This window comes from Anabrus simplex, chromosome 2 (genome assembly GCF_040414725.1).
Source record: "Anabrus simplex isolate iqAnaSimp1 chromosome 2, ASM4041472v1, whole genome shotgun sequence".
NCBI classification, from domain to species: Eukaryota; Metazoa; Arthropoda; class Insecta; order Orthoptera; family Tettigoniidae; genus Anabrus; species Anabrus simplex.
Genome location: NC_090266.1, coordinates 318,262,277 through 318,406,455, shown reverse-complemented (window position 1 = coordinate 318,406,455; position 144,179 = coordinate 318,262,277). Strand labels below are relative to the sequence as shown.

General features: G+C 39.2%; 1 protein-coding gene across 3 annotated transcripts; it reads right to left on the bottom strand.

The window, feature by feature from the left end:
- Positions 1-45,664: 45,664 nt before the first annotated feature.
- On the bottom strand, positions 45,665-116,638 carry LOC136862801 (tumor suppressor candidate 2). Of its 3 annotated transcripts, none has more exons than XR_010859066.2 (4): positions 116,235-116,638; positions 83,276-83,393; positions 70,456-70,554; positions 45,665-46,121 (listed from the first exon to the last, which is right to left on the bottom strand). XR_010859066.2 is itself a non-coding variant. In XM_067139058.2 (3 exons), the coding sequence occupies exons 1-3, from the start codon at positions 116,363-116,365 to the stop codon at positions 46,056-46,058; spliced, it is 315 nt and encodes a 104-aa protein (XP_066995159.2). In that variant the 5' UTR covers positions 116,366-116,638; the 3' UTR covers positions 45,665-46,055. The 3 variants fall into 3 exon arrangements, 1 of the variants encoding a protein (XP_066995159.2); XR_010859065.2 differs by lacking the exon at positions 70,456-70,554 and adding an exon at positions 63,421-63,531; XM_067139058.2 differs by lacking the exon at positions 70,456-70,554.
- Positions 116,639-144,179: the final 27,541 nt, after the last annotated feature.

Here is a 144,179-nt window from a genome sequence, read left to right as displayed (position 1 = left end):
TGCCCTTCGAGGCATGATCAGAAGGTGAAAGTTGTGGTTCCAACCGTTCTTGTGCCCATGATCTTCAAATACTATCATGAGACCCCTTTAGGCGGGGCATTTAGGCATCTTCAAAACGAGGGGGAAATCAGAGAGATGTTTATTTGGAAGAGTATGGACGGCGAAATCAGAGAAATGGTTAAAGATTGCAGATCTTGCTTGCTTAGTAAGCCCACCTTCTCTACTAAGCTAGGCCTATTGTCATCCCATCAAGCATCTCGCCCCATGGAGTGTTTATACATAGACTAACGTCGGACCCTTCCCTCAATCGAAGGGGAACGGGAATAAATTTATTCTCGTATGTGTGGACGGCTTCACTAGATTTTCATGGTTGTTTCCGACTAAGCTGTCTACAGCTCAGTCTACAATTTCTTGTCTTAATACTCTCTGTGCTTCTTTTGATCCCTGTCAATATATAGTTTCTGATAATGCAAAGGCTTTCACATCTAACTTATTCCGAAAATGCTGTTTCGATCTGTCCATATCCCACGTAACAACTTCCGTTTATTACCTTCAACCATCTCAGGCTGAGCGGGTCAATCGTAATCTTCGATCTGCGTTGATCGCTTTTCATCGTGAAGATCATTACAGGTGGGATACTTCTCTGCACTGGTTATCTTTTGCTTTAAATTCGGCTGTTCATGAGTCCCACAAGTTCACTCCTTCCTCTCTCATGTTCAAGTCAGTTCTCAACACGGCGCAGTCTAATCTTTGGCCACTCAATGATATATTACCTGAGACAATCGATAATATCAGTGACCTGTGAAAGAAGGCTAGCAGTAACCTTAAAGAAAGTGTTGGAGAGAGAGATATGATCGTGGACGGAGGCCCACCAATTTAAAGGTAGGAGATCAAGTTATGGTTAAGAATTTCGTTCCTGCAGGCAAGCTTGCCTGTAGATTTCATGGGCCATGTATTATTTTGGTTTTCTGAACTTCTGTCACTCTTTTGGTCAGCAACCCTGCCACTGAAAGAATATTTAGAGACCCCCTTTCGCAGATTAAACCGGTAAAATCTTTTGTTTTGCAGTATAGGCCACTAAGTTTTGGCAGTAAGAAATGGTTACATTTCTTTTTTAAAAACAGTCTTGAATCTAAAAATTAATTAGGTAAAGTATAATTTGAAATATGGAAGCCTTCTGCCCCACTGATAGATCAAATGTTTCACCTCTTATTGTTCCGCATGTGTACAAACCTTCCCCTCTAATAAGTCTTACGTTCCATTACCCGGCTGTCATTATCGTATCCCCCGCCTCCAACACCCAGACTGCAATTCACACACTCACCCTCAAAGCAGCCCGCCTTATCTGAACCAGCAGCTTAGAAAAATACACAACTCTCGCTCTCTACAAAACGATTTCTGTCGCCAGAGTAAATGACTGTTTCAGTGCCCTCTCTGTCATCTGCGACCGTGTCTCAAGATCTGGCGAGGGATGCCGGCGTGGGGTTAGGGCCCTCCCTGCTCTGGCCCAGTCTCCTGCATAACGGCGTACTGGAACACCACCCTACCCGTCGAAGGCTGTGGTGTGGTAACTCAACTGCCCACACATCTTGGAGCAGTATCTTTATATCTGGTCTGTGACGACCAACACCATGGCTACCCCTCTCAAGGTAGCGGGAGAGATGTATCTGAGGGGTCCGGCTAATCCGCCAAATTATTTCTCTTCATTTACTATTTAGCTTTTTCTATTCTTCGTTCCTGTAAAAGGCTTAGAACATTCCACGTCCCTATCCGCAATAATTCTTTCTTCTTCTCCTTCCTTCCATATTCTAAAACCCTCGTTGTACACCCCTCCCGGAGATCCGAATGAGGGAAATCTTTTACAAAGAGGTCCATCTCATGAACGTATTGGGATATACTGTCAGTGGTGGTTTCCCGTTGCCTTCCACTGTCCTCCACATCTTGTCAGCTCCCTGACCCAGATTCCCGCTGTGTTGCTCAGCCTAACAGAGGCACCAAGTTTAGGTAGAATTGCAGAGAATTAGGGTGAGAGAGGCTAAGAGAACTCCCTTGTTGAGTTCTTATATTCGCATCTCACCTCCATTTATCAGCCAGAGACACAAGGTTGAATTAATGACGCCCCCAGATCATTTCCTGGCCCAGATTAAGGTAATGGCAGCCATTTAATAACTTTGTGATAGCCTCTGAAAGCTAGCTCGAGGGGAAGGTTTACTATCTTCAATAACGTAACCTTAAATTTATAATCCTCTATTATGTAAATTTCGTCTTCTAATGTAAATTTCAAAACTAGCCTAAGAAAGCCGAAATTCGGGAATTGAGAGTTTGACCCTCTCGAGTTCCCTATCAACTTGACTTCGGGGTGACTATGACCTTGTAACCGTTTTCTGTCTGTAGCTTTTGTAACTTAAATTTTCTCCATATAGTCACCTCAGTAGTATGGGCTTAGCCTCTGTAACTTCGGGCATGAAGCCCAAATAGGGTTTTTATTATTCTAGCGCAAATTTCAAGGAGTGCAAGTGTCTGCCTCCGCATCATTTTGACTTTTGGGCCAGTAACTTTAAACTGTGTTTTGTTTCTCGCAAAGGCCCGGTAGAATGGGTATTCGATACTCCTGTAAAATTCAATCATTTATGTTATGAGGTTAGACTGTGGAGTGTTTAAGCCAGTGACTATTGTTTGAATAGTAAAATGTAGGTTGTGCCTCGAGAGGCCTGGAAAGTATAAATTTTACTGAGCAAAGATGCTCTGGTAGTAAATGTAAAAGTTGAAGGTTGCCTTGAGAAGGCAGTTAGGGTATAAGGTTCGGAGCGCAGTCTTTCAAACAAATTTATAGAGCATAGGTGCTCTTTCTATTCTTGTAGAGGTGTTAGTGTAAATATTGAATGGTGCCCTTTGGAAGGCGGTAACGTTGTGGAGCGAAAGGTGCTCTTGGAAGATTGTACGTTGTGAATACTTTGTAAATGAAATTGGAGATCTATCTGCTTGACTACTGAGTGGATGGAGCAATAGTGCTCAAGCGACCTTTGTAAAATTGGGAGCTTTAAGCTCAGATTGTTAATGGACGATTTTGTTGCTTTTTTTCTCTGATTTCTCTTAGTTCTGTACCTGAAATCTTGTGCTGTCGCTGAGCGAATTGTTTGTTAAAATTTCATATCTGGAAAGAAACAAAAGAGAAAAGAAATGTAACTTTAATTTTAAGGCTTTTAATTAATCTTTCGGTTGTCGTAGATAGACCCATTCATGCCCGCCCCTTCTTTCACCACTGTGATCCACAAAAACACGGGAACAGTCACTATACATTTTAAATTTACCGCTATAAATTTGTACTCGGTTTAACCGAGTAACGTCATAGTACTTGCTCCGAACTGAACCACTCTGTCCCTACCACTATCGCTGACTGCGTGAAGCGTATTGAAGCACTGTGAGTAATAATATGCTTGAGTTAAGTGCCCGCAGTGGGGTAGGGCAAGAGGGGGAGTAGGGGTTAGTGGGAGATCAGATTGATGGGCGGTAATGTGAGGCGGAACCGGGGGGCGTTGCGGAAGAAAGGAGTAACGAGAAAAACTATTACGCATAGCACGAAAAATCGTACTATTGCTTGGAACTTGTACGTTTAAAAAAAAATGCAATGAGGAAATCAAATAGAACTTTTGGTTTTTGGAAATCTCATTTAAGTTAAGGTTTGAATTGAAATATTGATCCAAGTGTATATAACAATATTCTGTAACATCAAGCAAAGATCCCTTACCCCGAGTCTCCTGTATCTCAATGTCTTGCTCTATAGTTGTGAATTTGTGCTTTAGTTAATGTGCACGCTGGCCCACAGGGGAAAACTTGTTATACTTTACAGCAGGGCCTCTCAAACGCCCAAAATCTCACGCGTGCAAATCGAGGCGCAAGAGCTCCGTGCACTGTGCATCGGTCCGACTCGGCTCAACTCGGATGGTGTAGTGTGTTGAGGGGGACGAAGCGTTCGGTGATAGACGGCTTGTTTATCAGTGAAATAGATAAGCATAAGACAACAACATAATAATGGAGCAAGCTGTTTCGAAGAAAGCAAAGACTTCCATAAATCCATTTCAATCGAACTGGGAACGTTCGTATTTTTTTCTCAGTCGTAACGATAAAGCCAAATGCTTAATCTGTGGACAATAATTATTATGTGGTAAGTTAATCAAAAGATCTATTTTCCTATACAAAGGCTTTGCTCAAATTCTATGAGAATTTGTCGAAGAAAGATTTTCCTAAGCTGCATCGAGAAGCAGCTAAGATTATTTCTATGTTTGGTTCCACATGCATATCTGAAAGGTATTTTTTCCTGTTTTGACTTGTACGAAAACTAGACTGCCTGCGATTATAACTATTTCTGACTGTAATTTAAAGAATGCTCTCAGAATTGCTGTCAGCCGGTCCCTTGTTCCAGGCATAACTGGTAACATTGCAAAGTAAAGGAAAAGAAGAGCTAGAGAAGATAAATTGTCTGCTGAAACCAAATTGAAAGAAGTGTTTTAACACCGGTAACATTGTCCCATACTAGTGTCACCGTTCACCGCACATAAACATTTCGCAGTGAGGGGAGAATCAGCGAGGAAGGTGGACAAGGCGAAGACAGGCCGAACGGGTGAGACAGATGTAGGGGAAGTGGAGTAGTGGTTTGCACTCTGGTCAACCTAAAGTCGCCTCCTACACCTTGCGCCATGCAGTACACGGGCGCATGCACTCTGAGAGGCCCTGCTTTACAGCATTAACATGTTGTGCATATCTGATCTTGAAGTTGCATCCAGTTTGTCCCAGATAAGCGCAGCCGTAGTCATTACATCGAAACATATAGGCCTACACACCTGATTTAGAGTTAAGGATTGGGTCTACTGAGGTTGAATTATTCAATACTTCAGTGATTCTATGGTCAGTACGAAATGAAACCTTGACGTTATGCTTTTTTAAAATATTAGTGAACCTATCCTCATTAAAAGTAAATGCTGCAAAAGCATTTTGACAAGGTTTATCCTTAAGTAACGTGGTACGTGAGCGATGCCTAAACTTGTTGATTATATGTTGGATAAAGCCTTCTTTAAAGCCATTAGCCTTAGATATTGAGCTGATTGTGTTCAAATTAGCTTTTGTCCTGTGGACCGTAAAGGCTCGTTCTACCAGGCTGTTCTATGTGGCGCTTTTTTGGTTCTGTGGGTGCACAGAATCCTGTCTTATAGTAACAGCCGTTTGCGTAGGCTTTCTAAAAATACTGTATGTGAAAGAGGAATTAAGTCTGTTAAGTGTTACGTTCAAAAAATTAACTGACTTATTCTCTTCTGATTCCAAAGTAAACTTTATATGTGGGTCAATACCATTGAGACTATCGAGAGTAGCAGTGCGTCTGTGACAAGTTCGTCCAGAATTACGAACGTATCGACAACATACTTAGACCAAAAATGAATGTTAAATTTGTTGCCGTTCACTATTACGGCGTCCTCTAAAATTCAAATAAATTTCGGCCAAATCCCCGAGGCCGGAGATCCCATTGCTATAACCCATCCTGTATATAAATGACCTTGTCAAAGACAAAGTAGTTATTATTTATTAGTAACTTTAGTATGCTCATGAAATCTTGTATTTCAAGTTCACTCACGTGACTTTAGATTCTTATTAATGTGCCGTTTCACAGTTCTTTATACGAGCTGTAGTAACAAAGATGGAGTCTCTGCGATCAAAATGTCAAATAAAATACATTTAACGTCAGTACGGGCCGAATCGTAAGTCTTTTCGTCGGTCGGTTACGGTAATGACCGCGTATAGAAGGCGCAGGAAAAAATGACAAATGGACATTATTTGAAACCATTATTCAAGAAAAAAAATGCTCATCACTGATTATATAATCTGACTTCGATGTGTTAAGAAGACGCAAGACTCGATTTAAAAGGGATTATCCAGCGGAGCTAAATACTAGGAACTGGAAGACGAAATTTAATTCGCGACTACACGCTAATCTGCGGAGATCAAGATTTAAATGCCGCGCGGGAGATTAAATACGTAAAAAGAAGAGATAAAGTATATCACAGTAGAACTACGTCACGCAGTGACGCAAGCCCTCGGTAAAATTTTCCCGATACCGTTTAATATTGAAGGACACCTTCGGACCAGTTGTTGAATGCATTTACGCTAATAAAAAGATAGCGGAAAGAAATTTATTTTCAAATCAGAATATACAGAACATCTGTCTTAGACAATTTTGAACTATTTTATTGAATTAACTGTACCCCAGTAAAAGCTATGCAATCTGAGCAACGCAAGAGCTATATTAATTGGAAGATGTCAGCAATGAGTCAAATATTCTATCATTGTTCTGTTCCATACGCACGAGTCTTCACCATGGGTCTGTAAGGAAGCAAGGCGATGCTGCTTGGATCCTGATGAGGCGAGACGATGTTGGCTGCCCCGGATGACCAGTGATCAATGTTGAGAAGCTACGATGTACCCGACCACTTGTGGAGGAACCAGATGACGAGATCCTAGTCTCAGATGACCGGAGATGAGGAAACACCGAGACCATCTTGAGCAAAGCTAAGTCCATTATCCAAGTCGTTTTCGTAAGTAAGAGTATATTATTTCTTTTATTGCATGTTAATGTTTGTTTGTGCGAAGACAGTGCGTAGATAAACGTCTAGCTGAGATGATTGGAAGTAGGTACTCATCTGTATGAAACGTCAATTCCATTTGTAGGCGTGGTCACCAAGTGATTTTCCGATCGTAATGTTTTCCAGAGATATGTGAGGAGAGATAGCTAGAGTTATTATTATTATCAGTGGTGTGTAAAGAGTGAAGTTGGCATTAATACCTGCATGTCCTAAATTTAAGCAACGTCAATCAGTTCGAGATCGTATATTGGATGTGTTTTATGAAGGAATACGGCAGTAGACTAGTCCCAATTCATGTTAAATTTGGCACTATGACAGTAGTGAGTAAAGTAGGCATTTTATGAATGTCAAGGCACGTTGATGTGCAAGCGAAGGTAGTGATCTACGTATGATGAAGTGAAAGAGTGGCTATATATGAAATATGAGTAGAAATTGACGCGTCATAGATATGATATTGAGTGGTTAATGATGTATGATGGTTGTATTTATTGTTTTCTTCGCGAGAGATAGTCATAGTTGTACGAAGTAAGACCTCGTGATTTCAAATGATGTTTCTGAGAGTGTCATTGAATTCTCGCCAATTCCATGCAATAATTCTGGATCCTACGCATTTTACCTAGCTTAGGATATGATCTCGAGACGTGCAGTGCAATGTTTTATCCGTATTAGCCTACCTAGAGAAGCATATATGTATTCTAGATAAGATTTGAGCTTTCACTGATTTACTTAGGACGATCTTGAATACTCTCACGGTATATAACTCCATTTCTGGATAATTTCAACCTATAGGCTGATCGCTGGTGACCTAGATTTTCAAAGGAGAATCATTTTTCTTTTAGATGGAGATAGTGTCATATGATCAAGTAGATTTTCCATTGGTAGTATGTGCTATGATAACTCTGTATGATAAGTGTGGTGACGTTTCTTGCTACTTCGTACGCACGTAGTCCTATGTCAATAAGCTAAGGTCATATTACCTTAAGTTCATAAATTAAATCTTGCGAGAATGTTACTTGTAGGGTGATTACGGCTTACAATGGACGTAGCTTAGCTCATGATGTGTGACACAAGGAAATATGAGCGTCTAAGAAGCAACTAAGTAGGCAGAAATGAATGTTTAAAACGTAAAACATATACGAGTGTACTTGTCAAAACAATGCAAGAAGAGCTTTATAATAGCCTTATTGATAGTCTTAAAACTGCAGCAGACAATCAGTCAGTGAAAATTTAAGTAATGTGACAGTTTTAGAGTAGGGATTAGGTGTTAACTAACATAATCTAATGCGGATCCCAAGAATAATTGATTCAAACAACTCGAACTCCATTTCTTGACTGAGCATTAACTCAGAAATTCCACTAGCGTTCCTTTATTTTCTCAAGAGTGTACCACTAGAAAGACTGTAAATAATAGTTAATAGGATTTTTATTTTCTTCTTTGAGGATGCATCCTATATTCTTAGTGTACTTAGTTTTAATGTTTATTTTCTTGCCAGGATGGCACATGTAAATACCATTATCTGTATTCATATTAATTTATTTGGTCATCACCCAGCTCTGTGGGTGAATTATATACGAAGAAAAACATAGCTTTTTCAAAAATTTCCCAGATGTTACATGTAATTTGTGCTAATAATTGATGATTTCGGAGATTAAGGAGTTTATTGAAAGGAAGCAATTTAATCCGAGAAGACATTCATTTAGGTTGAAGTCGGAAGATGTGATTTCTCTAAAGGTTGTTGACGGATATGAATTATTGGGTTGACAATGAGTCACTCATTTCAAGAAATACTTCATTAGTAAAAATTTGAGATAATCTTCTTGAATATTTGACTTAATATTTAAATAAATATGGAATAGTGAAACCTAAACACTCTTTCTCTGTGTTCTTAGAATAAGAATTAGTTGTAAGACTGTAGTAGTATCAAGCGACGACAATTTCCATAAGAGTTAATGAGAATATGGTACCTAACTAGATACGAGTAAGAGACGTCTTTCTGCGTTAGTTAGAGACTACCATTGATCGACCTGGACGTTTTTCTGTTACGGAACTCACACCCGTAGAACTTAGTCACCAGAGTTATTGAAGTTAGAGCTAGTCAGGATCTCTTGTGTCCATGCCTGGACGCGGGAACGGCGCAAGTAGAAAATGGCGCCTCAACGTGATGCTAATGGAGAAAAACGCCACGGGAACTGTTGGTTGCAAAACCAGATAGAATTTTTGAGATACTCATGTATGTGGAAATTCAAGAGAAAATCGTCGTGGGATTTCCAAGAGAAAGAATACGACACAGAACTGTGAAGAGGGTGAATTCCCATATGTAGCAATAAGAATGAGGAAAACATCGGGAAACCTGTTAAGAAGATAACAGAGATGATAGTCGAATGACGGATCTTTGGTGCGATATTAGAGTAAAGTGCGAGAATTTACTCAAAAGAAGTGGGTAAGATGAAGGAGATATTTTAGGAATTAATGGATGAGGAATTATTGATGGTAACAGCGAGATGATTGCATGGAGATGGAGATATCGTACGGTAATTTCTTTACTGGACTGTTATGCATTATTATTTTATGGGATCGAAGTGGACACAGCAAGATATCAGACTGTGAGAACGAGTAGATGCCCAGTATAGATGATGGAATAGGAGAAAGAAGAAATGGATGATTGCTCTGAAGAGAATAACAGAAAATAGCTGGTAGCAGTCAGAACCAGGAAAGAAGGATAGAGTACCGCTAATATGTCAATTTATTTAGATGTAACTTAGATATAAGAGATAGATTGTAAGAGGTTATTTGAGTTATTTTCAGTTAAGAATTGGAGTCATAAGTACATGAACAAGTACCTCATATTTCCTAGTGTGATTGGGTCAACATCGTGAGCTGAATCAGATCCAAGTAGTGAAGCCTGCCTGTTTATTTGCTGAATATATATATTGTTGATTGGAGTAGTGGGAGAGACATTGCTGGAGAACTTGAGTTGTGGAGAATTTAGGGAAAATATAGAGTTTATTAGGATTTTTAGAATTTAGAATAATAATTAAATATCGATATGACGACGTTAAGCCATTTGAAAGCTCAATTTGAGGAGTATCAAAGGGAACAACAAGAAGAACAAGAACAGTATCGGAAAGACCAAGAAGAGAAACAAGAGAAATATCAAAAGGAACAGGAAGAGAAAGAAAGAAGACAGAAAGAAGAGCATCAGGGATTGTTGCAGGCTATAAAAGAAATGATGGAAGAGAACAGAAAGCGCGATGAAGAAGCTAGAAAGCGCGATGAGGAAGGTAAGAAAGAGAGGCAGGAAGAAATGAGAAAGCAGGAGGAAAAGTTAAAGGAGATCATGGAAAGGATGGATAAACGTGATGAAGAATCCAAGAAAGAGAAGCAAGAACAAGAGGAACGATACCAAAGATTTATGGAAGAGAAACATAAAGAAATGGAGGAAATAAGGAGAGGTCATCAAGAACAAAAGGAAGAAATGAATAAATATCAGGAGAAGATGGAAGAGGTGACTAGAGAACAAGAAGAAAGACATAAGATAATGATGGAGGAGATGAAAGAAGAGATCAAGAACAATATAGATGAATGGAAAGCTGAAATTAGTGGAAATATGGAGGAGAAGAACCGAGAGATACGAGAAGAAATAAACGAAATTAGGAAAGAAATGACAGGGAACAGTAACTATCTCCAATCTTTAAAGGAGAATGTAATAAAGGATTTATCAGATAATATGGAAAAGTTAAGCCTAGATTCCCAAGAAAAGTGGAGATTATGTGAGGAAAGTATAGGAAAACTAGGTGAGGACGTGCAAATCACGAGTACAAGTCTGGAAAAGAAGTACGACCAGGCTGCAAACCAAATTGGAAGCAGAATAATGGAGATAAGGGAGGAAATAGAACAACATAAGGATGAATTAAACCAAAGAATAGCGAAATCTGAAGAAGGGCTTAGACAAATGCAAGCTCAGTTACGAGAAATTCGGGAGGAAGGACCAGGAAAGACTGTTATGATGTCTAGTAGCGAGCGGAACAGAGGAGTTGAGTTTCAAATAAATGAAAGAGAAGGGACACCCATACCAGTCACACGTTCTAACCACAGTATGGGGGAGACAAATGTGGATAACGGAAACAGTGGTTATCCTACGATTATTAACGTCATAAAAACTTTCGATGATAGACCGAAGCACTTTAATAATTCCACCAGTATTTCGCCCAAACGTTTCCTTAGGGAAATGGAGGATTACTTCAAGGAACATGGCATCGCTGAGGAGAAGAAATTGAAAGTAGTGGAAAAGCATTTAGATGCTAATCCAAGCTTATGGTTCCAAGCATTTAAATATACTTTCCATGAGTATAGCGACTTTAAAACGGCGTTCTTACAGAAATTTTGGAGTCCGGAGATGCAGCAGAATTTACGTCTAGAGTTGTACTCTCGCAAGTATGCTACGAATGGTCAAACAGGGTTTAGTGATTACTTCGCCTACCAGTTTCACCGTTTTCAAGATCTTGATTCGCCACCCAGTGAGCTTGAAGCGATCAAGACGATACAACGACAATTTCCCTCAGATATACAAAGACTGCTAGCTACTGCTAACCCAACTACGGCAGTGCAAATGGAAACGACACTTAGACAGATCGATATGACTACAGCACCACACCCTCAAAGAATGATTAGGAATGCTTACGGTGAAGAAACGGTTAATGTGCTCACACAGGAAAACATCGATAGGAATACCCCTGAAGAAAGAGGAAAAATGAACAGGAAGAGACAATGGGGAAACCAGGAGAGTGGAAGGAGAGATGAAGAAAAATGCTATTGCAGGAAAGGGTCCTACAACCAAGGAGCACATAGGGGAAATAGAGCACATAGACCCAACATGCGATACAGGAACCCGTATAGAGAAAACAGAGGAAGAAGTAATTTCAGAGGAAGATATGGTTACGGAAAAAGAAATATGAGAGACGACCAAGGAAGGGAAACTTATAATCGGAGACCTATACGCGAAATAAATGAGGACCGAAACGAGAAGATCAAGTGGGAGAAAGCAATTAGAGAACAGGACGTCAACGCTGATGTAGAGGGAGCGGAGAGTCTTGAGTTGCAGAGATACAAAAAGAGGAAACAGGAAGAACAAATCCCCGATCCAAACGCGAGAGAATTCGAATGTAAAAGAGAAAATGAAAAGATAACAAGCAAAAAAAAAACGCCGATTTTGAATTAGAGGGTGAGGTTGAGAATATAAAGAACGCAGTGGATTCCAAAATTCACAGTTATTTCATAACGCAGGTTGATTCATGGGAAATCGATTCGGAAGAACTGATAAAGGATTTGACAGTACATCACATGAAAAGAAAATATGAATTGCCTATTATCGTAGCAAGAGTTGGAGAGCTGAAAGCACGTTGCCTAGTTGATTCTGGGGCTAGCATCAGTGTGCTTTCGAAGGAATTATTCCAAGATATGAGTAGAAGAATGAAATTATTAACCATCCCAGTTTCGAAAATTAAAATAAGAGGTATAATTCCGGATAAAACGGTGGAATGCAATATACAAACATATTTGGAAATAAATATTGGAAACAGGCACTTTGAGCATCCATTCATAGTCATGAACAAGATTAAATATAATATTATACTAGGAATAGACTTCATGACGGTAACTGGAATGACGATCGATATGGAGAAACAAGAAATAAGATTCCCTATATCTGATGAACACACCAGGGAAAACCAAGAACGGATTAAGATCAATGACGACATTATGATCATAGATAACAAGGAGGTATCGGAAGAAGAAAACGTACCATCGGAAGAGCATCCGAACTTTCAACCAGAGGAAGGAGAGATATCTCTAGCGGATGAAAACATTATTGAAAGCATAGAAAGGGTAATGGCTATGGAGGAGGAAGAAGACATGCCGAACATAGCAGAAGCAGTGGCGAATGCTAAGATTTCCTCGATCGAAAAGTCAAAACTTCATGGAATCTTACAGGAATACTCGGATTTGTTTAAGAATAAACCAGGACAGATTCCAAATTTTAAATATAAACTAATAGTGAACGATTGGACACCCTATAAAGGCAAGCTCTATGGAATTCCGGAGAAACACTTCCCAGAAGTGAAAAAGATCATAAAGGAAATGGAAGACGATGGTATTATAATGAAGACATCTAGTCCTTATTTGAATCCCTTGGTAATTGTGGTGAAAAGCAACGGGAAACTCCGTCTGTGCCTTGACGCGCGTTTTTTGAATGGTCGGTTGATTCCAGAGTATAATCAAACTCCAAAAATAAAGGATATTATTCAGAAATTCCGTGACATGAGGTATTTTTCAACCATGGATTTTACGTCCTCATATCATCACATCGTTCTGGAGGAAAAATCCCGATTGTTAACCGGATTTATGTTTGATAATCAGACATATATCTATCGTAGTCTCCCATTCGGTTTGAGAAATAGTTGTGCGGTTTTGGTGAGAGCATTAGACAGAAATTTAACGCCGGAAGTAAAGGAGTTTTTAACTTACTACGTGGACGATCTAATTCTGGCAACTAAAACATTTACAGAACATTGTGACAAGCTTGAGAAGTTGTTTCGAAACCTAAGAGCCACTGGATTTAAGATCAACCTTACGAAATCAAAATTCTGTCAAGAAGAGGTCCTATTCGTCGGTCACATGATAGACGGTACAGGAGTACGGCCTAACCCAGTTAAGATCCAAGCCATATGCGATTTTCCCCGACCGAAGCGTATAAAGCACGTCAGACAATTTCTTGGTATGGCGCAGTTTTTCTCTAACCATTGTCAAGGATATACCCAGACCGCCGCACCTTTACAGGATTTGTTAAAGATCAACAACAGGTGGAAATGGGATGAAAAGGCAGAAAGAGCATTCCAAGAATTAAAGATCTTGTTAACAAAAAGCATCAAATTAGGCTATCCGAACTATGAAAAAGAATTTATAATACAGTCAGACGCATCTAATGTTGGCATCGGAGCTTGTTTGTACCAAGAAGAGGAAGGAACACCTCCCAAAAGAATATATCTAGCATTCACTAGCCGAAAATTAAGGAGCCACGAGGTTAACTATACCACGACAGAACAGGAGCTGTTAGCAATCATTTACGCCTTACAGCAATGGAGAAAAACTATTTACGGATACCCAATAACGGTCAGATCAGACCATAAGGCATTAACGTTTGGATTGAAAGCTGCAATGACTAATGAGCGGATAACAAGGTGGATGTTGTTCACGCAGCAATTCCAGATAAAAATCGAGTATTGTAAGGGAAAGGAAAACATCCTTGCTGACGCCTTGAGTCGTAACCCTGTGGAGAAAGAGGAAGTAATTCATAAAATAGAATTGGTCCCGGAAGATGAAGAAACATTAGAGAAACTACTGAACCTAGTACACTTGCAGCGTCAGGACGAAAGGTTGAAACAAATTATAGATAAATTGGAAGACGGAAACCGTGAAAGTGAAACAGAGTCGAGAATTGCTAAAATATACAGCTTAGAGCAAGGTATACTAATGGCTAGATCAGGTAAAGGTCATAAGGGGATACGTATAGTACTACCTTCGATGTTTTACAAGGAAGTAATCTGGCACATACACAGGATTACAGGTCACGGTGGCGTAGAAAAGGTAACCCAAGTCATACTCGAGAAATTTACGTGGAAAGGTATTCGCAGAACTGTGAGGAATACGGTAAGAACATGCGACATATGCCAAAAGGTCAAACATGGCAGTGGTACAGTAAGACACGAACCCAGAGCTATACTACCGCATAAAGCTCGAGAGTTGTATGCTATAGATATCTTTGGCAGACTCCCAACTGCCAGAAAGGGACATAAGTACATGGTCGTAGTGATGGATGTGTTCTCTAAATATGTGTCGTTACAACCAATTCAACGCGCCAACACAAAACAGGTATTACAACGTCTAATCAAAAACACCTTACCTAGTATGGGAAAGCCTGAGAAATTACTGTCAGACAGAGGGACACAATTTACGTCGCTTCAATTCAGAGAAACCATGGAAGAGTTGGGAATTAAACACATTCTTTGCTCGGTGAGACATCCAGCGTCCAATCCTGTTGAAAGATGCATGAAAGAAATAGCGAAGTTCTGTCGAATCTATTGTCCAAACCAACACTGGAGGTGGTTAGAGGTAATTGGAATAATAGAAGACAGCATGAATAACACAATACATGAATCCAGCGGACAAATACCTAAAATTATACACCATAGCATTAAACCTGAAAGACCTTGGGACACAATTGTTCACCTACCTGCTGAACCTAACTTAGATATCAACGAAATTAACAAACTGGTTCGAGAGAGAATGTACAGACAAGCACAGAGAAGGTTAAGGAGAGTACAGCATAAGAAATTCAAACCTGAGTTGAAGAAAGGCGACCTAGTATTAATAAAGAAACCCGCAATTTCCAGTGTAACGAACAAAATCTTCGCGAAATTCTTGCATTTATTCGGAGGACCATTTAGGATTAACCGTTTATTCAGAAATAATGCATACGAAATTCACGACTTAAATGGAAACAGTAAAGGAGTACATAACAGTGCAAACATCAAGTTATATTTCAAGGAATAGAGAAGGGACAAACCATCTCAGGTGATGACGAAGCAAAGAAGTACAGATTGAAGCCACTTACATCATGAATAAATAGATTGTTCCGAAGAAAGGAGTAATGATACAAAAGAGAATTCATAAAGAACAGTGAAAAGTCCCATTATAAGAAGGAAGACGAATATAATAAATATATAGCAAGCCATATATTTCTTTCAACGTAGGGGAAGTTAATGTGCCGTTTCACAGTTCTTTATACGAGCTGTAGTAACAAAGATGGAGTCTCTGCGATCAAAATGTCAAATAAAATACATTTAACGTCAGTACGGGCCGAATCGTAAGTCTTTTCGTCGGTCGGTTACGGTAATGACCGCGTATAGAAGGCGCAGGAAAAAATGACAAATGGACATTATTTGAAACCATTATTCAAGAAAAAAAATGCTCATCACTGATTATATAATCTGACTTCGATGTGTTAAGAAGACGCAAGACTCGATTTAAAAGGGATTATCCAGCGGAGCTAAATACTAGGAACTGGAAGACGAAATTTAATTCGCGACTACACGCTAATCTGCGGAGATCAAGATTTAAATGCCGCGCGGGAGATTAAATACGTAAAAAGAAGAGATAAAGTATATCACAGTAGAACTACGTCACGCAGTGACGCAAGCCCTCGGTAAAATTTTCCCGATACCGTTTAATATTGAAGGACACCTTCGGACCAGTTGTTGAATGCATTTACGCTAATAAAAAGATAGCGGAAAGAAATTTATTTTCAAATCAGAATATACAGAACATCTGTCTTAGACAATTTTGAACTATTTTATTGAATTAACTGTACCCCAGTAAAAGCTATGCAATCTGAGCAACGCAAGAGCTATATTAATTGGAAGATGTCAGCAATGAGTCAAATATTCTATCATTGTTCTGTTCCATACGCACGAGTCTTCACCATGGGTCTGTAAGGAAGCAAGGCGATGCTGCTTGGATCCTGATGAGGCGAGACGATGTTGGCTGCCCCGGATGACCAGTGATCAATGTTGAGAAGCTACGATGTACCCGACCACTTGTGGAGGAACCAGATGACGAGATCCTAGTCTCAGATGACCGGAGATGAGGAAACACCGAGACCATCTTGAGCAAAGCTAAGTCCATTATCCAAGTCGTTTTCGTAAGTAAGAGTATATTATTTCTTTTATTGCATGTTAATGTTTGTTTGTGCGAAGACAGTGCGTAGATAAACGTCTAGCTGAGATGATTGGAAGTAGGTACTCATCTGTATGAAACGTCAATTCCATTTGTAGGCGTGGTCACCAAGTGATTTTCCGATCGTAATGTTTTCCAGAGATATGTGAGGAGAGATAGCTAGAGTTATTATTATTATCAGTGGTGTGTAAAGAGTGAAGTTGGCATTAATACCTGCATGTCCTAAATTTAAGCAACGTCAATCAGTTCGAGATCGTATATTGGATGTGTTTTATGAAGGAATACGGCAGTAGACTAGTCCCAATTCATGTTAAATTTGGCACTATGACAGTAGTGAGTAAAGTAGGCATTTTATGAATGTCAAGGCACGTTGATGTGCAAGCGAAGGTAGTGATCTACGTATGATGAAGTGAAAGAGTGGCTATATATGAAATATGAGTAGAAATTGACGCGTCATAGATATGATATTGAGTGGTTAATGATGTATGATGGTTGTATTTATTGTTTTCTTCGCGAGAGATAGTCATAGTTGTACGAAGTAAGACCTCGTGATTTCAAATGATGTTTCTGAGAGTGTCATTGAATTCTCGCCAATTCCATGCAATAATTCTGGATCCTACGCATTTTACCTAGCTTAGGATATGATCTCGAGACGTGCAGTGCAATGTTTTATCCGTATTAGCCTACCTAGAGAAGCATATATGTATTCTAGATAAGATTTGAGCTTTCACTGATTTACTTAGGACGATCTTGAATACTCTCACGGTATATAACTCCATTTCTGGATAATTTCAACCTATAGGCTGATCGCTGGTGACCTAGATTTTCAAAGGAGAATCATTTTTCTTTTAGATGGAGATAGTGTCATATGATCAAGTAGATTTTCCATTGGTAGTATGTGCTATGATAACTCTGTATGATAAGTGTGGTGACGTTTCTTGCTACTTCGTACGCACGTAGTCCTATGTCAATAAGCTAAGGTCATATTACCTTAAGTTCATAAATTAAATCTTGCGAGAATGTTACTTGTAGGGTGATTACGGCTTACAATGGACGTAGCTTAGCTCATGATGTGTGACACAAGGAAATATGAGCGTCTAAGAAGCAACTAAGTAGGCAGAAATGAATGTTTAAAACGTAAAACATATACGAGTGTACTTGTCAAAACAATGCAAGAAGAGCTTTATAATAGCCTTATTGATAGTCTTAAAACTGCAGCAGACAATCAGTCAGTGAAAATTTAAGTAATGTGACAGTTTTAGAGTAGGGATTAGGTGTTAACTAACATAATCTAATGCGGATCCCAAGAATAATTGATTCAAACAACTCGAACTCCATTTCTTGACTGAGCATTAACTCAGAAATTCCACTAGCGTTCCTTTATTTTCTCAAGAGTGTACCACTAGAAAGACTGTAAATAATAGTTAATAGGATTTTTATTTTCTTCTTTGAGGATGCATCCTATATTCTTAGTGTACTTAGTTTTAATGTTTATTTTCTTGCCAGGATGGCACATGTAAATACCATTATCTGTATTCATATTAATTTATTTGGTCATCACCCAGCTCTGTGGGTGAATTATATACGAAGAAAAACATAGCTTTTTCAAAAATTTCCCAGATGTTACATGTAATTTGTGCTAATAATTGATGATTTCGGAGATTAAGGAGTTTATTGAAAGGAAGCAATTTAATCCGAGAAGACATTCATTTAGGTTGAAGTCGGAAGATGTGATTTCTCTAAAGGTTGTTGACGGATATGAATTATTGGGTTGACAATGAGTCACTCATTTCAAGAAATACTTCATTAGTAAAAATTTGAGATAATCTTCTTGAATATTTGACTTAATATTTAAATAAATATGGAATAGTGAAACCTAAACACTCTTTCTCTGTGTTCTTAGAATAAGAATTAGTTGTAAGACTGTAGTAGTATCAAGCGACGACAATTTCCATAAGAGTTAATGAGAATATGGTACCTAACTAGATACGAGTAAGAGACGTCTTTCTGCGTTAGTTAGAGACTACCATTGATCGACCTGGACGTTTTTCTGTTACGGAACTCACACCCGTAGAACTTAGTCACCAGAGTTATTGAAGTTAGAGCTAGTCAGGATCTCTTGTGTCCATGCCTGGACGCGGGAACGGCGCATTAATAATAGGAAGCAGCTTGCTAGTTTTAATACTTGGAAACATATTAACAATGTCAAATGAGTGTATGGTATGATGGGCCTGTAGTTCGAAGTTGTTTAATTTGTTGACCAACTGTATGGTACTCTCTATAGACTTGTTTGCAGCGAATCTATAGCGTTGTCTAAGAAATTTCTGGATAAACTGAGCCAATTTGTATAGGGGGCTGGGTCTGTAATTTATTATGGGTGTTCAATACGGAGTTCAAAGTAAGTTCAATACGGATAAAAAATTAAATTTATTACTTTAAATAATTTATATTTCCTCAAGTTTGTTTCTGATACTCCTGCTGTTTACAATGGTGGGAGAATGGGGTGAACACTATTTAACAGATACTGAGAAAGCAAACCTATTTAGTAGGGAATTCAGAGATTCAGTAGATGATTGTCAGGAGTTGGAAACCGAAACAGAAGATAGAGAGGGAGAGAGACAGAGGGAAACAAGAAGCTTCTAATTCACAAATGAAGATATTCTCAGAGAAATTCAACTGCTTCAGCAAGGAAAAGCAGCAGGAAGTGATTAAATTACTGGGGAGGCATTAAAGACAATGGGGTGGTACATAGTGCCTTATTTAAAATGTCTCTTTGACTATGTCATAAATAATAATGTAATACCAAAGGAATGGAAGGAATCTATAATAATACTGTGCCATTTCACTGTTATAAGAAGTTCCGTCCGTAAGTAGAACAAAGATGGAACCCAGGTATCTTAGAATAATTAACGTCGAAAGGTCTGATCATACCGCAAGCGAAGGCGAAAGTATTCACATCCAGCGGGAGAAAAAGAATTAAGATCCACAAGGCAGTGAAAAGGATCGAACGGGAATATTGTTACTAACAATTATTAAAAAAATTAGAAAAACGAGATTGGATTACTACCTGAAATATACGAGTCGAAGACGGAATTAACTGCACCAGAATTTTAAGGACGGTACAACAAGAAATCAGCTCAGCGGGATAAAGAACGGATTTTTAGAAACTACGTTGCGAATTAAGTGGAAGACTAATAATTTCATTCAGCGAACTCCAAGAAACGTGGAGAGTTGAAAATAACGGCAGCAAGTTTACGTCACAACAGTCTCTGCTGACGTATTTCACGATATTACCGAGGTTAGAGAGTTACAGAAATGGAGTCCTACAATAGCCCGAAATTGAGTGAAGAAAGAGAATTTGATCATTTCAAATTATAAAATTACATCACCCCAAGGAGAATATTCGACAAGTAGATCAACTCTTTCAAAAGGAACAATCTTTGCATTAGACAGTTTCTCACAGCTATTCACAATGGAAATGCTAATTAATCTTATTTGCTATTCTATTTCAACTAGTCCAGAGTTGAGCAAGATGTTCTAAGAAGATGATAAGCCAGACTGCCCAAATGGGTGCCGCCGGATGACGTTGCCTACCGAGATGACTAAGCCCGGATGAGAATGATGCTAATATTTCCCGTTCACCTAGGGAAATAAGAGGCGATGTTTCAATATGTCCTATCAGCTGGACATATGATGACGACTGGAGCTGCTGAATTCAGATAAGTCTTACTTTTAAATTAGTGTAATAATGTTTATATTCAACTGTAAGTGTAATATGATTTATTAATTTGTTCCGTGCGAAATGATTAAGCGACAAGAGTGGTATGATGAGTTAGAATGAAGGTGGATAGGTAATCTTCAGATATGCATGACAAATCCTTAGATAGGTAGTCAATCAGTGATGAAAGCCTACGTTCGAAATGTGATCCGTGTAGTGTGAAATACTGAGTTCGATAAGGTGACAGTAAGTTGTATGATATGTAAAAGAGCGATGTAGGTACGTGTGTACATTGGTTATAGCCAATGAATGTCAAGTTAGGAACCAGCAGTAAGATATGCTTGCTAGATAGACAAATGTGTTTATGATAATTGGAGGTTATGACGGAATGAAGGTCATAGTATCTGGAAATATGTCCATGAACCGTGATTAAAATAATAAGGGCCACGATTAAAAGAAGTGAACCCGTATTTAGTAAGGAGACAGAGTATATTCTTGAAAGTATAATAATAATATCTTAAGAGAGGTTGATACGTGATTGATAATTTAGAATAGTGATAGTTATTGATTCTTCGCAAGGATGAGCACGGTGAGGTAGTAGTGGACTTAATGGTTTTCATGTAGAGTTTTGCTAATAAGGAAATGAACGTGTAGCAGTTTCATGTACTGTTTATCTTACGAGCAAGCATAAAAAAATACAAATAAGATTGGAGTGACATCTGTTGGTTAGAACGCACACTTGGTAGTGTCAACGAAATCTCAGTTAGGAGGACGAACTAAACACATGTACTGTCACAAATGTTTTCTAATACCAATCTATCCTCAGGCGAGAGGAACGTAGTAACTTCTTAGGCGACTTCCTATCACTGATGACTGAATGAAAATGTAGGAATCATATTCGACGGTCAAGTCTTCACACCATGCACCACTTTAGATAACATATTTCAGATGAGACTAGTAGAGTAGTCGTTAACAAGTATAATATCGCACGTATGTTCAACTTAAAATGACGAGAGGATTCGGATCTTTAAATGGTATGTGTATCTTATTGGTACTGATTGAACCTTTTATGAGAACTACATTGATTTAAAAAGAGGACTTGTCAGACTTCACGCAGAATAAAACAACGTAAAGAAAGGAGCATGAATATTCAATATCCAACATTGTGACTTAATTATGTATGGAAGCATTAGGGAACTATCCTCCCAGGTTAATATCCATAGGTATTTATTAGTATGTTGAGAAAGATAGGAATGATTATATGGCAGTAAATGAATATGAGCTCCGAGGGAGAGCTAATCGTTAATTCAAACCTGATATGCAGTAGGGGAAATTCCAAGTCATGAGATATGGTTATAAATCTCAAAATGCGTCCTGGATACCGTGAAAAAGACACCCTCAGTCTATATTTTTGCTTATTGGAACTCATATTGTAAATATTTTTCTTTTCCTTTGCTAGGGTGCACCCAAATAAATTTTCTTTTTAGTTACCCAGATAAGTTTCTAGCTATCCAGATAAGTTTTTCTTTAGTTACCCAAGTAAGTTTTTAATTACTTATACGAATTTCAATTACTCACCTATGTTATAAACTATTTCATTAATTTAAGTATTCAAACTTCATCATTTCAATCCATTAATTGTACGCTTTATTCCGATTTGATTATTTCTTTAAGGGCCTAAGAGGGAGAATTTGACATTTTCTTTTGGACTTACGATTTTTAATTTGATAATTATGAGTTGGATCATAATAATATTCAGCTGAATAATGGCTCATGCGGAACTTAATAATTTGCCATACACTGTATTCTGTCCCTGATTTTGTGGGCAAGCAAGACCTGAGCACTTAGTGCAATGGATTTCAGTAGATCTATTGTAAAGGATGACGAAATCAAGCAACTTTTCCTTTAGAGTGCATAGTGGGTGCCGGATGTGCCAAATACCGGCAGATTCTCCGTAAACATTGCTTACATATATTTTTGCACGATACCGTCATTTCTTCGGTTCTTCTTTTTACCCAGAAATGTAGAAGAGCTGAATGAGCGATATGGAGCAATTAGAAGAGAAAAGGGAAATGATTAATTATATAATCGAATGGAGAAATAGGTAGACTTATGAGGTTAAGTCCATGTTCCCTAGAAGCAGGCCAAGTGAACAGTCGATCATACAGTTTCCTTTACCAGATTTTCTTGTGGGAGGATAGCTCAATATTCGAATTCTGGATTGAAACATTTGTATAATAAACAAATATGTAAAATTTTAAACAGTTCTTTCAATGTGTTCCTAGTATAGAGACCTAGATTTAAGTGAATGAATACGGTAACATCTTGATAGCATAAGAATTAGAATAAGCAACATATGAGAGTCGTTTCTATAGGTGATTTAAGTCTTATTTGGCTCCGTATGGTATGTCTTTCTCTTATTCGGAACTCACCACCCAAATTATAGAACTATATTAGTTGGAGAGGTCATAATTAAGCTAGCCTGGATGTTATGCGTCCTCTCAGGGAGCCGGGAACGGCGCAATACCAATTTATAAAGGAAAGGGTGATAAAAGGAAGCCAGAGAACTACAGACCAATCAGCCTGACCAGTATAGTTTGTAAAATACTGGAGAGTTTAATATCAAAGTACATCAGAGGGATATGTGATGATAAAAATTGGTTCATGAGGAGCCAGTATGGATTTAGAAAGAAATTTTCTTGTGAGGCACAACTGGTGGGATTTCAGCAGGACATATCAGATCAATTGGATTGAGGAGGTCAGTTAGATCGCGTAGCCATAGATCTTTCCAAAGCCTTTGATAGAGTGGAACATGGAATATTATTAAAGAAATTGGAGGGAATAGGATTGGACGTAAGGGTTACACGTTTGATAAAAACATTTCTAAATTCAAGGGTTCAGAAAGTCAAAGTAGGAAACGATGTATCGCAGGAAGAGAAAGTTTGGAAGGGAATTGCACAGGGTAATACAATCGGTCCGTTACTTTTCATAATACATGCAAATGATTTAGGGAACAATATAACATCAAAAATAAGATTGTATGCAGATGACATAATTGTTTATAGGGAAATAAACGACATTGAGCATTGTTCAGAATTACAAAGGGACCTTGAAAGTATCCAACAATGGGCTGAAGAAAATGATATGAAGGTTAATGGAGGCAAATCAACTGTTACAACTTTTACAAACAGGAGCTTTAAAACTGAATTTGAATATACTTTGGATGAGGTAGTTATCCCAAAAGATGGCAAGTGCAAATACTTAGGTGTGAGATTTGAATGTAATTTGCACTGGAAGGGTCATGTTGATGACATTCTTGGGAAAGCATACAGATCGTTACATGTCATAATGAGGCTACTTAAAGGATGCAACAAAGAGTTAAAAGAAAAAAGTTACTTGAGTATGGTTCGTACATTATTGGAATATGCAAACAGTGTTTGTGATCCTCACCAAGAATACCTAATAAAAGAACTAGATAGTGTGCAGAGGAAAGCAGCAAGATTTGTAACAGGGGATTTCAGGAGAGAGTAGTGTATCAGAAATGTTAAAGGAACTTGGGTGGGAAACTTTAAGTGAGAGAAGGGAGAAAACTAAACTTATAGGATTATATAGAGCCTATACAGGAGAAGAAGCATGGGGAGATATCCGTGAGAGGCTTCAGTTGGAAAATAATTATATCGGGAAGACTGACCACAAATATAAAATTAGAAGGAATTTTAGCAGAAGCGATTGGGGTACATTTTCATTCATTGGGAAGGGAGTGAAGGAGTGGAACAGTTTACCAGGGGTAGTGTTTGATCCTTTTCCAAAATCTGTACAGATATTCAAGAAGAGAATAAACAGCAATAGAGAAAATAAATGAAGTGTTAGAGGGCATTCGACCAGTGCAGGTTAATATAAATAAAAAATATGTGTGAATAAATTAATTCCATCCCCTGGTCTAAGGAGTTTGGACAGCCAAAGTAGGGGACTGCCTGTAGGGGTGAAGTACAGTGGGGACTTCGAGGGCCCTGGGACCGCTACGGTAGCTGTGAAGGCCCTTCAGGAACTCTGAAAAGTGGCGGCAAAAGGGGCTCGTTAAGGCGCAGCAGGTCGTTATGCTACTTAGGTTCCAGAATGGGTTAAAAAAATGCAATGTAAAGTTTAATCTTATACCAGTTGTATAGTATCATTTGAAGTAATTCCACATACTGTATATCAGTTGACTATATTTGTAAGTAGTACAGGAGATATTATAAGTAGAATTTTGTAAACAATATAAATTTATTAAGGATGAGCTGTGTGTTTAATAGAAAAAATTGTTAGCGTAAATTGTATAATATTGTATTGTAGGAAAATTTTCTTCTCTTGTTAATTTAATATTTAGTGCTTGACAATAATGTATTTTAGTGTACCATTTGCCACCGAGGTAGACACCTCATTTGCAAATAAAGATAATTTGATTTGATTTGAAGTACAAGCACCTAACCTCACTAAGATTTTGACGGACCAGTAGAGTTGTATCTATCTGGGTGTGAAGCAACTGTATATGAACTGGGGTTCTGTAAAACAAAATAATTTATGGAATCATACTGAAGTTCATAACAGCCTAATGGTAAAATGGAAGAATATTTGTTATAACATTTAGGTATTGGCATTAACGAGTTGGTATGAAATCCTGGCTGTGCTGTTACACTTATAACTTCGCTCTGAAATTTCCTATCATCAACAATGCTCCCAATTTGCACTGATCGATGATTTTCAGTCCTTCATACGTAAATTTTGCAGTCCATTGTCCAAATATATTTACACACATTGCTGTGCAGATCCCTTCCCCTCTGTGGGTGGGGGCAGTAGAATAACACCCACGGTATATCCTGCCTTTCGTAAGAGGTGACTAGAAGGGGCTCTCAACTTGGGAGTGTGGGTTGGCGACCACGGGGACCTTAGCTGAGTCCTGACATTACTTCCACTTACTTGTGCCAGGCTCCTCAATTTCATCTATCCTATCCGACCTCCCTTGGTTAACTCTAGTCATTTTCTGACCTCGGCGGAATGAGAGAACTTGAGGCTAGGGAGTCTTCATTTTCACGCCCATCGTGGCCCTTGCCTTCCTTTGGTCGATACCTTCATTTATCGAAGTGTCGGATTATTTCCATTTTTTCTATCTGATTAATGCTATTTACAGGACGGTTGCCTAGTTGTGCTTCCCCTTAAAACAGTAATCACACCCACCACCTCATAGACCCTTGGCCATCTTGTGGAGATATTTATTCCCCAATGTCAGATTTTCATTTATGTATACAGGCCGGTTAGCTGCTGGGAAACCTAAATCTTTTGAGCTTAATGTTGACAATCTTCCTTGCTGCGAGCAGTTCATCCTTTTTTTTTTTTTTTTTTACTGCAAAATTTTACGAGCAGCCTTCATTTCGAAGAACATGTTTATTCATTTGTAGGCAAAAGATGAAGTGTACTAAAGAAAGGTTCTGTACCATTAGCGTTTCGTAACTATCCTAGTTATGAGACTACTAATACCAAGAGTCGTAGAAAAAATGACTAGAACCACACCACCCTCACCCAAGAAACGCGAAAGAGTTGAAGATGCTTATCACAGGGATGACAAACAACTAGGTTTGTATTATAATTTCCTACAACTACCCTTGAATTAGCACTTTCACCTTAGCTTTCCGTTTCTATTTTCGGGTATTTATTACCCCTAAATTTTCTTTCATTGAATAATCCTTTAGGCGGATTCATATTTGCCACGTGACAGTAACAAAACACATTTTAATCCAAGGTAATTTGAACTTTAACATTTAAAGAATGACAAGGTGGAACCATTACTGTTGTGACAGTACGGCCAACGTATGAAGCTAAGTGTTACCTCCGCAATGAAAAGTTTACCAAGTATTTTCTCAAAATACTTTTCTCTCGCTGAATTTTTATTTAAAATTCTAGTGCAAGGTATGAATGAAATGTAATCTGAAACTATACATATATACTGAAATTAAAATTCAAACATGTTTGAGTTAAAATATTTATGTTATGGATACACCGAATATTTAAGTAGAAAAAAAGACATGTTTTTACCACGCCCCCTTCCTGACAGCAGCACTTGAATTTTAAAATTATATTTGAATAATCACTCTTAATCTAAAGATTAACATCAGAAGAAAAAGTATTGTGGTAAGTTCTGCTAAGTATCTAAATGCTATATAGTAAAATTGATTACTATTATTCCTCACAGTTAAGGAACGTCAGTTGGATTACTCCATTTCTCCGCAGTTTCATTATACAACATTATTTTGGCAAATATCAATTAAAGTAACCTTTAAGATTAATCATTTTAACAGTATTTACCTACGTAACATTCTTCATACCTCAAAATTATGACAAATCAGCAATCAAAGTCAATATCTTTTCCATATAGGAGTATGCATTTCAACGGCAAAAACTTAGGCCGCCAGCGCCACGTGCTGAGCTATGAAACTACTCCGATTTCAGAGCTTGGATCCGATTCTCAAGCCTGGTAAAGGAGCTAGCTAGAAGCACGCATCAAGTCGGCCGTGAGTCAAACCCGTAGACGCTACTATGAAGGAGCATTTTTAAGAAAGAAAACTGTTGATGGTAAAGTTTACGTTGTCGTTGTGGAAAAGGAACACGCACCTCGGGCGAAAAAAAGCTCAGATTGTTCCGACAGGGTATCTATTTTTGAGTTCGTCCCAGAACCTCCTTACAAATTCGCATGATTGGATTCATCCAGTAAAACTGCAATGTTATAATTAGATGAGGATAGTGTCAAAACTGTGTTAGCTATGGACATGAGAATGAAATTTTAGTATTTAAAATGAAATGAAATGGCGTATGGCTTTGAGTGCCGGGATGTGTCCGAGGACTTCGGCTCGTCAGGTGCAGGTCTTTTTATTTGACTCCCGTAGGCGACCTGCGCGTCGGGATGAAGATGAAATGATGAAGACGACACATACACCCATTATGGTTAAAATTCCCGACCCTGCCGGAATCGAACCCGGGGCCCCTGTGGCCAAAGGCCAGCACGCTAATCATTTGGCCATGGAGACAGACAGTATTTAAGATGTTCGTATGAGATTAAAAATATCATAATCTAACAATTCTGCAATCACGGTACTTGTCGGCAAAAAGTTATTTGATGATGATGATGATGCTTCTTGTTTAATGGGGCCTAACATCTAGATTATCAGCCCCTAATGGTATATGAGACGAAATGTAATGACAAAATTCCAAAATTCATCCACTGACCAGAATTCAAGACTGATGAGGAATGAATGAATATGAATTTAAAATAATCAGCAAATCCAACTCACAATACTGAAAGATAAAGTAATTCCAAAATACACCCACTGACTAGAATTCAAAAAGACGAGGATAAATAATGATGATGAACATAAAACAATCAGCGAATCTGACCCATAATGCCCCACCTTCCCATAAAATAAACAATGGTATAAAGTGAAAAAGGGGCTAGATCCAGAGCAAAATCCTCTAAATCGATGATGCCTGTTGTCTAAAGGGGTTCAAAATCCTGGTCACCGGCCCCTCATTGGTACTAACTGCTGATAAAGTAGAACCATGATGTTCCTTATGTAGTGGTACTAATTACAGGTAACGCAGACCTATGGTGTTCCTCGCATAACGGCACCACACATAGTTGTACTAACCACAGGCAACATAAACCCATGGTGTTCCGCATACAGTGGTACTAATCATGGGTACTGCAAACCCATAGAGATCCACCCCCTTGGTGATAATTACAGACCCAGGGTGTTCCTCACATAGTGGTACTAATTGCAAATAAAGTCAGGCAACCCATAGTGTTCCTCGCATTATGGTACTAATCACAGGCAATCTCATGGTTCAAAATCCATTATCCCTTGGTTGCCCTTTTAGATGCCTCTTACAACAGGCAGGGGATACCATAGGTGTATTCCTCATTTGCATCCCCCACCCACAGGGGGTGAAAGTTATATGAAATATGTCTGTACTTCACGAGTGCGGCACACATGTGAAACATCTGCTAACGCTGGCAATTGTTAGTACTTACCAGTTCGTCTACAGTACCATGTCAACATTTCCTATTGTTGAAAAATGACTGGATTCACTCTATCTGAACGGAATCACCCCATTTTACGGTATGCAGGAGACTAAATATCGATCTGGAAGAGTCCAGTCATTAAGATGATGCTGGTTTCCACAAACTCACCACTGGCCATTTGGCTTACGTAAAGGGCTGGGATTTAGAGGGAGCAAATTATGTTGTGATTCAGCACAAACTGACGCTCTTGCTAATACACTGGAGGGCCACTATTAGTTGCAATACAAAACTTTTTGTTTGATCTCACTGGATAAGTAGGCCTATAGGTTTTATCAATTTAAGATATTTCCTGAGAAGATGCAAGTATTTGCAAGTTACATGGAGTGAACTATTGTATCAGCTGAATCTACTGTACTCAGAACTGCACTAAAATTTAGTTGAGTATGGTATTATTATCAATCAACACTTTCTTTTTTATATCTATTAGAAGGCCAAACTGATGAAGGAAGACTGCACTGATAAAGCCTTTTGTAGTACGTACTGGTTACCCCGAAGAGCCACTCAAAACTGCGTTTTAAATCTAAGTCAAGATATATATATTTCAAAGGTGCACATAGTGGATTACAAATGAGCCTATTGTGACAGCTCATTTTACTACAGATCTCATCAATAGGTGAATTATTAAAATAATACAAAGATAAATGAGAGAAAAAATGTTTATTAGGTTAAAGTAAATCCAACTGAATTTTGAAATGTTTGATGAATAACATTTTTAACACTCTGAAAATTTAATCTGATGGTCATGTTATTTACACACTAAGTTAACATACAAATTGTGATTGTAGACAATGAACATGAAAATCTTATTGAATAATAATAAAATTTCTGCAATTAATCTGTCACTTCAATGTTGAAGTCCTGTTATTAGTGACTCAGGTTGTCATAGAAATAATGATAATATTTGTGCATGAAAGCTTTTAAGGTCTGTGGGCTCCTAAACTTTGATTCATCAATTTTTCAGGATTCACTACATAGATTAATATATTAACAGATTCATCTTTATTAATTCCCTTTCCGTGTTGCGGAGGAGGTTGTTAGTCGTCACCATGGTTAATTTTGTAGAAAACTTTAAATTCTTTATAATATTGATGACTGATGACTGTTGGACCTCCAGCAATTCTGCCAGGCCTGATTGAAAATAAGCTTTTGGACAGACTTATAAAATTCTTTAAAAATGTATAATCAAGATGATTGTGTATGGTCGGGCATCCTTTTTGTAATCCTAGCATCCCCCATTTCGCTGACTTAGTGTGCCAGCATGTATATGTGTGGAGAAAACAGCCATTCCAAAGTTGAATGGTCCCTTTTCCAAAATTATTTGTTTGATCTCAACATTATGTTTTGTTGATAAGTTTGATAAGGCCCTAGCCAATACCCTATTTCAATTTTGACAGGGACAGCCATCTGAGGTAAGTATAAACAATTTTATAATTAGAGTTCTGCGTGGATATACAAAACAATTATCCGCATCTGCACTTCCTTCATCCAGAACCCGCATCCATGAGAGGTTATCCACAGATATTGCAACTATTTAACTACATTACACCCGAGGTATTGAAATGGATAGATCTGTTAACATAATACAATAAGCTGGCAATTAACAAAATAGTTTTAAACCTAAAAACCCCAACCCAAAATTATAACATGAAACATTGTTTCAGAACTTATGAACAATGTTCTGAAGTATCTTATAAACATGGGCACCTTTTATATACATGGATGCTTATAAAGAACCTCCCCAGATATGTAAAAGGGCGTTTGTAAAGTCAAGTCGTACTATACCTGGAACAAACCCTTTTACATAATCTACTTTACTGTACACTATATTTATTTTCCAAGATGACATCAGTTCACAAACTGAGAGTGACCACGACAATCCTGAATCCTAAATGAAAGCCAAAGGTAGGCACTACTCTATAGAATATTATTTATTTAGCGTATGGCAACATATTGGAATATATCAATTATATCATAAAATAACTAGTGTGTTATTACAATTAGATATAAAACAGATGACCGTTGCTCACATCCGTACGAATTACCTCCTCATTGCCCTACATGTTATATAATACATAGGGAAAATACTTCTATGGGAGCCTCTTTGGCTCAGACGGCCGCGCGTCGGCCTCTCACCACTGGATACTGTGGTTCAAATCCCAGTCACTCCATGTGAGATTTGTGCTGGACAAAGCAGAGGCGGGACAGGTTTTTCTCCGGGTACACCGGTTTTCCCCATCATCATTCATTCCAGCAACACTCTCCAATATCATTTCATAGCATTTACCAGTCATTAACAAATCATTTTGGTAGTGGCGACCCCATCGTATTAATAGCCTATATATGATTCATTCATTACATCCCTGACCTGGTCAAAGACTGGAAAACAGGTTGTAGGTTTTCATTTTCAATACTTCTATAGAATAAAATGACCCACAACAATAGCACAAATCAGAATCTGTAAAATGCTATGACCTATGTATAATACATAACTTCCACTGACTGGAATCTTGTTTTGTAGTTTATATATTCAGTTAAGTACTGCATCCATAAGTCCATCACCTTCATTACAAAATAATATACTAGATAACTCAATTAGGCTACCTGAATACAGTAAGCCATTAAAAAAAAAAAGTGTTATTGAAGGAAAGAGAGGAATTATGGAGTTACATGGCTAGCATGGAAGATTACTTGTTCAGGAATATGATATCAACGAATGTGACAGTAAATTCTCCAGTTCCATCGTTGTAGATCTTTTTCACCTGAACCCAAATTGCTTCTCTGGTAACAGTGGATCCAATTTACTCATCACTCTCTTCGTTAGAATCCTCGTAAGGAGTTTCAAACCTGTTTGTTCCATCGCAATCCCTCTGTAAGCATTCGGGTCATCTGCATCTCTTTTCCCCTTATACAGCATCTGGATTGTTGCCTTCCTCCAGTCTGTTAGGACCCTTCCAGTTTCAAGATAACTGTTCAGTAAGGCACTCTACACTGGTAACATTTCCCTCACTGTCTCTCTTGGAGACTAAAAGACTGCTGTTATTTCCCACTTCCTAGTAAAGAGAGATTTTGCTCTGACCTTTATACTGCAAATTAACTCAGGATCATCCTCCTTTTCTTGCACTTCCTCGGATGTGCTTCGAAGAGGTGTTAGGAAGCCATCATCATCTAGCATTTTTTTTTTTTTTTTTTTGTCAATGGAACGTAAACAATTTCTCTTGATTCTTTTCGGTCAGAACTTCAAGAATTCTAGTCCAAACTAATTAATGGAGTCAAACATGCGAAATTTGCTATTCCATCGTGTAACTTCATCACCTTTCAAAGATTTTTCGAAATGATTTTTGTTACCTTCACATTTGTGTTTTATTATGTAATTGCACACTTTCTCATTACCATTGAAAACATTAGCAAATTTCTGCCACATCGAAGATTTATACTTTGTTTCGCGCATTAATGTATATTCCCCTTGTTTTATTTTACAGGATATTTGATTCATAATATGTTTATTTGAACCTGAACACTCATAAAAACATTCACTTAGAAATGGTCACCAAACCACTAGGCAACATTTACTGTGTTTGTCACGTAAGATAACATACAGACTTCACAAAAACTAGACTGCAAGTGGTTAATTAGGCCTACCTAGTGAAAGGTTGATTCTAGATGCAGGAGCAGATAAAAGTAACTATGGGTCAGTCACACCAGAACAATGTCATGTTGCACTTCTGGGCTTCAAGAGTATATAGCCTGGATACCAGACACCAGCCCCCCCCCCCCCCCCCCCACAAAGTGACAGGTTTATGAGGGATTTCTTCCTGCGACAACTACCGATATATTGAGCAGTTCTCTTTCGGAACCTTTGTTCCTTCCTTCCACTGATTACGGGCAGGAGCCAGATAAGCCTAAAGCAGCTTTACTGCTTTATGGTCTCTAGGCTATTTATATATAACCATTCTCCCATACCAATGTCAAGGGTCAGTCTCACCGCAAGCAAAAATATCTGCATGAAATATATGAAAGACTGACTTGTCAAAATTTCTAGATTATAATTGAGTAAAAAATCAATGACCAACATTATTTAGAAATTATCAAAAATATCAATGACCAACATTATTTAGAAATTATCAACAAAGTTATCCACACTGCCGTATAGTTTACATCTGACAAGATACTAACTTTGCAGATATCTGTATCTGTACAGGCCTCTACATAATCAAGATTTTTTTCTTGAGAAAATCGTTGATACACGACGTAAATTCATTGGAGGAAATTCCACCTTCACATTCATGCCACACAGAGATGCAGAGCCTTACTGTTTGAATATGAAATAATGCACCAACAATTTTTGGCTGTAATATTGTAATATAGTAAATGTTTTCAGAAGCAGAAAAAGTTGCTTGTTCTTCTGTCTGTACACTTCTTCCTTCTTGCTTATGGGACAATTATTCTCATCTTCTGATAAATTACCTTCTTTATAGGAAATACAAGTACCACAAGAAAACTGTCTCCCTTTTCAATATCTTACAGAACTTTTTCCTTTCCATGTGACCATTTCCAATCCCTCTGACCCATTCTTATACACTTTAGGGTTATCAACATCATTTTCATTTCCCCTTGTCCAGCTCCTGCCAGGTTGGGGTGGTGTTGGTGTACTATCACTCATTTTTAGGCTATTGTTACGATGGGGTCGCCACTCCCTAAGGCACTTCATGGATATGATCAACAGATTTAAAGCTAGATTCAACACAGACTCTGGTACTTGATGCTCTGCAGTAATAACTGGGCACCTTTGGAACTAAACCTAGCCATATTATTATTATTATTATTATTATTATTATTAAAGCGTCTTTATTGTGGCGAAGTTAGGGCTCCCGGCCCTTTCTTACACTTAACCACTACATGTATATACAATGTAATTTTTACATAAATTTAAACATATGAAATTTTTACAACCTAAAGTATAACTAAAGCAACTAAAGTATCACTAACTAAACTAAGGTGAGTAAAGTATAACTAAATTATATACAGGAACACATTGCAATAAACAACCATATTCACTCTCATTCATGCATCCCATTCACACTCAAAGACTGGAAGTGCTTGAAAGACGACGCTGGCAAAGGATTTTAAATTTTGTCTTAGATTTAGCTTCTCTGATGTCATTGGGGAGTTCATTCCACCAGCTCGTGGCGGTGATCGTGAACGATCTGTTGTAGGTTGCGGTTCGATGCACAGGAATTTCTAGCGTACAGCCTGACCAGGTATTGAACAGGTGTAGGGAACTAAGGTAGCGAAATCTGGTGGATAGGTAAGGAGGAGTGTTTTCAGAAAGCACTTGATACACCAAAGTAGTTGCATGGAGTCTACGTCTGCCATTCAGTCGTAACCAAGATAATTGTGTATAGAATGGGGATACATGGGCGTATGGTTGTATGTCGAATGCATACCTGATGCATGCATTTTGGGCACGTTGCAGTCTCATGCTTTGCTCGTTATTGATATCAATAAAAACTGTATCACAGTATTCGAGAATTGGAAACAAGAGTGACTGAATGAGCTTTATTTTCAAGGACCAAGGAAATATATTTTTAAACCGCTTCAGAGGATGCAGGCTTTGATATACCTTTTGGCACGCTTTCGTCACATGTTGCGACCAGTTCAATGTTTCGCTTATAGCCACACCAAGATTCATAACTGTTTCACAAAATGGAATAATGGTATTGTTTAGTGCTGCAGGAGGAATTTTGTATTGTTTTAAGACGTGTAAGTTTTTCGAAGTACCAATGATTATTGCTTGCGTTTTAAGAGGATTAATTTTGAGATTGTTACTCAATGCAAAATTACTTATGAGACTTAAATCAGCATTAACTTTTTCTACAGCACTCTGAATTTTATCAGTTCTTGAGTGGTAGTAGATCTGCAGATCATCAGCATAAAGATGATACTTGCAATGTGTAATCGATTTGGCAACATCATGTAAGTAAATTGCAAACAGCAATGGTCCAAGTACAGACCCTTGGAGGACACCGAGGGGTTTGTTAAGCCACTCAGATCTTCTATTATTTACTTTGACACACTGACGGCGATTTTTGAGGTACGAACTGAAAAAGTTTGTTGCCGTTTTGCTGAAATTTAATGAATCCAATTTTGAAAGTAGCAGTTGAGGAACAACAGTATCAAAAGCACTAGAAAAATCAAGTAGAACCAGTACAGTCACTTGTCGAGTGTCCATTGCCTGTCGGATATCATCAGTTACTTTCAGTAGGGCAGTCGTTGTGCTGTGTCCTTTCTTGAAACCAGATTGGTAAGGGTCGAGCAGTGAGAAGTTAGTCAAGTAAGTGAGGACTTGTTCGTGTACCAAGTGTTCTAGTACTTTGGAAAGGGGTGGGAGAATGGATATAGGGCGATAATCTGATGGTAAACTAGGAGAATTCTTCTTAGGAGTAGGAATGACGATACCGTGCTTCCACACAGTTGGTAATACTCCCTGTACGAGGCAATGATTAAATACATGCGTCAGAATAGGTAATATGGCACCAATAATATTTTTTATGAAAGATAATGGTATGTCGTCATTACCTGGAGCATCTGACTTGAGGGAGTAAATTACACACTTCACATCGTTCGCACCAACTTTTTTGAAAGTGAATTTTACTTGATTTACTCGGGAATGAACATTTATGGCGTTAGGTCATCAACTGGTCGATGATGATCATTATTATTATCATTATTAGTATAGTTTGCATCATAGTCCTTATTGTCAGTAATATCGTTAGTGTATGCTGCTTTTGTAAAATGAGAATTTAGATCAAGTGGTATATTGGGTGTCTGCATGGTCAGGCTACGACCTATACTCAACTGATGCAAATGTTTCCATATTAGTGCTGAATTTCGTCTGTTTGTTATCTCTTGAATATATTTGTACTTGCTGTTACGAATTAATTTCTTAACTTGATTTTGAAGAATACGGTAATTTTCGAAATCACTAGTGCTTTCAGTTCGCCTAAATCGCATATACCAAGCATCACGATTTGCCATGACCGACTTAATTTCATTTGTTAGCCAAGGAGACGAAGGGTGAGAAACTCGAATTTGCTTCTTCGGAGCGTGTTTGTCATACAGTCCTAATATTAAAGAGTTCAGTCTGTCAACTTTATCATCAATGTCATTAGTCAGTAGAATGTCATTCCACGGCAATTGATATGCTTCATTTCGTATTATCTTAGTATTAAAATGCTTGAAGTCCCTTCGCATTATGTACCTGGTTTTGTACTTTTTGTGCCTTGAGAGAGTAACATAAGTATATGAGATCGTGGGTCGAAATACCTGGTACAGCAAGCTGTCCATGTTTTACCACTTTCTGCGGATTGTTTGTTATAATAAGGTCAATCAGTGTGTGAGACGTGTGGTTTATTCTGTGAACATGGTTAGTCGCGTCTAGTGTCAGTATATTGTAATCCACGCCATGGAATAAGTTTTGTAAGTATGTTGATTCGTTACTTGTAACTAGGAGATTAGTATTGAAGTCACCAAGAATGATTATGTTTTCGTACAGCGGAGTTAACTTCGATAATGCCACTTCTAGGTCAGATATATGTCGTATGTCCGGCGCCTTGTATACCACTCTGATCAGCAGTTTTTGATTATTAACCAAGAGTTCAACAAACATGAATTCAGGTCAAAATGGAGTCTTAGGATCTGAGGTCATAATTATTTTACTTTTTAAGTTGCTACGGCAATATATAGCGCAACCGCCCCCTACACGATTTAAACGATCTAGGCAATGTAACGTCATGTTATTCAGCTTTACGAGATCAGGTTTGAGTGACTGCTGTAACCATGTCTCTGTTACACAAATACAATGCAAGTTACTGTTACTAAATAGAGCCTGTATTTCGTCGAAGTGACAAAGAAGCGATTGTGCATAGATATGACAACACTGAAAATATTGTTGGTGGGGAGCTAACCTTTCCTTAAGAATGTCTCCTGCCACGGCTGGTGAAGGGGAAGGTAAGGGTGAAGGCGGACGACAATGAAGAGGGATAGGGTCAATGACATCACGGACATGCTGTTCGGTATAAATAATTGACTCATTTACGTTAGCCATTGTCAACAGAAAAATTCAAACTACTCACCCTAGTTGTTTCATAAGCACCTCCAGAAATATTTACACAATCACTCTCGGACACACAATCACATTCAAATACACAAACATTATACGCTATTATATCACTAATTGTTTTTCCTAGTCAATCTCGTCGCTCACATAAGGCTTATTAATTGTGCCATGCTGCTAACAAACATTTTCTGACCATTGTCTTTCAAAACAACAATGCGGCCATCCTGTGTCCACACCCATCGGAGTCCGAAGTGATCACGTGCCCTGTTTAGAATAGTTTTTCTGATACCTGTCAGGGATTCAGTCAGTAGAAGGCCAGTTCCTTTTAACAGCTGCTTGGCCCTCCAAACTCTGTCCCGGTCATGATAACGCACAAATTTTATAATTATAGGGCGCTTACCCGAAGCAACAACCTGAGCTGTGGTTCGTTTTAGCACCCCTAAACGATGGCAACGATCTGTATCAGACATAGTTATATCTACATTTAACTTGCCCTTCATAGTGTTGATAACTTTATCGTAAACGTTCTCTGCCGGCTCCTCTGGAATACCATGCAGCACTAAGCAGTTCCGCCGGCTGTACTGTTCAGCTTCATCAAGCAGTTCGGCCTGTTGTTCCGAGGCGCTGTACAAGTTCCAAATCAGATTTCAGTTCTTTTTTAATGCATCCTGGCCCCTCTGATACGTTATTTGTCTTCCTTCATCAACAATATTGAATGATTAACCCTTAAATGCAGAATTTATTATTTCTTTCAAATATTATGGTTTTTCATTCCAAAAGCAATAAAAATATTTTTTTAAATATTTAACATTTGCTATAAGTTTCATTTTTGATCTGTACTGACACAAAATCATATTGAATAGATGGACTACTTAAAACCAAATCATACATAAAAATATTTATGTAAAAAATATTCTTTTATAATTTGGATCAGGCAAAATGTTAAAGATTTTGGAATGCTTTATGTACTGGTATATGCAAAGCTGTACCATTATTGTAGCTACTACCACATTTCAGTCTTACGGACGACCTTGCGCACGAATTCTCTTAAGTAAACAACATTTTAATTGTTTTACCTTAGCTGTTCGTTTACACCACTCCATCTGATTAGCGAGAAAGATCATAAAATAAAACATTGTTCATTTTTTGCTACACTAGCAATACCTAGAAGTTCATCTGCAAGGTAGAAGTAAATATACACTGTCAATTCGTAAAACAAATAAGCAAATAAATTCTCCTTTGCACATATACAATGCTGTGCATTTATGGGTTAATCCATACAGCAAAGGCACCATTTTTCCAAACTGGTGGTAGATAAGAAAATTCAACATACTCTAACTTTCATGCTATCTTCCCTGTGCAGGTAACACTCAAATCTTCTGGTTAATCGCCTTGTCTGTGCTGCTTGCCCTTCTTATAAGTGTAGGTGTACATGCCAAAAAACTAATTTATAAACTATTTTTTCTCGACCTGCATATTAATTAACAACAACTTCTCATGAATTTTTCTACCTGCAGTTTCATTGATCTTGCTGCATTTGAAACCTCAAGGAGATACAGTTTTGTCTTCTTTGTGTTGGTATGTTTTTCCTCAGATCTTTCTCTCTCAATGTTTTTATTACCTACTCCCTTAATTCTTTGATACCGTTTTTCATGTAACTTCAGATCCCTATTACCTCATGTCTTTCTCTGACATTCATTAACCTTATTTGCAGTGATATCTATTGCTATTTGTTTTACGTCGCACCGACACAGATAAGTCTTATAGCGATGATGGGATAGGAAAGGCCTAGGAATGGAAAGGAAGCGGCCGTGGCCTTAATTAAGGTACAGCCCCAGCATGTGCTTGGTGTGAAAATGGAAAAACCACGGAAAACCATCTTCAGGGCTGCCGAGAGTGGGGTTCGAACCCAATATCTCCCGAATACTGGATACTGGCCGCACTTAAGCGACTGCAGCTATCGAGCTTGGTAACACAGTGATATCAGTTGTATGCCTAGTTGCTGAATCACTAGTATCAACCTCAACATCCTCCAAATCCTGAATTTTCTATACATCTCCTTCCACCATAGATACATCATCATTGTTATTTAAATATTCAAAATCCTTTAAATCTGCTCCCCTGATTTCTAAACTATTTCCTGAAAAAAAAAAAATTTCTAAATTATATACTTCATGCACAAGAATTATTTGAACCATCTCCTGGTGCATCTTCATTGACAATGATAGTGCTCACAACTGGTAAATTTAATTCACTGATGCATCTTTCTTCCAAATCTATGGGCAATATTATGCAGCCTTGATCTACGGAAAGAGAATAACAAACAGGCTTATGTTTTATGAAGCCTCTTTATAAATGTTACAGCAATAAATGCATTTTTCTACACTATCTAATATGTTTAGGTAAATTTAACTTACTACTTGTATGAAATTTCCTGATGAACACAACATTCATTTCTTTCTACCACTTTCTTCTCTTTCTGTAACAGCACACAAAGCTCATTTCACCAACTTAATTCCTCTGTTATCCACAGCAAACTACTATGATATTATGTTTATGTCATACAGTAGCAAGTTCCTCATTATAGAAAGTCATATTACTGGCTCATAATGTTGAGACATTTATTACTGCTTAGTGCGGCATGACTTGGCATGCGGTCCAAAAGCCGCAAAAGATGCAATCTAAATCAGTTATGTGTTTGCAAGAATACAGTTTGCTGCACCTTTTAACCCACATAACTCATTTTATGAAAAACTGCCACATAGTGGGTTTTGCAGGCGCAATGACAATATATGTGTTCAGATAAGTAAAAATAACAAGAAAAAAAGCAATCCTTACATGTGATAATAGTGTGTATTAATCCCGTATGTGAGAGAGTCTTATATGTTCATTCTGATTTTGCAAAGAAACCTGATATTATCGAGAAAAACTTACTTTAGATCCAGATTCAGCATGCCCAAAATATATTTAAAAAATCACTACTTGAATAATACGCAATGATCAGAAATTTTTAAATCGCAGGACAGTGTAATCAGATATTAGGACATGAAAAGATTTGGACGTGTCACTTTTCATAATAATAATAATAATAATAATAATAATAATAATAATAATAATAATAATAACAATAATAATAATAATAATAATAATAATAATTCCATGTGGCTACTGCTAGCCTGGTACAGCCTTTGTATGGCAGAACCTCCGATGAGGGTGGGCGGCATCTGCCATGTATGGGAAACTGTGTGTTATTGTGGTGTACAATAGTGTTGTGTGTGATTTACGAGTTGCAGGGATACCGGGGACAGCATAAACACACCCAGTCTCCGAGGCAAGGGAATTAACCATTTAAGGTTAAAATCTCCTACCCTGTCGGGAATTGAACCCGTGACCCTGTGCATCGATGGCAACTACACTAACCATTCAGCCAAAGAGCCAGACAATATGTACACAGAAATGTTCCTAGAAAAGCTTAATCTCTGTCAATCCATGGTAGCTCCACAACGAACAGAAAAGTTTGGGGTTTCAAGAAAAGATATTCCGATCTCCACAATTTTTTTAAAGCTCTGAATGAGTTTACTCATTACCTTACACGTAATTCTATTAGATATTGTGCCTCAAGAGAGGAAGATTCTGGGAAAAATCCCTACTCATTACGGACACAAAGTGCCAAAATGATTTGAAGTAACTAAACAGCAATTACCCAAACCAGCAAACTAAACAAATGCATCACACACAAGTAGATACAACCTACATTAATATCCTCTCCATCCAGTATTTGGCAAGAAACTGTCATCTATAATCTAACCCACAAATAATCACTAGTATTTAAAAAAATCAATAATCCAGGGACAATTGAAAGGTATGGTTGATAAAGGACACGAGTCAGGATTGTTGCAAAAGAGAGTTATACACATATTAGCTAGTGTATCAGAAAATGAGTCCCACTGTCTATATTCACGATATCAACACTTTCAACTACAGTAGCGTGTAAATTAATCCAAACACAATCATTTCGAAGACTATAACTAATGTTGGCAGTAACGCGTGTTCCCACACAGTTCTCGCTTTCACGCTATTTGCATGGTAGGTGTACGGCAGCATTATTGTTAACATTATTGGGCATTATTGGATGTTCTTTATAACGCAGCAATTAGTTTGATGTTGTTTGATATTGTATAGTGTTATTGTACTGCAAACTGATAATGGATACCAATCCGCAGAAACGTTAAACAACTGTGACATTAGCCGAGAATACCCCTATAACAGAAAGACAAATCTACAGCCGCTCGCAAAATTATTCGTCCGCGCTCTTCATGTGAGGACAATAGCCAGTAGCACCAAAATATTAAAGAAGTTAATTGCAAACAAGTAATCGTATGTTTTATTTGCCATCTGAACATCTGAGGCCAATTTATAGCACCCTAAGCACTGGCATTTGGAACAAATAAAAAACAATCACACTGCTTGCAGAAAAGTCACGTTGCAAAAGTATTCATCCACAATAAAAAGTCAAGGAATGTTCAGTCGTTTTCTAAATTTCAGTAGTGTGTCGAACGTCCTTTGGAACCAATCACGGCTTGAAGGCGTTTCGGCATGGATGTCACCAGTTTTTCTGTCACTTCCGGGCCTATTTCGTGCCATTCTTTCATGAAGTATTGCTTCAGAGCTTTTTTATTTGGAATACGCTGCTTGCTCAGTGTACATTTTAATTCTGCCCATAAATGATGTATGGGGTTTAAGTCTGGGGAGTGGGGTGGTGTCTGCAGCACGAGGTGAACTGGAGAGTGACCATTCCCTAACAACACGAGCAGTGTGCTTAGGGTCATTATCTTGCTGGAAGAAGTACCCACAACTAAGACCCAATTTTGCCACGCTGGGTGTTAAGTGTTGCTTTAATATACTCAAATATACCATCTTATTCTATCTGTTCAGGTATTATATGGCAGTTGGCTACCTCAGCCACCGACATACACCCATATACTATTATGGAACCTCCTCTATATTTTGCGGTTGGTTGCAGATTTTGACTTTGGAGTTTGGTATTCTTCTTTCTCCATACACGTCGCTTTCCAGAGCAATTGAATAAACAGAATTTGCTCTCGTCCGTAAACAACAAGCATTTCCATAATGCTGGTGGCTTCGTAACGTACTGTTTGGCGAATGCCAGCCTCTTCTTATGGTTCACCTCACTTATCCAGGGCTTCTTCCGGCTTGTACGCCCCTGCAAACCAGCTCTGTGTAACACACGTCGTACTTTGTCGGTGCTGATGTTCTTCCCAGTGGAGGTTTGTACTTCTGTTCGAAGCAGAGGTCCAGACACATGGGGATTTTTCTGGACGGTGCGTATTATGCTTCGCTCTTCGCGTGCTGTCAGCTTCCTCGACCGCCCAGTTCTTGCTCTATTGATTAAGTTGCACTGGTCTTGTGTCGTTAAATGATACTTGTGACTGTAGTTCACGTTATTCCTGCTTTTCAGCAATTACTCTTCACGAATTACCATGTATGTGGAGTTGGATAATTCGTTGGCGTTCAACAACAGTTTGTTTCCTTATCTTTCCCATCATACTCGGGGCATGCACTAGATGTTTCACTGACACTGTCCATATCACTGATGGACTGAGCTTGGTGATGTGTCCCCCTTCCTCAATGCTGTGTTTGTTACACAAGATAATGCACAAGGCGGACGAATACTTCTGCGTTGCCATTTCCTAGCCCAACCACACTCATTCTTTATTGTTAAAGAGTACTGATGTACAAGAGGTATATTCTGCCCGTATTATAGTACATATATATTGCATATTCACTGCGTATTTGTTTCTGAACGTATCTGAAGCCTTGTAATGCAGTTTTGGTGTTCAGTATATGAAAAGGACACATGGACGAATACTTATGCGAGTGACTGTATTTACAATGTGGTGTTGGTGTGGCTACAGCAAATTCAATGTTAAAGAGATAGCGAGAGAGAAATCTATCCTTTTCTTCGCTGAAGAATGGATGAAAACTGACCAGCAACACAAAACCACACCAAGAAAAAGATGGTTTACTCATTAGGAAGAGTAAATAAACCCCAGGTTCTCAGCTGTTCCTAAACCAAGATTTAAGTCTGAGTGGGTGAAATGTTCACATAACTGTTTGCTGCAGACTGTTGGAGGCAGGAAGAAGAGTGTGTACACCAGCAAAGGAGTATCTTCTGACAGATGCTGTCTGCAAAAAGCAAATTATATGGGGTAAAGTACATACAGACTGGACTATGGAAGATTGGAAGAAAGTCTTATTTTCAGATGAAAACCATTTCGAAGTTTGAGGTTAGCATGTTCCTTATGTGCATATTCGACAAGCACCTGAACATCCACCAAAAGTGATGTTCTGCAGGTGTTCAAGCTACGAAGGACCATGACCTTTAGGCCTATGGGTATGATGAACAGTGACCAGTACATAGAAATCCTTCAAAGGAGGGTAGTGCTTGAGTTACAAAAACTCTCTCCAGATTGTAAAAGTGCTTTTTCACTTGCACCACGTTACATATCCAAAAAGGTCAACAATGAAGACAAAAGCACTGAAGTGCTCCATTGGCCCGTCAACTCACTCGATATCAGCCCCACTAAAGATTTATGGGTATTTGCAAGAAGATGGCAAAACTAGATAGATACACAAAAGTAGGCATAATATGTTCACTTATCAAGGTGTGGTTTCACAATGTACATATCAAGAATATTTGCAAAAAAAAATTGTGGAATACATGCCAAAATGAGTCTACGCTGGTTTGAAGAACAAAGGAGGTCACAAAGTGTTAACATGGTAACGTCAAGGTGAATAGTTGCTTTTTACTGGTAAAATGCGGAAATGCAATATACGTATTTGAGGTTGTAAAGGGCTAACAATGTACATAATTCCATTCGTAGATGATAACCAAAGATATAATCTTATCTTCAAAGTTACCATTTGTGTGTTCTGCTATTGGGGTGACATGGTTATTAGATTGGCTGTGGGGCATATTTTTCTTTGTTGTGGCACATAGTCTGTCATGTGTTGAGCGGATCATTTATGTTTTTTAACACAATTTGCTTTATGTCGCACCAACATAGATAGATCTCATTGCAGTGATGGAATAGGAATGGGCTGGGTGTGGGAAGGAAGCAGTCATGGCCTTAAGGTACAGCCCCAGCATTTGCCTTGTGTGAAAATGGGAAACCACGCAAACCATCTTCAGGTCTGCCGACAGTGGGGTTCGAACTCACACCAGACAGCCACTTGCTTGGTACGCATCATTCGAAATATTCCTTGGAGTTTAGAGTTGTGTGTTAAGAATTGAATTCAAGTTACGGTATATGCATTTCTGTGCCGAGTGAGCCATGAACAATGGAGCACCGCACATCTATTATAATACTTCGTGAAGTGATGTAACAGTGGCATGTAGCAATAAAGCATTAATCACATTATTTTCCTTGCCACTAATAATTTAATTTTGATGATTGTATAAACGGGGTGGCAAATATAAGCGAAATTCCATCGTCTATTGTGTAGAGAAGGGAATGGGCACTGCACTGCACTTTATGAACACCTTGCAAGAACACACAATGTAATGCAACAGCAGATGATAGTGGTAGTTTTGCAATGTAACTTGAAGTTGAGAAGCCTGGACACAGTATTGATATTTTGTATGAGTGTCCGTCACCTCACAAGGGGTGTTATCATTTTCAATGCGTTAATGTCTGTATTTCTGGAATTGCAGAACTGATTTTCAGTAGTTTTTTTTATAACTTTCATTATGGGAACACCTTTCAGTATCTTAGTTGGATTAATTTGCACGCAACTGTATACAAAATAATAATGAAGTGTGCCTGACTGCTTGGAAGCATAATGCTGTTTTGATGCTTTGCTGCTGGTATAATGTTCGTTGTGTAAAATACTGGTGCTGTTACCAGTTGTATTATAAACTTATAATGCAAATACAGACTACTAACATATTCACTAACAGGTAGTGTAGCCTAAAATGAGAACCTAACTTTTTTGTCAGTGTTACCACAAGCAGAAAATTGAAGAAATATGATGCACATTCCTAGGACCATATCACTCGTACTTCCCTTCCAACCAGTACTTTGCAATCCTAGAAAAAGAAACACTCTCTTGAAGTGGTAAGCAATGCATGTGGATGCATGATGTATGATCAACGTGTGGATCAAAGTATTAGCTATCTCCAAGTCCAAATGCTTCACTGTTCACAAGCACTTCCAGGGAATGTGGATATATGGAAAATATCGCAACAGACCCAGCAACCATGTCAGGTTCATCATTGCCAAACAAAATTATTCATGCCCAGACACAATGAAAATCATACTTCTGTATTCAAATACCGTACCTATCCCATTGCTGAGCCCAGGTTGAAAGATACACAAAAGTTTAACAAAAACTGTGGCAGCTGTGTATCACTCATTCTATGACTCCCTAACCAGGAAGGCTCATGGCAGAAGAATGCCGCATCAGAAGAATAAGAATAACAAAACAAGTCAGACACATATTGTTTAATAGTGGTTTGAAGAAAATGCAACCTCTGGGAAGTCTTAAGCAAATCAGACTATTTCAACATATGAAGCATTTGTGTAGCATCCCAAACATGATTAACAGTAATTTATTGTGACTTTAGAAAAAGATAAAAATATTTTCTTGCAACTAAATTCAAGCCTGATATACAGTAAAAGCAAACAAGCCAAGGCAAATATGACACATATAACTCCCATGAAAAATAACAATATTGCAATGAAAAAACATATACAGTACATACCCCCAATTACACTACATATGATATTCAAGGAAAGTGACATTACAACAATTCCCATATTTTTGAAAATATTCAGTTTTGCTTGTCTCTAGTAAAACTGTTTTTTATGGCTCATGCCCTTGAATAGTAATGAAGAACTTCAGAGCAGGTAGGAGACTGGATGTCATGAATACTTAACCACTGGCTCTAGGTTTGGAGGGTCGAACCCACCATTTCTCAAGCATAAGCTTACAGCTAAATTGCCCTGTACCATGTAGTCAACTTGCTTGTTAGACCCAGTTATTTCTACGATTGATGGAGTCATTCAGGTTCATTTTGGGTTTTAGCAAGTAGTTTACGGTCAGATGCCCTGTCTGACACCAATGATTTTTTCGGGAGTGAAAATCGCATCCCCTTACTCACCGTGATTTGAAGACTCAGTCATTTTCGCGGACAGCGAGCAGTTAAGCCACTTCATTAAATACCCCCACCACCACTAGGTTATAAATAAGTATGTTCCTAAAATAATATGCCACATAAGTGTAAATGTATTTAATTTTCTTATGTAAAAATATATGAAATTATTAAGTTACATGCTCTTGCAATAACAACTATGACATATTAAACAATTTTCATATTTATTTCAATTGTACTTTGCATGTGACTAGCTGTTCTACAAAAACAAATGAGCAGTAACAGGTATTGTTATTGCACGATATACATATCGGTAACCAGTACTCCTGGGTGTTCAATTAGTGAAAGTAGTACAAGAAATTTCTTCTACAGATTTAAAAGTAATATCAAATAAATTACATAAATGTATGTGCAGTATGTACACAGTATGCCCCGTGGATACTCCCTTACAGGATGAGGCCATTAACAGCAAAATTCAAAACTCAAATTTTAGCACCATATAGCAAACAAAGAATCATACATGGTAAATAATAATTGGAAAATCAACATGTAAGCGTGGAAACTTGTAGGCAACATCACCCTGAAACAGAAAGAAGAAAAAGAAAATCAGGTTAATGATAGATATTATGCTGTGGTTTATAGATTAATATACTACTTAAGTTTACCAGTATTAATTTATTTTCTATTCATTTTTGCAGGAAATGTTTGCAAAGCAAGTTCTGCTATTAATATTATATACCAAACAAGATATAATAGTGCATTCACATGATTGTCACTACGTATGAATTTGAGACACACGTTGGTTTGAATCTTAATGTTAGCCATTCCTGAAATAGTTTTCTACAGTGTCAAGTTCCGGCAAGGGATTATACTCCTTGGCCACAAATGCCTGTTCCCTATTATCACGGATATATTTTCCATGACTGTTATTATCTCAAAAATCATACCTCCGAAGTATTATCTACAACTCTATCAAAACGCTCGACGGGCACAAAGTGCATCTGTGTGATAATTTGAGTAGTTTTTCTGTACTATTATTGGTTTGTTATATTTCTGATTTCGTATTGGTTGTTCCCCCTCCTGTTCCTTCCCTTCTCAAACGCAGTCTTGGTAGCTGGCTGAGTCCTATACATCTCCCTCATTTCTGCTTTGTCAGAAAATTCACTTGTCTCGTTAGGGGTTCCTTTTGACCCCACGGCTGCAGGCATCGGAGTGTTAGTCTTGATTTTAGAGTTTCTGTAGATATTGCTTCCTTTTCTTGGAAATTCAATTTCGTGGTTGTCAAAGGGTTATCCTGTGCAGTCATACTGGGAGCCAATTTCCATTGCACATTCTGGGCTCATTCTTAATTTAGCTGCTGGATCAATTAATTTTCACTTTAAATCCAAGATTTTGATCCCTGTCTTTCCTTCATATTCTCCAAATGGGAAGTTCAAGTCTAATGAGAATCTGTTGTCTGTTGATGTTGCCCAGCCTGGTGTGTCACATTTGTCATCCGAGCAAGCTGAGTGCATTCACAGTCTCTGTAAGGAATTATATAATGTCCATACAGATTCGCTTGGGCTAACAAACCTCCTAGAGTACAACATAGAAGTTACCAAATAATCCCCTGTTAAATCACTGTCATATTGGTTAGCACTGCCCAAAATAAAAGTCTTCAGAGAGCAAATCCAGAGTGTATGATCAAGGTGTCATTCAAATATCTACATCTGCCTACTAGTCACCAATATTTCTGGTTCCTTAGCCACAAGGGGGATTTTGTCTTGTGACAGATTATCAAAATCTGAACAAGAATATTGTTACTGAATCTGTACCATTGTCTGATTTACAGTAGTGTTTTGCATGGTTCAGTTATGCAAAAATCTTCACTACGTTAGATCTGAATCGGCCATACTACCAAATAACCCTTGCTGAAGAATCTAAGCATTTGACGGCGTTTGCAATCAATTGGAACCTTTTTGAATCCACCAGAATTCCTTTGGATTTGCTATGGGTGCCTTAGTGTTAAGCAATTTGTTGGACAAAATTCTTTCAGACATCAAATTTAAGTTTGTCATTAATTAGTTAGCTGGCCCCGTGGTGTAGGGGTAGCGTGCCTGCCTCTTACCCGGAGGCCCCGGGTTTGATTCCTGGCCAGGTGAGGGATTTTTACCTGGACCTGATTCGAGGTCCACTCAGCCTACGTGATCAGAATTGAGGAGCTATCTGACGGTGAGATAGTGGCCCCGGTCTAAAGAGCCAAGAATAACGGCCGAGAGGATTCGTCGTGTTGACCATACGACACCTCGTAATCTGCAGGCCTTCGCGCTAAACAGCAGTCGCTTGGTACGCCAAGACCCTTCAAGGGCTGTAGTGCCATGTGGTTTGGTTTGGTTTGATTAATTAGTTGGATGATCTGAACATACACAGCGTGATACAGCCACCTCTTCCAACCCATAATATTCTTTCCATCCTGAAAACATCTGCCCAGCCGGTTTACTCAGACAACACAACCGGATATCTTGGTATTTACCGCCTCAACATGATAGGACGCCGTAATGTTATACTCGCATTAAACACTGGAAGACATGCATGTGCCTTCTAGATCATATGAACCTAATAACTTTTTATATCCACCTATCCAATACAATAATAATGTTGTTTATAGATGTAATTACAACTTTCTAATTATATTCCGTACTAGTTTTGATGCATTTTTTGAGTCATCCTCAGTTGTACAAAGAAATTGGAAAATAGGCAAATTACTGTCCATAAAACTCCCTGATAGATATTGAATTGTGTGTGATATAAAAACCTATGAAATCTACATTAAAACAATGACACATAATAAAGCCTTATTGAACAAGTTAAAGGCTTGCGAGTCAAACATATACTGAATGCTGAATAACAGTTCTCAAGTTGATTCATGTCCCTGTGGACATACAGTAGTAAGCTTAATAAATTTGGTGAGCGATTCACAATAATAAAATATCTTGTGTTTTAAAACATTTTTACACCTTAATTCAACTGCGGTTCATAAACTGCGGAGTCATCTTAAAATAATCGTGAATATTGCTGAATAAAATTTGGGTATGGTGGAATTCTTCTATATCTAAGGCCTATGAGGTGGAAACATATAAATAACTCCTTAAGATGTACACAGGAACTATGTGTCTCAGTTCAAATGTGGAACCTCTCAAAAATGTTCAAATTCCAAACAAAAGTTTAATTTTACGTATTATGCGAAGCAAGTTCTCTCAATATTCGTTTCGTAGTCCACGCCCACCAGATCCCCTCCACACGACCGCTCCACATGCCTTACTTCCACCTACCCCTATCGCCCCTCCCTTATCCTGTCCAGATATGCATACCTGACTCGAGCTGTTCATTGTTTACTGCACGTTATTTACATTATGATCAGTCTACGGCCATATGGGGGTGAGTCTTGCATACAATTATATTATTGAGTAGAGTCTTAAAACTTTCCACTTCAAAGTGTTATTGGAAATAATAAGAACACAACTGCCCTGACAATATTTTATCGCAGCAAATACTCGATGTGATGACCGTTGTGGTTTATTGACATTTGGGCCTGGTGTCCAACGGATCATCTTGTGCACTGAAGCATTCCACGTGTAATATCTCGGCAGGTGTCCGTGATGAGTTGCCGGAGCTGGTCGGGGTTTTCCGGTGCTTGAGTGTAAACAACATTCTTCAAATGTCCCCACAAGAAGAAGTCTAATGGCGTTAAATCCAGTGGTCTGGCGGGCCAAAAAACAGGGCCTCCTCGTCCTATCCATTTCCCTGGCAGTTCCTTGTTCAGATGGTTACGAACGGGCAAAGTCGAATGTGGTGGAGCTCCATCCTGTCGCAATCACATCGTCAAACAATCGTGCAAGGGCACATCCTCCAACAGAAGTGGGAGCTCCTGACGCAGAAAGTGCAGGTAGCGTGGGCCCATCCAATGGCCCTCAAAGATCTAAGGTCCAATAAGGCGATCCCCCAAGATTCCACACCAAACATTCACTCCCCATCATACTTGATGGGCTGCCTGTAGCACCCAGTGACGATCGTCCGGACTCCAATCGTGCATGGTGTGGGGATTGATGTTCCCATTATTGTGGAAGTGTGATTTGTCCGAGAAAAAGATATGCGATATGAATGCTGCATCATTGTCCAGCCTGTCTGACAGCCACTGACAGAACTCCATTCCAGCTTCGAAATCCTGCCTATGGAGCTCTTGGTGTAGCTCAAGACGATATGAGTGAAATTTATTTTCATGCTGGATGGCTGGCTGGTGTTCACCTGACATGCAATCGCCCTTGTACTGATCCGTGGATAATTATGATCTGCCTCCAGAATGGCCTCTTCTGTTTCACTCGATGCAACAGGCCTATCACGGACTGGTGGCTGGATGGAAATCACGCCTGTTGGCCTTAGGCGTCTTTCAACACGGCGGAATGTCGTAGCAGCCGGGTGTCGTCTGTCGGGGTACCGTTCCTGGTACAGACGTAGTGCCTCGCACGTGTTTTGTCTTGCTTCCCCATAAATAAGGAGCATGTCAACGTATTCCTGTGTAAAACATGCTGAATGACAGCAGAGATTACATTACATTCAGGACCTAACCAGCGGAATATGTGCAGGGCACAAGATGAATAACAGCATCAGTCTACTGTTTAAATGTAGAAAACGTGGGCCTGTGTTCACGTACTCAAACATCATACCTATGCAAAAATATTTGAACGATGCAGGATTTGAACAGCTGCTGGCACATTCCGCCGATTGCTAGACGAACGCCTAACCACATCCGCTACGCTACACTGCTGGACACATGCTAGTAATACGACGAGAGCAAAGTACATACACCAACCGGTTCGGTGTTTAAGACATTAATTACTGCACTGTTACCTAGTTTTATGCATCGATTCCCCTCTTCGTTACACCCGGTCACGAGGCACGACACATTAATATAGTTACATGGTAAAAAGACGTTGCTACATGATTTCAAGAAGTCATGTTTTGCGAACGGGTGATATAACATTTCGCTAGGGTTCAGAATCGTGTGCAAAATGTGTTCACTGAACACATACTATACAGTACGCCTGCAGGGGAGTAGCACCCCTATAATCATGTGCACGTTAGTTGGGCTGCAGCAAATTATATTGGAAGGGGCTGCTGAATCACACTGTATAGTGAGGATTTTGATCAACATGTCAATCAGCTTCGGATAGTTTTTCGCAGTCTGGAGAAGGCAGGTTTAACTGTTAAACCTACCTAGGTCTCCTTTACTGGACCACAGATTTCATTCTTGGGACATATTGTGTCATCTAGTGGAGTAATTATTGATCCTGATCATACCAAATCTATACGAGAGTTTCGTCCTCATAATGCCAAAGCTGTCACCCGTTTCATTGCGATGTGTAATTTCTTTAGAAAGTTCATGCACAATTTTGCTCAGAGGGTTATTCCATTGAATACTCTTCAGAAGAAAGGAAAAGGAGTCCAGTTTGTTTGGGGACCTGAACAGCAAGTTAGTTTTGACTATTTAGAATCTGCTATTGCTAATCCTCTGGATTTTGCCAAGCAATTTATTGTTTGGACAGATGCTTCTGGATGTGCTATTGCTGGTGTCCTTCTCCACGAAACAGAGTCAGGGCGCCATCCGGTGGTTTACGCATCCAGGACGTTAACATCTGCAGAAGTAGTTCTCTGTGTATGAGCTTGAAATGCTTGCTGTCTTGTTCGCTCTGGATAAATTCCGGTTTTACCTTGAGCATTCTGAGTTCGACCTCCAAACAGATAATCAGGCTCTCTGCTGTGTTTTGTGGAATCCTCGTTCAACTGGTAGACTTGTTCAGTGGGCCATATGTATCTCCGCCTTTAAGTTCTCTGTGAAGCACATTACGGGTTCCGAGAATGTCATTGCTGATTCGTCATATGTTTTACCTGATGTTGATGATCTGGTAGAAGAGAAAGTTGGAATTGTTAATTCCGTTCTAGAAATTGCAGAGTTGTTTCAGGGGTTGCACGAGCATCAAGGTAAAGATGAAGCTCTGGCTGGCATTATTCGAAGAATTTCTGATAGAGAAGAAGTGAAACCATGTCATCAAGCATGGCGTGCTACTTTATGGTTCTCGTTAACGATTGTAAGGGGTCATTCTTCCATCTGCTATGGTACCTATGATTTTTAAGTAAGTTATTTCCATGTTTCCCCTATGGGTGGTCATCTTGGCATTTTCAAACACGAACCAAGACTAGAAATGATTTTATATGAAAGAGAATGGATGGAGATATTCATAAGTACAATCGATCTTGTACTGTCTGTTTCTTAAGTAAGCCAGCGTAGAATACCCAATGAGGTTTACTAGCTTCTGAACAAGGTACTCACCCTATGGAGAAGCTGTTTGAAGACCATTTGGGACCTTCTCCTCATTCCCAGTCAGGCCATAGATATATGCTAGTCTGTGTTGATGCATTTTCCCCGTTTCTTTTGGTTATTTTCCACACGTGATGCCACAACAAAAAGTACTGTCTTGTGTTTGAAACAGATTTTCGGAACATTTGGTCCGCACCAGTATCTGGTAACTGACAATGCTTCAGTGTTTACTTCTCATGAATTCAAGAAGTTCCGCTTTGGGTTAGGAATAACTCATGTTACTACTTCTCCGCACTAGCCAAATTTCTCATGTGCAGAACGTTTAACCACAATTTCAGATCAGCATTGATTGCCTATCACTCAAATGATCAATCTTGTGATTCCAAATTGGAATGGTTGTCCTTGCCTTTTAACTCTGCTAAGCATGAATCACATGGGCAAACTCCTATCAAGCTGATGTTTGCGTTGTCTCCTAATTCACACTTAGCCAATTCCTGGTCAATTAATAACCTTTTGACAGAGGTTATCAAACCATCTTCGACCCATGAAACATGGGCTGATCCGCCGTATCTTCCTGCTTCTCACGCTTGTATGGAGCGTTATTACAATAAGGTTTGTAAAGCTGGTAATTTCAAGGCTGGAGATTCAGACTTCATTAGAAATTACCCTGTAAGTTTTAAGGGCAAGCATCAGGCGGCAAAACTAGCTTCTCGATATCGTGGTCCGTGGGAAAGTATTTGCCGCCTGTCACCCTTCTGGTTCAGGATCATTCAAATTGAAATTTGATCCACGTAAATCTTTCTAGATGAAGGCCACACAAATGCATTATTAAGAAAATGTTTTGATAATTTCTGTTCTCATAAAGCATAGGCAATTCGTACTGTAGGTCAAAATTAGGATATGTATGATCCAGTTTCCTTAAATTTATGCCTGGAGTGGTGATTTTGTCAGGTCATATTTAGGATTTTGTAAAAATTATTTCCAGTACTGTACATATTAATTCTACATTTGACATGTCAGGTATTTGTTTTGAGGCCTCATTTTAGATTAAGTATGTGTGCTTTGTCTGTATGTTACATCCTGTCGTTCACTAGTTTATTACGTTTGAGAAGTGTTCCTTGTTCAACATTCCCTTTTGCCTTGTTTTGTTCCGCCTTTCTGCTGTGTTTGATTTGTGTCGCAGAAATTTCTCTTGGAGTCGCCATGGCCTAACAAGACGTGGGAGAATTCTGGAATCTGATCCTGCTAGTTCAAGATGGCCTGTCGATCTACTAGGAGAAGGAGTTAGGAGACTCCCTGTTCGCTGCTTGATGCTGTTCCAAGTGTTGTTGGGGCATCATTATTCTATACCTGCTACCCGTTGCCTCATAGGGGATATGCAATGACGAGTGATACACTGTTAATTGTTATTTTCATAGCACATGCTTCTAAACTGCAGTCGGACAGATCAAGAGCTATAGCATCATATGTTAACAATCGTTTATTGATAATAGCAACTCCTTCTCCCACTGTCGGCAGCCCTGAAGATGGTTTTCCGTAGGGAAGGGAAGTGAAGGGAAGGTTTTCAATTTTTCAATTTTCTCTGTGCTGTCTGTCAATCAGTGTTGTCTGGTCTACTGTCCTGCTGTTGTTGGTGACATTAGTCTTGTCTGTTTGGAGTATGCAACCCACTCTGTTAACTTGAGCTACTTAGAACACTTTTTTTTGCAAGTTGCTTTATGTCACACTGACACAGATAGGTCTTATGGCGATGATGGGACAGGAAAGGGCTAGGAGTGGGAAGGAAGCGTCCGTGGCCTTAATTAAGGTACAGCCCCAGCATTTGCTTGGTGTGAAAGTGGGAAACCACAGAAAACTATCTTCAGGGCTGTTGACAGTCGTGTCTGAACCAACTATCTCTCAAATACTGGATACTGGCCGCACTGAAGCAACTTCAGCTATCGAGCTCGGTACTTAGAACACCTGCTTGCTGCTTGCCCTTGTACCATGTACTGGCAAACCGACATGGGAACTTCCATTAGCTTATGCAGCGACTGACCTCGTCGAGTTAAAAGTCACCAAGCTACAGTACATGTTACCTAACATTTGAATTGTGAAGTGTTATTCTAGTTTTCAGTGCCAAGCACCAGTGCAAATTATATCTCCTTGAGAGCCAATGACCAGTGATAAAACTGTGAAGTGAATTTTATGGGCATGGTCCAGTTTAAGGTGGGGAGGTTATCACGGATGTATTTTCCATGAATGTTAACTCAAAAAGCGCGTAACAAGACATAACCTTCAAAATATCATCTGCAACACTAAAGACCAGGGCCTCTCGAACGCCCAAAATCTAACACGTGCAAACTGAGGTCCTGTGCACAGTGCATCGGTCCCACTCGGCTTGGACCAGCACGCCATCTCGGAGCAACTCTGCTAAGCTCGGCTCAGATTTGGAGCGCTACGGAGCAAGTGAGGAAGAGGGAGACAGGTGGAGTGAGCAAGACAGGCATGGGGAAAGAGAGAGACAGTATTATTGCTCCAAAATGAGGAGTGGGTGTCTGCACTCTGGTCAACCAAGCAAAGTCGTCTTTTGCACCGTGCACCGCACAATGCACTGATGCATGCAGCCTAAGAGGCCCTGCTAAAGACGTTCAACAAACACTTTAAGTGAGCCTGCGTGATAATTTTAGTAACTATTCTGTACTCTTATTGGTTCGTTATTTTTCAGTTTCTGTAATGGTTGTTCCCTCCTGTTCCTTTCCCTTCCCTTCTCAAATGAATTCTTGGTGGCCGGCTGCATCCTATGCATCTCCCTCATTTTCGATTTATTTGTCAGAAAATTAACTTGTCTCGTTAAGGATTCCTTTAGACCCCAAGGCTGCTGGGCTGCGAGCACCGGAGCTTAAGTCTTGAGTGTGTGTTTGAATGAAAGCTTGGTGCTTATGACAGTGATTGGGCGTGTAAATGGTGTAATTGCTTGTGATTTCTCTCTCTCTCTCTCTCTCTGTGTGCGCACGCGCGCGCTGGGCTCATAGCCTAGTATCCTCCTTTGTTCCGATTGCCAGTACGGCTTTATTAATTTAACTTTTCTCAGTTGGGCCAGTATGCCCTTTACTCCGTTAATTTCCTGGATGCCTTATGTAAGAAAATTAAAAATAGGCTCGACAGTATTACCTTTGCTGAAGAGTATGTTCAACTGAATTAACTTTGTACCTTGTAATTAGTTTAAGTTTGCTCCTTGTAACATTTTTTCTGAGTTTGTATACATGAGTGATGAATTACAGATGATAAACTCTCTTATGGATGTACCATACTTCTGAACCAACTTCGCTTCTCCTCTAGGTTTTCCCCCCTCCCTATGGGTTTAATGCTACTACCCTCACTACTGCATTCTCAATCACAGATATACTAACAGAGGCACCATAATGCAGGCTTCACTAATAAAAAATGTGATGAACAGCATGGACAATGGGAGTAACACAACATATTCAAAGGGCATGGACTAATTACATCTCTGTGCACTTATACAGGGGTAAAAACTGCATGATAACATATTGAAAATCTTCAATAAAAACTTCTTTCATAATTACTTTTGATTTCACACTCACAAATAAGCCTATTAGTGAAAATTTGCACAATTCTCTCTATTTTAATTCAAAATACTGTACAATTCACCTTCCATGCAGATACAAACCCTGTGGATACACACAAAAAATATACCTATAGGTTCAATTGTTCCTGAAGTTTTGGCTTGAGGCATTTTTTTTTTTTCCTTTTCAAGAAAGTGTTCCATAATTCAAGTCTTTCATATTCGTTCCCTTTTTGGTAAGGGTTTTTGCTATTCTCAATCCATGAATCATTGGCTAAAGTTGGGTAACTTAATAATCATCAAAATCTGTAAACCAGTTATTACCGGGCAAGTGGCTGCACGGTTTGGGTCACAGCTATCTGCTTACATTCAGGAGATAGTGGGTTCGAACCCACTGTTGGCAGCCCTGAAGATGATTTTCAAGTTTTCCCATTTTTACACCAAGTGTACCTTAATTAACGCAGCCCTTTCCCACCCAATCATCACCATAAGACATACCTGTGTCGGTGTGTCATAAAGCAAATTGCAAAACAAAAACAAAACACACCAGTTATTATGTAATGAAACCATTATAGGGAAACGCTAACTAGTATCTTGTGTATATGGTGTTTATGAAGATGATGATGATGATGATGATGATGACTGTCCTTTAAAGGGGTAAAACATCTAGGTCATCACCCCCAGGATCCTCTGTACATTGGTACAGGGCATTCAGAACCTGTGCACTGCATGCTCCAGACAACGTTTTATCATCAGTGCAGTTCGTTTTTCAACCAATATATGTGATTTTAGCATTCCTCATCATGTTTATTTTAAAAACAACATCATAGTTCATTACAAGAGCTCACCCTTATGTGAATAACTGTTTTTAATCACAAACAGTCTAATGCCATTGAGCGAAGATTATTATGGTCATTGATTTATACGAACATTTAATCACTACATACTATAGTAACATTTCATGTCATTCATTCCACTTACATTTTAAGCAATTTTAATGATCAATATTTGTTTTAATAGATATATAATCTTATTGATTATTTTTAAATTGTTAAAATTCGTATTTTATCAATGTATATTAGACGTTTTTTCGTTATATATACCAGGATCAGGGCCCTGACCAACCATGGATTATGTTATCTATAGCTGATGATGCTCACTAAGATTAAGCGAAACATGTCCTACTTGTAATTAAATGGTTTTATCCTAAATATAAAAGACTATTGTATATTGGAAAGGTAGTTTTATTAATATAATAACTTCTTATTCTGAAATCCAATACAGTTTTATAATGAGATTTATAACTTGACTTCAAGATATCCCGGGTGAGCATGGTACAGAGTCCGAAAGAAAAAAAAAAGAAAAAAAAAAAAAAAAAAGATCAAGTTTGGCTTGTACAAAATATCTACAGTTCATAAATTACATCGTACTACTGACCTGGATACCCGCTCTAAGTTTAGCAGGTTTATTTTACAATTCGTACATGATGGAATTGTGAATCCTACAGTTCTTTTTATGAGTGATGAAGATTGATTTCTTCTGAGTGGTAATGTGAATGGACAGAACAGTCTGTATGGGACAGTGAAAATTCTTGCGAAGTTCCACTGCACAACAAAAAATTCGGCGTATGGTGCAAGATTACTGCAAAACGGATAATCAGTCCTATATTTTCTCAGGACAGTGTATTTGGAACGTTATGTGAATAACATTTTGTGGCCACAACAATTACAACTAGAATGGAAAAGAATATCCACCTAATCAATACACTTTATTGATGTGATTATGTAAACATCACACTTTGTGGAACTAGTTTTGACCTTAAAACCTAGGTCATCTTCAGCCACATAATCTAAAATTGATAAATATATTCACATATCGTGTTCCTTGAAACAATGATGAAACTAAGGCTTAAATCTAATGGTACATGTTTTATTAAAACATTATGTGGTTTATTCCACAAAGAACATGAATTAAAATTTAATTCTTCCATAGTCCATTTGACGTCTCAAAATGTCAAAATTGTAATGAATGCTGTGATTTATCTCATCAGGTAACATCTTATTGTAGAATCATGAGAAATATAGTACATTAAAGATGATTTGTTCATACCACGGAACTTGTTGGACAACTGAGATGCCTGAAAGAAAGTTAACCTCTTCAGTCCTGGGTGGGACTGCAAAGATCAGAAAAGATATCTATTTTGTTTTTTAGGTACTTAGGCTCATTTTAAACACAAATTCATAAGTCAAAATTATTCTAAGTGAGCGGTGACCTTGGAATGAACAGTCCAGATATGTGGACCTCAGGACTGGTTTGTGATGAAAGGGGTAAATAATGCCATTAGTGAAAAATTGAAAAATCTTTTATTTTCCAAGCATATACAATTAAATATGTTAAAAAGAACACAATGAAGGAATTTTTATGATATTATTCTGCAAATTCCAAATTGTTGCGAACGACGAAACAACATGTCGGCCGCACATAAAGTTAATTTCCCTAGGTGCACAAACACAATTTTAAACGAGCAGACACAAACACATCACTCAGAAGGTGATTCAAATATTTATTACACATGAATAAAGCACTGCATATTTACATGTATGTACAACAAATTCAGAGGTATACTAAAACCCGTGTACTTCTGCCTTTCGCCATGTTCAGTGTGGTAATTAAAGGGAGGCAGCAGCATGATGCCAACTGTGACAAATAAAATGCAGCAGGCGAGTACCAACACAAAGGCTGCAACATACTCCCCCACTTTGAGGGATCTCAACACTCAAAATCAAATCAAGTGTCTTTTACACAATCACAGACAAATGAATAACAAAAAAACTTCAGATACAACATATACAACTTATACAAAGTCCTTGGGCAATGGGCACAATTTCACAATGGCAGGTGCAAAAGACCAGCTTTTGTCTTTACACTAATCACACGAGTAGTATTATCACAACCAGGATGCAGCTCCTGGATTATACCAGTTTTCCAAACCAGAGGAGGAAGGTTATCCTCCTTTAGAAATACCAAATCTCTCACAGTTGGAGTCCACTTCCCTACGGAAGGCCATTTATGTCTTTGTTGAAGTGATTGTATGTATTCCTTTGACCTCCTCTGCCAAAAATCGTGATACAGCTGTTGCACCAAATTCCATTAAGTTAGACAGGAGGGGGAGCTGTTGGATATATCTGGAGAGGGATAGAGGTTTATCGTCTGCCTACTAGAAAATGTCCAGGTGTCAAATAGCATTGATCACTGGGGTTGTCAGTCACTGAACAGACAGGTCTCGAGTTCAACACAGACTCAATTTGATACAAAAAATACTCAGCTCTTCAAAATTAAGAATGCATTTTCCTAGGATCCGCTTTAGGAGTGATTTTGCGGACTTTCTTCTAGCCTCCCAAAGCCCACCGAAATGAGGACTTGAGGGTGGAATAAACTTCCAATTCACATTCAAATTAGATGAATATTCTTCTATTTCAGTAGAGCTATCCTTAATAAATCTTAATAACTCATTGTTGGCTCCAACAAAATTTGTGCCATTATCACTCAAGACGAGATTTGGAAATCCTCTACGCGCCGTGAATCTCCTAAATGCGGCGAGGAAGTCCTGAGTCGTTAGACTCTTCACCGTTTCAAGATGTATTGCCTTAGTGACAAGACAAACAAAGAGAGCAATGTACGCTTTAAACTTTATCTTACTCCTCGGGTTATCACCCTTTATGATGACTGGGCCAACATAGTCAAGACCAACCTCAACAAAGGGTAATGATGGTTCAACTGTATATGAGGGTAACTGACCCATTATTAGAGTGGTGAGTGGAGGTTTGCTTCTGAAGCACTTGTAACACGAATGGATTACACCACGAATAACCGTCTTTCCACATGGAATCCAAAATCTATTACGCAAGGGAAACAATACAGCCTGAGGGCCGGAATGCAATAGTATCCCATGTTCATGTCTAACAATCAATTTAGTAACAAAGTGTTTCGGTGGAAGAATGATAGGATGTTTTTCATTATATTCCAACTGAGAATTCATGAGTTGACCACCGACCACCGACTCCCAACAACCCGTAATCATCGAGGAACGGATTCAAAGTTTTCAATGAGCTCAAAGAGGCAAGTACATTATTAGACCTCAAGTCATGAAGTTCCCTTTCATATTCACTAGCTTGCATCAGACTTATTATTTTCATTTCACTAATCCTCAATTCTTCAGGGGTAAGTGGATCAATGAAACGAGCATTGGTGACAAAACTTAGAACATAGCTATAAACTCGCCTAAGTTTGAGAAAGGAAGAAAACTTCTGCAACTCAGGTGAGTGCACGTTAACTAGCAGGACTCTCAAAGAGGGTTTTGATTCTGCATTCACATCAGATGGAGTATTACTGGCAACAAAATCAGGGTACACTGGGGACAATTCGTGCAACCAGGAGGGACCATGCCATCATAAATCAAGAGAAAACATTTGTGAGGGTAAAACACCCGAGACATGTGGTCAGCTGGATTACTGCGGGTAGGTACTGTACGTCTCCAATCTGAGACTGAAGTGAGGGATTGAATTTCAGCAACTCTATTAGCAACAAAGGTTTTCCAACAGTTGGCAGGTTTCTGTAACCAACACAGAACTATCGTGCTGTCAGTCCAGTAGTATGTGGAGAAGGGAATGTGCAATTTCAGAGATTCAGTGACCTTAATCATAAGGCGAGAAAGCAATAGAGCAGCACAAAGCTCTAAACAGGCAATAGATTGCTGTTTCAATGGAGCAACTCTCGATTTAAAATTCAACAGGATCACTGATACCTCATCATTTTCAGATACTGTCCTAACATACACATAAGCACCATAGGCTGCTTCTGAAGTGTCAGAAAACCCATGGACTTCATTACCTTATTCTTAGCAAAGGGCGTTACATTTCTTTGCACTCTGAGTTCATTAAGCAAGGGGAGCTCACTGTAAATAGCATTGCAGATTTCAATAACTTCAGAAGGGTCTAACGCATCACCTCAATCAATTATTAACTGCCAAAGAGACTGCAGGATAAGTTTGCACTTAACCACGGCACATCCTAACAATCCAAGGGGATCTAATATGGAAGCAATGATAGTGAGAATACTTCTCTTAGAGACTTCCTTAGGTGGTTTCTTAAAATTTATTTGAAACTGAAACTCATCACATTTAGGATGCCACACAATACATCATGTTTTAATAGCTTCATCCTTAGTGAAGTTACAAGGTGACAACATTTCCCTATCCTCTACAGGGACATTGGCAACAGCTTCTGGACAATTCGTCGTCCACTTTCTAAGATGAAAATGTGCACTATCAAGCACAGAAGAGATTTCTGATTGAAGCTCCTTAGCTTCAACTGAACTAGTACCTGTTAGCAGGTCATCAACATAAAAACAAGAGCGAATGATCTTTGATGCAGTGGGGCGAGAGTCCTTGTGTTCATCAGCAAGTTGAACTAGACATCTCGTAGCAAGAAAAGGGGCGGAACTTTTACCTAAGATGGTAGTCCTTGATTTCTTCATCAGTAGATTCACGCCAAACAATTTTCTGAAGATTTCTGTGGTCAGGATGAATTAGCATACATCTGTACATCTTAGCAATGTCAGCTGTACGAGCAACAAAATACGTTCTGAACCTTAAAACAATGGACAGCAGAGTTAGAGGTTTCTGGAGGTGCAATTTCCATGTGACCCATTTCACTGTATTCACGCATGAAATCGACATACTTCCTTTTCGAGTCTGGAAGGCTAGCAAATTTAATGTCAACCTGTTTGAGCCCTCTAACAGCATTATGCTTAGACTCAGCTACAGGTGGCAACTCAGCACGAATAGGAAGTTTGACAACAAACCTACCAGAATCATCTCTTTGAACACTATTCACAAAGTGTTCTTTACAAGCCCTTTCTTCAGGAGTAAGAACTGGTGGATGAAGTTCAAGCCCCCAGAAACTTTGGAGTTTAGTGTCAATAGAATCAAGTTTTATAAGATTGGCACGACGAGCCTTGGCATTATTCTTAAATGCACGACTCAGGGAAAGTGCCTGACAGCAACCAACCAAATTCGGTATCTAATAAGACGGGATAACCCTTCTTACGCAAAATATTAGAAGACACAATTTTGTAGTAGACATCAGCATCTAGCAAAATATCAATAGTAGAGGGCTGATCAAATGTCCTATCACTCAAAGTAATATCATGAGGAATAACCCAATTGGAACAATCAATTTCCTGCGCAGGAAGTGGACTTGTGATTGTGTTCATGACTGCACAGTTCAACTTCAATGTATAATCTGATAAATTAGAGAAGAAAACAAGGTTACATGTGGAGCTTACGGGAGACATAAACATTGCCTATACTAACAATAGGTACACGACAAGCCCTTGTATGGATACCAAGCTTTTTGACAAGATCAGAAGTCACAAAGGATAACTGACTCACAGAGTCTAACAAAGCTTTAACTAGTACAATCTCTCCTGAGCTATCTTTTACTCCTACACACGCTGTGCTCAGCAAAACATTAGAACCTAGTCCTGAAACAACCTTCATAGCAGTGGGTGAAACAATTGCAGAACTTGTAGCTTATTGCTATTATTGTGACTTGTTTGTTCCTTGTGAACCAATAAGTTGTGGGGGCCATTACACTGGGGGCACTTGTTTTGCTTACACTGTTTAGAAACATGAGACACAGAAAAACAAAGATAACAAAGTTTATTTTCCCTCACAAACTTGCGTCGATTATCAATATTTGCTTGTTTGAACTTTCTACAATCAGAAATGCTGTGATTATCAATCTTGCAAAACCTACAACTCAAAGAAGTGCTGTTGTTGGTAATGTGAAGTGCTTTTAGGTTGGATTTTAACTCTTGTTTTTGCTCAATAACAGGTTTCTTGTATTCTGTTAGCTCTGATGTTTGACATTTTCTTTCCAAGAAATCAATTAAATTATTTACTGTGGGAATATCAGTGGACGCAAATTTGTTTTCCCATTCACTTCTATGGTTGGACTTGATCTTATTTAGAATCAATTGCTGCAGCAGAATTTCATGAAGTGGAACATTACCTTCCAAATTGTCAATAGCACTAAGGTTAGATTTTACTTGGCTTATCAATTTGCGATATTCTACGGAAGATCCACAAGTACAATTATGGAGATTGAGCAAATGTTTTACGTGCTGTGTAACAATCAAGCGTTTCTTATTGTACCTTTCATCAATTAAATTCCAAGCAACAGTGAAATTATCAGCACATACGGCTAGGTTATCTAACAAATCCCTAGGTTTGCCTTGAAGAGACGACAATAGGTAGTGTAGTCTTTCCACATTGTCAATGCGGGTATTGTTAATAACTAAGCTTTGAAAGATGTTCTTGAAACTCAAGTATTTTGTCAAATCTCCTTTAAAAACAGGCAATTCAGTGGAAGGGAGCTTCAAGCTAATGCTGGCCCGAGTAGTTATCAGAAATAATGGATGCATTGCTTAGACTTGTGGGTCTCTCAAATGAGCAACGCAATTCTTAATCCTACCAACTATTGCACGATATCTGTTTTCATAAGTTCAGCCGAGGCAGCTGCCAAAGCGCAGAGAACAAACACCATGCATTCGGTCTGAGTTTATAAGGGAGACCCCATATTTGATGAATATGGAACAAATAGAAATTGTAATCCTCATCAATATAATAATTTCCATTTACTCTCCCTGAAACCTACCACTTCATTATACCGGCCAGCTCCACCTAAGGCACAAACATGTACCTCCCCTCTCTCCCTTGCCGCTTCATCCCTCTTCCTTCTGTTAGCACTTGCTCTTACTTAGACTGTTGTGATTTACGTTACGATACTGATTACATCTGGTTGTTTGTGCTTTAAATGGGGTGAGCCTCATGAATAATATTATATTTTTAACCTGTTTTATTCTTCAAACCATTAGTTCATAAGTTTTATTTACCTTATTTCCTTTAACTTTCTTTCAGGCATCTCAGCTGTCCAACAAGTTCCGCGGTATGAACAAATCATCTTTACCAAATTATGTTTCCCATGATTCAACAAGATGCATTACCTGACGAGATAAAAATCACAACATTCATTACAATATTAACATATTATGAGACGTCAAATGGACATAATTTTAATGTGAAAGATCTGAATTTTTTATGTTCTTTATGGAATAAATCAAGTTTTAATAAAACATGTACCATTACATTTTAAAACAGTTTCATAACAGTTTTAAGGAACACAATTTTTTAATATATTTGTCAATTTTAGATCATGTGGCTGAAGATGACCTAGGTTTTAAGATCAAAACTAGTTCTACACAGTGTGGTGTTTATATGGTCACAAAGTGAATTGTTCAGGGGGATATTCTTTTTCATTCTAATTGTAATTGTTCATCAATATGGATCAACATGAAGATTATTTCATATGATATTTTGTGGGCATCAGGTGAAATGCTCACAGAAGAAAAACAGAATGCTTACTTCCAACAGGACTGTGCAACAGTTCACACATCAATCGGCATATTCACTACAAGCTGTTCGTGATATTTTCGATGAATGGGTAATTACCCACAGATGTTGGCCCCTTTTGGGGTGACTTTAAACCGAATGTTTATAGGAACTACCTGTGTACTCATCAGGCTCTCAGGGAAGAGATCAGAAACATTATATTGTCGTTGCGCCTCGAAATTTCACTATGTGACAATGTTGAGAGGAGAAATACTGACCCACAGAATGAAAATTCATTGATATAATTCATGCAATACTGAGCCTTAGATAAGAGAACCTTTCTGGTCAAAGTTCTAAGGCAAAATATTACCACATAGCGGTTTTGCTAGGCACAAGAATGATATTGAGAATAACTTGAATATTTACATTTTTTTGCTTTACGTTGCACTGACACAGATAGGTCTTATGGTGATGATGGGATAGCAAAGGCCTGGGAGTGTGAAGGAAGCAGCTGTAGCCTTAAGGTACAGCCCCAGCATTTGCCTGGTGTGAAAATGGGAAACCACGGAGAACTATTTTCAGTTCTGCTGAAGTGGGGTTCGAACCCACTATCTCCTGAATGCAAGCTGATAGCTACAAGACCCAACTGTATAGCCTCTAGCTCGGTAATATTAACTGCAAAGTGCTTTCCAGAACTTTCTGCATCGCTGCAACTTGTACCTGGAAGAAAATTGTGAAACTTTCAACATATCCTGTGAAAGCAGGTCAGTTTTCAGTCAAGTAGCTATTGACGCCGGCTCCCCTTATGTGCTGCTTTGGCAAGTCTGCCATGTTGTTCAACATGTTGTGAAGGCTGGGTCTGGTGGAGCATACGTTGTGCTAGGTTCGGAATGCCTAGTATAATTTTTTTTTGCTAGGGGCTTTACGTTGCACCGACACAGATAGGTCTTATGGCGACGATGGGATAGGAAAGGCCTAGGAGTTGGAAGGAAGCGGCCGTGGCCTTAATTAAGGTACAGCCCCAGCATTTGCCTGGTGTGAAAATGGGAAAACACGGAAAACCATTTCCAGGGCTGCCGATAGTGGGATTCAAACCTATTATCTCCCGGATGCCAGCTCACAGCCGCGCGCCTCTACGCGCATGGCCAACTCGCCAGGTAGTATAATATTAATCTACCATACTTCATAGGTATTTTCTCAAAGCTACTAACAATCAAAGTAAAACACAAGCTTGATTCTACAGGAAAAGCAGAATTCCACTTTCCATTTGAAAGGCCAAGAACCCATTCAAGTTAAAACAGGCAATTGAAATGGCATTCAATATCAAGGTATTCATATCCACAGGAGCAAACACTTTGAATGGGCCAAGTTAATATGCATGATGGAATTGGATACATCAGTGATTTCAGCAAACAGGAGTGATGAACGTGTGGTATTTTATGTTCCTCAAATTTAATATTTCATCAGGCTTACTTTTAATTCCATATAGATACAAACCCTGTGGATACACAACAACGAACATATCCCTAGGTTCAATTGTTTCTGAGGAAAGTGTACCTGCAAAGAACTTATACAATACAATACAATACTAAATGCTCATTCTTTATTTGAACACTCTATATCATGAAAAACATGAAGCACAATCTACTTGCTGTTGGGTATGTATATCAACAACCAATATGTGTGCATTTTATGACTGCTCAGATTTGGACAAGAATCGCTACAAATAACTTGCTGCGTTAAAAACCGGATTATGTAATGAACTTACAAGGAACTAAAAAAATTAAAATGTGATTAAATCTGGCAATTTAAATTTTATGCAGAATCACATGGATACATCTTCCCATTCTAGCCCTGTTAGTACAGCAAGTGCCATTCTGGATGTCTGTGATAAAGGTGACAGTGGAAAACAGTCCATTATGCAGAGGTGGAGAGAAAAAATGCACCATATATTCTAAGTTATATCACAGAATATTTTAGCAAACTGTCACCAAGTTATTGTGCGTTACTTAGATTAAATAAAGGATGAATTTACACCTAAAAATGTAATTATACCAAACAATGTAAAAGATTCTTTTTTCTAGTGATTAAACTCACACTAACACAAATGGTTTTCAGCAATGGAAGGGAAGGTAAGGTAGCAGCCACTGCCTCAATTAAGGTAATCCCCAGCATTTGCTGGGTGTGGAAATGGGAAACCACGGAAAACCATTTTCAAGGCTGCCGAAGGTAAAGAAAAATTGGAAACCTATTTCATATGTTAAAATGCATACATGTATTTAGATGGGACAAGTAAAGGAAATCTTGTATTTTTTAACACACAGCCACATAGCTACTCTGTACAGACCATCATTTCATACATAAGCGTAGAAAAATATGTAAAAATAATTAGTTTTGCACTAGTTAAGGGAGCTTGTTTCAGTCTGCTCAGTTGTGTTACAGAAACTCATCAATAGTCAATTTCTCGTTTGATACTCATTCATTGTTTTGAAACGCCAAGTGTACTATGGCATAATTCATGATTGTATTAGAAACTATAGTAAGACAATCATTCAATCGCAGTCAGTTAGCTCACAAGAGCTAATAACAATATCAAGTAACACAAAAATTTATAACGCACACGCGGACTGTGACAGTAACGTGTACGAGCCATGCGAAGTTTAACTGCTGTGAAGGACTGATTTCAACTGGGCTAGCTCCCATAATTAATGACATACATATCGGGACTAAAATTTGTGCGGAGGCTATAGTCAACGGTAGTCCAAAACTAAGGTTGAACTCCTGTGTACGATCACGCTAAGCGGAGAAGCAGATGTTCTGAAATATATCACTATTCAAGACGATTCCATGATCACGCAGATGACAACCATGGCGTGTCCAGGACTCTAGGCGAGGACCTTTAACCCCGTGCTGAGTGCTGTTACCATGTGCTAACCATGCATGACATAGCGGCCATGTGATTCATCGCTGGTGGAGAGATGGCTGCTAAGTCCTTAAGTTCTATAAGCATGTATACACTAGTAAAGGTTTTTCTCAAGTCAGTTAATTATTAAATGTAAGCCAGTGCGGCATTTGCTTTGTTTTAGTGAAGTTAAATACATTCAGGGCTGCAATGCATGTTTAAGCCCCGAGCTAAGTGTTTATATTTCAATTAGATGGGAACAAGGGATAGAATAGGTTATGCATAGGTGTGTGTTTTTATATTAATAGTATTGTATTCTTGTACGAGTTGATTTTGATAGAGATGTTGGGCAGACTCTTCACAGTATCAAATGGCCTGTGCGACTTCAGCGACGCGAGATTATACGGAGTAGATTAGAGACAGCATTAGATCAGGATGTTTTCTATGCATGAAGCATGAATTTTTCAGCTGTAAGGAGTTGTATGGTGGAGTTATATTCACCATTGAATACAGAGCAGGGTCTTCAACTTTGGTGGCAGGCAAGTTCAGGAATGTAACGGGTATCAAACCAAGGATATTTTATGTGAAAGGCTAGAATTGCCATGAGATGTTGATGGGGCTGAAATGATAAGAAAAAGGCTATGAAGCCATAGTGTTTTACTGGGAGTCCTGATTTATATGTGTATTAATAAGCCAGCCTGTGATTATGCACGTGAATGTGTTGGCTGTGTTATTTCTGTCAGAGAGAATTTTGTACCATTGTGTAGAGATAAGGAGTCGGTGTGGCCCCGACCAGATATTAGCTCCCAGGTAAAGAAAGCCTGAGACAGCTGTAGCCTGTGAGCCCACTATGAGTGAAAGTATTTTACGATAGATCCTGTTAGTTCCACGAACTCCTGACTACCTGCCCCAGTCATTTAAACGTTTGTTGCTCACTAGCTGATGTCCCTTGCCGTGTCGAAATATGGCAGTGCTGTGTCTTGTTGAGACATGCGATCTTCGGAGCTTGAATATGTCAGAATTGAACCCACAAGTAGTGCACAGGATTGTTAAGAGATACCAGCATTAAGCACTGAATTTTTGTGGGTTAGCCCCTTCTCTTACTCGGACACTGAAATATTTTAAGAGATACCAACGTGTCAAGAGTTTTTTTTTTTTTACCACGGGGGTTCTTTAGTGAGCTAGAAGCCAATGACACAGAATTGTAGCACAGAAATGCCCTCAAATGCAACCGACTTCAGCCAGGATTGAACCTACTATGCTAGGAACAGAAGACAGAAACAATGGCATCACTGAGACTGAGAAAAGGAAATGGAACACGCAAGACAACCAATATATCAAAGATAGGAAGCTATAAAGGAGGGCATGAATACACAAAACGAAAAGCAAAATGACAGTCAAGTGTAGACTGGGGGACCAACAGATAGGAGGGAAGAGGACAAAAGAGAAAAACATAAGGATAAGGACCAACCTCACATCTTCACACACTGTTGTCTTCGTAGACAACAACCTTTGAAATGAGTCACAATATTTACCATACTGGTGACAGATGAGCAACTGAGACAAATTACTGGAAAAGACAGTGCTGGGTATTAGGGAAAAACTTACTCCCAAACAACTGTACAAAAGTACAGAATACTCATGTTCAAAATGAGATGTAGTTTCATACCTTGAAGAGGTTGTGTTGATGAGTTCTGTTAGATATATGGTAGACATGTTCTTGTGAGATACAAAATAGCACAAGCTTCATTAAGAAAGCATGTGTATTTTTGTACTAAGTTAAAAATCAGGACAAGCTCTTTTTCATACTGGATGCCAAATACAGTAGAGCATTGATAATTCAAACCTTGGTAGTTCTTTTTTTCTTTTTTTACAAGCTGCTTTATATCGCACCGACATAGATAAGTCTTATATGGCAACGGTGGGACAGGAAAGGGCTAGGAGTAGGAAGGAAGCGGCCGTGGCCTTAAGGTGGCGTGAAAATGGGAAACCACTGAAAACCATCTTCAGGGCTGCCGACAGTGGGGTTTGAACCCTCTATCTCCCGAATACTGGATACTGGCCGCACTTAAGCGACTGCAGCTATCGAGCTCGGTCACCCTGGTAGTTCAAGGCTCCTTGAAATTCAAGCTGGTCTTCAGAAAAATTGAACTGAAATGAATTGAAAAATACAGTAAAACCCCACTTATACATTTCTGACATTTACATTTGTTGTTTACAATGTACATACATAAAGAACCCTGCCCCCACACCACTACTATAGACTAACAAATACCTTTAAGCTGATTTCTGAGGAGTTCACATGCTATTTCTTTGTTCGTCACTTCACTAATTAGATTGTTCATCCATCACATTTATGACTTCCTGAGAAATATAATCCCAACTCAACAACTGCAGTAACTGAATATAAACTGAACTGACAGTTATTGCAAACAGTACTGTGCACACCTGTAAGTTACTCCTTAAATTTCTTACTTTGCTTGTGATAACTGCAATAACGAGCAGCGATAGGAAGTGGAAGATTGTGCCTTTGAATGTGAAACTGGTAGCCTTCGAGGGACTTCATAAAAGCAAAAAAATTTAAAAAACTTGCAAAATGAGTGAAGCTTTATTCATTAGGTTCACACAAAGAAAACCAAGGGAAAGTCCAATTTCAGGGCCTATTCTGCAAGAAAATGTGTTGTTTTTTAGGGATGAGTGAAAGGAAAGGGAGGAAGATTTTACTGCATGTTCAGAATGGTTGGACAGGTGAAGAAGCAGTATGGCACACAGCAAGTTGTAGTTTGTGGTGAAAAATAAAAAAAGAAGACTGTTACACAATTCTGTGAAAGAGTGAAGCAAATAATAGAAGAAGATGCTCCCAAACAACTGTACAAATGTGACAAAACAGCCTAAGTTATTAAATACTTCCATCTAAAACTTTAGCCTCAAGGGAAGAAAAGGCTGGCCTGAACCATAAGAAATCTAAAGAGAAGTTGATAGTTTTTGCTGCATCAAATGCAAGTGAAGACCATAAACTGAAGCTACTTGTAACAAGCAAGTCTGCTAAGACTAGAGTTTTAAAATATCACCTCTGCATGGCCCGTTTAATACGTAAACCAAGAAATCCACCTGGATTTATGTTGCTCCCAAGACCAAGAAATACTACAAGAAAAAGGGCTTGCCTTCCAAAATAATCTTAATTTTGATGAGGAGGAGTTAAAATGCGACAGAATCTGAGCATTTTACAATGACTGACAAAAAAATATATAGTTGTTGCCTGCTTTAGATGCTCCTACAAAAGGTGAAGGAATCATAGTGGAGATTTCAAATAAAACTACTATAAGACACTTAGTTTACTGGGTGCCCAATTAAATGGCTGAAATAAAGGCAGATACACAACATGAATGAAAGCGAGGTTCTAGAATGGATGAACAGCGATGAAAATTTTTTAACTAACCCATATTCGAATTGTTGAAATTATGAGTGAACCCGTACCAGGATGTCCACGTTGAGGAAAACAGCAAACAGAAGCTACGTAGACTGATACAACACTTTTTAGAAAATTGTGTGTCCACCTCTGTAGCGTAATGGTTAGCACCATTAGCTGCTGTCCATCAAGGGCAGGTATGTGGTTAAAATGGTATATGCAGCTCACCTCCATTGGGGCTGTGCCTGAAAAGAGCCGCACCACCTCGATGAGACAAATTTACTTTAGAAGATAGCGCAACATTAGCGCTCATAAATGAGGCTCTATCTGAAAACAAAAGACAGATCATTTCTTTAAAATTAAAATTCTTTTTAAATTTGGTAATTTCTTTCAATTTTAAATTTGTGCCTTTTAAAACTCAGTAATGTTTGCTCATATCTAACAACCTAGGGATGTACTGTATTGTTTAACCTTTCTTGTTCTCAAATATTTATTCGTGCATTATCCTTTAATTTGTTCTTAAATCCACATAATCAGTTTTTTTTTAATAACTTGAGATGGCATCAGCCAAAATTAGCTGTACTGTGTAAAGATTGGACAGTTGACAAAATGCAAGAAATGAGTTCATTTCAGAAAACCCATGATGAGGCACAGAAAAAGAGAAATCACTCCAATGAATGCTAGTTTTGTTCATGTACTGTGCAAGGAAAGATTTTCAAAAATCTCAAGGATGTTAAGTATTTCTTCAGTTTGTTCCCATTATTTCTGGGATCACTGAAGACTTCTTGGCTTTTAGGATTTTAGCCTGGGGTTGAAGACCAGATGCCATTTCTAATGCCACATGATATTTCAGGTGAATATTCAACCCCCAGTATCAGCTGAGATTCATCAGCTACCTGGGTGGAAAGTAAAAAACTAAACTACAGTGCTAACCATGTCCTCTAGCGGAAAAAAAATAAAAATAAAATAATGGTAATTTTGACTATGAATCAAGTTTACCTGAACTCTTCGGATAACTAGAGCTGAATTTAAATTATCATCTACCGAGTTAGTTGGCTGTACGGTTAGGATCGCGTAGCTTTGAGCTTGCATTTGGGAATTCAAACCCCACTGTCAACAGCCTTGAAGATGGTTTCCCATGGTTTCCCATTTTCACACCAAACAAATGGTGGCGCTGTAACTTAATTAAGGCCACAGCCGCTTCCTTCACACTCCTAGCCCTTTCCTATCCCATCGCTGCCATAAGACCTATCTGTGTTAGTGCGACAAAAGGCAAACTGTAAAAAGAGTATATCTAGTACAGAGAGTATGGGTGGAAGGTGTGCAAGGGCTTAAATCTTATGAAAAGGGCTCCTGAGCAGAGTACACAATTCTCAGGCTTTCTACAAGAATGGAATAACAGAGAGCAACAAACATTACGAATTAAGCTTAATATAGCAGACTGTGAAGAACATACATAAGGAAGGAGACTACTCGAACAACCTACATGAGAAATTCCATATTATATTACAAGGAAACTGTTAAAAGGACCAAAAGATAAACTACAATGAGCACCATTCAGAGACCTAAACTGGTCTCCAGAATGTCAGCAATACATTTCTTAGAAACAATGACTCTGTAATGGAAAAAGTGAATAGTACTATATTAGTACAGTTCAGTCTGGTTGCAACATGGGTTTGAAATATTTTTTACAGTCTCACACTGAGTAATTCCCTAAAAATCTTGGCGATATAGGTGAGGAACAAGGTGAGAATTAGGGGCATTAGTAAGAAGGCATCATGGGATGTGCTGTATCAGTACAACTGTGGACTACTGTGGGATATACAACAGCCTATATCACATCAGTACGTACATCAGACTCAATCACATTATTGCAAGTCTCAATTGTGCAGCTTTCTGACAACTAACCCATTGTATCAGGCACAATTTTATTGAACGTTTTTCTTATTTCAATGAAGTGCCAGAGTTTGAGTATCATTGTTATTAGGTTTTCAAAATTCTGGGAGTAAGAAACAACAATATAATGGTAAAGACTATATTTCACGAACTAATTAAAATTTCAATTCAAATTTATGAGCAAACAGAGCAGAAAAAGTATTTGTTTCATGAATCCAAGTGATTCAGGTGTGTTATGACATCTGCTGAAATCTCAACACCCAAAAGTTTCCTTTTATAGACCTGTGTTACTTTAAATACTGAATTTTAAAACAGGCCAAAATAATCCCTCGTGATGCTGTATTTCTGTCAGATCCACTGACCTCCAAAATTAACTAAGAATCTACATTTCACATCCATCCACAAAATGTTTTATATAAAGCTGAAAATATGTGCAGTAAATCTAGAATGCCTTTCAACTGCTTCCAATGATTTTTTCACAAGTAGCAGTCTCTAGTCTACAGTTTTTGGTATTATTATTTTTCCTTTGCTCTAATATGGTTATGTCCAACTCGTTGGCTGAACGGTCAGCGTACTGGCCTTCGGTTCAGAGGGTCCCGGGTTCGATTCCCGGCCGGGTCGGGGATTTTAACTTTAATTGGTTAATTCCAATGGCCCAGGGGCTGGGTGTATGTGTTGTCTTCAATCATCATTTCATCCTCATCACGACGCGCAGGTCGCCTACAGGTGTCAAGTAGAAAGACCTGCACCTGGCGAGCCAAACCCGTCCTGGGATATCCCGGCATTAAAAGCTACATGACATTTCATTTCATATGGTTATTACAATAGAATTCCATTAGTCCGGCATCCAACAGTCCGGAACGCCCGATGGTCCGGCACCATTCCGGATTATTTTATGATTTTTTTTTTTACGTTCGTGACAGTTAAAGCGAACGGTGCGGTTCGGAAACAACCGGAAGTGTCCACTACGCGTCTGCTATTGTTAGACACAATCAGCATTGTTGACTGTCACCACACACAGGTTCAGTTCATTGTTTTGATTGAGAGCACTTTTCGCTACAGTATTTTTTCTTGCGATCTAGGATCCGTATTACAGTAGTGCAGTAGTGTAGTGAACATACATATCAAAGTGCCCTGTGGAAGTTTTCTTGGTATTTAAGCAGTGACAATATCCTCAAAACTGAAACCTTCAAGTTCCAAATCAGGAGAGTAACTTAAGCACGTAACTCTGACCATCAACCAGAAACTGGAAATCATCAAACGCCTGGAGAAAGGTGAGAATAGAAATATTTTGTTGAATGAATTTAATATTGGCTCATCAACCATTTACATCATAAAAAAACAAAAAGATGAACTAATGAAATTTGCTTCTCATTCGGTAAAAAACTGGCTTCCAGACAAACTTGTAAAAAAAAAAAAAAAACCAACAACCCTGGAACAATTACTGTAGACAGCTTATTGTACAAATGGTTCAGTGCAGTATGCTCCGAAGGAAAGCCAGTAATGGGGTCAATGGTTATTGAAAAGGCAAAGAAATTTGGACAAGACTTGGGTGTTGCAGAACGTGAATGCAATTTTTCTGATGGTTGGCTCAGAAACTTTAAGTTTCGGCATGGAATTTGAAGACTTGATGTAACCAGAAACACACTTTCAGCAAACCAAGATTCAGCAGAAAATCGCAGTTAATAATCTAACAACTGATCAGATTTACAATGCTGATGAAACAGGCCTACTATGGCGGTGCTTATCAACATCTACTCTAGCTGCAGGAGGTGAAAAGGTGGCTAAAGGGTTTTAAAAAAACAAAGATTGACAGTTTTGCTATGTGCTAATGCATTTGGAAGCCACCAAATAACTCCTTTTGTAATTGGTAAATCTAGAAAACCTCGGATATTTAAAAAGGTTACGAACTTGCCTGTTCATTATGACGCTCAATCAAATGCGTGGATGACTGCCACCCTATTCAGAAACTGGTTCTTTCATCATTTTGTGCCACAAGTCAGAGAAAGCTTCAAAAACCTTGGTCTACCAGAAGACAGCAAAGCCATCCTTCTTTTGGACAAATGTAAAGCACATCCACCAGTAGCTGAGTTAGTTTCCGGAAATATATTTGCCGCCTAATGTTACGTCACTGATTCAGCCAATGGATCAAGGGGTAATCCAGAACTTTAAATGTTTTTATAGGAGTTCTTTTGTTAGCAGCCTGTTAAATGCTGAGTGTGATGTAACTGAATTTCAAAAAAAGTTTAATGTACAAGATGCCGTCTATGCTGTCGCGCTGTCCTGGGCTCAAGTAAAAAAAGTTAGTTTACAACGGTGCTGGGGAAAACTTTGGTGAACTGTGGATCCTACATCTGATTCAACACCACAGACTGTTGAGGAGGAACAACATCCCGAATCAGTGTCTGAAGTTTTGGATGTTGTAAGAAGGGTAACCAACAACAATCCTTTGGATAACTTATATGAAGAGGAACTCGCAGAGTGGATTCAAATGGATAACAATGGACCTACCGAGCAGGAGCTAACCAACGAGGACATTATCCAGTGTATTAAACCCTCAACCTATACACAATTTTGAAGAGAGTGACTCAGATGAGGAAACGGAAGAAAAGGAGAGAATCAACTGGGCAGAAGCCGCCGAGGCCCTAAATAAATTCATCACTTTTGCTGAGTGTAAAACTGATCATAATGCCAATCAACTTATTGATTAACATATCATCAGAAATATTCATGCCAAGCGATAACAATCTTGAAAACAAAAAGATATTCGAGGTTTTTTTGTCACACTAAAATATTGTACAGTTACATGTATGTAAACTGAATGTGTTGAATGAAAATTTGGTGCTACCCTAATTTTGAGCTAAAGTTATTAAACTAATGATTCTGCTGATCAACATTTTACTGCAAAACGCCGTGTTACAGCTGTTTTTGCTGTACGCCTTAACCTATATCGTAGTAAGAGGTACCGCCCGAAGGTCCGGCATTTTTGGTAATCCGGCACCGGACCGTTCCCGAACGTGCCGGACTATCCGACTTCTACTGTACTTTTACCTTTAGGTAATAGTCTCTGAATTTGAAAGAAAGTACATTGCTCATAAAAGCAAAATTAATATTAAGTTCCAACATTAAGATCACCAATGATCAAATGTTTTAATTTACTGAATTAGTAAACAATTATTTTGGGGGGCCAGATAGCTGCAAAAAAATATTTCTACTTAGTATAAATATGACCAGAAGATTTGTTTCCTGTTAGCTATAAAGTTCTAAGGGTACGTTTATGCTGCAACCTCACTGCCGGCCATTGCCAAGCCTCGCTGCTCGATGTTAGGCGATGATGAAACAAACCAATGGATCTTAATCGGTGCTTTTAACCTGGAGCCTGGCTTATAGCTGCGCTGCTGGCTGCTATCCTCGCCACATCCATGGTCTCAAACACGTTTGATTTTCGAGCCTGGCACATCGCCGGCTATCTTGTAATACGGACTGTGATTCTTTCAAGGTCACCCAGTCTCCCACTCTTCTTCTATCTGCTTTCCACACAGATGTTCTGTGGCACTATAAATGATCACTAACTAGCAATCTGAACCTGATACGGTAACTTGTGTTTTGCTGTTTCGTTTCTGCAATGGGTGACTATTTTAAATAAATGCTGATATCATCTGTCTTCGAAAGAAATGCCATTTGGAACCAGCGGATCATCATAACAGATTCAAACTGGACAAACTATGGAATGAAGTGGCAAAAGAATGCGGAACTAATAAGCAAACTGTTTTCTATTCTTGCCATTTAGGGCCCTCTATTATAAGTAGGTGATTTATATGAAGTACCACTTTTTCATAGAATATTCAAAAGCTATTTTTTTAAAACTGTGGATACATTTTGTTTAGGAATCCTAACTAAAGTAGAAATGAGGTACTCCATAACACCTTTTTTCTTTATTCAAAAGTGCATTATTAATTATGAAATGAACATTTGTAACTTCATTTTACAATCAACTACCGCAGTAGAAAAGCATTAAAAAATTCAAACGAGGCATTTTACATTTTTTAATACACATTCAACACAACCAAATTATTTTAACATACACTCGCCAACAGAAATGTGACTCACTCATTAAAAAGTTCTCTGAATTTATTCCGTACTTCAGAGGCTTCAGTTGGAGCTGTGTTGTTCCTTGTTGACAGGGTAGCTCTTGGAAGTACGTCTTCATAGTCCAAAGTGTTCAGCCCCTCTTTATCTACCCAGTCTCGCCATACATAGTGTTACAACTTAAAAAGTGAAAAATGCAAATATTATGAGAACTATTTTAATTTGCTGTTAGTACGTTGTTCTTACAGACATTCTTTACACAAATCATCAATCACTTTTCGAAATGGTCACCTTTGGCACTGATACAGGCTCTGAGTCTTTGTGGCCACTCGTCTATGGCGGAACGGAGGACACCCAGAGGGAAATCCGCCACTGCTGACAATAAGGAACGCTTTAATCTTCCAATGGTGGGGTGTGTCTTCTTGCAGACAATGCCCTCAAGCACGACCACAGTCGGTAGTCCAAAGGGTTCAGGTCCGGACTGCTACTGGGCCAATCATCAGTTGAAATGAAGTCAGGGACATGACGTTGAAGCCACCCTTGAGTTTACCTAGCCTTGTGGGTTGGAGCAGAATCCTGCTGGAAAGTCCAGGGTTGGTTTTGAAACAATGTGCCACTTAAGTTCTTCACAATAGGCTCCAAAACGGTGCTTTTGTACACTCTGGCGCTGGTTTTAACATCCTTTTTGCAGAAATGCACCTGGGTGGTGCCAGAATAACTCACCCCTACCACACCATCACAGAGGAGGGATGATGGGCCCTCTGTGCGTAACGCTGCAGGAGACGATGACATTTAAGCACTCTCAGCTTCTTTAGGAAAAATATTTTTAACTTATAATGTCCTGTTCGTTGGCGATAAGCCCATAGTCTAAGGTCCTTTGACAGAAGCCTTGACATTGACCTTCTTGAAATGATCATTTCATGGCCTATGATAGCCTGCTTCCGCACCACATTTCTCCGAATACGAGCCACCACTGCCTTTTTTTGCTGCTGGAGTCCTGACACTGCGTGGGCGACCCTCCCTAGGACGATCTTTTACAGTCCCAATTGCAGTGAATCGCTCAATGGTCCGGTACACAAACATACGACTGATTTTCAGCTTTTGCAGAGTCTTGAAAATATCACTTTGAGATTTTCCAACTTTATGTAATGCTATTTCTGCAACACAATTTTCATAATCACCCCATTCCATGTTGAAACCTGCAGCTAGATGCTGCCTCTTTCACAGACAAGTTAACAATGGTTCAAGGTTAACGCGTGCACACTGGTAGTTCTTTACCTGCCAAACCGGTTGTACAGTGTGTGTCAAAAGTTTGTAACAGTATTTATGGTTAGACTAGGTATAATCATGTTATATAAAATACAAACAGCCTTAACTATCAGTTCCATTGTTTCTACATTCGTCTCAATAGATTTGCATAGTAGCCTATCCTCCATTTTGTAGCTGCAATTCGAAATGCACATACAACATTTTTCCTAGCTCGGTAAAGGGCTATATTGAATTTTTCCTTTGACAGATCAAGATTTCTCCTGGCATAAGGCTCCATCAAATGTTTCAGTAAGGGATAGGCTTCATCACCTACAAACACAAATGGTTCAGCTGTGTCACTATTCGGAAGGAGTCTGTCTTCAGGACTCTGAAGTACACTATTAAACATTCCTCGATATAAATCTGACGATCTAAAAATGCCTCCATCGCTTTCCTTTCCATAAGCTCCTACCTCTATGAAAGTAAATCTACAGTTAGCACCACTTACGGCTTGCAGAACTATTGAAAAGTAGTTTTTGTAATTCTAGAACACAGACCCTGACCATTTAGGACAAATAATTCTGAAATATTTCCCATTTAGAGTGCCTAAACAATTTGGGAATCCCCATTTCTGATAAAACAAATCAGCAATTACTTTGAATTCTTCTGCCGAGGGTGGTTTGATATGCAATGGTTGTAAGACTTGCCACAGCACTGGCAACATTTGCTTTACAATTCTGGATACAGTTGTGATTCCAAGCTGAAATTCGGCAGCCAGACTCGTGTATGAATTTCCTGTTGCCAAGAATCTGGAAGATGATTATGATTATGTTTGTTGTTTAAAGGGTCATCGGCCCCTAATGGTACAAAATGTATCCACTGACTAGAATCTAAAATGAATGGTGATGAGAAAATGATTGTGATACAAAAACAATCAGTGGATCCAATTCACAATGTCTTAATTACCATGATGGTGCTTATTATCTAAAGGGGTCCAAAATTCAGGGCACCGGCCCTTCACAATGGTACTAATCACTAGCAAAACAGAACCATGGTGTTCCTCCTACAGTGGTACTAATAACAGGTAACTTTTTTTTTCTATTCGCTATACGTCGCACCGACACATATCTTATGGCGATGATGGGACAGGAAAGGGCTAGGAGTGGGAAGGAAGCAGCCGTGGCCTTAAGTTACAGCCCCAGAATTTGCCTGGTGTGAAAATGGGAAACCATGGAAAACCATCTTCAGGGCTGCCGACAGTGGGGTTCGAACCTACTATCTCCCGAATACTGGATACTGGCCGCACTTAAGCAACTGCAGCTATCGAGCTCGGTGCAGGTAACAGACTCATAGCGTTTCCTGCATGGTGGTACTAATCACAGGTAATGTAAACCCATCTTATGTCACACACAATGGCACTACTCGCAGGTAGCACAACAAACCCATGGCATTTTGCACATAAAAGTACCACTCACAAGCAACCCAGACCCACAGTGCTCCTCACCTAGGTGTACTAATCACGGGCGCCATTATTCCTGTGGTGTTCCTCACTTGGTGGAACTAATCACAGGCCATGTACACTCATGGCGTCGCTCACATAATGGTACTAATCACAGGCAATGCAGACCCACAGTGTATTGCACAATATGGTAACGCACACAGGCAACACAAGCCCATGGTGTTCCTTTCATAATGGTACTAATCACAGCGGTCAGCCAAACCCGTGGAGTTTCTCACATAGTACAACTAACTGCCGGCAACATAGATCCATGGTGTTTCACATAAGTTGTACTACTCATAGGTAATGCAGACTATACTGAACACAGTGGAATGAACCAGTGGAATACACATGACCTCTTTCACAAGCAACACTCAGACACATAATGTTCCACACAGAATGGTACTGCTCCTATATAAAGTAGACCCTCGCAAGGTGGTACTAGTCGCAAGTAACATCGACCCATGGTGTTCCGCACGTAATGGTACTAATCAAAAGTAATCTCATGGTTGCCCCTTTTAGTTGTCTCTTACAACAGGCAGGGCATACCATGAGTGTAGTCTACGTCCCCCACCCACAGGGGGTAGAGAGAGAGAGAGAGAGAGAAAAGAGGAAGAAGTAAGGATCCGACACTTTGAAAAATGAAGTACCGGACAAAGAAAGACAAGGACCACCAAGGGCGTGAAAATTAAAAAGACTCTCGGCTTCGAAAAATCTGGAAGAAAATGAAATCCAATAAATAAGGAGCTCTAAATATTTCAGATGCATTTTCCATGTAATAACCATATTTGATAAATAATCAAACTTATATTTTAAATTAATAAATACTTATTAAGACACATGATGCTAACGCAAGTCTATGAACATATATTATTTTGTGTGTTGCAGCAACAAATGAAGTTAAAAAGAAGTGACAGACTCTCCGACAGCAATTCAGGGAGAAGTATCAAAATACTCCTAAACTATCATCATCAGGAGCATCTCCCCCTGAAGACATAATGCAATGGCCATACTCTCTTCAATTTCTGCATGATAATTTTGAGCACAGGCCAAAAAGTGGAAACCTGAGCTGCAGTGAAGATGCTGTGGAAGCTGAAGACACCGCTGATAATAATGTTTATAAAGAAGATCATTGCCCAAGAACACCTGCGTCTGATACATTTCAATCTCTGTCGGAACCTCAGTCGGCTATTTCTTCAGCCATACTGTGATCATTAGGCTACAGGAAGAGAGTTCGGCCTATCGATCCAGTAGGTAGTGAACTAGTGGAGCTTGAAAGAGAAAATTTGTGAATGCAAAAACAAAGACATTCTTAATCGGCCAACAAAGAAAATGAAGGCATTGCGTTCTTTTATCTCTCTTCTCCCTCATGTGAGGCACATGACCGCTTTGAATAAAACGAGCTTTAGGATTGAAGTGCAGAAAGTTGTTATGGAAAAAAATGTACAGATACACTTGTGTATCGTGCAACACAGGTTGTATTAATCCACCTGTTGAAGAGAGTGCATATGATGGCCCATTACGAATTTCATTGGTCTGTGATCGCCAAGTCTACTCTGTCATGTCACCATTACAACAGTCATATCCCGGTAGCCACTTGGAGCCAGAAGCAGATCTGGTCAGCCGTTCACCATCAGCCGGAAGAGCCCAGGGTTCCGCCACCAGTCTATCGTAACTCTTTATAATTGGAACACTGATTTATGAATAATTGATCCATTATTAATGATTATAAGATTAAGTTACCTATGTTTCTACTCATACTATTTCTTGGCGGGCTTTGACCTTTTCTCGAATTCTTCTCCAAACGATCTATTGTTCAAACTCTGAGATAAACTACCAATTCATTGTCGTCATCATCATGGTAAGTATAACTCTTGTGATGTAAAGGTTTTACTTAAGTAGTAACACACAGTTCAAAAAATTAGGGGAACATGTTTTGTAATGTCTTGTATGTGAACGTTATTTTGGTAGATGGGGTTCCAATGGTCATACAACATACTTTGAGACCTTAGCTACTCAGGGTATGTCAAATCGAAGTTATATTCCATCTGTAGGTGTAGCCATGCATTAAACTGTCAGGTGACCCCTCAAAACAAAGTGAATAGCGGTGCGTCCATGTGTTGTTGCGAGGTACACAGACATTTGAGCAAGTTGTACGTCAACCAGCACATCCCACGAGACATCTTAATGAGGTTCAAGTCACAGGGGCAGTCACTTTGGTCGGGGAAGGATGGACTTTTTGTAGCGTTGCTGTGGATCTCAATGTCTCTCCATCAGTTATTCACTGCTTGTGGAATTGCTACAATGACACAGGCCAGTTCACAAGGAGGGTTAGACAAGGTCGTGGATGCACGACAATCCCACAGAACGACCAATATCTGACCAACTGTGCATTGCGGCGTCGTTCAGAAACTGCCAGAGAACAGCAACAAGACCTCAGGAGGGTCAATGGAGTCACGGTGTCTGACCACACAGTAAGGAACAGGTTAAGAGAAGTGTCCTTACGACCCGGACGTCCTGTTTGAGTGCCCCGTTTAATGCAGCAACATCGCGCAGCTCGCCTTCTGTTTGCCCCTACCCACGTCAACTGGCAACTTTGCCAATGGAGACCTGTGTTCTCCACAGAAGAGTCCAGATTTCCCCTGACACAGCGTGATGGACATCAACGTGTAATGGAGACGCCGTGGTGAGCAGTACATGCCAAATGTTGCCCAGGAAGGTGACCGATTCGGACAAGGTTCTGTGATGGTTGGGGGTGGCATCAGTATTGATGGCCGTACGGATCTTGTCGTCGTCTGTGGTAATCTTACCGCCGCGGGGAACATCGAGCAGATACTGCTACAGCATGTGTTGGATGCTCATACGGTGTTGGCCCTGAATTCATACACGTGCACGACAATGCCAGGGCTCATGTAGCGCTCATCACCAGAGCTGTCTTGCAAGAACTGGACATTCAAGAGATGGAATGGCCAGCAGTGAGTCCCGACCTTAATTCCATCGAGCATGTGTGGGACAGGCTTGACAGAAGTATTCGTGGGCGTCCTGTTCCACCACAGACTCTCCAAGACCTCGAACAGGCTCTCGAAGAATGGGACCTGATACCGCAACGTGACCTCCGACGACTTATTTGGAGCATGCCACATAGGTGCCAAACTGTGGTAAATGCTTGAGGAGGACATACACCATACTGAAGCTCTCCAACTGTGATAAAAATCCACACTGGAGGACTGTTATCACTTTGTTTTTGCCCCTATTCGGACATTTCTGTTTCTATTCTGAAAATGCACACGAATCCATCGACGTTCTTTTGTATATTTCAACGGTAAGGAATAAAGGCTTAGTTGGTAATATACCTGGGTGTGAGGTATTGTTTTGTGGAGCATGGCAAACATTCAAAAATATATTTCCCTAATTTTTTTAACTGTGTAGTTAAGTTTGTGAAATTCAGAGAATTTGACGGTGTTTTATTCTGTCCTTGACGAGGAAAATAACAAAAATTTTAAACATATGTAACTAATAAAAAGAAGGCAAATAGAAAGACATATTTGTCAAATGTTTGGCCTTGTTTAATCTAATGTCAAAGAACTGTACGTACTTACACCGATAGAAAAAATTGTACACACATAATGCAATAAAGTTCAATGAAATGTCTTACCTTACAGTAAGGACTAGTCGCTCTTCCACGCACAACAGGATTGACTATATTTGGTCTAATTTTCAGTTACTTTTGAACTTCAGGTTCCACCATATTCAAAATATACTGAAATGAAGATATGGACATTCTGAAATGTCTAAAACATCTCTCTGGGAACTTTTTTAGTTCACTATAGTATTTATAGAAGTAGCCGTGATTAGGAAGATCCTGGTTTAAAGGGTGAACTCAATATTTTCTTCTATTCCTTCTTGTCATGTACCACAATCTTGCCACTGATGAATCAGAACTACCACTCTCGGAAGACGAGTACATCTTCACACGATAAATTGCCGACTACAACTGCGAACTGCCAGCAGTATGAGCATGGGACTGCTGCAGGGGAAAAGCTCCATGACGAGCACCCTGGCTATAGCCAGCAGCGAGGTGCTAGGGCGAGCATCCATGTGCCAGCAGTGAAGCTGCAGCATAAACGTACCCTTCGAAATGCTGCCACAGATCCCGGGAAATTTTTTTTGTCATTAATAAACGAATGATGAAGATAACATTCAGAAGGCCTATGACATAGCAGGAACTAGAACTATGTACAAGAGGATTTTCTACACCACTTCCATATATTACATAAAGTAAAATCTCAAAACCCTTTTACAAAATCAAGAACATACCTGTGGAATAAGGTTGTGCAATATTCTTTTCATTGTTGCTTTGCAACCCTTTTTAGGTGGTGGAACTTCCACATAAAATTCATGAGCTAAATCCCCATCTTCATCAATAAACATTGACCTGAAAAGTAAAAAGGCATAACTATTTAAAATAATAATTATTGGGAGGCTGTGCAAATGTCACTTATAGGAAATGCCATAAAAAAATCACAGAAAATGACCCAAAAAAAAAACACAGAAGGTGAATCATACAAACACATTCACAAGTTCCTTGGTATTTCCTCCTACTCTTTCGCCTTATCCAGCTCGTGCCGGATCGGTGCAATTATGGCACTTCTCCACCTTCCTCTCAACTTCCACCATTCCTCTTCCCTCAGTTTGTACATACAGGTTTTCTTCTTCTTCCACCCCTCTTTATTGAGTCGATCCACACTGTTCTAGGTCTCTCTCTTTCCCTCGAACTTCATCCCCATCATCTGTTTTGGTATTCTTTTCTCCTCCATCCTCTTCACATGTCCAAACCATCTTAGTTTACTCCTATCAATTCTCACATTTAGGTTTTTTCTATTCTGACCTTTCCCACATCTTTGTTTCTAAATCTGCCTTTCCTTGTCTTTTCTATCAGACTTCTCAGGTATTTTATTGCGGTGGCTTGAATTCTACTCTCCTTCCTACTCGTCACTGGCCAGGTCTCATCTGCATAAGTCAATATGGGTACATACTACATTTTGTTCATACTATCTTTTTACACTTCCTTGGTATTTCCTTACGCCAGACAAGGTTAACTCTGGTAGAATGCATTCCCTGTTGCACCATCTTGGCAATCTTTATTCTGCATTAATTCACTCCCTACGTATTCGAAACTCAACAATTTCAAGGCTTTGACCACCAATTTTCACAATGCCTCTCCCTTGTCTTTCTCCTCTTGATATCACCATGGTCTTGCTTTTTCTCTGTGCTGATTTTTATACCATACTTCTCAATTTTCTTGTTTAGTGCACCAAGTTATTCTTGTACTTCTTTGCTATTTGTTCCCCAGACCACTTTATCATCTGCAAATAGTAATAACTTCATCTCATTATTCCCAAATGCTTCCTTTGTCTCCATTACATCCGGGCTGAGTGGCTTAAATGGTTGAGGCGCTGGCCTTCTGATCCCAGCTTGGCAGGTTCGATCCTGGCTTGGTCTGGTGGTATTTGAATGTGCTCAAATACGTCAGCCTCGTGTTGGTAGATTTACTGACACATAAAAGAACTCCTGCGGGACAAAATTCAGGCACCTCAGTGTCTCCGAAAACCTTCAGAAGTGGTTAGTAGGATGTTAAAAACATAACATTATTATTGTCTCCTTTACAATTTCATCTACAGCCATTAGAAACAAAAGAGGTGACAGCACACTTTCCTGTCTTAATCCAGTTTCATTTCTAAACCATTCAGTCTTTCCAACCAGAGTCTGTATGCTGTTGATATAGTTGTACTTTGCTTGCACCATTTCTACAGTACCTTTCTTCTCATTCTCTACCCTAATTAATACCTTTTCCAGTATTTTTGCCAACTGTGATAAGTATTGGTATTTACTGATCCGAGTAAATTTCCATGGACACTCGGGAAATCTAAATTTTTAAAGTTTATATTTTATAGATATCTACAATCAGTTCTAATAAAATTTCAAACTGTATTTTCATGACTGTGGAAGTTCAATGATGAGGGGCTGCCTGGCCGAGGCAGTAAAGACATGCTCGGATCAGCCAGAAGGACGCGGATTCGATTCCTCGCCAGGAAGTTGTAAAATTTTAAAAAAAAGTTCCGCTTCCGGAGGTGCATACAGCCCTGAGGTTCACTCAGCCTACACCAAAAATGAGTACCAGGTTAATTCCTGGGGGCAAAGGTGGTCGGGCGTAGAGTTAACCACTCTACCCCACCAAGTGCTGAGGTTACAGATAGTGGAAGCTTTTACTTTCCACACCTCCAAGAGCCTTCATGGCCTATACGGAGATGACTTTGCTTTTGGAAATTCAATGATCAATGGCCAGAGACTGCCATACCTGCCTGCTAGTGAAAATCCGAGAGCAGCTTTCTCTTTGCCCTTAGCTGTCTGTGTAGTGCAGTTGGTTTGGTGCTTCCCTGCTATGTTCAAGGTATAGGACTGAATCCTGGCATAGTCCATATAAACGTACTTATATACAAGAAACCCATATACAGTAGAACTTGTTCAATTTTCCATTTCTAATTTGAATTAATGAATTCCAACATTTCTCTAGTTTTTTTCTGAAAAAAAAAAAAAAAAAAACTTGACAACTGACATATCTGGTCATAGAAAAGATCAAGGGAGCACAAAACTTGAACTTTACTATCAATCTAAACTATCCTTTCAATACTGCTCAGTAAACCTGTTAGCATGAGGATTGGCTAGACATTCCTCATTATTACAAATGTTCTATTTTATAACAATGTTAACATTTGTATGTCACATAATTTAATTTGAAGTTTTTGTACATTTAAAAGAATGCTGTTTTAGGATGATCGAACACTGTCTGAGTGGAAGGGAAAAATAGCGTAGAATCATGCTGATGCTGGAAATGGAAGTGTAGTTGCTGTGAAGCTAAGAAACAGTTCAAGGCTCTTGGCCATCCAGGGATATGTTCCTTTAAAAGCCTACTAGGTAGTGAATTTTAAGTTCTGACATGAAAATCAGCTCATTAAGCCTACACCCAGAATAACAATACATGGAGTTGATAGACAGCTGTCAGCAGATGAAATAACACATTCCCATGGGTAATGAAGGCTTGGAAGGTCAAACATGGGGACGCTTTGTAAAATATCCATCATTAATATTGTAGATGGATTAATCAAGAATGGGTGAACTTTGCTACCAACCCCAAACTAGTAAGAGAATGTATATTGCTTGCCATACAGTGTGCCATGGCAGGATACACCTGCTTTTGTTTTTCAGTGCAGCATTGAGACCAGTCTGTTTCACTTAAACTGTGAAGCATATTGTGTTACATTCAGAGCTGCTTGCAAGTTTTTCCTTCCTGTCTTTCCCTAAAAGAAAATTTGTTGAGTCCAAAACACTGAAAAAGTAATACAAGCTGGGAAGGATTAATAATGCTTATAGTGTCACAAGTGTATATATATATATATATATATATTTTTTTTTTTAATACGATAAAATGCCATTTGCAGTTTTAGGGTATGTTACTGTTTTGCTATATTTTACCGTCACTGCAACTCCAGAAACCACTGAGAAGGTAGGGGACATTTTTTTTACTTTGAAATTTCAGTCAAGTCCAGTGTGCGACACACTCATACAAATTTGTGGTTAATTTGATTTTTTTCTGGACCCTTCAGGTTTGATACCAAAGTTCTTATGAATCAGCAGAGCTGCCATACAAAAAAAGAACACCCATTCAGAGCAAAATCTTGCTGATGACTATGACTATGCTTGTTGTTTAAAGGGGTCAAACATCTGGCTCACTGGCCCCTAATGGTACGAAATGGGATGAAATGCAATGAGAATTTAAAAGTACAAAATTCATCCACTGACCAGAATTCAAAACGTGATGATGAAGAATGAATGGATGAATATGAATTTAAAACAATCAGTGAATCCGACCTGAAACGCCTTACCTTCCCAGCAACAATATTACTGACTAAGGGACTGCTTCCAAAGCACAATCCTGATTCGATGATGTTTGGTGTCTAAAGGGGTTCAATATCCAGGTCAACAGTCCCTCATAATGGCACTTATCACTAGTAAAGTAGAACCATGGTATTTCTCACGTTGCTGTACTATTAAAAGGTAGCGCAAACTCATGCTGTTCCAAACATTATGGTACTAATCACAAGTATTGTACATCGTACAGGTAACGCAGACCTATGGCGTTTCTCACATAATGGCACCACTCATAGGCAACACAAATCCATGGTGCACCTCACACAGGTGTACTAATCACAGGGACTCTACCATCCCGTGGTGTTCCTCACATAGTGGTACTAATCACAGGCAATGCCCAGACCCGGGGTGTTTCTCACATAATGGTACAAATCACAGGCAACGTAAGCCAGCAATGTTCCGCATATAGTGGTACAAATCACAGGTACTGGAAATCAACAGTGAACCGCTCTCTGCTGCTACTAATCACAAACCTATTGTGTACCTAACACAGTGGTACTACCCGTAAGTAAAGGCGACCCATGGCTTTCCCCGCGTGATAGTACTAATCACAAGTAGTTTCATGGTTCTACTTCAATCATCCCTTGGTCACCCCTTTTAGTTGCCTCTTACGACAGGCAGGTGATACCGTGGGTGCATTCTTAGTCTGCGTCCCCACCCACAGAGGGTAGAGAGAGAAAAAAGAAGAAAAAGAAGGGATCCGTCACTTCGAAAAATGAAGTAATGGATGAAGAAAGGCAGGCCCACAAAGGGCGTTAAAATATTCTCTATAGAGTAATAAATAAGTTACAAGATTGTGAGCAACTGCAAAATGACCTCGATAATGTTGTGAGATGGACAGCAAGCATTGGTAAGCTGATAAACAGAGTTAAAAGTCAGGTTGTGAGTTTCACAAATAGGAAAAGTCCTCCGAGTTTTAATTACTGCATTGATGGGGTGAAAGTTCCTTTTGGGGATCATTGTAAGCATTTGGGTGTTAATATAAGGAAAGATCTTCATTGGGGTAATCACATAAATGGGATTGTAAATAAGGGATACAGATCTCTGCACATGGTTATGAAGGTGTTTAGGGGTTGTAGTAAGGATGTAAAGGAGAGGGCTTGTAAGTCTCTGGTAAGACCCCAAATAAGAGTATGGTTCCAGTGTATGGGACCCTCACCAGGATTACTTGATTCAAGAACTGGAAAAAATCCAAAGAAAAGCAGCTCGATTTGTTCTGGGTAATTTCCGACAGAAGAGTAGCGTTACAAAAATGTTGCAAAGTTTGGGCTGGGAAGAACTGGGAGAAAGGAGACGAGCTGCTCGACTGAGTGGTATGTTCCGAGCTGTCAGCGGAGAAATGGCGTGGAATGACATTAGTAGATGAATAAATTTGAGTGGCGTCTTTAAAAGTAGGAAAGATCACAATATGAAGTTAAAGTTGGAATACAAGAGCACAAATTGGGGCAAATATTCATTTATAGGAAGGGGAGTTAGGGATTGGAATAACTTACCAAGGGAGATGTTCAACAAATTTCCAATGTCATTGAAATCGTTTAAGAAAAGGCTAGGAAAACAACAGATAGGGAATCTGCCACCTGGGCGACTGCCCTAGATGCAGATCAGTGTTGATTTATTGATTGATTGATTGATTGATTGATTGATTGATTGATTGAAAGACTCCCTAGACCTCGAATGCTTTAATACCCTCAGGCTTGGAAAAGAACAAGAGTTAACCAAGGGAGGTCGGACAGGATAGATGAAAGTGAGGAGCGTGGCACATGTAAGTGGAAGCAATACCAGGACTCAGCTAAGGGCCCCGTGGTCGCCAACCCACGCTCCCAAGCTGAGAGCCCCTGAAGCCCCTTTTAGTCGCCTCTTACAATAGGCAGGGGATACCGTGGGTGTATTCTTATCTGCGTCCCTCACCCACAGGGCGTAAGCAAAATCTCATCACCCTAGTTTCTCTTAACACTAACGGTGATGAAATGCATGTTCCTCATATATTTTTAAACCTCTGCCCTTAAATATAATTTAATGTAACATACAAAAACCACTGTTAGCATGAGATTCAGCAAGACATATTTCTCGATATTGCAAAGAGTCATTGCACCTGCAAACAACGCGATTGGAAAAACTTCAGCTCAGAACTTCGCTAATAAGGCTCTCTCATCTAAGATTCAATATTGTGCGAGTTGTATCAAAGAATTTTCAATCTTAACCTTTAGATACTCGCGCTCAGATTTCCCCCTTTATTACTCGCATGGGGTCTTTAAGGCCTCCGGGAGTGTATACATTGAAAAAATACCATAATTACAATACAATTGCATCTCATTTTACTGCAAATACTGCACCACATTAAAAAGTATGTTCACAAGAAATCAATACGCATTAAGTATCATAAAGTTCATGACATTGTTCTTTTTTTTTCAGATTACACACAATTCTCACATATTTTCTTCATGTGTTCTCCACAGACATGTTCCTTGCATTTTTCACATCTAGTTTTTATTCTCCTGTCCTTTGACCGAGGGCAAATCACGCATCTCTTTCTTGAATTGTCTGGCTCCTCTATATCTTCGCTGTCACCACTATCTGTACATAGTTTTTTCTTGAGATTCCTACGCTGGCTAGGTATAGCAGCACGCGCCAACAGCCATGGTTTCACGAGTTCTTTCGCCAGCTCTTTCAAAAATACTCTCCTTGGCATGTTTTTCTCGTGGCTGGAATTGAATTTCCATACAACGAAAGTGTTCATACGAACCACATTGAAGAGATGATCGAAGACGAGTGTCCATCTGTTGGTTTGTCGTGCTACATTGTAAGTTTGGCATAACTTGTCATTTGTGTCTACACCACCTTTCGTGCTGTTATAAAAATGAACTATTTCCGATTTCTTCTTCTCATCCTCTTCAATAGCTACCATGATGCATGCTGGAGATCAGTATTACTGCTTTATGATTGCTGAATATTTCACAGTCTGGATCAGAATCAGAAGCAACTGGGGCATCATCATCGTCTTCTTCTTCTTCTAAAAGCCACTGTTCAGTATCCTGTACTTGACGACTGTGCCTTCCAGCCATATTCATCTGCAAGCGGAATACAAATAGAAGTAACCCAGAAATATGAGAGAAAATCGCTCTATTTGCTGCACTGTATCTCATGTCAAAGTAAAAGCGCCTTATACTGTAGGTTATAGGCTTACCATTGTATGTTAACAATTCCCACACATCACAAGAGGTTCAGATGCTGGCCAAAATATGTGTATGACACGTTCACATCATCAAAACTATATAAATAATTAGTTATACACAATATGTGCAAGAATATGAAAAGAGTTACCTTAGTTTATTTTCATACTAATTACTTGCGTGGGGTCTTCCAGGCCTGGTCACTTCTCTCCACTGAGTACCTTAGTTGGCAACAGTGAGCCAACTACTGAACTGAGCTCCCCTTCCCACTACATGAAGCTATTGCATGTGTCAAGGTCACACGTAGTCACTTTGGGAAAATATAACAATTCAGAAAAGGGAGTGGGGCCTCAAAGACCCCGCGTGAGTAATTAAAGGTTAAGGATATATGTGCTGCAGGTCAGTACTTCTCTATCCATCATCATCATCACCACCACCACCACCACCACCACCACCACCACCACCACCACCGAACAGTTTTTGCAGGTGAAACAACAAAATGTTCTATTTCACATAAGTACTGGTTATAACTGTATCAGGATAATTTATCTTCAACGAATTTCACATTATTCACTGTATATCAACATTCAACGAGACACTTCCAAACAGTTACTTTATAATTCAATCAGTTCTGAAATAACAGTTTTCCACGATTGAGAGTGGAGTTAAAATTTTGTGTTCTCTCGAGTATTTCCATAACCAGGTATATTAACAGAACCTGTTCTATTCCCTGTATTATTCATTCGGAAAACTCAGTCTCAGTTAACCTAGCTCTCGGATCATATATTCATAGCTTATTTCAGTCTGAACACAGAGAAATGTGTTCAACAATATGGATATCAGATAAGCTCATTTTTGTTGTAGAAACTAACATTTATTATTGAAGGATATGAAGAAACCTACATGCAATAAAACATAATAGTCATGGTTTTCATGAGAAAAAGCAAAATAACCTACAATGGAAAAGCAAAAAAAAAAAAATGAAATTATTTAAGATGCAAATAAATGTGAAAAAAAATCTTGTAAAAACTAATTGATATCGGTGTGCTTACTCAAGTTGGCATAAGAGCAATATTTAAAAAATCCACTGTTTAACACTACTAACTGCCTGGGAAAGGAATTATGTTTTCAAACCTTAAATTTGAAACAAATCCCTTAACAGTCATATCCATAAGTTCTGGAGAAATTGCTTCACAAGTAACGGTGATCCCAATGCAGCAGACAACATGCTTAACACATGCTACAGATGAAGGTAATGGAAAGTAATTGAATAAAGCCATACAGGGGACGATAGAAACTTGGATACACTTTTGGATAAATATGACAGGTCAGTGTGGAAAAAGAGAGCAACGTAATCTATATGAAGATGCTCCCAGTGAATGAAGAAATTAACAATATATCTGTAATTTTTATGCAGTTTGTCCTAGTCTGTTCATTACGTTGCTCCCTCTTTCCACACACATTGTATTTATCCTAACAGTGTTCCTATCAAAGATGATAATAGTAATAATAATAATAATAATAATAATAATAATAATAATAATAATAATAATAATAATAATAAATGTTATTGGCTTTAAGTCCCACTAACTACTTTTTCAGTTTTCCGAGATGCCGAGGTGCCAAATTTTGTCTCGCATTATTACTTTTATGTGCCAGTAAATCTATCGACATGAGGCTGACATATTTCAGCGCCTTCAAATACCACCGAACTGAGCCAGGATGGAACCTGCCAAGTTGGGGTCAGAAGGCCAGCACCTCAACCATCTGAGCCACTCAGTCTGGCATCAAAGATTCTAAAGCAAGCTTGCAGTTTTACACAATTGTTGGTAATGTGATCATAACCATGGGACCTCAAATGTTATGTGGAATCTGAACCACAATGAAGTGACTTTCCATTTCAAAATCCCACATGTTAGCTGGGACTTAACGTGAAGCCACTTTGTTGAAAAGCCAGTGACTATGCCACTCTGCTATCTCGCCCACTATTCATATTTCTAATTTCTTTTTATAAATGACTCCACTTGTCATATGTTACAAATAGTATTTTATACCTGCTGTGGTGGCACTCTAGAAGTTTAATGGTATAGAAAGTAGAATTACTTAACAGATTTCTGTAACACTGTGGTTCAACACCATTATGCAGTTGTAATGATCATCTGATTTTCCAAAGGCTATTTATTATGCAGTATGGAAAACATAATAATAATTATTGTTGTGTTACGACGTTGTTTAAAGGGACCTACCATCTAGGTCACCGGTCCTTAATGGCATAATACGAGATGATTATTTAAAATTTACCCAATTACTAGACTGAGCATAAACACAAGTTTAAAATAATCAGAGGGTCTGACCCACTATGCCTTATCTTACACAAAAAGACTTCAATTAAGAATTATTAATAGAATGACAAAGTTCAATAAGGTTTTAACTTAAAAATATACTCTTTTATAATATCAGTAACACTTTGCTAATAGGGGTGCACGTCTAGTAACGAGAAAAGCATGTAACAAAGACTTAAACAATACCTGAAGACATATCCTTCCTTTATGTTGGACCCACCAACCCATCCATACAAGCATTCTTATTTACACAGAAAAATTAAAATGGAAACTATGTAAATCAGCGAAAAAGCAGACATTTTCTGAAAACCTATTGGCTGTATTGACCAGTGTATGATGAGCAGTTTGCTATTGTCTCCAACAGAGCTCGCATCGTATCTCTCCACAGGGCTGCAACATTCTGTGAAAATAATGAAATCACAAAGTTCAAGAAAGTGTCCTGACAAGAGTGAAATTCACTGATTTTAAGTCAATGTTCATAAATTCAACTTTTAACCACTGTCAAACATAAAATGTGCTGTTCTCGCATTGATGCCACATTAATTCAAGCTTTGGAATATGCTGCTGTCGTAGTGTATACTAGCTTCAAGGGCCTTGTGTGATGCACTGTGATGTCCTACAAGCTGCACTATGTTGTATTCCTAACCTCTCTTTTGCACCCCCATTAGTAATGTTTTACTGTAATATCATAAAAGATTAAAAGATAAAATCAAATTAGAAGCTTATATCAAACATTTTTAAAAACAGTTACAAGGTTAAAAATATTTTTAAAAGCTCATATACTTTTTTAAATTTCATTTATTTGTCTTTAATAGTGACAAAGTTAGGACTCATGGTCCTCTCTTACACTTAACCACATCATTGTACAGAAAATCTGTGGAGAATATTAAATATTTTAATAATAATAATAATAATAATAATAATAATAATAATAATAATAATAATGATGCTATTTGCTTTACGTCCCACTAACTACTTTCACGGTCTTCGGAGACGCCATTAAATATTTTAAAAGAAATTATTTGTAACATGATTTCAAAATAAATGCAACATAATAATTATACCAATAAATGTACGTATCATTTGTCAAACTACTAAATGACATTTAATGAAGAATAAGTTTAAATTAATTTGAAGAAAATTAACATAATGATCCACAAACTCTCATTCATTCACTCATCAAAATTTACACTGTTGGTATATGCATCTAAGAGGTACTTTCTGTAGGAAGACTAGAAAGACTCGAGTTACAGCTTTGGATGTTATTTGGAACAGAGTTCCATAATCTACTTCCTGTCACAATAAATGAGCGATTATAGGCAGATGACCTGCTAAAGGGAATGGCAAGTGTAGTAACAGAGCATGTATTATGCAGGTGAAAAGAGGAAAGGAGCGTGAGTTAAGGGATGTCCAAAGTCTTTGTCATGTTTATTAATTTCAACTGACCAATTATAATAGCTCTTATCTTGGAGGGATTTATTAATATAGAATTTTCACCAGCACATGATGATATATTTTGTAAGTCAGCATTCATTCTATCAGTTGCTATACGAATATCTCCCAGTTTTGTGTGATAATATATTTGGAGGTCATCCACATACATATGATAATTGCAATATTTCATTCGAGATGCTATGTTGTTTATGTACAAAATAAAAAGCAATGGTCCAAGTATAGAACCATGGGGTACTCCTCTGTGTTCCATTGCCCATTGAGACATCTTATTCTTTTTAACAACTTGTCTGCAGTTTGTGAGGTAAGAGCTAAAATGTTGTAAAGCAGTCTGATTTAGATGAAGGGATTTTAATTTGGCCAGTAATATGTCTATGTTTACAGTGTCAAATGCACTACTAAAATCAAGAAGAGGAAGTAATGTGATCTGTTCACTCATTGTGTATCTAATGACATCTGTAACCTTCAATAGAGCAGTGGTCATGCTGTATCCTTTTTTTAAGCCTGAATGTAATGCATCAAAAAAGGAATACTTGTTAAGATACTCTGTTAGTTTAATTACAATAAACAATGTTTTATTATAAACCACCTATTCAATACATTAAAATGTTACTACATTTAGAGTTTCACCATTAATATAAACTTTATATTAAATTAGACTTTCAATACATTAAAATGTTACTACATTTAGAGTTTCACCATTAATATAAACTTTATATTAAATTAGACTTTCAATACGGATTAAAACATGAGGTTAGTTACTTGTAACTCAGTTAGTTGCCGATGGATTATCCATTCAAAGGGTTTGGAGGGATGAAAGTATATGCACCGGTCGACAGTCTGATAGGGAGACAGCTGGAGACTTTTTGGTACTGGATTTACGATTGCATCTTTCCATATCCTTGATGTTCCAGAAATGAAGCAGAAATTATATATATATCTATAAGTAATTACTGGGCAAATAATATCTAGAATGCATTCAATGATGATCGGGAGATGATCAACCCCAGTGGCATTTGACTTGACCGAAAGCAGTTCACGCTTCACCTCAGTTTCATTAACCGTATAGAATTTGAACACTGGCCTATTTGGTGGTGGTTTAGACAGTAATTTGTTAATTGTATGAGTTATAATTGGCTAGCTGTTGGTGGTGAAAGAATTTCTTTTTTCAGATCACTAATTTTGTTGTGCAGAGACCGATACTGTTCGAGAACATCAGGGGAGCTGGTTCACCTATATAGCCGATGTAATTAATCTCGATGGGAAATCATGCGTTTAACGTCATCAGTTAGCCATGGTGAGGGAGGCCTAGATACTTTAACTCTACGTTTCGGAGCATGCTTGTCGAGGAGACCAAGTAAGAGGGAATTGAACTTTTGTAGTTTCATATCAATATTATCTATGTTCATTATGTAGTCCCAAGGAGCATTAGAAGTATTCAGTCTAAAGTCACACATGTTTATATGTTTAATGTCCCTGTAAGTGATATATTTTGTTTTATATTTTGGTACTTTAACAGAATATGACAGGTATATCATGTCATGCTTAGAAATTCATGGAACAGGAATCTGACCATGAGACAAAATTTTATGAAGATTATTCATAACCAAAAATCAAGAAAGGTATAAGATGATCAGATGGTTCGGACAGTGTGGTTAGTCGGTTGTAGTGGTAATACTGTCATGTTACACAACTGGAATATGTTTAGCAGTTGCTTCGTTTCACTTGTCTGCTGTAATATGTCAGTACTGAAGTCCCCAAATATAATACGTGTTCATAAGTTGGTAATAGTCTATGTAGAATGTCTTCAAAGTCAGTCATGTGCCCTACTCTGGGTGGCCTGTAGAAAACACCAATTAATACCTTTACTGTGGAAATAACTACCTCCGCGAACATGAACACTGGTCTCGGCTAAACAGAGTGGCCAGATGTGTAAACTAATTTACAACTGATATTGTCTCTACAGTATAAATCTACCCCTTCTCTCCTGTCACCTCTGTCATGCCTGTATAGACTATATCCATTTATATCTACCTTGCTACTACAAATGAACTTCCTCAAACATGTTTCACTCACTCCAGCAATATGCACATTGCTGTCTTGAAGTAGAGCTCTAAGCTCATCAATATGGGCTGGGACAGACTGTGGATTTGTATGAATGCAGTTCAAAGAATGGAGGTTTTGTCACAAATACTTTCTCTAGCGTGTTACAAAGTGATGGAAGGGAAGGGCGCAAGTGCTGGGAAGGTGGGGAAGGAACAGGCCCACTGTCTAGCTGAAGGTCACTGGCACACTTAGGGGGAAGCATAACGGTACTTTGTAGTAAAAACATTACCTAGGAGAGAAAGCATGCTTCTTACCTTCGTATCTCTATAGATGTATTGCCAATTTTTACTTGCACTCGAGCACAAACACAAAACATAAAAATTAACTGAATTAAGGCACACGCACTATAATATAAACCTATCCTAAGATTACTATGATATAATACAGCCATTGTGGACTAGTCAGTTCACCTCTGCACCAAGCCTTTGTAGAACAGAATCTAGTTCAGCAGGTGTATTTACAAAATATTTTTTGCTGCCACTGTCCATTAAAATGATACATCCATCTTGTGACCAAGCTCACCTGCCCACACATTCCCTGGCTCTGTGAAGGATCTCCTTCCTAGTATGAGTAAGAGACTCTGTTATTAACAGCTGAGTACCCTTTAAAGCCCGTTTAGCACACCACACTGCTTCATACTCATAGTACCTAACAAATTTCACTATTATGGGTCTTTTCCCATTAGCCAACGCATCTGCCACTGTCCTCCTATGACCTCAAAGTCTGTGACATCTGTCAATGCTGGCCATTGTCACTTCTATGTTTAGTTTCTCCTTCACGGTGTTTAGTACCTTTACAGCAAGAAATAGTTACAATATAAGCCCAACAATAAAAGTTTAAAAACCAACCACTACCCCCTCATAAAACTTAGACAATGTCTAAGGAGAGCTCGTTATCTCACAGAACGAAGGAAATGGTGATCAAAAGTTTTAGATGACAACATAGATTGGCCAGGTCCCTGGATTCCGCAAGGATGTGTACTACAGTCAGATGGGAGCCACAAGTACACAATGGGGATGACGACGACTTCTCCCTTCATTAAGTAGAAGTGCATTTCTATACTACGGCTGAAATCGGAAGACAAAACAATATCACTGCTTCTCTCGGCATAACCTGAAAGGAAGTCTTCCATACCTTTGTAGTTCCTTTAGTCGTTCTCAGCTTATTGGAAAGAGAGATAGCCTACCACACTTCTTCCCAGTAGGACATAAACATTACAAAGTCAAAGGGGTCATTTCTAATCCTTGACTTAATTCATTGCTCTGCTACTGCAATACTTCAATCCTAGATTTCATTCAGACTATACGACTTTTCATCATTTAGGCTTTATTTACTGTTGTTGAAATTTGGATGCTCCAACCCTAATAGCTTGGTCCCTAAAATTCAATTAACCTAGAAGGATGGAAAGGTCATTTCCGAACCCTATCGGATTTTACAAAAAAAGTACTTCCTGTTTACAAAATTTTGCTTAGTTTTTCTTGCCTGTGCATGGTATTCACTATTTACAGTATGTCCCCCCCACAACTCCCCACTGACATCCCGCTGCACCAGCACGAGTCAGGAGTGGAGTATGTAAACGAGCCATTAGCAGTAACTATTGTGCAGTTGGTTGTGTTTATTTTAGGCAATGTCCACAAATATGGAGCACAAATAGAATCTGCAACAAGAGGATATCACAAATACTAGCCAGGACCTAAGCGAAGGTGACTGGGGACAAGAGTGGAACAAAAAGCAGAGTAAATGGCGACAATTCCACTCAAAACCTCTACTTCAGATTCTTTGTCTGAATTAGAGAACAAAGAGATTTATCCAGCTGAATCACCTCAGTCTGAGTCCGACTCGTTGGCTGAATGGTCAGCGTACTGGCCTTCGGTTCAGAGGGTTCCGGGTTCGATTCCTGGCAGGGTCGGGAATTTTAACCATCATTGGTTAATTTCTCTGGCACGGGGGCTGGGTTTATGTGCTGTCTTCATCATCATTTCATCCTCATCAAGACGCGCAGGTCACCTACGGGTGTCAAATCAAAAGACCTGCACCTGGCGAGCCGAACATGTCCTCGGACACTCCCGGCACTAAAAGCCATACGCCATTTCATTTACCTCAGTCTGAATCGGAGAATGAAGGAATGTCATGTGCAACAATTTTATCACATACTGCAGCTAACTGTTAAGCTAAAATACCAGGGAACCTGTCTTCTTCGTAGAATGTGTCTGGTAAGAATTAAGGTTCTACTGGAGGTCAAAAGTTCTCGTACCCTGCTCTATGACAGCCAGGTGCTAAAGATGGAAGACATAACTCTGATTATTGATCAAGGTAAGGTTATTAAGAACGTACTAGTGTGATAAGCACTAAATGACCTATTTTTTTTGCAGTGCGGACAGTACGCGCTGCGGCCATAGGAAAAAGTATCTTGAAGGGAATGTGGCCTTGTGTTCTTTGGCCAGAGATTGGCCTGGATGTGCAAAATTAGGTTACAGCTACTTTTTTTCTTGCTGTACGGACAGTATGCTCCTTCACAGGTTCTATTTACCTGTGCTGTTATTATGCAGGGATTGGTAACGGAATGCAATTATCACAGCTGGGAATGACATCACATCCCATTTTACGATGGCCTATAGCAATGCTAGTAGCTACTAAAGCAATGGAGAATGCCCTGTGCTGCTCTTTATTACGTTATAAAAATAAATGTACTTCTGGTGGTGGGCTGGTGGGTTCTTGGACATTTTAACACATCTCTAATCTGAATGGAATTCCATATGATTTGCATAATTTTGACTTCCTTTATAATGATATGAAACTTGCAGTGCGCAGGGTATATTATACTCCAGAAAGTATACTGTCAAACCAGCTGCATGTTGGTGGCCATTACAGACATTCAGTAACATTCTAGACTTAGCACGAATAAAAACCTGGGTGCTGTACAAGCAAGTTACAAATATCAGGATCTAGTGCCAAAAAGTTTCTGCTGCAACTGGCCAAGGAACTTACCAAGGAAAAACGCACAACAGAAATAAAAGGACCCGAACTGCAGATGGTGACGATAACGACAATGAACTTAAAAAATGACCAAAAATTGCAGCGTACAAGAAATGTAAGGAGGACATAACAGGTGTGCCATGTGTAAAGAATGCAGAAATATTTTCTGTGAGAAATGAACTGGAACAGAAAAAATGATTGTCACCTGTATACATTTGAGAATTGTGAACTTCGAGAGTGATATACTTCTTTCACATACATACTAAACTTAACCACGTGCTATTCATACCACTGTGTATCAGTATGGATGAATAGGCTGGATATAGACTTGTGTTAAGAGAACTAATAAGAAAATAAACAGTGGTTTTTAACTGATTATACCTACAATAATATTATCGCCCTTTGATGTTTAGTTCATAGAGTACTCGTATGTCTGGATTTATAATGTGACTACACGATTTACAATAAAGTACAATGATCAATAACAGAACTTAACTAGTTTTTTATTGTAGGAAACCTATCCACATCCCTGTTTTCATTCATAACTTCAAATTATATCTCAAGTGAGAGTCATTTTTGACCTCTCCATACTTCCACACGGTTGCAGTCATACTGTCCTTCTAGCGAAAAAATGTCCCAGCTGGAAGCTATCACTGGCTGGAACCTTGTAAGTCAACAGGGTGGGGGGAAGGAAGCCAATCAGCTAACTCGTTTCCTGCTATATACTATGGGTTGAAGTTCTACAAACGTAATTCTGGTGCTTACTTTACACAATCCGGCCAGCAGATCATGGATATGTTGCAGCTGGGAGTATTGAGGAAAGCATGCATCAATAGACTGCAACAAACTCGAAGAGTTGTGCACACAATGAAATGCTAGCCTTAATCAAACAGTGCGTACCACAAAGCCTCCAAGATGAAACAGAGCTCTGCTGTGTATATGCATCAACATTCAGATAAATAAGAGAGTAAGCTGTTAAAACACAATGAACAAAAAGCCCTCTTCTCTTCTGCCCTCGATTCATCCATGTACAGCATATCTGATCTTGGATACCAGTTTACAACGGACCTGAACAGCCTCTGATGAATGGAGGCATCTGTGTTAGCTTTTCAGACAGTGTGCAAGTCCAGCATAACGCCAAGTCAACTTACTGTCCCCAGAGACATCTTACTAGGAACTCAAACACGAGAAGGGACCAAAGCTAAGTAAATATCCTGTACATGCTATCCAGGCATATTCTAACTGCCTGTGTCACTTGTGGACAAGCAGTACACAGTCAGTAATTCTGCTTATGGAATATACAAGAATAGCTAGGATGAAATGGCATCTGCCATAGATTTACAGCATATGACAACAGCAGTTGCTTGCATCTCAAGTGCAAGGGCCCCGACTAGGAAAGCAGGCTGGCTATAGGACTTTTACATAAAGCTCCTGTTACCAGCCAATTTCTGCTGTGGCAGAAGCCATTCAGTTCATTACGAACAGATTTGCATGCTGATCCATATGGTACTGCATTGACCTGCAAGTTATCTTGTCATGGAAGATACATACCTTTCCCATCCCTATGCCGCCAAAAACCTTCGATGTATTCATGTAACATTAAGCCACCACAAAAAAAAAAAAGCCAGGCCTGCTCTCCTCAACTATCCATATATGAGGCATGCATTTTTAAAGTAAGTACTGTTTAATATAGGAAAACAGTAATAAAATTATTTAAACAATTCTTTTTTACATGTAAACCTGTACCTAAAACAACTTTTCACTCTTCATGAAAACAGCTTCTGAATTCCATCCTCGTGAGTCTACTACAGGAAGTAGTTAATATATAACTGTAATGTTCTTCAGTCTTTCTACTACTTTTTTTTTTTTTTTTTTTGCTAGGGGCTTTACGTCGCACGACACAGATAGGTCTTATGGCGACGAAGGGATAGGAAAGGCCTAGGAATTGGAAGGAAGCGGCCGTGGCCTTAATTAAGGTACAGCCCCAGCATTTGCCTGGTGTGAAAATGGGAAACCACGGAAAACCATCTTCAGGGCTGCCGATAGTGGGATTCGAACCTACTATCTCCCGGATGCAAGCTCACAGCCCTTTCTACTACTGAGAGCCACGTACCCCAGATAAACCTCAGGATGGGGATGGGATGGAGAGTGCACTTCTATTTCCTGCTGTGCCAGCCACTGCAGCACGGTCGCTATTAGGTTATCGTCATGATGCTGACCTCCTAAATGCTTTTTCAACTGCAGGAACAAATGGTAGTCACTAGGCACTAGGTTAGGACTATATGGAGGATGATCAAATTGTTCCCAACCAAATGAAGCAATGAGGTCTCGGATTCAATTAGCTGTGTGAGGTCGCGCATCGTCATGAAGCAAAAGAATCCCCCTTGTGAGCGAGCATGCCACACCATTTGTTTTGGATTGCACGATGGAGTTTACGTGAGGACTCACAATAAGTCTCAATATTTATTGTGTCACTCCGATACAAAAAATCCACAAGCAACACACCCTACCTATCCCAAAACACAGTGCACGAGGTTGCAAGCTGAAATTGTTTGCTTGCACTACACTTTCTTGGGTGATGTTGAGTGTCTCCCTTCCATGGATTGCCGTTTTGATTCTGGCATAACATAGCTATTTGCTTTACGCCGCACCGACACAGGTAGGTCTTATGGCGACGACGGGATAGGAAAGGCCTAGGATGTGGAAGGAAGCAGCCGTGGCCTTAACTAAGGTACAGCCCCAACATTTGCCTGGAGTGAAAATGGGAAACCACGGAAAACCATCTTCAGAGCTGCCAACAGTGGGGTTCGAACCCACTATCTCCCGATTACTGGATACTGGCCGCACTTAAGCGACTGCAGCTATCAAGCTTGGTGCATAACATAGAAACCCATGTTTGTCACCGGTGACAATTCGGCTTAAGAACGCATCACCTTCATTACGGTACCACTCAAGGAAAGTCAAAGCACTGCCTATGCACTTGGTCTTGGTCACCTCTGTCACCATCCTCGGTACCCAGCGTGAGCACAACTTCTGATAATCTAAGCATCCTGCCACAACTTCATAAAGACCACTCCTTGAAATTTCCATCAACTCGCAACTTAATGACAAAATCTTAAACTGTCTGTTTTCTTGGACCTTTGCATCAAGCCTTCAGTAATGACAGACGGTCGCCCACTACACTTCTCATCATGGACATTAGTATGGCCTTCTTTAAATGCTCTAACCCATTTTCTTACCACTCCTTTGCTCTCCATTCACCTCACTAAGCTGCCGATGAATTTCAGCAGCTTTCACGTATTTTGCATTTAGAAAACGAATCACAGCGGATACTTCACACTCGGCAGGACCGTTGTCAGAGGCATTTTCAATACGCACAAACATAAATAAAGGCAAATGTTTCCATAACAGCATTTGTGGCTAGCCTACAGGTGTATGTATTGAGCGGACACACTCTGAACTACGACCGAAGAGTTGCAGCAGCCATGTTTAAAAACGGTACTTTAAAAAACATGAAATGGCTTCAAAGAGTAGTAAGATTAGCACTGAGTGTTGATAATGTACCTTCAGATTGGACAAAAGCAGTAACTGCACCTATCTATAAGCAAGAGAACAGGAAGGATTGCAACAACTATCGAAGTATCTCACTGATTAGTACACCAGGCAAAGTATTCACTGGCATCTTGGAAGGGAGGGTGCGATCAGAGGTTGAGAAGAAGTTGGATGAAAACCAACTTTGTGGCTTCAGACCACAGAGGGGCTGTCAGGATCAGATTTTCAGTATGCGCCAGGTAATTGAAAAAATGTTACGAGAGGAATAGACAGTTGTGTTTATGTTTGGTAGATCTAGAGAAAGCACTAGTTGCAAACAGAGGGTACCGAGGGAAAAGATGTTCGCCATACTGGGGGACTATGGAATTAAGAGTAGATTATTAAAATCAATCAAAGGCATTTATGTTGACAATTAGACTGCAGTGAGAATTGATGGTAGAATGAGTTCTCGGTTCAGGGTTAGACAAGGTTGTAATCTTTCACCTTTACTGTTTATAGTTTACATGGATCATCTACTGAAAGGTATAAAGTGGCAGGGAGGGATTAAGTTAGGTGGAAATGTAGTAAGCAGTCTGGCGTATGCTGATGACTTGGTCTTAATGGCAGATTGTGCAGAAAACCTCCAGTCGAATATCTTGGAACCTGAAAATACGTGCAATGAGTATGGTACGAAAACCAGCCTCTCGAAGACTAAATTGATGTCAGTAGGTAAGAAATTCAACAGAATTGAATATCAGATTGGTGATACAAAACTGGAACAGGTAGATAATTTTAAGTATTTAGGTTGTGTGTTCTCCCAGGATGGTAATATAGTGAGATTGAATCAAGATGTAGAAAAGCTAATGCAGTGAGCTCACAGTTGCGATCAGCAATGTTCTGTAAGAAGGAAGTCAGCTCCCAGACGAAACTATCTTTACGTCGGACTGTTTTCAGATCAACTTTGCTTTACGGGAGCGAAAGCTGGGTGGACTCACGATATCTTTTTGATAAGTTAGAAGTGACAGACATGAAAGTAGTGAGAATGATTGCTGGTACAAACAGGTGGCAACAATGGCAGGAGAGTACTCGGAATGAGGAGATAAAGGCTAAGTTAGGAATGAACTCAATAGATGAAGCTGTATGCATAAATTGGCTTCAGTGATGGGGTCATGTGAGATGAATGGAGGAGGATAGGTAACCTAGGAGAATAATGGACTCTGTTATGGAGGGTAAGAAGAGTAGAGGGAGACCAAGACGACGATGGTTAGACTCAGTTTCTAACGATTTAAGAATAAGAGGTATAGAACAAAATAAGGTCACAGCACTAGTTGCAAACAGAGGATTGTAGCGATATTTAGTCAATTCACCGAGGCTTGCAGACTGAACGCTGAAAGGCATAATGGTCTATAATGATAATGTACGTATGTACTACTTCTCCTCCTACTTCCACCCCTTTTCCCACACCCTGTTAGTGTTGCTGGTCCAAAATGAGCGGCACTTGCAGATCTAGCCCTGTTTTACAGTTGGAAGCCCTCCCTGATGCCAAACTTATGAGGGCTGTATTCACTATTGTGTTTGTGTAGTGGGTGGTAGTGTGGTGTACTGTGTGAATATGAAGAATGTGTTGGGAGAAACACACACGTAGTTTTTGAAATAGACGAATTAACCAAATGTAATTAAAATCCCCTACCCAGCTGCGAATCAAATGTGGGACCCTCTGAACTGAAAAACCTCAATGCTGACCATTTAGCCAACAAGCCAGACATACAGTTTCTACTATTCATCAGTGGCGGCTGGTGGTTTAAAAGTTCAGTGGTGCACAATTTTTACCAATGATATAGTATGATTACAGGCTAATTTTCAAATCTAGATACATCAACAATACTTTTTTATTATTAAAAATAAAACAAACACTTTAATTTCTATTTTCAGGAATATTACTATAACGCATTAACATTTTTTCATTTGAAAACTCTTTTACCATACTGAAATGAAACACTTTGAGGTAGCCTAATTGCGGTATTGAAAAAATATCTTTTGTAACGTATCTCGTTTCGAAATTAAACGTCGCGTGGGCCTTCCCATTCGTTTCACCTCGGATTGGTCCTCGGCAGTCCGTTGCGGAAACGGTCTAGACATTAAAGACTGCACCGAATTCATGATCTGGCAAAATACCACTAACTGATAAAAACGCACAATAATAAAAACACACATGCTGACACGAATGTTTGCACAATGAAATCAATAAGCTACTTGGCTTTTACGCACATAACAAAGCTCACGACTACACTGAAAGAAATGGTGGTGTTTATGATCAAATTTAGAGACATTAGTTATATATCCGGCCACGGCTGACTTGATGTGTCGCTCTAGCTAGCTCCTTACGGAGCGCAGCGAGGGATCCAACCGGCCGTGATCCAGCAGATGAACGTCCATCCGGTGTCGCTAGATGACACTCCTGTTCTATAACAGAATCTCACATTGAGCAGCAACAGTCTCTAGCGACTTTGCTGGTATTTGGTTACGTAGGAGGACGGCCGATTTGATGCTTCGCTCTAGCTAGCTCCTTAGCGCAGCGAGGGATCCAGTCGGCCGTGGTAGGAGGAGCCAGGTTGATAAACCTCCATTTAAGCAACGTATAAGAAGCCACGCCTATCTTTTCCTCTCCCCGCGCACCCCTCCAGCAGCCTAAAAGCACCCCTCGATCAGCCCCGCGCACCCCGCTGGCAGCCACGGTTTCATGCTACCTCAGGTTGACTCTCTGCTGCAAACTTTTCGGCTCCTGCAGTGAACATCTAAGAGTAGCGGCTTGTAAAGTACCCTGTAGTCAATATTTGCTCTTTCAAGCTCTTGAAAGGTTTGTCTTGTTGAATGAAAATACAATAGTTGAGTAATCCAAATGATAAAACTTTACCTAAAATAAACATAAACATTTAATGGGGGTAGCGCTAACCTGCAACCTTATGGAGAAACCGCCCCTGCTATTCATCCTAATTAACTATATTTTGAAGAACTTTCAATGGTGTAACTTAGCTCTCTGCCCCTCAAACAATGTTTATAACATTGGATAGACGTATCATTAGACACTACTTCATTGAACTCTTTAAAACCTTGATTTCCTTTCAGAGCCGATTTGATTTTAAAAACTTACCAAACAAGAAGAAATTACTGGATAGTAATAACTCCTTACACATTAATTCTATAGGCTTCAGAAAACTGGCCCGCTGTGGGATTGTGTTGATCTCCATTAATTGAAAAATGGGAAACTGATCAAAATTCTCAGTCCATTTCTTTAAATATGGTTCTGTAGAGAGCTGGCTTATACATATAGTCCTCTTTTTCTTAGTGCTAAACACTGATGCTCACTTTCCTGGCTATTCAAAATTATTTCCTTAACTTTTATTGGCAAAAATTCTGGATCTTGGATTCCTGTTAATGTTCTTTCCACTGTGATCCTTTAATTTGAATATGCTGGTACTCATACTCAGTGTCAGAAAAAGAGTACAAAATACTCAACTGACTGAGCAAGTGGCCATGCGGTTTGGGTCATGTAACTAACAGTTTGCATTCAGATGATACTTGGTTTGAATCCCAGTGGTGGCAGCCCTATAGACGTTTTTCTGTTTTTTCCCATTTTCACACCAGGCAAATGTTGGGGCTGTACCTTGATCAAGGCCATGGTCGTCAGCATTTCAACCCAGTGTGCCAATTTGGAAAATTTATAATGTCCAATAACGGACCATTTGTATTTGAATTATGAATTTATTCATTCAGGACAAATATTTCAGGTTCCTTATGGGATTCAATATCCACATCATCTGATGGCCTAGCAGGCATCAATTTTTGTAAATGAGACAAAGTCATTTTTAGCACAATAGCACTGCCTGTGGCTCCAAGAAGCCTATGCAGTGACCTCCACTACATGCACTAGCCATGCACTAGGTGTGCTAGTTACCAACTGATGAGCCCAAATTGGTGCACTGGGACAAAACTCTGGCAAACAAGAATGAGTTGGTTGGAAAATTTATTATGTCCAATAATGGACCATTTATATTGGAATTATGAATTTACTCATTCAGGACAAATATTTCATGTTCCCTATGGGAATCAATATCTACACGAGAACATACTGATGACTATTTGAAGCAAGCTTTTCTAATTCTGACTCCTCAGTCCACAGAACGTTTCTAGTGGTCACTGGTCCAATCCTCGTGCTGTCTGGCCCACTGAAGTCTCTGCATGTTAAGTGAGTCCTTTCTGGCAGATACACATCTACACAACCCAACATCATGTAAATGATATTTCACAGTCGACAAAGACACTGGTTATTCTCTAGTACAGTTCACTTCAGTTCAGACATCCACAGCCGTTAAGTCTTCTGTTATGTCCCCTTAATATTCTGAACAGCAGATGATCTAAGACGTCCACTACATACTCAATCTTTGTCAGTACCCGTCTCTTGTCTTTGCTTCAAAGAAAAGCAAATACTAAATTCAGGAATCCCTAATTTTGCACCAATCTACAGGTTTGACCAAACATCTTGTAGACGCACGACATCGAACATGTTTCTTCACCTACGCTAGCTTCTTTCCACACTTCTGCAAGAAGTCTCTCCCCTCAGAAATAGGAGCAATAATGAAGAGAAGTCAGAGTTGGAGAATAATCTAAACCAACACACACATCCCAAAAGGTTGGAAAGTAGTTCATACTGTAGCTAACAACAAAGACAAAAAAAACAACAAAGATAACTGAATCTTTTGAGGTTCGTAAATTCTAATGTTTGGTGCAAGCTGAAACCCACGAAGACATGACGGTCAATGGGGTAAGTATTTATTGAAGGATTTCCTTACGTACAGTATTCCTTGTACTTTATTTTTTTACAATTTTCTTTATGGCACACCGACACAGGTAGATCTTACAGCGACGATGGGATGGGAAACTGCTAAAAGTGGGAAGGAAGTGACCATGGCCTTAATTAAGGTACAGCCCCAGCATTTGCCTGGTGTGAAAATGGGAAACCATGGAAAACCATCTTCAGGGCTGCCAACAGCAAGGTTTGAACCCACTATCTACCAAATGCAAGCCGATACCTACACGACCGAAACCACGCAGCCACTTGGCTCAGTGCATTCATTGTACAATTACCCTTCAGCACTACTGTAACTTTAAAATATCGCTTTACTGACAATGCCACATTTAACTGGCCAAGGCTGAAAACCAGCTGAGGTAAACAGAGACCTTCACATCCCTCAAGGCTTACTGATCGTGATACAAAATGCGAAGCGAATTGGAAATTGATGCCTCTTGAAAGAAAATGGAAGTGTTTCATCGGATGGTGTCAATTCCAGGGATTAGTGCTCTCTGTCCAGCTTTATCTCCCTTTATTATTTCCAAATCTGAACAATTTTTGTACATACTTCATACAACCTTTTTTTTCTATTTGCTTCACGTCGCACCGACACAGATAGGTCTAATGGCGACAACGGGATAAGAAAGGCCAAGGAATGGGAAGGAAGTGGCCGTGGCCTTAATTAAGGTACAGCCCCAGCATTTGCCTGGTGCGAAAATGGGAAACCACGGAAAACCATTTTCAGGGCTGCCGACGTGGGGTTCAAACCCAGTATCTCCCAGATGTAAACTCACAGCAGCGCGCTCCTAACCGCACGGCCAACTCGCCCGGTACTTCTTATAATTAAGCCTTAATCTGGTTCCATTTAGGAGCCATTGGGAAAACATTCCGATTTCTAAGGAGCATAAATATGGCTCCAAGTTATGGCTCCAGGCAAACCATTAATTCTAAGGAATTCAAAAATTAAGTAGGAAATTGAAGTAGCTATCTTTGAACTACTGGGTATAAGCCCGATGACTTTCAAATTAATTGAGAATGGCAACTTTCGATAAAATTATGACATCTTTCGTAGAAGTGAACATTTTGCTATAAATTTCAATCACGATATCATCATGTGCTCTAATTCTAGCTGATAGTTCAATTAACAGTTGATCCATCACCATCTATACAGGGGTATCAAAAATTAAGTTCCCAGAAGAAAACCATAATTTTATTTCATCAAATGCAAATGTTAAAAACATTTAAGCTCTTTAGGCCTTTTCAATCTTCGAGACCCGGTCTCTGTTCCAACCATTTCTTCTGTCATTCAGGAAAATGACACTCCATTAGCATCTCCAGCGTGTGCTTCCCCGCCTGAGTAAACGACCCATCTGGTTTCTCCAGTGTCCCCACCTGATTTATATGGGTTGCTTTCAGAACCTTCTGGAGCCTTGCTGTTTCAGTGTGTGATTCCACTTTCTCACAGAACACTCTCCAAGATTTTCTCTTTTTTTTTCACTTTCCATATCTCTAGGTTATACTCAGCGAGTTTCCTATACCATTTCTAGATGATATTCTATAGACATACTAACCTCTTTTTTTTCATTTTGGCTAGTTTGTTGTGTTTTTCCTTTTTTTTCCTTTACTAGTGGCTTTACGTCACACCGACACAGAGAGGTCTAATGGCGACGATGGGATAGGAAAGGGCTAGGAGTTGGAAGGAAGCGGCCATGGCCTTAAGGTACAGCCCCAGCATTTGTCTGGAATGAAAATGGGAAACCACTGAAAACCATCTTTAGGACTGCAGACAGTGGGATTCGAACCCACTATCTCCTGGATGCAAGCTCACAGCTGGGCGCTCCTAATCGCATGGCCAACTCGACCGGTTTTTCTTTTCTTTGAGAGGACAGTTGTCATAGAATGAGTCTATAATGGCCTCTTCTAATAGTTCCACTGCCTCATCCAATTCTTTCTGTCCTCTCATGTTAGTTGGAATTTTTTGTACAGCCTTCCCTAGAACTTCTCTGTATCTATCCCAGTTAGTTCTCTTTGGGTCTTACAGACACAATCATACTTTGCAGAATTTCTTTTGTGATAATTTTACTTTCCCGCAATAATTTCTCTTTAATAAATAGGTGAAATCCATATTAATTATGGGCAATCCATAAGTTAGCCCCTCTAGATTATGTAAATTACATGGGTAACTTAAAACACTGGGCATTTTAAAAATAACATATAGAAGATAAGAGTTACTGTCTTTTTAATTTATAATATTATTATAATTTAAAATGATGGTTTAATGAGAACAAGGAAATTACAAATTAATGGTATCTACAAACATTTAATTTTACTATCAAAGTGAAGACCTGGAATTATGTTATCGTTAAGACCGAATTGTAAGCTACACCACACTCAATGCAATACTAGATTTGTTGCACACCATGTGCACTGCTATCTTTGAGCGGTCAGCGTACGTATGCATCTTTTTTATTCATTCTCTTTCACTACCAAGCGCACTCACTATCTGTCTTTATCTCTCTCTCAAAATATTACTCGCTGGATATGACTCGCATCTCGTCTAGATATCAGTCTCACTCAGTCATTCCATTCGGGTGCAATCTTAGGTTAAATCTTAATTTGGATGTGACAAGTCATTTCGCTGTTTTTCATATTTTTTCAGAAAACATGTATCAGTTTTAAGAATATAGCCTATAGAGAAATTTATTCTTGGAATTATTTCCAACATTTAAATGGCTTTTGTACTTGTTCATAATATCACCCATTCATAATCAATGACAAGTTTAAGCAACATAAACAATTTTACACATACACATTATCTGATAGACTCTTGAGGATGTTCTTATTCAGAGTCTGAAAATAAATTACGAAAATTATAAGTGGGTCACCTTATTATTCGGACAATACAGATAATGGAATGTTTTCTGACATAATGCGTTCGCAAACAAATGTATATAGGGCCTACAACAAACACGTCCAACAATTCATGAGTATATACCCTACGTATGACAAAATTAAATGTCAGGCGAATTGGTGAAGTGTTCTGATAGTGATAGAAAAGGAAATCATGAGATACTACACATCACTTTATTATTTGGACACGCCGTCGTTACTCCATTTGCACGTGACTACCTTACCCAATTGCGGCAAGGGAGAAACGTAAGGAGTAGGATACGTTTCCCTGAACATCACTGCAGAAACACTTTTGAACAGCTCCAACTGGTTATTTTCCATGATGCAAAGGGGCGTAGTTGCCGAGATATTGGGCAAATGTTGTGTATGAGTTAGAGTACTGCCAATGACATTGTACAGCGATTTAAAGAAGAGGACAGGATTGCGTCTACGCCGCAAAACGGGTCAACTGAAAAAGCTAACTGATCGTGGGGAGAGACTTCTCTTAAGAACAATAGGGGACGATCCTAAACTGAATGTGCCACAACTTGCACGGGAATCAGAAGAGGAAGCTGGTAAATCAGTGCACCCTGAAACTGTGCGGACTCTTCGAAAGGCCAGATTTAACGGGAGGGATCGAGGAAAAAGCCATTTATCAGTGAAGTGAACCGAAGGAAAAAAATGAAGTTGCCTTGCAATATGTACACAAGGACACAGAATGGTGGAAACGTGTTATTTTTTGATGAGAACAACTTTAATATTTATGGATCGGATGGGACAAGAATGGCTTGGTGCATACCAAATGACGAATTAAAGCCGAAACATTTACAACCAATTGTCAAATATGGAGGCGGGAATGTAATGGTATGGGCGTGCTTTTCGTCTGCTGGAGTAGGTGAAATGTCGTTTATTGAACATACAAAGGACCATAAACAGTATCTAGCCATCCTGAAGCAGAATTTACACCAAAGTGAAACAAAGCTTGGGATAAGGGACATTTTTCATTTCTATCAAGATAATGATCCCAAGCATAAAACGTGGAATGTCCGAATGTGGCTGTTGTTGAACTGCCTACAGGTGCTTGAAATTCCACCCCAGATCCCGGGTCGCAATCAAATTGAGAATTTATGGGGTGAACTTGACAAGAGAGTGAAGAATTCCACAATAACATCAAAGAAGGAACTGGAACGAAAACTGATACAAGAATGGGCTAATATTAGCACTAAGGACATGGAAAGGTTAGTTTGTTCTATGCCACAATGACTGAAGGCCACGGCAATGCCACCAAGTACTAGATTGATTTGAGTTCCATGTTACACTACAGTTTCAGTCATTATGATCCTTGTGTCCGAATATTAAAGTGATTTTGTTATGTGATAAAGTTATGACTTATTTTTTTTATCTACATTTCATTTTTGTTCTGAGACACTTGTATTATTATGTAATCATATAGGAAACATTGGGGTTTTGTATTGTCAAACTTTCTTTTCTGTATGTATCAAAAAATACAAATACAATGTTCAGATTGTCATATGGTGTCCAAATATTGAAGTGACTCACTGTAGTGTTCTGAAACAAAAATCGATCTCTAGTGTATTTTATTTCCTCCTAGTGAAAGCTCACCAGAAAATCGACAAAGAAATGCAAGTTCAGTTGTGAGCAACTTCTGTGTCAGCCTGTGCAGCGTATGGCTGGCCAAGTTCTCTTGCTTAATAACTGGGGCGGTGTGCTATTATAGCACACTGACGTGTCGCTCGCTCACATGCAACCTTGCTAGGAATGGCGGTGTATCACAGAGCAGCATCTGATCATCATGTCCGGATAATGTAGTGTCTTTATTCTGATTATCATGCGCTAAGGTATCCTGAACAGACTGGCATACAAAACTTCAATCCTAGTAGGAAAACAGGTGAGCACAATGCATTTGCTTTATGAAGCATATCAGTAAACACAGTACATTTGGCTCATGTCACAGTTCACCACACTGCAAAATAATTACTGAAATAACATAGCCACATAACGTAAGTTATGTAATAAAAGTAAACACTGCAACCACGTCTTGTGGTAATGACAAGTATTGATGGCTAAGTTTAGATTAGAGTATGGTATCCTCTGATATATGCTAGAAAAACTAAATCCAGAGTAGTTCCATACGTTATCATTGTGTTTTGATAGGTGTTAATCAGAAATGTACGCCTGTATTAATGCCAAACATCATCTTTGCGTTTAGATTTCCTGATGTAACAGGCCGGGTATTTACAGCTTGACTTAGTCCTTAGAATGTTGAGGAAATATATTTAGTGATTGATTTCTATTCATTCTTTATATATCGTACATACTCTAATGTGCATATTAATATTTTTATTTCATTTTTGTAGTGTGTTTCACAAAGCGCAGAGCACAAGCGCAAAATCTTTTCTGAAATGATTCATTAAAATCCTCTTTCCTGATGCCCCGTTTGCCCACTCCCATCTGCTACATGATTGTGTTAAGTCATGTAATGCACTCTACTGTATCGCTTGCCAACTGCAGAGCACATGTAAATAGCCGATACTGTGTAGTATTCCTTCATGCACTAATGTCTGTTCTCCATTCACTAGTAAAGGTTTTGATCATTTTTGCACACCCCATGCATTTTCCTTGGGAATTTTGAATTCTAATATTAACACTATTCACCGCTAACAATCTGAACCAAATTCAATGCACTACGTCACAGGACATATGAGAGATGAACCATTTACCCCTGGCGATTAACCAAACAGTTAAGGAAAAGATGGATGACTGATCCTCTCTTACATTATTAAGTATTATTATTATTATTATTATTAGGTATAAATTTTCCATAACTTATTTTCAGACATCCTGTATAATGAAACATGTCATTCTCCAAAAACTGCCAAATAATTAGTGGGACGTAAGGCCAATAACATTAATAATATGTTCACTTTTTCGAATATCTACTAGTGTTCCATAAATTTGTATTTTGTGTTCAGCAGAGTGAAAAACTTAAAGGTTATACAGCAAGAAGTATGCACTGCTGGACTAGTATGTGTGGTATTTGTAAATCATTTGAAACAAGGATTTGGAAAAAATGACTCAGGCCTCGTGTGACACCAGAAGATGAAGTGGATAGGAAAACAAGTTCTAGGATGGTTGAGAGAAACATTAAAACCTAGTTAACTTCAAAGAGACCGAGTGCACCAAGTAGGCTACGAAACCTCATACCAGGAATTACATACCCACTGGAAGTGTTGGGAAACAAACCTGGGTCAATCGAACAGAATGCTATCATAGAATGGGCTTAGATGACAGACTGCTCTTTGAACTTATACTAGAACCTCCATAATCTTCCATTTGCACCTTTTACTCGTATAATATACAACCTATCTGAACCGGAACATTGCAAAGATAATCTAGTAAGGTAAGCCAATTTCCTCTTATGACTGTCTAATATTTCTGACAACCGAGTTTGAGTGAATTTATTTTGGTCACAACTATTTGTGGGCAGCCCTAGTTACAAGTCGTATGATGTGCTGTTTAAAAAAAACCATGATTAAGTTCTAGATAGAAAATATTTCAAAATTTAGTAGTTGTCTGTCTTTCATATACATAAATTTCTATTTCACTTCTATTACTCATTTCAAATAATTTCTAAAATTAAGCTACGTCCTTTCTTTCAAACTGAACAAATCAGAGGCGGTGTTTTGACTAAGCATAGCCCCAGGCACACCATTAAATAATATTACAATAGTGGAAACTATACAGAGGTTGACAAACCACAATCAAAAGGAACCATTAAAAATTTAGTTGATTAGTATCAGTCATTTTAAGGAACTGATTACAATTCTTGTAATGGAATAATATATATATATTTTCAATGTAGAAGCAACTTCATATAGACACTGCAGCTAGGTCACCAATAGTCTACCTTGCAGCCTGTTAAGAGTCATCGTCTCATTCTAAAGAAGTTATGTTATGGTTATGTGAATGATGTTGATCCACAAAATATCACTAATATTTGTCATAAATGGAAGATAATAATTGCTTTTACTTGAATAAAGTCTCAAATCGGAGGTTGATTAAGAAATAATCCGAAATATTTTATTTTAAAGAATACATACTTCAATGCCTTACAACTACTATTTCTGCTACGTTGCAGCGCTTCTGTGTTTTGTTTGTCTAACGCTGTCATGTGTGAAGTTTTTGCTCACTGAAGTTCTTTGATGTCGTTTTATTGATTTTTCTCATTCGATGTAATTTGTAGGGCTGTCACTTCATGTGCCCTAACTGATTCATTAAACAATTTACTGGTCCAGGGATCATGCTATTATCCTTTTATATATTGTATTGGTCCAGGGATCATGCTATTTTTCTTTCATCAAAATACCTGCGCTGGACAAATGGGAAAAAAAAAGAGTAATCACAGACATAGCACTCTCCCTCATCGGTGCCAGCCCTGGACCTCAAGAAAGAAACAAAAGACAGCGCGAGCAGCGGAATCCAAGACATATGGACAAAGATAATGATAATTCACAGAGACAGCATTCCCATTCATCGATGCCAGCCCTGGACCTCAAGAAAGAAACAAAAGACTGTGCGAGCAGCGGAATGCAACATAACGGAGTCCCTTTTACAGCCCGTAAGTACGTACACATACTTCTCGCTAGTAACGACGGTATTTCTTAATCAACCTCCGATATGAGACTTTATTTGAGTAAAATCAATTACTGTCTTCCAATTGTGACAAATATTACAGTGATATTTCGTGGATCAACATCATTCACATAACCCCTCCTGACAATTTCAAGTGGATGGAGACGATGCATTAGCAACAAAAAAAAAAAAAAAAGAAATCCATACTTTTGAATTTCCTGATTCTTTCTGTCATTTAAAACCTCCTGACAATTTCAGGTGAGTGGAGGCGATTTACTAGCAAAACACAAGAGCTTGATCTGAAAACCTAAGCAATGGCTTTGTTACATCCGAGCTCTACTTCTCTCTCTCTCTCTCTCTCTCTCTCTCTCTCTCTCTCTCTCTCTCTCTCTCTCAATACTGACATTTGGAAGTATACACAATCAGAACTAAAATTCATCCCTCGAGCTTCCATTTGTAGTTTACTAAATTTCACTCAACTGTCTCCTGTATATCCCGACCCAAACCACTTCCATCTTTTCACGGTTAACTTCGTATCATACTCACTATACTTTATCTCAGGTTCTGATCTGGTTAAAACTACAAACTCTTGACACTGCAGCTAGGTCAGCAGTATAAAATAAACTGGTCAGGCCAATGCAGTTTACACCAGACTGACAATTTAAATTACACTTTACAAGTAAAGAAACAATAATTGTAAAAGATGATATGCAGCCTTGTGTAACTCCTTTGAATCAAGAACTCATTCTAGCACGGCCAACCAGGGACAATTCAGCCTGACTTACATTTGATTGGCTGTACTAGCCTGTGGTATCAAAACTGGTTTACAATGTTTATAAACCATTCTCATTGAAAAACAATGGTATGCCTCCGGATCAACAACAATGCCAATCAGTGGCCATTTAAACAAGCATCATCATTATTTATAAACCATTCTCATTGAAAAACAATGGTATGCCTCCGGATCAACAACAATGCCAATCAGTGGCCATTTAAACAAGCATCATCATTATCATGAAAACTGTCAATACCACATGCAACATTTGCACAGCCCCAGGACCACATGGATGAGTTTACTTACAGCACCCCTACATGCTATACCGCATCAATGATAAAACACTCCTTACCGAATAGCTACACATTCTTTACTTAGAATATTTCCATCTGCATGTCTACAAACAATAAGGGTTTTCGACAACAAATGATTGTTCACAGAATATAGTTACAAATAACAATGTGTATAGTCGTCCCAAATACATTCCTTTAATCATTTCAAGTTAATTATGACAAACAACACGCAAAAATTCCAGAATACAAACCCCTTTCTTGAAAGAACCACCACCGCACCGCCTCCTGATTTCTCATTATATCTGCCTTGACTCGTGTCAAATTCTGTCGAATTATCGGACTGTACATTCTTTTTATTGTTTTTTGAACCGTTGGAGCCCATTGGATTATAAATGCATCCAGTTTGTTGGTGTTACAGAACATAGCACAAAAGTGACTACATATCGAGTTATAACATTGCTAAACAAACACAATATGATATTCTTCAACGTATCATTCCCATTGCAGAATTGGTTTCCAAGAACAACGAGCGGCAAGTTCAACATGCACTTTCAATGGAAGGGAAACCAATATTTTCACTTCGTTTTCACTTTCGAGAACACTGCAAACTAAATTGTGGGCAAAGGGAATGAAGTATGAGAGGTATAAAAAAAAAAAAAAAAGGAAAAAAGATACGCACATTGTTGTTCAATTTATTACTACTACCAACAGTTATAAAACAACTTAACCGACTAAGGAACTTTCAGATTCAAATATTATCGAACAACAACATTTTGCAACGAAACTGGATATCATGTTCACCTATAAAAACTGCAGTAAAACTTTATATAAAAACTGTTTTGTTTTGTTTACAAGTTGCTTTTACGTCACACCGACACAGATAAGTCTTATGGCGACGATGGGAAAGGAAAGGGCTAGGAGTGAGAAGGAAGCAGCCGTGGCCTTAATCAATGTACAGCCCCAGCATTTGCCTGGTGTGAAATTGGAAAACCATCTTCAGGGTTGCCGAGAGTGGGATTCGAATCCACTATCCCCGACTGTATAATAACTGTTGATTTAGGAGGCCTACATTCCAATTCTACGAGAGAGATTCAGTGGCTCGGTTGCGTTCTGTCCAATTACGGAAAGAAATTCCTACAGTACTTTTCCTAACAGTTATGTACTGACTTGTCTCCTAAGGTGTCTTCAGTAGATTCACTCGCATTTATATCTTTTTGGCGGAAATTTGGAAGCAAGAGCTACAGGATATCCTTTTGAGATGGGGGAGGGGGGACACTCATATCGTCCCTAGACTCACTCTCACTCTCCTGGCGCTACAGCCCATGAAGGACTCCGGCCTCTTCAATAGCTTTCGCCCACTCCTTTCGGTCCAGAGCTCTCCTTCTCCAGCCCAGGATCCCTATCAGCTGCAAATCTCTCGAGACGTTGCCTAGCCATCTTGTCCTTGGTCTCCCCCCGTCTCCGCTTGCCACCAGGATGTTGGTCAAGGAACATCTTCATTGCCCGGTCCTGGTCCATCATTACGATGTGTCCAAGATACGGAAGTCTCCTCTTTTTGGCCTCTGCGACTATCTCGAGGTCAAAACACAGGGCATAGACTTCTTCATTGGTCCTGATGCGCCATTCTCCTTGATCGTGAACCGCACCGAAAATCTTCCTCAAGATCTTTCTCTCCCACACCCGTAGAAACTTCTTGCCTCGCTCATTTAGTGTCCACGTCTCGCACGCATACAGTACCCGGTACACGGTGAGTTTGAATCTTCTGGACAGCGTTGCAGTCTTCAGTAACTTCTGGAAGGCGAAGTAACACCTGTTCCCAGCTACCACCCTAGCCTTTACCTCCTCACTGACTTTGTTACCCTCAGTCATGAGGGCTCCCATATACATAAACTGCATTACTTTCTCGTAGATGTTTCCTGCCAATTCCAGTCCTCTCACGCCGTGAAATCTTGTTTTGTCTCTGGTGTTCACCATGTACTTGGTTTTGTCCTTGTTGATCTGTAAGCCCAGATGTTGAGATGCCTCGCTCATGTGCTCCAGAGCTACCATCAGGTAGTTCGCACTTCAACCTACTAGGACAACATCATCCGCGAAGGCCAGGTACTGGAGGGTTCTGTTGCAAATGGTACCCCGTGGGTTCAGAGGTATTCGACGCATAACATGCTCCAGACAGTGGTTAAACAGAGCGGTTGACAGTGCCTCACCTTGCCTCAATCCTCTCTTAACTTCGAACTCCCTGGAGAGCTGGCCCTGGATCTTCGCTTTGGCTCTGGTACTTCTCACAGTCATCAGGACAAGGTTGGTGATCTTCGTCGGCACCTGCATGTCTTCCAAAACCTGTCGCAGTTTTGACCTGTCCACACAGTCGTAAGCCTCCTTGTAGTCAACGCTGACGTTGTAGTCATAACACTTTTCAAGAATGAGCCGCAGGGTTAGTATGTGGTCTGTTGTTGATCTGTTGCACCGGAACCCACACTTGTAATCTCCCAGCTGTCTCTCTGCAAAGGGCTCGAGTCTCCCAGCCAGCACCATCGAAAAGATATTGTAGGCCACACTAAGAAGAGAGATTCCTTGGAAATTGCTACACGCTGTCTTGTCGCCCTTCTTGTAGATGAGACAGATGAGGACCGAGCTCCAGTCCCTTGGCATCTCCTTACTTTCCTATATAGATCGGATCATGGCGTGCATGTTATATACAAGCCCTTTTCCTCCATATTTCAACAGCTCTGCTGGTAGACCGTCTTCTCCAGGTGGTATGTTATTGCGCATGAGGTCAATAGCCTCCTTCACCTCATTCCTCGTCACTTCGGGGACTGGCTCGTGCTCATTGTCAGTAGGTGGGTGGTCAGCTGTTACCTGATCAGGCACCCATACTTCGTTCTCCTCGGTGTTTAGGAGCTCTTCAAAGTGCTCCGCCCATCGTGACAAGATCTCCTCTTCCTCTCCAACCAAAAGACCCTTCTTGTCCTTGCAGTATGAGGTTCTGGGCTCAAACCCATTCTTGATTTCCCTTGTTCCCTGGAACATGGAGAGGACCTCCTTCTTATTATACAGCTCCTCGATTGCTTCAAGCTGCTCTTTCTCTCGCTGTCTTTTCTTCCTCCAGAATACGCTCTTTGCTTCTACACTCGTCACATGGTAGTCTTATTCTGTTGACCTTGTCGGTCTTTGTAGTGTCTTGTCCCTCGTTTTGGTGCCTCTTTGGATGGCTTCTTCGCATTCCGCATCGAACCACTCGGGTCTTACGCCTGGTTCTTGGAACATCACAGATTTTGTCGATCCGTACGTGATGGCGTCCTGTATTGATCCCCTGCCGGGCTGAAAGGCTCAGACGGTTGAGGCGCTGGCCTTCTGGCCTCAACTTGGCAGGTTCGATCCTGGCTCAGTCCGATGGTATTTGAAGGTGCTCAAATACGCCAGCCTAGTGTCGGTAGATTTACTGGCACGTAAAAGAACTCATGCGGGACTAAATTCCGGCACCTCGGCGTCTCCGAAAACCGTAAAAGAGTAGTTAGTGGGGCGTAAAACAAATAACATTAATATTATTATTATTATTATTATTATTATTATTATTATTATTATTATTGTTGTTGTTGTTGTATTGATCTCCATAGATTTTCTACAGCGGTGCCTTCTTCTTTCTCCCTATGGTCTGCAAGTCTGGCTCGGACCATCTCCCTGTACTCATCCTTGATGGCGGCGTTATTCTTCAAGGCTCCGACATCGAACTTCCTCGTCTTCTGGACGTGAACATTCCTGATGTTGGCTATGCGTTGTCTGTATTTTATGACAACCAAATAGTGATCCGAGTCGATGTCCGCGCTTCTCCTCGTCCTCACATCCATAACATCAGATCCATGCCTCCGGTCGATGAGGACGTGGTCGATTTGGTTCTGTGTCTTACCGTCAGGGGACTTTCATGTAACCGTATGGATCCTCTTCCGCGGAAAGTAAGTGCTGGTAACGCACATCTGATGGTCGATGGCAAAGTCCACTAGTCTGAGGCCGTTGTCATTGCTCTCTGGGTGTGCGCTCTCTTGTCAAATCGCTGGTCTGATCACCCTCTCCCTCCCCACCTTAGCATTCATGTCACCAAGGAAGATCTTTACGTCATGACGCGGAGCAGCAGAGTACTCTCGGTCAAGGAGAGCATAGAAGGCGTCCTTTTCTTCCTCAGAGGAAACTTCAGTCGGTGGATGTGCGCTGAGCACTGTCACATTGAACAGGGAGAACTTCAGTCTCAATGAGCACAATCTCTCATTCGGCGGCATGAACTCCAGCACTGCCGGCTTGAGTCTTCTGGTAACCACGAATTCCGTACCAAGCTGGCTCCTCACACCTCCACTATATAAGATGGTATAATCTCGTGAGTCCATGATGCCAGCGCCCTTCCATCGGACTTCCTGCAAGGCGGCCACAGGGATATTGTAACATTTGAGGACTTTCTTCAGATTGGTGAAAGCTCCTTCTCTGAGGAGACTCCGGACATTCTAAGTGGCAAACACAACAACTCGTTTTCCTTTTCTATGCTTGGTCGTCATCATTAAATCCATCCGGATTTTGCTATTATTTTGTCTCATAACAAGGGACTTTTACATGACTAGTTCGTTGGCCCAGCACATAACTTTCTGTGGAGGCTGCCCAATTTCAGCCCTCAGGATGACTCTCCTTTCTGTCTTGGTGGCCCCATTGCCTTTGTGAATCCCTCCCCATACCCACAAGGCAGTGGTTGCTAATCCTATTTGTCCCGGAAAAGCAGGGTAGCCTCTTCTCCCAGTTCCACCACTCCAGGAACTATTACTTCCGTCATCACCGCAATTGAGGACTTCAGCAAAGTTCACTAGAGCCCCGTTAGCCGTCACCTTTCAGGGTTCTTGCAGGGCCTTCACAGCTACCGTAGCGTCCCTAGAATGCACCAAAAGTGTACTTTTATAGGAGAGACCAAAAAACTGTTTTTGTTCACTATATTTTATTGGTATTATGCAATTATTAAAAAAGTCTTATGAAATTCTGAAAAAAGAGATTACTTTGTTTCGTATATTATACATTTGAAGTACATTTTGCTTCCGAAAAATGCACTTAGGACAATTTTCTCAGCTATAAATTGTAATGTGATACCATTATGGAGTCGCATACAATGTAACTTTTGCAATACTTCGCACCTTCGTAGTTTTACCTGTATGTTGGGTATTCAGAACGAAGGCTGGTTTGATCCTCTACAGCTCCACCAACATCTGTCATAGATAGCCTAGGTGTAACTGAAGAGGCATACTAGGGAAATTAGGAGTGAGGTAGTTTGCCGTTGCTTTCTCACTGAGCCGGAAGTTGCTATTACATATCTGCCTGCCAAGTCCAATGAAATGCATGCACCAACCGACCTTATGAGCGATATTTTCACACCATTCATAACAGGGACTGACTGCATAAGGAACGGTATTACTAGAATCGCTCATACGTCGGTCACTTTCATATTGTCAAAGCCAAGGAAGAGGCGGAGACAGGTCAATGAACGTAACAAAGTAATTGTAGCCCACACCAGAAGACATAGTGCACTGTAAACACTACATCCCGCCAGCAAAGGCATCCTTACGTTACCTAAAACCTTAACTCTGTAAGATTATCAAGCTGTCAAAGATTATCACATTAATAATTGTGCAATGAAGTATAACGGTAATCTTTATATAACTAGGTAAATAGAAAATACAGATACAAAATTATGTATTATTCTACAAGAAAACTAAGACACATTCCATCGGAAACGGGCATAACCGATTACAGAGTAAAAAACCAACACTTAATTTAAGTTCTTAAAATAAGTAGATATTCAACATTGATGGACAACACCGGAAAATTCACCTTGCCTTCAGGTGTCTTTCTTGAATGAAATTCAATTTTCTCATCTCCCTCTGGTAGAGCCAATGCCTTCGTGAAGTACAGGCCGTACTGTAGCAAGCGCGGAAAAGCAATCATCTTATCGTTAGGCGGGAAGTTTAGCACGTGAGTTAGTTGAGTTACATGTGAATTCTTCACTGTTTTATTGAAATTATTAAAGTTGACCGCATGTTTACTCAGATTTATATCAGACTGATTCGTTATCAACTGCATTATTCAATTAAAAGTCCTCAATTAGTAAAGAAAACTTACTGTTAGCGTGTATTTATGTGAGGCTATAGGTTAAGAATATCGCTCTGTAGTTTTTAGTTTGTTTGTATAAAGTTGTATCAATAGAGAAAAATTAATTGAGTTAGTGCATTCAGCGTTTCATTATGAAACACGATGTGTATATAATTTAATTAAGGTTATCAGTGAGAGAAATCACCATGCTAAGACTTGCTGTGTGCCTGGCTGCAAAACCAAAATTAAACGAGGAGAGTACACTCCAGTATTTCTGTTTCCTTCTGATGAAGAAAGAGTTAGGCTATGGAAGAAGGCAATCCCTAGGGAGAAATTAATAGTTAATCACCACACAGTTGTGTGTAGCAACCACTTTCTTGAAGACTAAATCCTGAGGGAAATAAGAGTATCTCGTCCAGATGGTGGGTTAAAATTTCTTATTATGTCAAAAGCATGGCTACGGTAACATTGGATATATTTTAGGAATGAGACACGGCTTATTTGAAAATTCAAGTCCAATTTGTGCATTTTAACATTTTAGGTAGAAATGTATTGTGAAATAACACTGCTGAGATTTTTCCTATCAAATTTCATATCATAGGCAATGGAAATGAGTTGTTCCATGAAAATAATTGTATAGGCATTATTTTCTCTTTTAAATCTGCACTTTTTAAACAATAATTGAATTGTATGACAGTGACGGTAAATGTTTTGTTAGTGCTGGAGGTTAGCTTAATCGTAATATTACTTGTAGGTAATGAACTTGTGTAACAGAAATAATTTACATTTGTAGTATATTGTATTGGTAATTGGTTGCTTGTTTTCTCTCAGTGTTATGATATGAACATTCCAGTTGACTAGAAAATGAATAGAAATAGCAAGAATATGTCTCAATGTGTTAGCCTGTACTCACGGAAATGGATGGATAAACACGAGAAATAGAACGTTATGGGCAAGGATATGCATTGTATGTCAAAACTAACAAATATTTATGAATACTTTTTGGTTTTATAAAGTGTTAACAGTTTCTTAACCAATTTAAACGAGTATGTTATTCAAGCGGAGCGGATGCGTATCGCCTCGAAGTCCCACCCAAAGCGTGACGTCAGGGCTACAGTACGGCCTGTATATTACGAAGGCAGTGGTAGAGCAATCAATCAATCAATCAATCAATCAATCAATCAATCAATCAATCAATCAATCAATCAATCAATCAATCAATCAATCAATCAATCAATCAATCAATCAATCAATCAATCAATACTGACCTGCATTTAGAACAGTCGCCCAGGTGGCAGATTCCCTTTATGTTGTTTTGCTAGCCTTTTCTTAAATTATTTCAAAGAAATTGGAAATTTATTGAACATCCCTTTAGTATGGGCACTCGCAGGATCTTAACACATTACCAGATCAACTTTCCTGCTATAAAGAACATACCGGTACATTATTTCGTCTCATTATCTACCTAGATGACGATGATACGCAACCACTCCCTCCTCCACCCATTTTCGTTGCTTTTCTTACTTGCTTCGTTAAATACAGCACTTCGCTGCTCTGAAACCGTTGGCTACTTTATGGCCGGAATTCTTCGACATTTAGCCTTTAGTTCAGGGATTTTGAAGACAAAATTTTGTTTTTCCTCTTCTGTGTTTCATTATCAAAAGGTTTAGTTATTAAAATGCCCAGAAATTATATAATGATCATGTCGTATATCTAAAAATTAGAAATCAAGCAGTTCCTAAAATGGTAATGTTAACCCAGTTGGTCAATTTTCTAAACAAATGGATATATTTTGAGATAACCCCAAGTCACTATGTTAAATGAAACTCTAGAAATATATCTAAAACTCATCCTGGCTAATTATCCAAATAGTACACACAACCAAATAATTTGTCAGTTACTTAATGTTGTCAAATGCTTTTTTTAAATCTAGTTTTGTATTCACCGTTACGGTGGATCACCAAGTTTTTCCTTTTCTTCACAGCCAACCTTGAATATTTTTCAGTGCTCTTGTTAGAATAATGTTTAGTTTAGTTTATTGCTTCCACCATCAAGTACAGATAATGTACACTAGGTATTGTCGTATTAATAAAAATAATCTATAGACAATATCTCAGCCATAATGCCTGAGTCATTAGAAAAATTATTTTAGCTACCTATATTAGGTCAGTTTTTGAAATACCACATTCTAGATACTCTTCTACACTATAAAATGCCTTTTCCTTAAAAATTGTGACACTTTTGTCTAATGTTCGAATTGGTAGTGGAAGCTTATTGTACATCTTAAGCTGTTGATAACAGTGGCTGTTTGTGCTTTTACTAAGCCTGGAGTGATAAGTATCCAGATCATTCTTGTATCCTGTGTCGTGCATGTGAACTGAAGATCTTCATTTAAAATTTGGAAAGATTCCCTTTTACATGCATAATATTTGTAAAAATATATAAACAGGTAACTGTCATCATTTTTAGGCTCACGAAGGTAGTTTTACAGGAGTCTCTAATCCAGCAATTAGACGGACTGCCTTTTTCTGCCAAATAAATACATTATTTGATGTAGGACAATTGCCCCATAACCTGATCCCATACAGTATATCAGGGTGAAGGAAAGCATGATAGGATGCAAGTAGCATATCAATACTGACGGAAGTTTTCAGTTTCTGCAACAGATATCACACCCTGGCTAATCTCTTACAGAGTTCTGATGTATGTATTTCCCAGGTAAGTCTCGGATCTACACGTAGGCCTAATTATGTAACAGAAATACACCAGTCATTATTCACAGTGTGATACAAGGTAAATAGGATAATTTTCTATTTTAGTCACATTAATATTTAACTTATTGAGTTGAAACCAATTTTTAGCAATTTTAACAGATGTGTTGACTTGGTCTCGTAGTGTTGTGATACAAACATTACTGTTTAGGAAAGTTGTATCATCAGCATATAGAACTGATGTGCAGGGAACATTACATGCTAGGTCATTGATATCGACCAAAACAGGAAACGTTCCAAAATAGACCCTTGTGGACACATGCTTTAACATTTTCCATATCAGATGTTCTATCACTTATTACCACAATCTGATTCCTTTGATGAAGATAGGATACCATTAATTTCAGTTCATGGGCCCTTGCTCCATGATAACTGAACTTATGAATTCAGATTTCATGCGAGACACAATCAAAAGCTTTTGTCACGTCAATTAATGTAGCACCTGGGACTGTTTTATTCTCAAAATTATTTAATATGTCTTTGATGACACATTCAACAGCTTTTATCATTGAATGACCCTTTCTAAATCCAAACTGTTTGTTGTACAGCAAATTATTTTTGAAAAAGTACTCGTCGAGTTGTATAAATATACAGAATTCAATAATTTTGCTCAGAATGGGTACCACTATTATAGGGCTTTAATTTGCTGGGCATATTCTATACCCAATTTTAAAGATAGGGATCACTTTAGACATATTTAAACACTCAGGAAAACCACCTTGTCTAAGCATTAATTTTATTAAAAATGTCAATGGCATCAATATCATGTCAATAACTGCTTTGATTGTATTGTAGAGGAGACTATAAATGTCTTGGGTACTAGACGAACTCAAATTTGTAACAATACTACTGACTGTTTGAAGATTTACTTCCACCCACCTAAAATCATTATTCAATACATTTGCGGGAAGATCAAATTTATGCAACCAGTCTAAGAAATTATGTTTACTTGGATCCCATCTAATGAACAGCTATTATCCTGAGTACATGTTCTTTCATGCGCATTGATAAAATACCTATTACTCTGATCACATCTCTGTTATTTAAAATGTGACTAGCACTTCTTATCACAGACCATGCAAAAGCAAAGCAAAGTCATCTCCGTACAGGCAATGAAGGCCCTTGGAGGGGTGGAAGGTAAAGGCCTCCACTATCCGTATCCTCGGCACATGGTGGGTGAGAGTGGTTAGCTCTACGCACGGCCGCCTTTACCCCCAGGAAATAACCTGGTACTCATTTTTGATGTAGGCTGAGTGAACCTCAGCGCCATTTGCACCTCCAGAAATGGAAATCTCGTTTCATAAAATGTTACGACTGGGTGAACCGAGCACGTCTTTACCGCCTCGGCCAGGCAGCACCTAGACAGACCATGCAGCTTTGCATTTATTGTTCGCACTTTGGATATACCTGTCATTTGCTGAAAGTTTAGCCTCATGGGTGTGTTTTAATATACTTTCCTGTAGATTTTGAATATTTCTTTATCCTCTAAAATATTTAGTTTACACTTATTATAACAAGCTAAGTTAATGCTACGCATTTTATCCAAATCAGGAGTAAACCAGTTTTTAACTCTATTTATTGGTTGAGAGGTGTTGGCCTTAATAGTTACAACTTTTCAGGGAATGCTGAATCAAAATATATAATTATAATTATCATATTAATGAAATAAGAAAATGTAAAGTTGACATCACCCATGACATAAAGATTAGTCCAGCCAATTTTTATTAATTTGTCTTGGAATTCATTAACCCCTTTAATTGATATGACACGTCTGATGAATTTTAATTGTTTCGATGACTCAAAAGAATTTCTCTTACATTTCACTGTAAATTGAACCAAAATACCACCATGGTCTGACAATACATCTTGTCCTAGAAACGAACATTTGTAAAATGATTTGTATACATTGGTTACAACATTTTTTTTGCTAGTTGTTTTACGTCGCACCGACACAGATAGGTCTTACGGCGACGATGGGACAGGAAAGGGCCAGGAGTGGGAAGGAAGCGGCCGTGGCCTTAATTGAGGTACAGCCCCAGCATTGGCCTGGTGTGAAAATGGGAAACCACGGAAAACCATTTTCAGGGCTGCCGACAGTGGGGTTCGAACCTACTATCTCCCGAATACTGGATACTGGCCGCACTTAAGCGACTGCAGCTATCGAGCTCGGTACAACATTATTTAGTCATGCATTATTTGTTGTGGGTTTACCATGTGTACAATATGTCATGCGATCTTTACAATCATATTAAGGAAGTTTTGAGTATTTTGCGATACCTCTAAGATATTTATATTGAAATCACCAGCCATAGCAATCTTTTGATCATATTTATAAGTTGAATAAGAAATCAACTTCTCTAACTGTGATATAAATAATTTTACGTTGGTGTTAGGGGCGCGATACCGGTACACAGATACTACAACACAATCATATTCACACAATCTAATACCTGCTGATTCACAAAGGTTATTAATGCAAAAGGAAGAAATGTCTATTACTTCAAATTTAAGTGATTTCTCTAGTAAAAATACTTCCTAATTCAAAATCATGAGGTATATATAGATTGGTCTCATATCTAGTCAGCCAGTACTCATTTACACACAGAATATCAGTAGGCCTTTTATTGAGTATTACATCTAATTCATCCAGTTTATTTGTAATTGACTGTAAGTTAATGTGAAAAATAACTATGTTGATCATGATTGTTTCTAGTTTTGTTTCCACGGGTTCACTGATTTTAGTGAACTGATGAGAACCTAACCTAGTCTGCCTACCATGCACATTGACACTATTCCCCAATACGGTCTTAAAAGTATCTAACCTGTATAGGCCTAGACTACCATAAGTATAAATATAATTCCTTGACTCTAACACAACAGACCGACCTACATCGGTCGCTTTCTGCAGTGTTGTAGTGTTTTAGAGGAATGGCAGAAGTTTAACATTATACACCTTGAATCGCATTGGCGAACCCTATTATACTATTTACAACATAACCTCCAACCTATTTAGGCGCAGACCATGCCAAGTATACAACTTCGTTCCTAAATTACTTATTTCTACATATTTTATATTCTTGAAGTGCCTATATATTTTAATAAATTCTTCATTAACCTTGTTTTTCTCCCTGTTAACACAAGACCAAGTCGAAGATAGTGTCTATGAGGAACCAAAATACCACAACATTCGTGTGATGCAACTCCTGTAGTCTTGATCCGAGGGAAGAGATCATTCCTCTTGCATTATTTCTTCCCACGTCTTTAGTCCTTGCTAGATAAACAGCAACCCCAGTAGCTCCTAAGTTTTCAGCATTTTTGACTTTCCGAGGTTATGTAATTAAAAATTGCACCAGAACTAATCACAGCAGGAACATCGTGCTTACTGTTTTAAATTAGTACTGTAGCAATAATGCTCCCCTGACTATCGGCAAAAAGTCTTATCTTCACAGATTTCCGCGAAGTTTTGCAACTTGGTTTTACGACATTCTTGTTACTTTCAATCCGAATTTTCAAAAAATTAACTTCAGAGCTGTTCACTACAGATTCATTAGTAGCACTTGCAAAGGGTTCCAACCTATTCATTAAAACAGGAAAGTGACAACCGTCCTTTACCCGCTTTCTGAAGCCCGCGTATTTTACCGGCACCAGTTCCCATCGTCTACAATTTTTAGGCCTACCGGTAATTGTTTCAGTTCGCACAGGTTCATAATTCGAATCCAACTCGAGCTCTAATCCACAGTTCAAATACTTACTCTCCATCACATTAATCTTATCCTTAAGTGCGTCATTTTCTGATTTAAGATCCTCATTGTCATTTCGCAAAATATGTATAATTTCCAACGCATTTTCATATTCTCTATCTTTAGATTTCGAGCAGCCATCACAGATAACAACATTCGCAAAGCACTGATCACAAAACCAGTCTTCAATTGCATTCATTTCTTCCTCCCTGGGCCGCCCAGTGATCGCGCAATTTCCACATGATGCCGTTTTTAACTCTTTTACGTCATTAACCGCACTTAACATCATGTTTTACACTTACTTTCTCGTGAGTAGGTATAACCGTGTTCACATTAACGGACGCCATTTCGGAGGTTTTGTACGAAGTGACAAACTTTGTAATGTTCGATTTATTTCCTCAAAAACTTAGTTTCACGGCAGTGGCAAAACGCACTGGCTGCGCAAATGTCCTGTCTACTTTAAATTAGAAGGAAAAAGTACGAATCAAAAAATCTGTACTGATTTATCAGCATTACGAATATGAAGGCTTAGTTTTGTATTATGATTTCCAGCACACACACTCATTCAATCAAAACATATATCTCTCTTGACCAACGAGCTAGAATAACATAGAGGGGCGGAAGCGCTGCCTGGGTGAACCTAATAGAACGAACGTCGGCCATGTTTCCTGTTGTCACACAAGCAAGGGGGCATGGCCTTTAAATGACGAAAAGTGTAGAAAATGCGCATTTTATAAGCGCTGGGGGAGAATTAAAGTCCGTTGCCGAAAGCTTGAAGCATGAAAGTGAATACCGCCACTTCATCATATTGCGGCACGAGGCCAACATCACGATCAGTTGATTGTAGGGTAGTTCGAAATCATCGCACAGTGACATACGAATAGGCCTCGAAATCGGAACAAGAGCGTTACCCTGCTTGGCTGTTGTGGTTAAGCGTAAATTAGAATAAAAACGATGGACATAAATATTTATGACAGGAAGCCTTAAAATCATTGGGACCTACAATAGGTTACAACCTCATTCTGTTCATATTTTTAAAATTATTGCATCCTCATGAGTACTGTGAGGGAGGGCTGCACCTGCTATGCTGAACAGGGGCCTTATGGGGGGGAGAAGGAAGCGGCCGTGGCCTTAAGTTAGGTACCATCCCGGCATTTGCCTGGATGAGAAGTGGGAAACCATGGAAAATCACTTCGAGGATGGCTGAGGTGGGAGTCGAACCCACTTCTACTCAGTTGACCTCCCCAGGCTGATAGAATCCCGTTCCAGCCCTCGTGCCCCTTTTCAAATTTCGTGGCGGAGCCGGGAATCGAACCCGCGTTTTCAGGGGTGGCAGCTGCTCACGCTAACCAGTACACCACAGAGGCGGCCCATGAATACTTTACCACAATAATCGTTTAGTGTAATTATTTATTATAATATAATGTAGTGGGGATATCATGTTTCTCCCATTACCATATCATACTGGGATTACTAGCTGAAAGGTAAGCTTGAAAGTTGTCCATTATGAAGTGTGGCATAGTTTTAAAAACCAAGGTAACAGACATCTACAGTAAAAAAAGTAGCAGTAAAATGCTGTATTTATCATACTTAGTGTACGTTTGAACGAAATAAGTGTTTTTTGCGGTTACGTTTTCTTGGTGGTGGGCGCTCCATTTCCTTTATTTGTAAATGTGAATGAAAATTAAATAGGGCTGGAAATGTACAGAGCATAAGCAACTGAATTGAGTGGGATACCATTTATCTCTTTTCGCCCTCACAACGCATTGTTTCGTTCATTCCTTGTTCTTTAAACGAAATCTGAAACAAAATTCGACAAATAATTACCGTGGCTATCCGTACTTTCGCTAAGTAAACAATAAAATGGATTTAATTACAAACAGAAATTACAAAAAGGAATCTCGGCTATAATTCAGTAATACTTACTTAAAATACGACATATCCTTGGTTTTATTACTCCGATTAGAACAGCCATACGCTGAGCTTACGGCTGGCATTCTTGAAAGCGAGAATCTATGTTTTCACTTCTTATAACTTAGGGAATTAAAATGGCATGCACGATCTCCCTGTCACCTGAACATATGCTCTCGCGCCAATTCGCTTTGTTTTGACAACCGTTAACATGGCTGCCCCTTATCAACTTGCTTCAAGCAGGGAGCGCTGATGACAGGCATACAGCCCCTCTATGTTATTCTAGCTCGTTGCTCTTGACAAATAGGTAGTATCCATTATTTTTACATAAATGGTCGTAAACCACGCTTAAACCTGATTAATATAGTTTAATTTTTTACGCAATATGTCCTTAAACATCAGAATCGCGTAAGAGAAGTTTCATTCTTCTAGGAGCTTATCTAGAATATCGTGTGAGAACGTTTATAATAAAATTCTGTTTATCTTCTGCCACTATTTTGCGGTGCAAAGACATCATGCAAAGCCCACTAAGTCTACCATTTGTCATTTTGATATAAGCAAAGGTTTCTCCCTACGAAGCGTTCTGAAACTCCTCTCCGCTCTGCACTTTGTCGTGGGCAGGGATATATAAATTACCAAATACATAAACAACACCTACGCTTGGAGAAAAATCATTACTTTCGTTTAAAGTTCCATGGAATTCATATCTGGTTTACAGTCCTTGGTCTGCCACACGGAATACCACAATATTCTGCGTTCACCATTAACCTGTCTTTTTTGTAGGTTTTAGAAACAACTTTCATGGAAAGCATTCTTCCATTCTTAATGCCTTCATAACACAAGGATTGAGAGAATACAGCATCAGTATCGTCCTGTTATGCTCTCCAAAAAGCTCTTCTAGAGACTGTTTCAGTGAGTCTATGTAGGAAATGTTGATTGAAATTCTGTAATAGTCCTCAACTCTAGCTTCATTGTGGTTCGTCCTGTGATACTACTTGGCACAATGGGGGGGGAGCGTTATTTCAAATACACTATTAGAAGTTGTGTCCTCAGCATCTACCATTATTCTTTGAAAGTGGGTAATTGTGTCTTATCGTTGCTTTCTTAAAGGGTCCAGTAGCAACAAGGTATGTTCTCTAAACTTTGAAGAGCTCCAGACCTTCCGCTTGAAGGGAGTTTGTCACGGGTTCTACAATGGCACTGTATTTTGCAATTACGTGTATTGCAACAACAGAGGCCGAGTTCGATGCTGAACAGTGAAGGTTATGTGCACGTTGTCGAGACTTGGAATTGAAACTTCGCCAGTTTAAAATATTTTCGAGAGCCTTCATGAGACTGGAAACGTTTTCTGAAAAGAGCCTAATACTTTATACTTAGAGAACCGTCTTCATTTTTCACAGAAAAGAGGTAAGTCGCAGATCTGCTTTCTTCGAAATAGACCTACACGAGAATTTATTTATTTATTTATTTATTTATTTATTTATTTATTTATTTATTTATTTATTTATTTATTTATTTATTTATTTATTTATTTATTTATTTATTTATTTATTTATTTATTTATTTATTTATTTATTGGTTATAGAATGTCCCAGTGACCTAGTGACTCAAGGTGGGACTGCCCTTTACAATCACAGCTTGGCAGCCTTTAGTTCCAGTTAACAGATAAGGCATATGCCTACATATATAACAAGGAATGTTTCACAAATATTGATTTACATCATAAAACCTATATTCTACATGGGGAAAAGAAGAAATTCAAAATAAAATAAATTTAGAGGAAAAAATAGGTACACAGTGGTTATCGATTTATTCTCCAACATACTGTTCAAGGAAGTACCGGCGTAATTCTTTTTTAAACCTGTACAGCTTATTGATTTGTTTCAATTTTGATGGTACCTGCCGCATTATTCACAACAGAGAGTTCATTAAGGTCATTTATAACCAGGTTCAGTTTATGACTAGCAGAGTGACAGAAAATAGCCTTTTGGTACCTATCTTGTATTAATATTGCAACTCCACCTTCACGTCTTGCCAACTGTCGTATTCTTAACCACATAGTTTGGTTAAATCCAGACCAGAGCTTGTTAAAAAATTAAAAATTGAAGTTGGTTTGACTTGGCATTCATTTCTTCCAAAGGCTGAAGCCCAAGGAATTCTTCACACACTTTCATATCATCACTACATGTATTCTTGACGAAACGAAATCTAATAGACGGCCACAAGGTTCCAGTTATGTCAGCTGTCTCGTCAGCAATAACAGAGAAAGTACTGCATGAATTTGCTTCCGTAACCAATATCTCTTGTAATTGTTCATATTCACAAAATCTTATCAATTCATTTTGAATTCAATGAGAAGTTTTCTTGGCATTTTTTTTGTGCAGAATTTGAGGTGTGTTCTTGTAGTATAGCATCTCCCGTCTACAGGCGGAATTCCAATAAATGATGGAAAACTCCGCTGTCTGACGTTTTCTCACGAAGTGAGATATCATGGGTGCCACAGAAAATAATAGTTAACAAATTTTTTCCACCTTCTTTCTATTTTGTTCAATCTGATGGTGGAGACTACTATTGATTTGATCAGCTACCGTGAGTTGCATTCCTTCATAGATGTCCACAATAGTTTTTCGCCATTTCTGATGATTCTCTATGCCAATGTGATTTTAAATGGTCTTTGGCTCTGGCACTGAAGTCCCTACTTTTTGTGAAAGGTTTCGTGATGAATGAACCTTGAAGATCTCTTTTAACGCTCGGATTAAACAGAACACGTTCGGCATAAAAAGCCCTTCCGTTCATGAGAAACCATAGCCACGTAGAATAAACCTTCAACCACTAGTGTCTGAATTTGCGGCTAGTTCCAGCTCGCAAATTACCTTTAAAATCGTAGGTTACTTGTGGAACCCATTGTTTTAAAATTAATTCGTATTTAAGAGTGTCACATACATTTTCCTGGGTCAATAACATGCCAGTGTCTTTTTTGGCACATCAACTTTCAGAAACACTTCGTTAATAATTTCCCCTCCCTCTTGAAATTCCGCTTTATCACAGCATTATTCTATATCATATGAAGATTCCATTTCGCGAACACTGCACTTCTTCTTGATGGGGGTGTTGGGTTTTTTTAATGTTACCCAGTCACAAATCAGGAGTATAACGTTACGAACTCTGCACTCTTTGTTTTGTTCAACACTGTCACTTGACGCATTTATTTCCTCAGTACTTCCAGCCCCTTCACATAAGTTACTAAGTTTAGCCTTTTTGAAAAACCATCTTATATCCATTCCTAATGCATAAACGTCTCTAAATCGTTTGGTTTTATGAGCAATAATTTATAACCGCTAAGTTAAATAGATAAAAATTTCTAAATCACTTGTCACTATCATAGCCGCTTTGATAACAACACAAACATCGCAGAATCAATTAACTATTATACATTCATTCGCTTGTAGAAGATTTAACACTACAAGTTAAGAACCTACTACCGAGCTCGATAGCTGCAGTCGCTTAAGTGCGGCCAGTATCCAGTATTCGGGAGATAGTAGGTTCGAACCCCACTGTCGGCAGCCCTGAAAATGGTTTTCCGTCGTTTCCCATTTTCACACCAGGCAAATGCTGGGGCTGTACCTTAATTAAGGCCACGGCCGCTTCCTTCCCACTCCTAGCCCTTTCCTCTCCCATCGTTGCCGTAAGACCTATCTGTGTCGGTGCGACATAAAACAACTAGCAAAAAAAAAAGAACCTACTGTACAACAACAATGGCAGCCTGTCGTTCACTTATAGCAATCTTCTCCTTGTTCACAAGAAATTCATCACCGTATTATTGCACGCCTTAAAAATAACAAGATACAGAATTTCGCAGTACGAATCAAGATTACGGTAAGAAGAAACGGCGTAAAATTAGGCGAGAGCACAATAAATAATCCGCTTTGTAAGTATGACCCTACGGGTCTAATGTTTTACCAGTCAGCAAACATGACCTTAGTTTAGAGGTTGAGCTTCGCTAGTGGTGTGGTAATGTCTAAAAATATCTCCAGAACGTGCTTTCCCTTATGGCCAATGCCGAGAGCAAATTTCAAAGGTACGCATTGTATGGGGCCACTGATTAATGGTTATCTTCTTGGCCTCCGGTCCTCTGGGTTCGATTTCCGGCATATTGGGGGATTTTAATTGAAGAGGTTAATTTCCGTAGTTGCTGGAATGGGTCTTTTTGCTGTACCCAACATTACTGCAACTCATATATATATATATATACACACCACACTAACCTCGTGCACATAAACACACAGTTTTCCACACACTACAGATGCCGCCCACCTTTACAAGCAATGCATCAGGCAAGCTACACGAAATAATTATTAAATTGATTAATCTCTTGTGCACATTTTTAATTCAATGAAATCGAATATTCGGAAGTGTCTCTCAACAAATGAATACCGTGTTGCTTTTGGAAAGTAAAAGTGAAGTGTGGTGTAATATATTTAACTTGTCATACAGATTTTGTAGTTTTTTTAGCCGATGTCGTATCTTGCTGTATTTCACACAGACCTACCTGACAAATCACTTAACAATATATAGTACTACTCTCTACCAAATCCCTAAGAATTTGTATAGTTATAATGCTCAGTTCAGCCAGTGTTTTCTTCATTCGCTTCTTTTTCCGGAACAATAATTTTATTTCATTTCTGTAAGCAATTCCCTTGCTCTTCAGTTTCTCTGCGTGGACGCTAACACATGTTTCTCCTGCCTTAGCACTTGAGGTGGAGTGGTCGACGTAGGACGGGCAAGGAGGTGAGTGACTGGATGGGCACTTAGTTAACATTTTAACAGAATTTTATTCTTCAGTTCATTCATATTTTCTTTTTCTTTTTAGGCCCATATTGTCAACACACAATCAGGTTCAACTTCATCAGTATAACTCCACCTCCTAATCAAGAAAGCCATTATAATGTGGCATCATCACAACACTGTTTTATGTACAAAATGCACATAATTTTATTCGCATAGCCACTTACGGTGTTTTATAATTGACAATTCGTTGTTTTGAACAACATTTTTAACATATGATTTTAATTGGACTTCATGCTTCATATCATGTTCACACTGCACCATTTTAACATTGAAGATCGACAAGACGCTATCACGCCGCGTCACAGGATACAAAGACTTTGCATTTACTTATTTTAATGTGTCCTCGCCTTATTTGTAATGTTATGTATTTGTATTGGTGACTGAAGATGTCCTATAAGAGGACGAAACATGTTTCACGAGTGTAATGTAATGTAGTCTTTTTAATAAAGACAATTACAGTATTATAAAAGTGGAATTATAAAATCTAAATTTTCACAAGTTGATATGTGAATTAGATGAAGATTCAGTTGATATCAACAACAAAGGGCTAAAAGGAATAGCTCCAGCGATAAAAGGAACGGAAGCAGTTTCGTTTAACACAATGCGTACGCACACTAATAATGTGACGAGAAATTTAGAGAAACAAGTTAATGACGTTTCAGCACGCATAGAACATGTTGACTCGCTTATACGTTATATCGTGGAAGATCACCTTCCTCCGACTGCAAAATAATTCAAAATGAACAACAATAGAATATCGGGTGTAGCAGATCCTGAAGGGAAACAAGATGCAACATCAGTCTCATTTTTAGAATAGCAACCAAAATGTAGGCTACTTTAACTGAATGACGATGGATCCATAGATATGTAAAATAAACCACTAACAAACATCAGCAAACGTATTCATTCGACCGATGCGATCAATAAGCATACCTGGGAAAACATTCAGCAGTGCTAGGAGAACTCGAAAACTGAATAATGAAATAAGCAATCAACAGAAACTCAACGTTGATGTGGGTGGCACGTTGAGTATAGAAAATAAGCGAATTAATAACGTACACAATCCGTTAAATAAGAAAGATGTTGCAAATAAAATTTTTGTAGAAAAGTATGCGGCTGAGGGGATAGAAGTTGACGAGTTAAAACTTGTCTTATCTAAACTTCAGAAAGAAAATCTACCGGTACCTGTAGAATCTAACGGAGAATTAAATATTCTCCTATCCATGAGAGAGATGTTGTTAACAAACAGTATTTAGAAACGTTTGCTACTGCAAAAGAAGAGTTTGAAATGATGAAAAACGAACAGAAGTATAAAAAAGAAAAGCTCTTTTTCAAATTAGTAGTCTACCATCAAATCAGTCACCAATATACATGCTACAAAATAGTCGCCTTATGTATAAGATTCCATACACAGGTACACTAACACCATTAATAATTTCACCTAGTTCTCTGGTATATGCGATGATTAATAGTGTGAACAAGCCAATCGAATTAGAAGAAGGTGCACTAATTGCTTTAAAAGCAGGTGAATAAATTCAGTTCCTCCTAAAAATACAGAGCATATAGAAATAACCTTATATTTTCTTATCCTAGATTAGATTGCCTTCCTTCTAAAGAAAGGAAAGAAGAAAGAAAGAAAGATATAATACATATGGCCACGCTCGCTTTCTTCCTACTCCTTTACCTATCTGTGTTGGTGCGACGTAAATAAATTATCCTAGATTAGTTTGCCTTCCTTCCTAAGAAGAAAGCAAGAAATAAATAAATAAATAAATAAATAAATAAAGAAAGAAAGAAAGAAAGAAAGAAAGAAAGAAAGAAAGAAAGAAAGAAAGAAAGAAAAAGAAAATAAAGTGAACAAAACATACACTCACCTATAAGGGTGCGAATTAATTTAATCCTCCTCCGTCTTCTTCTTCTTCCACTATATCGAAAGGAAAATTTAATGTAGAATTAAATACGCTTATCTCCCCCAATCCTACAATATATGTTTTCTTGAAATATAAACAAACATTAAAACTCACCAATTAATTATTCTTCTTCTTCTCGAGAAGCTACAATGCACGCGGTGAATTTTATTAAGATAGCGCTGCAGAAGAGATCATTAAAGCTTTTCAGAAAGAAGAGTGGGAAGTGTGACATGTCGCGCTCTGAAATTATGTAAGTATATAAATTAATGAAGAGCTGGTATTCTTCGTTAGACAATGATCTCATACGATTTACAACAGCGCGCTCAAACGCGCCCTCAACTTCGCTGGTGTACCGAAGCTCACACTCTTCTTGAAGACGCAAAAACTCCTGCAACGCCACCAGTTTCTCAAATAAACTTTTGCGGAGATCAGACGTGGTACACGTGAGTGCAATGCTTGTACGACCGAGCTCGATAGCTGCAGTCGCTTAGCTACGGCCAGTATCCAGTATTCGGGAGAGAGTAGATTTGAACCCCACTGTCGGCAGCCCTGAAGATGGTTTTCCGTGGTTTCCCATTTTCATACCAGGCAAATGCTGGGGCTGTACCTGAATTAATGCCATGGCCGCTTCCTTCCCACTCTCAGGCCTTTCCTGTCCCATCGTCGCCATAAGACCTATCTGTGTCGATGCGACGTAAAGCAACTTGCAAAAAAATCTGTTTGTACGAACAAAATGTCGTGATTTCAACAAGCAAAAACTCACTTTATATACACGTATAACAGGAACACGTAATTTCAAAACTACTTTCTAAATCCTAGTGGGCACAACATCTCAATTTTCGCACAGCCTGCTAACATTTTGGCAACATGTTCATATTTTGCTGGCCCGCAGGAATACAAACTGTCAACCTTCGACTACACGTGCTAGCCTACATTCCCCGCGACACGTTGACCCCTACGAGCTTGGTAAAATGCTCGTCTGCAGCTTCCTGACTAGAACCCTTTCACGACGTACCGAGCTAGGTGTCTGGCAATTGCACAGACGTGTAGTGGTGTTTTTTATACACACAACTAACTCGCGTCGTCTTCTTACGGGTTGGTAGGAAGTAGCTCGCTGCAAACATCCGGCTTGATTTTCACGACGAAGCGAACTGACTGTCTGGCGTTCTGTCTGAACATATGCGTAATAGATTATTTTTATACACGGTAAACTCGCGCCTGCTAATATTAAAAAACATAATCTCTCACCTAGCATTTAAAAAATATATACCAAGCAAATTCGCACACACCTTTAGTTGGACATCCAGAAGAGAGAGGATTTCAAACCCTACTGTTGCCAGCCCTAAAATATTTCTCTGTAGTTCCCTATTTTCACACAAGGCAAATGCTAGGAGGTGTACCTTAAGGCTACGGACATATTTTTCAAACTCCCTATTCCTTTCCTCTCCAATCGTCACCATAAGACCTGTCTGTGTCAGTGTGTGAATAAATAGAAAATTATCGTCACCATTGGCATCAGTGTGTGTGTTTAGAAACTGTTGAAGATTATGGAACGTCAACAACTAAAGAATGAGTTTGGGGAGAAAAAACGCAGAAACTACCACCAAACACAGCTGTATATGTGAAGTACGTACGCCAAATGTTAAGCCGGATGCGTTACGTACTACATATTTCTCACTAGTAAGTGATGCTATTTCAGCCTATTACATGCATGGTAGCTTACTTCGAATGCCACAATATCTAATTAACTATTTACCATCTGGGTTTCTCTCAACGTATGCTGCTCACGACGTAGATTTTGCTTGGGAAAAATTAACGTTCTACACAAAGGCTTGACTCGAGATAGCCGCATGCCATCGTTGCTAACACACTATAATCATCGTAAAGATAGTGGAGTTGATTTTGAAGGTCCGAATCCAATGATTAAGAAATGCGAACCACGTAAGAAGGAATTTAGATATGTATTTTGAACAAAAAGTTAAATAAAAAATGTGATATTCTACATACACTGACTGACAGAGCAAATGCAACACCAAGAAGGATTGGTCAGAACTTTATGCCAATTGCAGGGTAGACTGACGTCACTGAGGTATGCTCATGATGTGAAATGCGCCGCTGTGCTGCGCACGTAGCGAACGATAAATGGGACACGGCGTTGGCGAATGGCCCACTTCGTACCGTGATTTCTCAGCCGACAGTCATTGTAGAACGTGTTGTCGTGTGCCACAGGACACGTGTATAGCTAAGAATGCCAGGCCGCCGTCAACAGAGGCATTTCCAGCAGACAGACGACTTTACGAGGGGTATGGTGATCGGGCTGAGAAGGGCAGGTTGGTCGCTTCGTCAAATCGCAGCCGATACCCATAGGGATGTGTCCACGGTGCAGCGCCTGTGGCGAAGATGGTTGGCGCAGGGACATGTGGCACGTGCGAGGGGTCCAGGCGCAGCCCGAGTGACGTCAGCACGCGAGGATCGGCGCATCCGCCGCCAAGCGGTGGCAGCCCCGCACGCCACGTCAACCGCCATTCTTCAGCATGTGCAAGACACCCTGGCTGTTCCAATATCGACCAGAACAATTTCCCGTCGATTGGTTGAAGGAGGCCTGCACTCCCGGCGTCCGCTCAGAAGACTACCATTGACTCCACAGCATAGACGTGCACGTCTGGCATGGTGCCGGGCTAGAGCGACTTGGATGAGGGAATATCGGAACGTCGTGTTCTCCGATGAGTCACGCTTCTGTTCTGTCAGTGATAGTCACCGCAGACGAGTGTGGCGTCGGCGTGGAGAAAGGTCAAATCCGACAGTAACTGTGGAGCGCCCTACCGCTAGACAACGCGGCATCATGGTTTGGGGCGCTATTGCGTATGATTCCACGTCACCTCTAGTGCGTATTCAAGGCACGTTAAATGCCCACCGCTACGTGCAGCATGTGCTGCGGCCGGTGGCACTCCCGTACCTTCAGGGGCTGCCCAATGCTCTGTTCCAGCAGGATAATGCCCGCCCGCACACTGCTCGCATCTCCCAACAGGCTCTACGAGGTGTACAGATGCTTCCGTGGCCAGCGTACTCTCCGGATCTCTCACCAATCGAACACGTGTGGGATCTCATTGGACGCCGTTTGCAAACTCTGCCCCAGCCTCGTACGGACGACCAACTGTGGCAAATGGTTGACAGAGAATGGAGAACCATCCCTCAGGACACCATCCGCACTCTTATTGACTCTGTACCTCGACGTGTTTCTGCGTGCAACGCCGCTCGCGGTGGTCCTACATCCTACTGAGTCGATGCCGTGCGCATTGTGTAACCTGCATATCGGTTTGAAATAAACATCAATTATTCGTCCGTGCCGTCTCTGTTTTTTCCCCAACTTTCATCCCTTCCGAACCACTCCTTCTTGGTGTTGCATTTGCTCTGTCAGTCAGTGTATTATTAGAGTAGCTTGAATATAATAATTCTTCCTACCTTTGGTGCATACACGTCAAGTTTTTTCACAGCAGGCACATGCTGAGGCTGTGCCTTACCTGGGGCCCCACGGTCGCTGCCTTCCTGTGCCGTTCCTATCGCCATAAGACCTATCAGTGGGACGTAAATAAATTGTAAAAATATACGTTGACAATGCAATTATCCAACATGAAGATTTACGGCCGGATGCCCTTCTTGACACCAACATGAAAAATTCGAGCGCTAATCCAGATAATATAAACGCTCATAAATAATAATTAAGTAGGTAGAAAACATCAGTAAAATCGAAATGTAAGAACTGACCACTTATTTACACTCAATACAGTTCATCCTCTACTCGTAGAGCTGGAGGGGTGAAGCACGGTTAGTCTGCTCGGTCTCACATTAGTCTTCAGTAAAGCATACAAAACAAGAAAACAGAACAGGTGGGGCACATTCCGCAGACGCATGGCCTTGCCAGTGATTTTGCCGGGGGAGGCCCCCACAGGGGGTGCTATCGGGCGCGCTTGTGTGGAGTCTGAGTTGAGCTGGACTCCTCAAATGTTACCTACACGTGTTTAACGTAATGCTGAACATCCCCATGCTTGCCAGGCATTGTGTAGCACCTGTTCTATATTTGACATACAACCTTATCAATTATTCACCAGTTTCGCAGAACATCGATTGAAATATCGTAAAATAATATTTCGGTGGGAACCTGTTTTGAGCAGAACACAGAATTTCTAACCTCTTCAATAATTGTGACTTGTAGGCCTAAACCACGTATATCTCTAAATTTTGAAGTTTTACTTCAGGTAGTCAGACTCTGAATATAACAAATACCGATAGGCCTATATACATACAGCATGAGCAAAATAAATAACATCTTAAAACATTGACCTAGTCAATTCTTTATTGAAATAATAATAATATCACTCTCCTTCATCTATCAGCTGATTGAGTACTTGGCTAAAACATGGCGGCTGGAATCGAACCCGGGACACTCAGAAACCGGGTGGGGTATTTTAATAGCTCGGGCTTGGGGACTGGGTGTTAACCTTTGTCTCTACACTTTTCTCTTCATACTCAAACAACATACCTCACTACAAATCACCACAGAACACGCAATAGCGATTACATCCCTCCATATACGATTTGCGTCTGGAATAGCGTCCGGCCATTATACAGGACCAAATCCATTTGTGTGACGCTGTTTCCACCCACAACCCCACAGTTGTGGGAAGAGCGGTAGAAAAAGAAGAAGCTATTGATAAAAGTGATAATGCATTAGCAAATCTGCTTGTTTTCACCGAGCAACAAGTAGTATTTTCTCAAACGATAAGTATGTTCTATAGTGATACTAATAATTAATTCCTCGTTGCGGGGATCAAACCGTACCCATCATTAAAGGAACACTATACACAACCCGGGGATCATGACAGTTGCTTGTTTTCGTCATTAAAGAGTAGCAGGTTTTCGCTATTATTTCTATTGGTGCCACGAGTAAAATGGCACAGTATATTGTGTTAACTTATATTACGTTAACATAAATATGGAGCTAGGTAATACAATTTTGTCTACCCATCGGTTAACTAGTCATATTATTTTCTATCTTCTGCGCGTGTTCAGATTATGTACATACCGATAAGTCATATATAAAAAGTACAATTCTATGTATAGTTTTATGATACTGCGTTGTATTTTCTGATATGTAAAACCATGTAACCTGATATATGGTAATGTTATAATTTTAAAAAAAATTTAAATGACCGAGCGAGTTGGCCGTACAGTTAGGTGCGCGCAGATGTGAGCTTTCATCCGGGAGCTAATGGGTTCGAACCCCACTGTCGGCAGCCCTGAAGATGTTTTTCCGTGGTTTCCCATTTTCACACCAGCCAAATGCTGGGGCTGTACCTTAAGTAAGGCAGCGGCCACTTCCTTCCCATTCCTAGGCCTTTCCTCTTCCATCGTCGCCATAAAACCTATCTGTGTCGGTGCGAGGTAAAGCAAATAGAAAAGAAATAAATGTAGGCTAACTTTCCAGTCATCACATACATTATTCAAGACAATGACTATACTATTTTATGTCACATGTACTATAATATAAATGTTATGATAGGCCTAGCTACCAACACAGAATGTTTAACCTCTTCAATAATTGTGACTTGTAGGCCTAAACCACGTACCGGTATATCTCTAAATTTTGAAGTCTTACGTCAGGTAGTCAGACTCTGAATATAACAAATACTGATAGGCCTGTATACATACAGCATAGCAAAATAAATAACATCTTAAAATATTGATCTAGTCTATTCCTTATTGAAATAATAATAATATCATTCTCTTCCATCTATCAGCTGATTTAGTACTTGGCTAAAACATGCCGGCTGGACTGGCATTGGCCACACAGTACATATAGAGTCATTGTAGAATAAGTAGTTCTCTCTTGCCATCTAGCGAGCGATCAGCGAAGCACATAGTCTGCTGTCACCATGTACCATATATTAAACAGAGATTACTGTAGTGTTAGCACGATAACAACTGCAGATACATTGGTTATGATATTTATACCATTTACGTGTATTTCTTAGGGTAGGCATTGCCTCAAATGACTCCAAGTAGTTTCGCCACTTGTTAAGATACTGACGAACCAATTTCAGAAGTAATCCTATTAAATCATTGCTAAATGTAAAATATTTCCTACGTATTTTTCACATATTACTTTCAAAACAAGGAATACTATATCTTAATTTCAACGAAATACATTTCACGAATAAGCAGAGTTATCGTCAGTAAACAGAATGCGCATTCCTGAAACATCACACTATGAATACACAGTTTTAAATTATTATTTAAAAGAGAAATTCCTAATTAAGTCACATCAGATCTCATTTAGAATCACATGCACAGAGACAGACTGATGTTCACAATATACAGCATATAAACCAGCGCCGCGTAGTGTAGGGATAAATCAACCAGCAGAAATCGTCACACTATGCATTTCTATTCATCCTGGTTACGGGTTAATTAGTTTATTTTTCATTGTGTAGTGCAGTGATTTGATGTTTTAAATAGTGCTTACAAATCTTGGAATATGTGATATAGTTGTGCACCTTTCTGTGTTTCAAACATAAATTTTCTGCAAAGAAGAACAAATGCAATGTGTGTCTGAAAGTGATTTCTCGCCGTAACTTCGTCCTAAACGAGAATTCTAATTTATGTGCTAATTCGTTTTTTAAATTGTGTGGTGTTGTGAATTGTTTTCCTTTCTTCTTCTTCTTCTTCTTCTTCTTCTTAATCTGTTTACCCCCCAGGGTCTGTTTTTCCCTAGGAATCAGCGAGGAATCCCACTCTACCACCTCAAAGGCAGTGTCCTGGAGCTTCAGACTCTGGGTCGGGGTATACAACTGGTACGATCACCTGTACCTCGCCCAGGCGGTCTCACCTCCTATGCTGCACAG

What these genes read in the sequence shown, in the direction of transcription:
- LOC136862801 (XM_067139058.2), bottom strand. Translation starts at nt 116,365, where the DNA reads ATGGGCTCCAACGGTTCAAAAAACAATAAAAAGAATGTACAGTCCGAT. An exon ending in GTGGTTCTTTCAAGAAAGGG is followed by an intron (nt 83,394 to 116,234) that starts GTTTGTATTCTG and finishes TTTACTTTTCAG; the next exon opens with GTCAATGTTTATTGATGAAG. An exon ending in TGCACAACCTTATTCCACAG is followed by an intron (nt 46,122 to 83,275) that starts GTATGTTCTTGA and finishes TTTCTGTTTCAG; the next exon opens with GGTGATGTTGCCTACAAGTT.